The sequence below is a fragment of the Callorhinchus milii genome, unplaced genomic scaffold (assembly GCF_018977255.1).
Source record: "Callorhinchus milii isolate IMCB2004 unplaced genomic scaffold, IMCB_Cmil_1.0 Scaffold7, whole genome shotgun sequence".
NCBI classification, from domain to species: domain Eukaryota; kingdom Metazoa; phylum Chordata; class Chondrichthyes; order Chimaeriformes; family Callorhinchidae; genus Callorhinchus; species Callorhinchus milii.
The window spans coordinates 6,359,692-6,480,226 of record NW_024704748.1 but is presented as its reverse complement, the minus strand read 5'-3'; the positions used below and the strand labels follow the sequence as shown (position 1 = coordinate 6,480,226).

Below are 120,535 nucleotides of genomic sequence, written 5' to 3'. Positions count from 1 at the left end.
AAAAAACAAAAGGCTCAAGTGATATAACAGGTGAGTAATCAAGCCTTATTTGCTTTCAATAATCACGATTGAAAGTAAGCTGTACGATTTTTTTCTTTGCAACCCCCACCCCCCCACCCCCCCCAGCATGAACAGAGTGTTCACAGCGGAACAATGCACAACCCAGTGCATTACATGAAGATGATTCTGTTAATGACTAATTACTTTGCACTCCTGAGTATAAAAAAAAAGTTCCCACATTTGTGAGATGAACAGGTTGCTCCAATGTATCACACACCTTCATTATAATGAAACATCCTTATCGATCCTGTGGTACAACAACAATTTTATACAGCGCCCTTCACGAGGGGTAGTGTCTTGGAGCCCGGCAAGGGACAGTACTGCACAACCATTAGATTCAGGTCCAGATTTCTGTAATCCTCCAGGTAAAGCAAACAGTGTGCCTCTAATTTCTGGCATAAAAACATAAAAGCACCGACTGCTCTTGGGGTGAGGAGGAAAAGCAGAGATGCTGATCAGTCAAGACCTGTGGTCTTTGGGGGGAACGGGGGGGAGTGGGGTCTGACTAACCTACGTCAGCTAGCTCTGCCACAAACCTGGACTAAACCCCAGAATCAGCCAGGGCATTTGGTTAATGATATTGTCTTTCAAACTCACCCACTGAAACACATTTTTGCCGTTCATTTGTACCCATTTCACTGACTGGGGAAAAAAACTTTTAACCAAACAGAAAAATGGGTGATGTAACAGTGTCACCCACCCTACTCCTTCCTCGCCAGCAATGATGCGGTATTTCAATCCACACTGAAAGAATTCACCAAACGTCATGTTTTTGCTTTCACACAAATTTAATGGAATTGAATTCCTGGCTGTGCAACGTGTTTTGCTGTGCTGTCAATCATAGTGACATTCCTGCAGCTCTAATGGGTCTGCGCCTGTACACGTGTCTGTGCGCGCGTGATTGTGCGTGTGTGTGCCCGTGATTGTGCGTGTGTGTGTCTGCGCGTGATTGTGCGTGTGTGCCCGTGATTGTGCGTGTGTGCCCGTGATTGTGCGTGTGTGCCTGTGCATGCGTGCCTGTGATTGCGCGTGCGTGACCATGATTGTGCTCGTGCATGCGTGCCCGTGATTGTGCTGGTGCATGCCCGTGGTTATGCAAGCGCGCGTGTGTGTGTGTGCCCATGGTTGTGTGAGCGTGTCTGTGTGCCCATGGTTGTGCGCGCGTGTGTGTCCGTGATGGTGTGTGCGCGTGTGTGTACCTGTCTGTATGTGTGTAGCGGAGTGGGACAAACTCAACAGGAAAGTGCTCAATGTAAACAATTGAGGTGGGGGGAGGGGGGGTTTGACTGGGGGGGAAGGAGGGATGTTTAAAGGGGGATTTCAGTTGAAGACAATGTGCCTTACAGAAATAGTGCAGTGTTGCATCTTACAGTCCAAGAATCTGTTCACAGAAGCACTCTTGCTGGTCATCCTGGATTGAAGAGAACGGTGTATGTTTCAAATTATTTGCTTGGTTTGACATCTAAGCTACCTGTTTGCTCTCCCTGTCCTCCCACCCCCACATTCTTCTTACCCCCCCCCCCACCTCCCCCCACACTCACTAACGTCCCCAGGTTTAGCCTCACTGACTGGACTTGCTGGCACATATCCAGATAGCTGCATTCGGCATCTAGGTCAGCATTACAAAATCCGTCCAGAGCTCTTCAGCAGGAGACACTTGTGCTCATAATTAAATACATTACAGTCTGGCTCCTCAGCTCAAAAAGCTGTGTCCGTGGGGCAAGAGGGACGTTTCTCTTTTGCCGCAAATCCAGGTCGCTGATGCTGCTCAAGTGTCTAGGTGTAAACATCCATTTTGTCAACTGGAAAGAATGCCCCTGGAGGGAATACTAGGCAATGGGCACCTCGGGGTAAGATACAGACCGTGTGGATTCCCACTGTGCCCAGTGTGATGAAGCCTGTGAGGAAAAAGGGAGATGAACAGGGAGCCAATATAAATCCCTGACGTTTTCCTGAAGGAATTTTTTTTTCTCTGTTGTGTGTGATATCTTGGACTGAAACGAACGAACAAGATCATACAAAAAAAAAAATTTGGAATTGCCTCGTGAATGAATTCACAAAATTAAAAATAAATGCACAAGTTCTTATATAAAAAGTCAATGAAATATGTAAACACAGTGTCTTCATAGTCTTGCCGGTTCGGAACTTTAAAAGAAAGGAAAATGTCTTGCAGCTCTCGTCTATTTGGGTTTCGTTTCCCCGAATCCCTGTGTTAAATTTCCTAATGTGGCAAAAAAGGCCTCCATCTCCTTCTGCAGCAGTTGGTTTCTCTGCTCGGCATCGTCCCGTGCCCTGTCTGCGTTGCGCACCTTTATTTCGAGCATGGTGTACTTCTTTTTCCCTTGGTCCAACTCTTCTTCCAGTCTGCTCACCTGCAATCTCAGCACCGTGCTGGATTCTTCAAGCCTGAGGAAAGGGGATACAGTTAACCTCTGCTTGTCTTCCACTATCAAAGCCTCTCCGGTAAGTTTTAACGCTCGGTGTCTAGCGACTGTTCATAACTGCACTGGGTTAAGAGGTTAAATGGTAAACCAAACCCTGATCAGTAGCAAAGTATCAGTCTTCCCTCCTCCCCCAGTCTTACCCGAAGGAGTGCTCTTAGACTGGGTAACTGTACAATAAGTGCCAGGTGCCCTTCAATTCCTTGCGCAAATATTTCACTCCTGTAAGCCAAGGTAGTAATATCAGGAATAATGGTGAACCCAGGCACATGAAAACGCTCGGGGAAGATGAATGGGCCATCCATAAAACAATGTTCGCCCTGAAAATAGCCCTTTGATCTTTTTGTAATAACATCTGTCACTGAGTATATTTAAGTCTATATTGTACGTGTCTCCCACCGCCCATGTCAACTCTGATCGGCAGCTAGAAGCCAGGCAAATCTGAATTAACCAGTCAGGGTACAGCCAGCAACACCAGTTAACTTGACCCAGCTATTATCGAGTGTGATCCAAACTAAAATTCTCCCTAATTATGGCTACCACATCTCAGCTAAATATTTCCGTTTTCCAACAGCCAACACCCATTCTCCAATCAACTGAACATTCCTCAGTCAAAACTCTGCTTGGTATTGACACGTTGACATATTGACGTATTGCATTATTAGTTTACGTCCTAACGTTAATATCCTGTTCCCATACATTGTTCTATGTAATTCCATGATGTAATACAGAAGGTGAATTAAAGTATGCACGATAGCTCTCAATGCTATTTAGTCCATCACCTCTCTGATTGTAAACATTATTACCTTTGAACTGTTAACTTCTACCCTTAAAAATCAAAAATTAAAGTCAGACAGCCAGATAATAATCACTATAATAATAATCTTTGCATTTGATATCGTGCCTTATCACGTTGTTGAGACGTCTCAAGTCAATTCACACACTAAACTGTAAGTGGATTGACTGCGTATTTGGGGGCGAAACGTGGCAATGAGTTGAGCACAGCAATGTCCCACAAACAGCCACAAAGTGAGTGACCAATTTCAAATTAGGCTAGATTTTAAATTAAAAGTCCAGTCCACATAAATTGTGGACATTTTGATAGATCATTATTCTTACATTTGGCTGTACTTCTCTCTGGAACTCCAGTATTACATTTCCTGCAGTTCCTAATTATTTCCACCTTTCCTTCAGACCGCCCGGAAAGCCTGAGATTTTGATTCAAACATGGCTTCAAACCATCTGAAATGTACCGAAAACCCACGTGTTCATCCCGGTGGCTTTACCTAACAAGGGGATGAAAAAGACGACCAGATATGAAGAGAAACTCATCGGCTGTAAGGACCTGTGAGGTACAGCCAGTTTTATCTACAGCTTTAAAATCGAGTTCTACTTGGGATGGAGTGGGGAGAGAGGAGCAAAATGTGGACTAATTAAAGATGGAGAATGCAGCCCAGCCATGCACAGTGCAGGGAAACTGAGCCCAAATCAGCAGAAATGTAGAATTGTGCAAAAAGGAAACGTAGTGATAATAATCATATAAGCTTTGTATTTGACTGTATAATTTGTGGGCGAAACGCGGCAGCCAATTGCGTGCTATCAGTCGTGGATCAATTAACCAAGTTATTTATTTGTTTATTTTTGAAAGGATTGTTACCCCCAGAAAAGTGTTCTGTCAATCGACTAACAACCAGGGTGCTAGGGATAATTGTTTGATTTGTACCTTAACATGTCAAAGCCTCTCAAAGTACTCTTGCTGTCAAGTGTAATGACTACTTTTGTAGGTACATGTGGCAGCCAATTTGCACAGAACAAGGTGGATCAGTTTTGACAACAACAAGATTACATTTGTATAGCGCCTTTCACGTCGGGAGGACATCCTAAGACACTGGACAGTGTACAGCATTTCAGACCTTAGCTGGGGTCAGGGGAAGAGAAGGGAGGGGAGGGGAAGGAAGGTGACTGATGGCATGGTCGAAGAGGAGGGTTTTGAGGCGGGACTTAAAGGAGGCTAAGGAGGGGGTGAGGTGGAGTGATTGGGGGATGGAATTCCAGAGGTTGGGGGTAGAGTGGCTGAAAGAGTTATTGTGAGGCTTGTTCATTCTCACATTGATGCAACTCCAAAAGATAGGACCCTCCTGATGTCCGAGTAGGTACACTAACCACTTATGTGCCAAAGTTTTCCTTTGGCTGAGTTTCGAGAACAGTCTGTTGCAAACGCTTCATCTGGCTAAAAGACTGCCCAACAAAGAAGCAACACCCTGTTACTCACAAACCACAAACTTGCCCTGCCTAACAACAACTTGAATTTATGTAATAGTAATAATCCTTGCATTTGATATATCATCTCACTAGGTTTTCGAGACATCTTAAAGCTCTTCACAGAATACACTGTAAAGTGAATTGACTGTATATTTTGTGGGTGAAACGCGGCAGCCAATTGCACACAGCAGTGTCCCACAAAGAGTTGTGGATTGAGTGACCGAGTGATTATTTTTTGTTACCCCTGGAAAAGCGATCCGTCAATCGACTACTGCTAGGTGTACGGAGGCAGGTGTAGTAAGGAAATTTGGCCAATGTTTTGCCCTGCCCGGGAATCGAACCCAGGTACTCTCGCTTTAACCACTAAGCTGCAGCACTCCATATTAGAGCCCTTCATGCAGGTAGCATCTCCTAGGTGCTTAACAGTGGTGGAGCTTGATGCTGAGTAGGAGAGGGAGGAGAGACAAAGAGCAATGTCTTCAGATGTGATCTGAATCATGGCTGCTGATGGTGGAGAGGAATGAGGGACAGCCGGAGGCAGCAGAGCGAAGGGAGCGGGAAGTGGAGTGTAAGCAGTTCGGGAGGCAGAGAGGTGATAGGGTATCAATTGATTTGTAAGTAAATGATTGTAAACAAGTGTTGCCCTACCCTATCCTCTGTGATCCTCCTAACCCAGCTGCTTTTTGAATGTACTTTTGTCCCATGTTTCCCCCCACCCCTTCTTCCCCTCGCTCAAGCTCACAGTTCTTTGTACGCACTGTGATGTGAAAGGAGATGTATTCGTTGCTGTTGACTATTACAATGCAGTTAACAAATGTGCATCATATGGGTACAGATGGGAACTGCTTTGGGATACCCATTTCCCCTTTTCGCCATAAAATACACAGTCAATCCACTTTACAATATATCCTGTGAAGCACTTTGAGACGTCTCAACTATGTGATAAGGTGCTATATCAAATGCAAGGATTATTCTTATTGTATTTGCTTTATAGAGTACTGGGTTTGTAATAATAATAATACTTGCATTTGATATGGTGCCTTATGACATCTCAAAGCACTTCACAGAATATACTGTAAAGTGAAATATTTTGTGAGTCAAACGAGTACCAGATAAAACTCCTACTGCAAGTTTGTCAAGCAATGCAAGAAAGAAATGCAATTCATTGGTACATATATTGACCCACAGTTATTCTGACCCTCTTCAGCCTCTTCAAAGAAAAAGATTGATCACTCATGTTGACCCGGTGCCCCTTTGTGCAGATGGCTGCAATAGCAAACAAAGCTTCAGATGACTCAAAGTCCACAGCAACCAACAGACCTCAATGGTGAGCTCCTCCTTCAAATATATCTGTTTGAAGATCCTGCTGCTGAGGTTGTTCAGGAGGCAATGTTTGCTGGAAAGCCTCAGGGCTTCTCTGAGCTTGACTCGGTCTATCGGCTGCATTGTTTGCCTTAACTAAACAAGCTACTTTGTAAGCCTCATATAGACCTTGCCTCCTGCAAGCTTATCAAGGAGAATTTCCTGCTTGCAAGTAATAAATGGCCGCTAGCACCTTATTAGGGCATCTAATAGGTGAAGACCTTCCTGTGTGTTGACTGGATTAGCCAAGGTCACTCAAGGGCAAATTATTTGCAAAAAAAACTGGGCATTATTTGGATTTGTAATATTTTCTGCCACTGTATTAAGAACAGCGCCTCAGGTAGACCAGTGTTGTCATAGTGCCAGAAGAATGTTTTAAGTGTTTTGTTAGCCCCAGAACAATGTTGATTATTGTGCACACCGAATTGTGCAAGTCAGAACAGACTGGCTGTACAAATGAGCACAATGGTCTCTTAACACTGTTCACAAAAACCATTGTGGATTTCACACCATGACCAGTTACTGTATTGAGTTGAGCTGTCAAAATAACCTCAGGGACAATTAAGAGGGGAAACATATGTGTCTGATATCTCAGCCTGGCTCAGCCGGTAGCAACTCTCATCTCTGAGTCAGAAGGTTGTGGGTCCAAACCCCATTTCAGGACTTTGAGCTAATCATCCAGGCTGACAGTCCAATGCAATGCTGCATTGTGAGGGTGCCATCCTTTAAATTAAATGTAAAAACAAGGTCGGGTCTGTCTGTTAAAGATCCCATGGCACTATTCACAAAGAGAAGAGAGTTTCTTCTGGTGTACAGCCAACAATCCTCCAGATAATATTCACTCATATTCATAGCTGTCTGGGGGCGTTGTTGTCTACAAATTGGCTGCTGTGTTTGCCTCCAAATACAGTCACCACACTTTCTTGTGAAGTGCTTTGAGACATCTTGATGGTGTGATAAGGAAATGTTCATCTCTGAGCTTTTGAAACTGTTATGAGGAATGCCGAGGTAAGCTGGACTCTCCTGTCAAGAAAATATCACACGTAGGTGTGTATACATGTAGTGTGTTTTCTCAATGCCCACGATGGCTCTGCCTACCAATGAATTATGTAATATTCCCTGCTTTGTATTTTGCTGAGTGGATATTTATACATCGAGTCTTGCTAATAAAAATTGAGGTCTGGAGGCGTACTGAGCTATTATGTTGAGAGTGCAACAACGTGATAAGGCGCTATATCAAATGCAAGAATTATTATATAATATTATAGAATAATAATAATCCTTGCATTTAATAGAGCGCCTTATCATGTATTCGAGACGTCTCAAAGCGTTTCGCAGAATACACTGTAAAGCGGATTGACTGTATATTTTACGGACGAAACTCGACAGCCAATTGCGCACAGCAATTAATTATAATTATTATAACCTCTCCGCAGCTTTGTATTCGTAGGAATTTAGGAACAGGACGAGGCTCGTTGAAACCCACAATCTACTCCATGTCACCGTGTGCTACTATTCCCCTTGATCCCAACTCCCTGCCTTCTCACCATCTCCTTTAATATTTCGACATCCCCGACTGTCTTATTTAGCCGCTCCTGATTGTCGCAGCGATGCCAAACCTTGGTTTGCCCTCAAAACGCAGCGATGCCCCCGAACCCCTGTGCGTGCGTGTTTTTCTTTGTAATCACCTCTTGATCCTGTTTTCGTACTCCGCCCTCTGTTTGCTCAGTTCCGACTTGAGCTCGGTGACCAAGCCCTGAAGTGCTTTCGAACACACGGCCGAGCTGTGAGACAGCGTCGCTAAGTCACTGTTGTCGCTGCAGCCCCCGCTGCTGACGGACACCTCAAAACGCTCGATCCTGCTGTCCTCCGCGCCCCCCCGCGCTTCGTTCAGCGGCTGGGTGACCCGCACCGGCCAGTCCGCTTTGGCGCAGTCGAGAGCTGAAGAGTCGCTCTCCCGGCCGAGGGCGGAGCTGCCGGCGGAGTCCGCGACCGAGATCTCGCAGGAGGAGGTCGACCAGGCCGTGCTGGCCGCGCTCTGCCTGTCGCCCACACTCAGGGAGAGGCTCGACGACGGCACGTTGTCATACGTCGACAAGCGCTGGGATGAGCCCAACTCTTTCGCTCGCTCCCCGGACGAGGTCCGCCGGTGCCCCCGGAGCGAGGACAGGCCGTTCATCAGCCAGTTGCCGCTGGCTGCTAAGTTCGGGATGTCTAACGTCGAGCCTCCTAGCTTGGCGCTGCCCGCCCGCCCGCCGGTGTGCTTGAACGAATATTTCCACGTGGGGAGCGTTTGGATCCTTCTCGGGCTGTGGGTGGTGTGGAGCTGCTTGTCGGCTCGCTCCTGAGAGGTGCTTTTCGAGCCAGCCACAGGGGTGCTGACGTTGACGTCCAGCGACGTGCCGCTGTTGGAGACGCTCTCCGTGTAGTTGTCGCTCTTGTCCGTCTTTGGCCCTTCGAACTCCCCTTCGGATACCCACTCCACCAGGGCGCGCCTCGCCTGAGCCTTCACTTCGACGTGCGCTGCTAGGATCTCGCTGTGACTGATGCGAAAGAGCCTGTGGTGTTCGCTGATCAGCACCGTCATTAGGGACTGCACAAGCGATGTGCCTGTCGAGAGGAAAACAAAGAGCAAAACTCTGCTGCAGTTCACGATTCATTGTAACTTGAAAGGGATTAGCAACCTCCATAACGACTGGTCCGCTCCCTCCGCGTCCCCCGCTCTGCCCATCCCACCGTCGGCAGTCTTCAGTCTTTCTGCCCCCACCCTCTAGAACATCATCCAACAGTCCCTTCGCCTCGCCCCCTTTCCTCCTTAAAGACCTATCTCAAGACCCTCCTCTTCAACTGCGCTATCAATCATCCTCCTACCTCTACCCTCTCTATCCTTCACCCATCTCAGATCCAATTCCTTGACTGTCTGTCCACTGCCTTGGGATGTTCTCCCGATGTAAAAGGTGCGATCCAAATGTAATCTGTTGTTATTTTAGTTGATTGATGATCTGACAGCCCCTTAAAGAGCTGGTGTGCTAAATGTCAGTCTATACTAATACCTTTGAAGCTCTGTTGCCAGTGAGGACAATCAGAAGATTTATTTCTATTTTGGAGTGAATGGTGAGGCATTGGGTTTCACTGCTTCTCCCAATGGAAAATGCCCTGCTGAATGGGTCGTTACATCTATAGCTTCTCTCTGGGGCTGTCTTATGCTGTCCAGTATTTAGAAAGTACTTCAGATCACAAGTCAATATCTTGTTGCTGAAATATTGCGCTTTTCTATTGATTATAGCAGGTCTGTTCAATGTGGGAAGCTTGAAACTTGGCCCTGGCATCCAACTGGTGACATGCACATGTTAAGCAGATCGAGTGTTGGTCGCACAATGCGATCACACTCCAAACATCCGAGGCATGACATTTCTCATGGTCTTGGCTTTAAGATCATGCAGAATCCTGGAAATTTCTTTTTGTTCAGCATCATCATTTTAAATTTTAAAAAAAATAATAATTAGATCACTCGGTCCACAACTGTTTGTGGGACACCACTGTAGCACAATTGGCTGTCGCGTTTCGCCCGCAATTCACTTTCTGTATATTCTGTGAAGAGCTTTGAGACGTCTTGAAGACGTGACAAGGAGATATGTCCAATGCAAGGATCATTATTATTTTGGAAACATTTTTACCCAGTTCTTAAAAAGCGAACCAGCTTCCAAACTAAGGCTAAACAGAAGAGTTTCCCAAAATTCTGCATGATCTTATGTTTGACGACAATGTGTTTTGAGGTTAAGACGACCACGGATTTTTGGACCTCTGTTGTCCGTTTCATGTAATTTTAGTAAACCTGACCTCCACAGCAGAGACCAAAGCAAAGATTGCGTTCATTGACCTGGTTGAGGAGCAGAAATAATCCAGGCTCAAAAGCTGAGCGATCAAGATGCACGTTTCAGCCTTTCACAAATCCCTGAATGTGAAATGAAATGGCAGCTGGTGAAACAACTGCCATCGAGCTGAGATCCCGTACCTTCCATGATGGTCACTGGGTCTTCTATTTTTGGACGCAGTATGTTTGGTCCAAACACCGTAGCTAGGTTTTGAACACTCATCTTATTAACGCTTGAGTAGGACTGAACTTCATCCAGGAACCTGCAAAGCAGTTTGCTACACATTAAATCAAGCAGTCAATAAACAATACAGACTGACCTTCTGAGCGGTCTTTAACAGTCGGTCTTTCGGGCTCTTTGCACTCTCCATAGCAATCAGTTCCAAATTGTATTGCGACAGACGGGGAAATCAAATTGAGCATGAGACAATTTGATTTTATTTAATATCCTTTTACCTACAAGCTTACAGTTCAATTGGATGATTTATCTGTTAATAATAATCCTCACATCTGATATGGCCCTTTTCACACTTTAATTAATTCTTGCAATTTATAATTATTCACATCATGTCCCTCGAAGCGCTTCACAGGCTATGCTGTGAAGTGACTGTGTATTTTGTGGGAGAACGTAGCAGCCAATTTGTGCAGCCGTCTCCCCCCCCCCCCCCCCCCCCAACCCTTGTCACGTCCAAACATCTCAAAGCGCTTCACAGAGTATTTCCGTGGGGTATTCTGACAGTATAGAGTAGATGCTAATTTGCACAGCAATATCCCCAAAATAGCTAAATGTATCCAGTTAGTTAATATATCTGGTCTCATCTATCAATTTATGACCATAGCCACGGACTTCAAGCCCTGACTCACCTGCATATATAATCTAGGAGGTTGTAATTGGCATGAGGCAGACTTATCACCTGTTTGGTCAGCTCTTGGATTCCCTGAATGAAAAGAACACCAAATATCTGAGGATCAGTACCGCAGGCAGGGAGAATCTAGTTATTTCACCTGGTAAACACAAACTTGCTCCCCAATCAGACCTGAACAATCGACGGTTGAGCCTTCAGCTTTTCTGCCCCCACCCTTTGGAAGTCCATCTCACAGTCCCTTCACCTCAACCCTTACCTCCTTCAAGCCCCTCTCAAGACCCTCCTCTTTGACTACACCTTCAGTCGCCCTCCTACCCCTCCCCTTCCTGCCCTCCACCCCTCCTGATCCGAACCCCCAGCCTGGGTGCAAATCCTTGACTATCCAACGCCTTCGGATGTCCTCCCAACGCGAAAGCGATGTATAAATGTAATTTGTTGTTGTTATTGTCAAGGTCTTCAGAGTTTTGAAGGATTCCGATTCTGTAATAACTTAATCACAGTTTATTGATGCAAAATGGCAATGATTGTAAGGAACCAGTTGGTATAGAGGTTCTGGAGAAGACATCAGACAGGGCAGCCCCTCGTGTAGGTACCCACCTCCTCCTCGTCCTTGGCCAGCAGCTGCGCGCACGAGAGGAAGTCCTCGTACTTGGCAAACGGTATGACTGGCTCAGGCAGCTCCCGGAGGTACAGCTTCAGCAGGGAGGCTACGGTGTGAACGTCAGTGTCACTGGAAGAGGGAGAGAAGGAACGTCAAACTCCTTGCAGACAAGCTGTCCAAAACACAAGATTGTTAGACAATGACTTTGAGGTACTTTCGGTTACCTTACTGCTCCAACTCCACCTCCCACCCCCCAGCTCGGGTGTCGAGCTGGTATCGTTTAGCACCTCAGGATGTGAAAGGCACAGAATAACTAAATTTGTATTGTATTGAATAGCAGGTGAATCCAAGACGAGGGAGCACGAATCTAAGATAGCCCTTAGCAGAACTAAAAGGGAGTTTAGGAGGAACTTCATTAGTTGGAGGGTGGGGAGAATGTGAAACTCACTGCCGGCAGCTGTGGTTGAAGTAAAAAGTATCAATGTATTTAAGAGGAAACTCGATGCGTACGTGAGCTGGGAAGGGAATAGGAGAGAGGACTAGGAAGGAATGGCCTTTCTGTTACATTACCCCCCCCCCGTTTCTGTTGATCTTTTGTGTATCGTTTCACAAAGCACACAGTAACCATAGACTTTATCCTCCAGTGTGTTGAGCATCTGGGATGATTGAAGACTGGCATTTGTATGAATCCCATGGTTAAATGTATATGACACAGGAAATACAAAGACCTCAATGGCTTCTTGGTAGAAACCTCAAGGGGTTAAATAAGTAGAGCCCAGATTATTCTGACCTGGATAGTGAACAAAAGGATTTGGATTTGGGAGATTGATGCTCTTTTTAATAGTTAATGTATTTTTCACTGAACTTCACAGGCCTCATCTTAAATATTAACAACAACTTGCATTTATATAGTGCTCTTCACGCAGGACAGAGTCTCGGAGCGCTTAACAGACACTGAGCTGGTGGGGGGAGAGGCAGGAGGTGACCATAAGCACGGTCTAAGAGTTCTTCAATCGTGATCTAAAAGAGGGGAAGGAGAGAGCAAGGCAGAGGGATCTGGAGAGTGAGCTCCAAAGCTTCGGGGCTTTATTTTATTAAGAAATAACAATAAAATAAATAATTTGTATGAACAATACAAGTTCAAAGTATCTTTCAGGATTAGCTACCTGTCAAACAATGGCTTTTCTCCACAGTCAAATGAATCCTGAAGCTCTTTGACCAAGTTGGCTTGTCCAGGCATACGAAACAGCCCCTCTTCATTCAGGCCGTGCTCCCGGATAAAATCCACGCACTGTTCAACCAGTAAAGGAGCCAGCCTCTTCCCAAACTTGCGTTCATACTGTACGGTGTCCTCCAAGCGCTGGCCAAATATACCTGCAATACATTGTGTTTGCAAACTGTATTTATACATTGTATTACACGGCTGTTCTTTCCCACTTGACGCATTTCTGTAATCGGCAGGGCTTACGCAGATGTTTTGAATGTTGTAACAGAAACCAAAAAACTACCAAGTTGTAACAAATGAAAGCAGAGGGAATGTACTTGAAAAGTTTTTTTCTCTGACAATCTGAAGGAGATTTTTAAAAGGCGAGAACATACACTCCAGAAACTCCACGGAACAAAGTCTTGAGATGATAGAGCTTGTTTTTGACCAGACTTGAGAGTGTTTAAGGGTATCCTAATCATGTCTTCAATATTGTGAGGGGTTACAATTGGGGTAAATAGTAGATTATTTCCACTGGTCCTTAATGAGAAAGGGAGCAAGTTATTAATAAAATAATAATATTTACATTTGGTTTTATGCCTTTCACCTTCGCAGGACATTCCAAAGCACTGCACAGGATATACTGTAAAGCGTAGTGACTATGCATTTTGTAGACGAATGTAGCAGCCAATTCGCCCACAGCAATGTCCCACAAACAGACATGAAGTGAATGACCAACTTTATCAAGGGGATTGCTGACCAGGGCACCAGGAGAAACTCAATTCTCTTTTCGAGTTGTGCCATGATATCTTTAAAATCCCCCAGTACTGTATTGGAGTGTAAGTGTAGACTATTGAGTTCAAAGTCCCAACAAATGCATTGGAAGGCGTCTGATACCCATAGAAACCTCCTCTCGGTATTAAAAAATAAATGAATCAAACACTTTGGGAGAGGAAAGGGAGAGGATAATATTGGTGGAGGTGATACAAAAAAANCTCTTTTAAAGTTGTAAATTTGTTTTCCTTCAATTAGGTATTTGGCATCAATGGAGGTATCGTACTATAGTACTGCATTCAACAAGGTACAAAGCTTTGAAAAGCATTCTGTAAGAGACTGCACAGTATAGACCCCACGCCAAGGTACAGTACACTGTCTTCCAACTTCAAAAGTCTTTTGCCTGGAACAGTATCAGATGTGCAGTGGGATGGGAGTGTTGAAACAAGATGAAAAAAATACACAGCTCAGTTTTAATGACTTTGCCTGAAAACTGTTCAGGCTCCAATTATGTAAACAGCTTGTCAGATTCTGAAATAACCCTTTCAGGCAGTGGCAAACACTTGGGTTGTTGCTGTCTGGTAAACGGTGACTCGGACAGGAAGCAGATCCTGTACAAGCAGTCAAACATGTGGATAGAGCTACATCGGCTGAGTGTCTCATTCTTATTTACGTGCCTACAATATCATGGGTTTGTTGGATGAGCCACGCTTTCACATCCTTTTCGGAGCTCCGAAATGTTACCGAGATGGAAGGGTGCTATATAAATAATAATACTTCCATTTGACATAACACTTTCTGTCGTTGAGAAATGCTTCACAGAATATATTGTAAAGTGGAGTGACTGTGTATTTTGTGGGCGAAACGCAGCAGCCAACTGCGCACATCAATGTCCCACAAACAGTCATTGATTGAGTGATCAATTTTGTTTTGAGGGATTATTACTCACCGGAAAGCGATGCACCAATCGACTAAACAACCATGTTCCTACTTCCTGCTAAGTAAGTAGAGGGGTTTCAATTTTAAATTTAAGTTTTAAATGTTGTCCCTTGCATGAATCAAAGGCAGAGTGGAATCTATAAACAGTTATATTATAGCTTCATCTAAATTTATTCTTATTAATGATTGTACTGATTCGAAGACATGATAAGGCACCATATCAATTGCAAGGATTATTATGATGGCTATATTTGGTCATTTCACTACTTGCGGTGGTTATTTTGAGTGTGGGTTAACTTCAAAACACGCTATATGTGTGAAGCGAGGCAGCATTGTGGAAAAATAACTATTTCTGTGTGTGTGTAGAGCCAAAAAAAGGTGCGTTGTCCTTCTCGTGAACACAATTTTCACCTATCACGATGCGATTAAATGTGGTTTATGGATAAAATTTTTAAAAATTGGCACATATTTTCCAATAAGGCGTTGCCCCTTTAACAGTCAGGCAGACAGCGTTCCAGAGATCGTTTCAATGGGTTTCTGTGGTGAACTGACAGAAAAAGCTGCGATCCAGTCATAACTCACTCACACCTGCATGAATGGGCATTAATTACATGGCCTGTTTACACTGCTGGAAGCAAAACAATATCTCTTCCAGAAGCGGAGTGATATGGATTGGGATGCCTTATTCATACTCTATACTTTCTGCTCCTCGTTGCTCATGATGGACAGGAACGGAGCAGATAATGCGGTCTAATTTGCGATACTTGCAGAAGAATTTTTTAAATGTTTAATTGGAGTTGAGACTCAGATCAGCCATGATCTAGCAGAATGGCAGAACGGGCTGGAGGGGCTGAATGGACTACTATTCTTATGTTCCTGTGACTTCTTAACAGCAGATCCTGTAATGTAGTTTCCAGGAGACAGACGCCCTAAGCAAATTCCTTTGTGTCTGCCTGAGAGGGATCAGGGTATTAACACATTCTGCTATTTTACAGATTCTTTCGTGAATATTACAAAGTCGACCCCATTGTTAATGAAATCAGGCCCAAATGTTAGAGTTAAGAAATAATAATCCTTGATTTCGAGATCGTGCTTTTTCACATCAACAAGACATCTCAAAGCACTTCACAGTATTTACTGGGAGGTGTAGTGTCTGTATTTTCAGGCGAATGAAGCAGCCAATTTGGGTAAAACAATGTCCTACAAATAGTCTTGTAGTGAATGACACAATCTTTATCTGGGGGATTGTTGACCAGGACACCGTAAGAAACTCCCTTCTCTTTTCAAATAGAGAAACAGGATCTTTAACATCCACCTGAATAGGCAGATATGACTCTACAGAGTGCAGCTCAGTATATGCTTTATTAATTTCTTTTTATATTGAAGAGCTAGTCATGTGACCAAATCATCCATCTCAACCCCAATTTGTGCTCGAACTAGTCGCCAAGATCCTCGAAACAGTTGAGAGGAGAACGAACTGGTGATTTGCCAGTCTTACAGGTATGAAAATAGGTGTTCCTCACAGCTCAATCCCTCTAAAACTGGGGATCAGCCTCATTGTTTTCCTTTACTCTGTCTCTAGGGCCAAGTTATGTCACCGTGACCAGAAATGTGCGTCGTGCTTCAGTTGTGACCTGACCAGAGCTTGCGCCCAACCTCTCGGGATCTGTAGCCCAGAATCCAGTTTGTTCAATTCCATTCATGAAAACACCTCCTGGAGGTTTGGAAATGCTGAACAGATGCTCAAACTGCCCTGAAAGGATTCTGCCAGTTCTCTCCCAACTGAAGTCGATGATCAGTGCTGAGCTGGGAGGAGATAGAATGCCAAACAGTTCCACTCCCCCGCCGGAGGCTATCTAGGTTATGTGTTTGGGGGAGTTAATATTCAAAACCTGCAGCTTATGCCCGTCTATTTTGGGTAAAATTTGTGCAATTTGAATACAAACTAACACTGCGCTGACTCGCAACAATTCTGCGTTAAAGGGATTTGAGGATCTGAATTTTTTTTTGCTGATCACAATAAATAATAATTATCCTTGCATTTCATGTGACACCTTTCACGCCGGGAGGAAGTGTCAAAGCACTTACAGGATTTACTGTAAAATGTAGGGAATGTGTTTTTTTTTTGCCCAACATGGCAGGTAGTTTACATACAGCAATGTCTCCCAAAGAGCCATGGAGTGAGTGACCAATTTTATTTGGTGGATTGTTGGGCAGGACATCAGGAGAGAGAAAGTCCCTTCTCTTTTCGAATAGTACCGTGGGATCTTTAACATCCAACGAAACAAGCAAGAGGGGCTCAATTTAACATCTTTTCTGAAGGTTATTCAGCAAGTGATATGAAGTCCTTTTTGTTTCTGTTTCATCTTTCTGGGCTATCTGTTTGATTACTCTGTACAGACTGAACTGCTTCTACTTTCAATCTGTTACAAAGTCCAACTGGGTGGATGTTCTTGCATCTACTCTTTAAAAACAAAAGCACTTCACCCTTCTCACAACTGATTTGCATGCAGAATTCTTCTCGTGGATATAAATTCTGGTGCACATTATCCTGCGATTTCTCAGCATTGTCGGAGGTGCGGTCCTTCGGATAAGACGTTAAACCGAGGTCCCGTCTGTGTCGATGGGTATTAAAGATCCTTTCCGAAAAGGGAAGCAAGTTTCTCCCATTGTCACTCACACTTTACAGTAAATCCCGTGAAGTTCTTTGAGGCGCGCTGATGTGAAAAGCTCTTTATCAAATGGAACGATTATTTTTCTCATTATTACCGTCTCCTATTCTAGACTGTCATTAAGGACCCGAGAGCTATGTGCAATCCATTGGCAAACGGTTCGGGGGCAGGAATTCAATTCTGGGATTCAGGTTCAGGAGCCTGACAAACATTTTGGAGTCCTGTAGTGGTTAGTGCGCTCGCCTTGCAAGTGAGAGGACTCGGGTTCGATTCTGGGCAGGGCAAAACCTTAGGCAAGTTTCCTTACTCCACATGCCTCTGTTTACCTAACAGCAAGTAAACCCGATTGTTAGTTGATTGGCGGATTGCTTTCCGGGGGTAATAATCCCTCCAAAAAAGAATAGTTTGGTCACTCAATCCACGACTGTTTGTGGGACACTGCTATATGCAATTGGCTGCCGGCTTTTGTCCACAAAATATTACAGACAGTCCACTTTACTGTATATTCTGTGACAGATATATACTACTTTAGTACAGTTCTCGAAGGGTTAACATGAGAACGGACAAACAAAAAAAATGATCAGTCGTAGGAGTTGTTAGTACAAAGCTGAAAAGTACAGCGAGTGCAACACAGTTTAGTATTAGACTCTCAATAACATATCCCCGATAAAGAAACCTACAAAGCTCTCAAAGATTATGTGTGCTGTTCAAAGTAAAACCTTAGAACAAGCTTAGTTATACTCAATTTCAAATGACAAGGACTGATATTAAAACACAGAGGCAAAGCAGACAGTGCTAAAGCACTCCGCTTATTCTTTGTAGTACTGTAGCTTAAAACATGGGAAGTTTGACAAGAAATAGCAAAAAAACTCTGGCCATACCTCTTCTGCTAACAAAGCATTGTCGGAATCTGCTGTAAGTAGACCTTGACAGAATTCAGGCAGAACCCGAGCACATGGGCTACACAAAAAGAAAGTCCTAGCTTCAGGCATGAGACACATTTGCATCAGAGCCAGATGGTTCCTGGTGGCTGCCAACGATAGCCCGGCGAGGAGTCAAATATGTAATCGGCTCCGGCAGAGGTTCTCAGGTGCTCGGCTTGATGGAGCTCTGGGAGAGTGTCATTTCAATGCTGATACCGCCCATTAAACACAGGTTGCGGTAAATGTCTGGTGAACTGTCATTACACAGTGTAGAAAGCGGAGCCAGACAGGTACGGTCTTGCCTTGCTCTTGATATTTCCGGTACGGCAGCCAATGTAAACAGCGGAATTGTAAGGGTCACTACGACAGGGGCAGTTGTGATAGAGGCATCCCCAGTCCCGCCCCCCCCTGCACAGTATTGCTACTGTAATCACAGACCGTGTCTATTCCCGATGACTAAGTAAACAGCTGCAGTTGGTGCTGCGTGCATTCCATTGCCTGCAAGCTAATCTGAGGCACGAACAGCCAGGCTGACGAAAGGCTCTTTTGCTGCGACAGGCTCTTTCAAGGAAATCTACCAGGTGGCTTCAAAGGCGAAAAGGAGTTGCTATGGAAAAGTGCTTTGCTTCCAGGCTGAGTGCCTAGAGGGTCGGGTCTTGCTTGACGCAGCTTTATGTGCAATACAATTTCCATTTACAGAGCAGAGCGCCTTTCACCGCGGGAGGATGTCTCAAAGAGCTGAAATGCAAAACGTTCGTGCACGCAGACGGGACCTCGGTTTAATGGCTCACCTGAAGGACGGCACCTCTGACAATGCCGTGACACACACCCCCCACCCTCCACCGCCCGCCCCCCCCCCACGCAGCATTGTGTTGCAACATTTGTGTTCAACAGTCACTGATTTTGTAAGGCACTACATCAAATACAAGGATTAATATTATCCTGCAGAGCAGAAGGAATGTGGGATGCCTCACCACAAATAATTGTTAAATCCAAGTCTTTAGCAACAATCAAAGCGAATTGGTTAAATACTTGAAGGAAAATAATATTGAAGGGCGTAGGGAAGGAGCGGAGGAGTAGGGGGTTAGAGTAGACTGTTCGAGTGGAGGCGCTCACACCAATACAGATACAATGGGCTGAATGGCCTCCAAATAATACTTATGATTGTATCTGATTTTATTGCCGGCCTTCTTGCCTTGCAGCACTCAAAATTAATGAGTGACTTCGTGAGAAATGTTAACTGCTTGTTGACAAACCCATGAGGTTAAAAATTTGGGACCAAGCGCAGTTGGTAGCGCTCTCGCCTCCAGGTCCGAAGATTGTGGGTTTGAGCCCCACATCGGGATTTGGAACTCGTATAGTTTATACGGATGCTCCAAATGCAGTGATGGCTGAAAAATTACATCAAAGCTCCTGTTTACTTGTTCAGGCGAACGTTATTCGAAAAGAGAAGGGAGTTTCTCCCGGTGTCCTGGCCAATAATTCCCCAGAAACATTATTGATCATCCACTTCATGGCTCTTTTGTGGGTCATTGCTGTGCGCAAAATTGGCTGCCACATTCGCCCACACAAAGAACACAATCATTACATATCACGTTGGGGAGATGTCTCTTGTTAAAGCACTTCACAGTAATATCCTGTGAAAAGCTTTGTGACATCCCCCAATGTGAATGCACGATACGAAATGTAAGTGTTATTATTATCCCTTCAGAAATTGCTCAGATATTATGTGTTATGTCCAATCAATTTTATAGTACTTGTGAGATGTCTGCTGGTATCTTGAGGTATGCAGTACATATTGGGTTCCTGCAGTTGATTAATCTGCTCAGTAGGAACTCAGTTCAATGTCAGCTTTAAAATATTGTTCCTTATTCTCCATCTGTCACTGAAAATTATTCAACGCTGTCATAATCTCGTTGTTAGCTCTGCTGAATAAACTGGCTTTATAGGTTAGCACAACAAATGGGACTTTTGCATTCAAGGATCGAGTCTCAGTCTATTTATAAAGCAGCCAGTGGAAAGCGATCTTTCCCATGGGAAAAAAAACATTTTTTTGCCTTTTTAAAAAAAACACAATTGTTCCGGCGCATTGTAACTGAAATAATGAAGTTATATATTAGGGTCTGATCCCTTTAAAGTTCCTCACGATTCCCAGGAACTCTGCTCCCGAAGTACATTGCGACTGAGTGGAATTCCATGGATCATTGTGTCACACGTATATAATAATAAATAATATCAATACTTGCTACAGCACCTGATCACGTCATTGAGACGTCTCAAAGCGCTTCACAGAATTATGATGTAAAGTGAATTGACTATATTTTGTGGGCGAAACGCAGCAGCCAATTGCTCACAGCAGTGTCCCACAAACAGTCGTGGATTGAGTGACCAAATTTTTATTCACCATTATTACTTCCACTTCCCAGGTGGAGTGCCCATTTATGTAACTCAGATATTAAGGTATCTCTGGACTTGATTGAGTGCGTTGGATGAAGATGTCAGTCTGGCTCATTCAGTAGCACTGTTGCCTCTGAGTCAGAAGGTTGTGGGTTCAAGCCCCACGTTAGGATTTTGAGTTTATAATTTAGGCTGACACACCTAAATTAGGCGGTAAGGTTCCCATGACACTCCTTGAAAATAGAAGGAAGTTTCTCCTGGTGTCCTGGCCAACAATCCCCCAAGGTAAAATTGATCATTCACTTCACGCCTGTGTGTAGGAACTTGCTGTATGCAAACTGGTTGATGTGTTTGCCTACAAAGTACACTGTCACTCAATTTTAGTCATTCTTGTGAAACGCTGTGAGACATCTCAACAATATAAGATAATCTGTAGTAAATGCAAAGCTTAAAGTTATTATAAATCTACTAATATAACACCTTGTCTGGTACATACTCTTACTTTCCTCCCCACCACCACTTCCCACCCGTACGTGAAAACCTTTCTTAAGCATACAGTGCCAAATCAACAATCCAATCCAGAAAGGCTTCACCACTGGAGCTTTCTCTGCTGTCTTGTGTTACCTTGACTGTGCCAAAAGGCAACTCAGCAGCTGACAGCTTCAGTTGAGGAGGGGTGCGGGGGAAGAGAAGGAGTCTTACTGATAGTTTGCTGAGATCATCCCAAACTCTACATCTACGCACACACGCACAACAACACATACTTGTAAACTAACACACACCAACGCATGCCCTGACACAGCAATACATGCGTGTACACACTCGTACACCATCACACATACTGACTGGTACACATCCACGCACAAGCCATGACTTTTGACCTCAGGCACAGCTATCATTTGGGTTTACATGCCTGCTTCTTTTTTTTTAACAGTTAAGGAATGTTAATAAAATGTAGGATAGATTTCAAAAGGTCCTAATTGCCAAGACAGTTTCTCTGCAAGCCAGACATTCCAGAGTGTAAGAAACAAAACAAACCTGTTCTGCATTATCCAACTTGGCAATCTTTTCAACATTACAATAGGAACTCAAGGAAATGTTAGAAATAGCTTGTTTCGATTTACACTTAATTACCCTTGAGACGCAACTCAGCGCATAATTAACTTTTCATCAACCGCTTCACACGTTCTAAGCCATCCTCCATTCTTTAACTAACCTTTACTTGTATTTATTTGGCTCAGATCCCTATGAATCTCTCTTAGTTATATCATTGACACATACCTTGATAGTTTAAGGGCATTTGCTGTGAATTAAAAGCACCACCGCTTAAATAAAACAAATCCTTGCATTTGATATAGCTCCTTTCATGTTGAGAGGTTGTCTCAAAGAGCTTCGTAGGATTTACTGTAAAGTGTTAAAGAACCCACAACTATTCGATAACTGAAGGGAGTACTGACAAACAATCTCCATATATATGAAAACATTTTATTCACTTCATAGCTGTGTGTAGAGCATTTCTGTGTGCAAATTGGCTGCCACATTCACCTATAAATACATAGTCACTACATTTCACAGTGAGAATCCTGGATTCTATTATTATTATTATTCATCATTGGGCAGCAATGATTTCTGTGCAGCTGGGACTAGGCTTGGGTGGGATGAACTAAGGTTGGCTTAATTAATAATAATATAATAATCCTTGCATTTCATATGGGGCCTGATCACACCGTTGAGACGTCTCAAAGCACTTCACAGAATATATAGTAAAATGTATTGACTCTGTATTTTGTGGGTGAAACGCGGCAGCCAATTGCGCACAACAACATCCCATAAACAATCGTGCATCGGGTGACCAGATTTTTTTTTGTTTGCTTTCCATAATCAACACTGGAAATTCTCCAGAAGATCAACAATCCTTGGATTTGTTACGGTGCTTATAACATCGCAACGGCTCAAAGCGCTTCACAACTGCTGTCTCGTGTGGAGACTGTGTGTTGGTTGCCATGGTCGTGGTCGATTTATAAGTGTGGCCTATGTGCAGGGCACACTTCTGAACCCTTTAAATACAGCACTGTTGAAATGACTACCACAGATGTGCACACCACCTGCCTTTGCTTGATGCAGCTGTCACTTGGTAAGAGCTTTGCCTGTTGTAGAGAGGAGACAGTTGGGGTCTGAAATGGTATTCGCAAGCCAGATTCTTTGCGTTAAATCAGTATTTCCGGATTTTGCCTCCTTGGAATTTGGGATTCACTGGCTGCTCTTTTCGTAACCCGATAATCCAAATGAATCCGGTTTGTTGAAATGGGGGGCCGATTTCTGGAGCCCGGTGAAATTATTGTTTTGTAATTTTTCATTTTATCTGGGGGCACAGGGGGCAGTTTCTTGTTATTTTATCTATTAAAAATGTTGTTTTATTTCTTTTTATTACACTTACGCCTACCCCTTTACTAATCTGCGAACATATTTGTACAAAGTGCCTTGCCGTTGATTTATGCATAATGCACAGACTTAGCTGCGCTTTGTAATGTTATCTTTGGGATGATCAGATCGTTCTTCCAACCACTTGAGACCTTGAATCATTCCATTGCTGGAGTGAATTATGTTTCTGTGGTCGGATGATGTAGAGCGCAGAAATAAATGCAATTACAAGAACAAGGAGCCCACTTCAATAGAAAGAGAGGGAGAGGAGTGTAGCACTGACTCTGCTCTGCGAAATCCAACAGTTAGGATAAGCTATCTCATCTCATCTGGCTGGTCTGTCTACCATTGTTTGTGACCTGTGTTTGCCTACAAAATACGCATTCATTATGCTATTTAATCTGGAGGATTGCCGGCCGGGACGCTGTTCTCTTTTGGAACAGTGCCATGGGATCATTAACATCTTTAACCTGAAAAACATCCCTCAATTGTCAAAGTCTCATGCGAAGGACAATTCCTCTGACATTGCAGCACTCCTTCAAAGAAGAGTCATTTTAAGACTGTCATTTTAAGACCTGAAATGGAGCTTTAATTTACAACCTTCTGACCCAGAGGCGAGAGTGCTACCTTGCGTAAATCCGGATTCCTGCTCCTAATCTCTTTGTTGCTGGAAGCGCTATCTTTGCTTCCTGCGTAACCTGGGCATTTGTCACGCATCATTACCAGCAACACCTGATTAGAGAACACCAGTTGGATGTGTGACTGAAGGAAAGGGACGGTTCAGCTTTAATTTGAGATCAGTGGGCTCTTCAGCAAATCAGTACATCATTCGCACTCACAGATTGCCCCAGCACTAAATAGCAATAGATACATCTTGTGTGCAAAGCATGGCGCACCGTCACGCCACCCCATGCACCACCCTCTCTGGTCCTAGTTGCTGTGTTTTTGAATGGGTTCTTTTTGTAATTACGAAAGAAAGCTTTAGTGATGCCGAGAACAGGCTCTGCTTCAGAGTGAGTCCGTGAGAGCAAGTCAGACAAAAATGGGTCAATCTTTAGTCATACCTTGAAAAACCTCCCGGTCTCCCCTGCATTTATATAGTGCCCTTCACAGCAGCAGAGTCTTGGAGGGCTGAACAAGCAGTGAATGGAATGGGTTGACTTGCGATCAGTGGTCGTTCCTCTCAATATTAGGGTTTGTCCTTCACCCGTACTGCAGATGAGACGTTAAACCGAGGTCGTGTCTCCACTTGTTCAGGTGGATGTGAAAGATCCACTCGGAAAGAGAAGGGAATCTCTTCCGGTGTCCTGGCCAACAAAGCACCAGGTATAATTGGCCATTCACTTCATGGCTGTTTGTGGGACATTGCTGTGGGAAAGCTGATGGCTGTGTTACAAATACGGGGTCACTGCGTTTTATAGTAAACTGTGAAGTGCTTTGAGTCGTTTCAACATACGGCGCTACATTATTGTATCCTTAGTTTTGTGCGTATGGGAAAAAAAGATTTGCATAGTACCTCCACCAAACGGAGCCCATATCACTCGCCTAATAGCTTTTACCCAGTCCTCCATGTCGTTCTGGGTGTTTGCCATGAGGAGGAATGCTTCATGATTGACAGGCATCCTGTCCCGGTCCCCAGCAGCGCCTGGAACAAAACAAACACTGCCGTCAATAAACTGAGTACCCGACATGGGTTTTAAGCTATGAGGGCGTTCACTCTTACAACTGCAGCCTAGCGATTGTCAACTTAATGTTGAGGTTGAGTCACTTGCTCCGCTGTCTGTCAAATAGCAAAAGTTTGCTGAGCAGCCTCCTGTATTGAAACCTAAAACTTTATGCTGGATTTCAGTGCAGATAATAATGATATTAATAATTCTTGCATTTGATAGAGTACGTTGTCAAGACGACTCAAAGCACTTCACAGAAATATACTTTAAAAAGTGAATTGAGTGTATATTTTTCTGGGTGAAACGCGGCAGCCGTTGTACACAGCAGTGTCCCACAAAGAGTTGTGGATTGAATGACCAAATTATTATTTTTTTAAAAAAGATTATTACCATTGGAATCTACTAACAACCAGGTTTTTACTTACTTCTAGGTAAACAGAGGTGCGTGGAGTAAGAAAACTTGCCTAAGGTTTGTCCCACTCAGGAATCGAACCCAGTCCTTTTGCTTGCGAGGCAAGTGTTCTAACCACTACACTGCAAGACTCCACAGAGATCAACAGAGATTTGAAATAATAATATTATTATAATATCATTCCTGTTGCTAATAATTATTAATAATAACAACAGCAACAATAAGAACAACGATGACAACAATAATAAATAATAATAATCCTTGCACTTGGTATAGCATCTTGTCACATTGGCAAGTTGTCTCAAAGTGCTTAACAGGATTTTTACCGTAAATTGTTTTGACCATTTGTAAGTCAACGCTGCAGCTGGTTTGTGCACAGCAATGTCCCACAAACAGCCATAAGTGAATGACCAATTTGATCTGGAGGATTGTTTGTCAGAACCCCGGAGAAACCCCCTTCTCTTTTTGAACAGTGCCATGGGATTTTTAACGTCCACCTGAACAGGCCAACGGGACCTTGGCTTAACCTCATCCGAAGGACAGTACCTTGGACAAAACAGCACACCCCCCAGGACTGGAGTGTCACTGAAATGACATTTGCTTTGAGAGAGGTACCTCTGTTAAACCTACTCTCGCCGGGTGGATGTCTGCTGACTGATGTGTTGTGGGTTGTGGGCAGGGAAGAAACCTTAAACCGGGGACTTGGCTGGAAAATGCTGTGCGAAAATCAGCTGCCACTTTTGCCTACAAAACACAGTCACTACACTTTACATTAAATCTTGCGAAGAGCTTTGAGACGTCCTCACACTGTGTAATGCGCTGTACTCTTTGTAAGACTTATTATTATTATCATCATCATTAGGATAATTGACTGAGATTACATGTAAAGTGATTTGAGATATTTTTGACATTCTGAGCAGAATGTTAAATGCAAGTTTCCCGTCCCCCACCACCATCAGTGGTGAGCTATTGTGGAGTGTTTCTTTAAGAAGAAGCATGTTGGGATGCAGGGGATGGGTACTAAAGGATGAGATAGCATTTCCCTCTCCCCACTCACCTCTATGCACACAGCCAGGTTGGTAGGTCCATGTGTTTGTAGTTGAAATATTTGGGTTCCTCATTGCTCAAGGATGTTTTAATCCTCATTTTGTCCCCATTAATAACATAACAGTGAGAGTAATCCCTGAGTGATTTCCAGGTTGTAACACAGTATCTAATGTTGCTTGAACTTTTATATGTTATGTTTAAAATCTAGGAGGAGCAGATGCTTTACTATGTCAATTGCATGGTACAGAAGATTTACCCAATATCTGCACCAGTTGGGTGTGGCTCCATTGTGGATATGAAAACAGAGTGGATATCAAGTCCACATTGAGGTCTGTATGCCAGAGGGAGAAGGGAACAGAAGGAATTGAGGCTTGTGTGGACTGGGGTAGATTAGTTGGTCAAACATCTTCTTTTTATTGCCTGATCACTTTTTGTAATTCTCTCTCTCTCTAATCCTAAACTTGTCTGATATTAATTACTATTAATAAAAACCCTCGCATTTCAAAGAGTGAAACATCTCAAAGCACTTCGTAGAATGTATCGTCAAGCATATATTTTGTGAGCCACATGTGGTAGCCGATTGCTGAAGGCTTTGCCCTGCCCAGCAAATCAAACCCAGGTCCTCTCGCTTGTGGGGCAAGCGCACTAATCGCAACGTTACGGGACTGTGCCGAGTGTTAACTGGAATAAAGCTGATTTTCTTTTGTTAAGCAGTCGCCTGGCTTGACCTGGCATCTGTCTGGGTTGCCCCCACTGCCCCCCTCATCTCAGGTTTATTTTGTCTGGTGAGGAGGCTGACATATGATGTGAGTCAGAGCAGTTGTGCGACAACTGGTGCAGTCCATCAATGACTCTCCACCAACCTTCTCTCCTGAAAAAGATCCTTTTTCTCCCTTTTCTCTACTGGGGTACGTATGGTTCCAAGAGTGTGCCGCTCCCACGAGCCCTGCGCACCCCCAAACCCCAGCCCAGTGCCCCCCCAATCCAACCCAACCCAAGTCTTTTTTTTACCACACTTGCAGTCACAGTCATCTCTCCTCACCCCGCCCTGCTCAGTACTCCAAACACCCAACCAGGCTCAGCTCTCAGCTGCATAGCCAGCTGCGTTAAGCACTTTGAGATGTCCTCCTGACATGAAAGGTGCTGCATAAAATGTACATTGTATTGTATGGCCGGTGGGGAGGGGGAAATGTTATCTCATCCTTCAGTACCCATCCTCTGCATCCCAACATGCGGGATATTCACCTGAGAAGCTCGGATTGAGGGGGAGGGGAATCACAGGTGAGGTTGGTCATATGGTCATTTATTGCCCACCAGCTGGGGTGACTTCACACTGATTGAGAGCAGGAGCCCTGGCTGGTTCTCTGACCCTGCTCTAACTCAGGAGTGTAAGATTAGCTCAAGACATTACCCTGGTGGGGGAGAGCAGCTCAGACCGAGGATTGAACCTCAGACCTTCCTGGTTTGTGATGGTGGGTTGGGGAAGGGGATGGCTCTTTTTATTTTTCAAACCTTTCTATCCTGGAGACTGAGACCCTCCGAATTGTTATTTCAGGTCTCTCACCTTCAGAGAATCGGCGTGCGAGAGAAAGGACAAGGGCTGGAGGCGAAGACACGCCAGCACAACACGCGTTGAGTCTCTATTCAGGTACACAATGAGAGTGGCTCTGCTCACAGACACAGCGCTGGTTCTCTGAGCTTCAGACCTCCTGCTAACTGCAGTCCAGGCACTGCCTTTACCCAGCCTAATTATACCATTGCTACGGTCCATGATCGCCCACTCAGACACCAATTATCACACAGTATATAGCGTATTGGTTAGCGCACTCGCCTATCGTGCAAAAGGCTTGATTTGATTCCCAGTCAGTTTCCTTACTCCACACTCCTCTGTTTGCTTAGTGGTAAGTAGTAACCTGGTTGTTAGTCGATAGACGGATCGCTTTCCGGGGGTAATAATTTCTCCATTCAAGTAATAATTTGGTCACTCAATCCACGACTGTTTGTGGGACCCTGCTGTGCGCAATTGGCTGCCACATTTTGCCCACAAAATATATACAGTCAATTCACTTTACAGCATATTCTGTGAAGTACTTTGAGACGTCTCAATGATGTGATAAGGCACCATATCAATTGCAAGGATTATTATTATTATAAATGGGGCTCAGACACAATATAAACAAGGTTGTGAGTGTTTGAAGGTAACCTGTGAATCATTAGCACTTCTGTGGAAGGTGTGGGATGGGGTGGGGGAGTTTTCAATCTGCATGTAATGTTCATTAATAAGACTTTGAACACGGCCAGACAGGTACATTGTATGCTTGCACACCGAGTGTGTCTCATATGACAAACATGCTGTAACTGTAGTGCAGCGAGAATGACTGCGTTCTCCTCTATACTCTGGGGAACCACAGAACTGTACAAATTCAGAACGCAGGAGAAGAGGCCATTCGGCCCATCGTGCCCATACTAGCTCCCCAAAAGAGCTCTCCCTTTATTTACAGTCCACCTCCCACTGTACCATTTTATACTCACAGACACAGTGCAAGAAGAAGACCAGAGCAGCCAGCAGCAGCTTTATCCCTAACAGCCAGGAACAAACACATAGTGTGGGAGAAAAGCAGTAACTCAGTTTCCTCTGTAACTGGGAGGCCTGGGATGGCCTGCGAGGGGTTAACTCCGAACATACCACCCTCGCCTTTCCCAGTGTTAATTTGCCAAGAAAAACTAGAGTATTAATTTTGAATCATTTTAAGAAGGGAGTCCTATAGCCTAATGGTTAGTGCACTCGCCTCACAAGCGAGAGGACCCGGGTTTGATTTCCGGACGAAGCAAAACCTTAAGCAAGGTTTTCCTTACTCCACACATCTCTGTTTGCTTAGCAGCAAGTAGGAACCCTTTTGTTAGTCGATTGGCAGATCGCTTTCCGGGTGTAATAATCCCTTCAAAATATAATCACAATAATTTGGTCAGTCAATCCTCAACTGTTTGTGGGACACTGTTGTGTCTGGTCCAGTACAAGCAATTGGCTGCTGCGTTTCACCCACAAAATACATAGTAAATCCACTTTACAGTATATTCTGTGAAGCACTTTGAGACTCCCAAGAGAATGGGGGGTGGGGAAATAAATCTGGACAGAAAGCCCGTAACAGACAGCAGAACAAAACACAGGCAGCTGTCTGTGTTTAATGGGCATTTGCTTTCCTTACCTCTGGTGAATCCGATTTTCTTTCTGAGATACTTGCCAGAGAAGAAAGCCATTGTTGTAAGAAAGCCCGAGTATTTCATACAATGGGGGGTTTCTTCTTTCCCTCTATATATGTATATATATATCTATATATATCTATCCACACGCAGAGTATCTTATCTAAAAATTAAATTTACTATTGTCAAAAACTGTTTGAAGGGAAGAGTGAGGGTTTCGGATCAGCGCTGTGATCATCTACGTGCAACTACTCCCGGTAGCAGTCCCAGCCGAGTGGGTGAGACAGAGTGCAGCCTGTGATCCACACACATGCTCTGTATCATTTTCTCCTCGAGACTGAAGGCATCATCCGGGAAATGATGACAACTTTTGAGATCACAAGGCAGACGGTTAAATTCCATGTTAGTCAACATCCGTGAAGACGGGGCTGACTGTGTGGGTCGTGAGCCAGACGCCAGCCACAATCAGACAGCTCATCTCCCCCAGGACTATCCGCAGTCAGACTAGCCTGACACTCGGAGCTGTGAGACACTGTTCAAATCAGTCTGTCCGGGGAGGGAAACCATCGCGAAAGAAAATCCCCATGAAAATGTTGGTGATTTATCTTAACGGGGTCTTGCCAAAGTATTTATAATATTTATTCACAGACAACTTTAAAGAGCTTGAATTGTTGCTCGACCCCCTCCCCCCCCCTCCACGTGGCTTGAGTTCAACCCATCGACAAACTGAACTGCACTGAGAGGGAAGGACTTGGGTCATGTCCTCAGTCTGAGCTGGAGTGAGTTGATCTCATCTAAGGCAGCGTTGGAGGTGTTAAGATCTGTACTCATTGCTCTTGAGGTTAAGAGAGGGACAGAATTCCCCACTCGCTGCTCGGGTGCAAACACCTCATTGTCCAGCGCCTTGGAATGCCCTCCCCACGTTATCCAAATGCGCTATATAAATGTAAGTGTGTTGTTGTGTCGCTAGCTAAAGCTCCTCAGCCTCCGTCAGTGAGCTCGAGTCTGCACATGGGATATTAAACAGGATTGAAAAAGCAAACGCAGAAAAATACTTTTGGTTATTAATAATAATTATCCTTGCATTTGGTATAACTCGTTGAGAGAACGTCTCAAAAGTGCTTTACTGGATTTACTGGAAAGTGTAGTGACTTTTGTAGGCGAACATGGCAGCCCGTTTTGCACACAGCAATGAAACGACTCACCAATTATTTTTATTTGGGGGGGAATTGTTGGCTAAACCGTATGTTAGGATTATTATTATTTGTGCCAATTTCCCACTTTAAAATCTGTTTGGAATTGTGCTGCGACCACCGTTTTGGTAGGGCAGTTCCACGTCTCAACAACAGCGTCAACTTGCACTCATATAACCCTCTTTCACGCGGAGTCTCGGAGCGCTGAGCAGTAGCAGAGCTTGACCCTGAGCTGGAGAGAAAGGCGAGGTGACCGTAGGCACAGTCGAAGAGGAGAGTCTTCTGGTGCGATCTGAAGATGAGTAAAAAGGGGGTGAGGCAGAGGGACTGAGGCAGGGAGTCCCTCGAGGTTTGGGGTGTGGTGGCTGGAAGCACTAAATAATAATATCCCCCTCTGATTAAAAAAGAATCTAACGCCGAAAGACAGTGAGACATTAGTGAGTTAAATGGCAGTATTGGTCTGCTATACTACCTGCCAATTACATTTGTGGCCTGGAAGTATACAGTTGCTTGCTGGCCACCCACTGAGATGTTACTCACTTGCCCACCCCCACTTGTCAGTCATAAACACTGTGTCCAGACTGAAACCCAGGCTGTTAAAGGCTCTTTCATCTGTGCAGAGAGCACAGCCACTCGCTGCAGAACTTAATGGGTTCAAGTTGAGTCACGGAGGCAGAGGGTGTCTGTGCGATCCGGCCGCAAGGCACGCAGGAAGTGGTTTGAAATATGGAAGCTCTCAGACTGGAGACGGCAGTGAGCGACGCTGACCTCCCGGCTTCACCACCTTGTGTGGGTCTGGGTCCCACGATGCGACTTTGAGCTCACACGGTTTAGGGCTAACACCCCCATTGCAGTGCTAGGGGAGTCACTGGGTTATCAGAGGTGCCGCCCTTCAAATGAAGGTCTGCCTGTTCAGGGGGACGTCAAAGATCAGGTGGCGCTATTCGAAAAGAGAAGGGAATTTCTCCCGGTGTCCTGGCCGACAATCCCACAAATAAAATTGGTCACCGACTTGATGGCACATTGCTGTGCGCAAATTTGCTGCAACGTTAGCCTACAAATACACAAGTCACTGCACTTCACGGCAAAATCCTGTGCAGGGTTCAAGACATTCTGATAACGTGATAAAGCTCTATATGGAGTGCGAGGATTATTATTATTATTACAATGTACTGAAGGCTTAAATCAGCTCTCCTGCTTTATTCCTAATTTCAAAATCTTTCTGGAGTGAACAGCACAAGTTTTATTTATGATTATAAATGCTGTAGTCATCAGTGCCGTTTGAGTTAACCTAATTCATGACATCTGTGTCTTCCATGACAACTTGCGCTTATACAGTGCCTTTCATGTGACATAACGTCTTCAGGGACAGTGTGGAAACCTAAAGTAATGAGGTTAGGAGGGAGGTGACTGAAGACACGGGTGAAGAGGGAAACTTTTTGAAGGCAGTGAGCCAGGGTGTGAGGCGAAGGGATTTTGGGAGGGAGTTATTAATAATAATTCTTGCATTTGATATAGTGCCTTATCACATCATCAAAAGCTCTCAAGGAACTACACAGGATATACTGTAAAGTGGTTTTGACTGTATATTTTGTGGGTGGAATGCGGCAGCCAATTTGTGTACAGCAGTGTCCCACAAACAGCCATGGAGTACTGAGTCACCAATTTTATGTTTGGGGGATTTATTGGCCAGGATACCTGGAGAAACAGCCTTCTGTTAAGTGCGCCGGATAATGGGGACACAGTGGCTAGAGTCAGGAGGGAGCTCGAGATGAGTTGTGTAACTAGTTGAGGATCAAAGTCTAATCATGGTTGTATCCGATGTGGGGCTGGCAGAGATGCTGCATTGTGTGTGTCTGATCTAACAGGAACATTTCTGTGGAGCACTTTGAGACATCTCATCAACGTGATAAGATCCAATAGTATTGGGACACACATCAGTCAGACACACATCAGATGCCCTCTTACATTGTCTGCAGTAAGTGACGAGGCTTGTGTTGCACAACATGTTACGTGAACCTCAAATTCAATTGGCTTCTCTTCCCTGTTGTGTTTGGAGAGCGTTACTGGCACCAGTTAGCTGCTTGCCTCTGCAACAGCATTGACTTAATTTCTGGTTGAGCGCTTCAGGATGTGTTATTTAAAGTGAGTGGGTACAGTATTGAGTACAGTAAATTGCTCACTGTCAAAAGGCAGGCGGGTTGGGGGGGGTGTTAACCATAGTAATTTACAGCACAGAAGAGCATTCGACCAAATGCGACTACCAGCTCTTTTAAAGAGCATCCCTTTCAGTCCAATTTACCTTCCTTTCTCCCCATACCCCTGTAGTTTATTCCTCTTTAGATATTTACCGAGCTCTGTTTTGAAAGTTTATAATATGGCCTCAACCACCAGGCCTCCGTAGCCTAATAACTGTGAGTGAAAAACATTCTCCAGGTTGCTCAGGCTAAGTAGCTGGTTAGAGGCAATGCAAATGCACTTTTGACTTGTTTCTGCAGGATTTTGTGCCCCTCCTGCATGCTGTGGGAGAGGGCTGTGGGGACCTCCTGGCGCTGTAGCGAGACCACCAGCTGCGTCTCAATTAAACTCAAGCCGTGAGGAGGCTTGTTCTGTGCTCCAGCTTGGTCTTCTGTTGCTCAGCACAGCACGCGGTGGGAGGTTTCGTTGACTCGATGATGCTTCTTCCATTTGATACAGTGCCTTGCCATCTCCAGACGTATCACAGAGATATCTGTACAGCGTAATTTTCCAGGTGTGGGCGCAGGCAATTTGCACGCAGACAGCCTTCGAACACTACACTTCACAGTAAATCCTGTGAAGCGCTCTCCACATGAAAGGCACTGTACCATACATATAGATTATTATTTCATCTGATTCCTGTTTATTGGACGGTGAAGTGCTTTTGCAATTTAGATATTCTACAATACACTACATCAATTTTGGGGTGCAGTATTCCTGTTTGTCCACATGATGGCACCGTATGAGAACATGCGGGAGTACAGTACTTGTCCATTTCGTGTCATTTAAGGCTGCTTTCCATCAGCTTTTCCATCGCAGCTCTGTGCCTGAGCACATAACAGGGGGCAAAAGGGAAAACCTCTCATTGTGAATGATCAAAGGGCAAGGCATGAGCCGAAGCTGTGCAGGAGATCATAAGAGGTCAAGATTTTGTAAACAGTGTGAAACATGGGTCTGCAGAACCACTATCGTGTCCATGCTGGCTCTTTGAAAGAGCAATCCGTGCAGTCCCAATTATCTGCCTCCCCCCCACTCCCACCCCACCATCATGTGGTTGAGATGTCTCAAAGCGCTTCACAGGATATATTTTAAAGTGCAGTGACTGTGTATTTTGTAGGCGAAATGTGGCAGCTAGTTTTGCGCATAGCAATGTCCCACAAACAGCCATGAAGTGTAAGACCATTTTTATTTGGGGGATCGTTTGTCCAGGACAGCGGGGGAAACTCCCTTCTCTTTTCGAATAGTACCATGGTATCTTTAACATCCACCTGAACAGGCAAACAGGACCTCAGTTTAATGTCTCATCAGATGGCTATCAGAAGAATATCCTGTGAAGCGCTTTGGGATCTCCTCCTGACATGAAAGACACCATAATAAGGATTATTATTAATAATACATAATAATGATAATAATAATCTACTCCTTATTGTTGTATTAAAATATAATAATAAATAACAATAATAAAAACAACTTGCACTTATACAGGATAGCACACAGAATAGCAACTTGAAGTGCTTTACAGTGGCAGGGTTGGATGCTGAGCGAGAGAGGAGGGAGAGGTGACCCCAGGCGAGGTCGAAGAGGCAGGTCTTTGGGTAGGATTTTAAAAATATATACATGGGGCAAGGCGGAGAGGTGTAGGCAGGGAATTTCAGAGGTTAGGGTTGTAGTGACTGAAGGCACGGCCACCGATTGTGGTTCGGAGAGGTCAGGGGATGTGCAGCAGGATGTGTGTGAGCTGAGTGAAGGGGGTGGGGAGAGAAGTGGGAGTCCACAGTCACTCCACATGAAGTGTGTTCTGTGAAACAATTTGAGATGTCCTCCTGACGTGAAAGATACTGCAACAAAATGCAAGGCTTAGTAGTAGTATTATTATTATTACTATGTCCTTCATTTCTCATTGCCTCCCGGTGTGCTCTGTAGGAGTCATAACATTGAACAGTCAGCATTCCTATTGTCTTTGGTTACAGAAGACTTCTCACCTCAGGGCTGAGTTTCAAGAGCTTCTTGCCGCTGACCTGGAATAGTGTGTGGGGGGAGGGAGTGCTTTTTTATATATAAAAAAAATGCGGAGTTTAGTGAGGATGGAACAATGCATGCCATCACGCTGATTGATCCCTGTGAGAAATCGGGAATGTCGTATTTCGAATTGCAATTCGTACGGGGCTAAAGTTTCATCCTGTAGTGGCCCTCATGTGCTGATCGAGTGGAGGGGTCCAGAGCTACCCAGACAGAGGCCCATCGTTGGGGGTGCAACACACTCACAAACAACTGCAGCGCTTTGAGGTGTCCTCTTGAAGTGAAAGGCACCATTATCATTGCATCTGCGTGGAGTCCCTGAGCGCAATGGTTAGCCCACTCGCCTTTGCGAGCGAGAGGACCCGGGTTTGTTTCCCGAGCGGGGCGAAACTTTCGGCAAGTTTCCTTACTCCACACTCCACTGTTTAACTAGCAGTAAGTAGGAATCCGTATGTTAGTTGAATGGCAGATCGCTTTCTGGGGGTAATACTCACCTCAAAAAAAATGTTTTGACAAAAAATTAGATCACTCACTTCATGGCTGTTAGTGTGCAATTGGCTGCCACATTTCGCCCACAAAATACACAGTAAATTCACTTCACAATACATTATTATCTTTCATGTCAGCCGCTATGTCACTGTAAATTGTATTGCGTTGTCAACTGACTCTGTTATTGGCGCAAACACTTGCATGTAAAATATAAGGATAAAGTGCGCCGCCCCGAATCTCTTATTGTCCCCCCACTCTTAATCGCTTCGAGTGGGCGCACTGCTTGGTTCAACTGATGATATTCTTATAAAGTTGTGGGTTTACGCCATGTACTGGATTGTGAGTTCATTATCCAGGCTGACGTTTTGTGCAGTTGGGGGGGGAGGAGGAGGAGGAGGCCGGGACATGCTTCAGATGAGTTGTTAAACTGTGCCTGTTCAAGTCGCTGTCAAAGGTCCTGTGGCACAAGTCAAAAAGAGAAGGGAGTTTCTCCTGACCAATAATCCCCCCCAGTTAAAATTGGTCATTCGTCTTCTGACCGTTTTGAGACACGTTGCTGCGCACAAATTGACTGCCACAAACTACACAGTTGCTACGTTTGACATTCTCAATGTTTTTTTTGAGGGGGGGATTAAAGGTCACAAGAGCGGTTGGGATAAAGAAGCTCTTCCAATCTCATCCCTCCACAACGCCAACCCTACCATCACAGCTCACAGCTATCAAGCTGCTGTTTAAATGAATCCTGTATCCTGCCCTCAACCACCCTCCCCGGCAATCTGTTCCAGTCATCTCTTACACTTTAGGTAAATAAACACTTCCTGGTGTTTGTCCTGAAACTGCCCTTTGCAACTCTAAACCTACCACCTTTTGTTCTGCTGTTTTGATGTCTCCGAAAGTATTGTTCCAGGTTTACCTTTTCGTTTTGCCCACAAAATACACAGTCCACTTGACAGTATATTCTGTGAAACACTTTGAGAAGTCTCATTTCTCATTGCCATGATAAGGCGGTATATCAGTTGCAAGGATTATTATTTTTCAATCCCATTTAAAATGTTGCACACCTGGTGTAAGGTGCCCTATAAGACACCTTCTCTCGAGACTCGAGGGCCCGAGGCTTGCCTAATTATTTCTCGTAGCTTATTCCTGGAACAATTTAAAAACCTCAATAAGATCCCTTCTGAGCCGTCTCTTTTCGAGGCTGAAGAGCCTGATCTTAAAGCTCGCGGAGTGTTTGCATTTTATGCATCTGCATTCTGAACTCCACAAAACTGCCTTTCACAGCTACAACTGGCCTCCTGCAATGCTCCCATTGTTCAGGCCAAGCCCACACAAGCACCACTCTTAATGGTGCACAGAGAAGTTTCACAGTCAAGCATCTCAACAATGTCACTGACGGACTCCGAAATGAACCACAGCAACAGTGGATCTTAGTTTGTCTGGATTCTGTTAACAGCGTAAATGTGAAAAGCACCCAAGGCTGAACAATGCCACTTATGTTTGACTTTTCTTTGCCTCAGGCAATGTGCATTTACAATGCAAATCTTTAATTCCGTCCGGATTCAAATTCTTGAGAGCCACATGTTGTAATGTTTATTTGTGGTGGCCTGGAAGATGGGTGTATTTTGGGAGTGGGGGAGGGTGGTAGATGAAAGATAGATCATTTTTTTGTGTGCAAAGCATTTCAAGTTGTATCAAAATAATAATAATCCTTACATTTGGTACAGCGCCATGTAAAGTGCAATGACTATTTTATGGGCCAAAGTGCCAGCCAATTTGCGCACAGCAATGTCCCACAAACAGCCATGGAGGGGTTTGTCTGGAGTATAAACACCGACCGGTATGGCCGAATGGCCTGTTTCTGTCCTGTGTCACTTTATGTACATAAGAACATAAGAATTAGAAGCAGGAGTAGGCCATTCGGCCCCTCGAGCCTGTGCCCCACCATTTGATAAGATCATAGCTGATCTTCTGACCTAACTCTAATTACCTGCCCTATCCCCAAATCCCCTAATCCCTCTATTTTTTAAAAATCTATCAGTCTCAGCCGTGAAAATGTTCAAGGACTGCGCATCTATAGCCTTCTGAGTGAAGAAATGTTTCCTCGACTCTGTTCTAAAAGGCTGAACCTTAATTTTAAGACTGTGACCCCTGGTTATAGATTCTCCTACGAGGGGAAACAGTCCCTCAGTGTCTACTTTATCAGCCCTTTAAGAATCTTATATGTTTCAATAAGATCTCCCCTAATTCTTCTGTACTCCAGAGAATATAGCCCTAGTTTATTCAGCCTATCCTCATAGGTCAGTCCCCTCATCCCAGGAACTAACCGAATGAATCTACTTGCCCTCTAGGGCAAGTATGTCCTTTTTTAAATAAGGGGACCAAAACTGCACACAATACCAAGTATACACAGTTCCTTCCTTTCCCTCCCTACTCCTCAGCTCACTGATCCCTGCTGGCCTTGCGAACCTCAAAATGTTCATCTTTATGAAGGGCGCTTTATGCAAGTGGCTCTTTGACTACACTCAGAAGGGATGTGGACGACAAGCAAGGTGTTAGGTTTTGATATGCCAAAAGGAAGGGGACATTAAAGCCGGGACCATGAAGCATTGATGAATGGGAGTCCGTTTGCCAAAAGCGGAAAGTGTTTCTTGACCGCCGTGGCGTGAAGCCATTGTCAACACGATTGTTCGAGTGTTGACGTGCTTCTCGAGCATTTATTTATCCGATTCAACTTCACGGTCCAAAGGTTCATTCCAGTCTTTTATCTACGTGGGTGTTTCATGCGTCGCTGCTCGCCTCTCCCTCTCGATAGAGTTTGAGTAAACTGGGAGAGCTTAGAGAGGTGCCCATCGCCATCTTTTCTAATTCGCTCCATTTTTGTACGGTCCTAACAAGTTTATCTAAGTCGTGACCCAGACTGATTTATTCCGAGAACCATAATAATAATAATCCTTGCATTTGATATAGCGCCTTGTCACATCATGGAGCTATCTCAAAGCGCTTCACAGAATATACTGTAAAGTGGATTGACTATGTATTTTGTGGGAGAAATGGGGCAGCCAATTGCGGTATATTGTTGAGTTCCATCTTAACTTTGAAGTCAGTTTTCTGTAGTTCGTTAAAACAAAACAGTATGGAAACCCAGCTTCACAATTGAGAGTGAGTTTAAGAACGTGCCAGTTATGGATGCTCTGAAATGCTACGTTTATAATAATAATCCTTGCTTTTGATATACAGCTTTATCGCTTTGTTGGGACGCTTCAAAGTGCTTCAGAGAATATATTATAAAATAAATTGACTGTATTTTTGGGATAATAGTGGCAGTCAATTGCACCCAGCAGTGTCCCACAAACAGCCGTGGATTGAGTCGACCAAATTATTATTTTTATTTATTTATTTGGAGGGATTATTAGCCCCTGGAAGGCGATACGTCAATCGAAACAAAAAAAATCTCAATAAAGGATAAGTCTGGTCCCTGGAGAAATTTCTCCCCAATAACTTCTCAGCAAGGAAGATCCAACAGAAAATGTATCTCCACATAAGTGGACGTTGGTGCGTCCAATGAGACCATGTGTTTATGTTCCTCTCTTCCTGCTTGGAGCATAGGGAGCGTCAAACTATTCTGAATTGTCAACCACAACTATTTGAAATCCCTGGCCAAGCAAATGGTAGCTTTAGGAAGATTTTGTGCGTGGCAAATATTTACATTCTGCAATTTGTTTCAGATCAAACATAATGAGAGACAATTGTTATATATTAAAATATATATCTACCAGCTGTGGCCATTGCAGCTTCGCTCGCAACCAAAGGATCCAATATGGAATGTAGATCGACACACACAGACATTTCATCTTTATACTCCTGGGGGGGACGGACTCCTGCCGGTGGTGGGGGGGGGCGGAACGGGCTCCTGCCGGTGGGGGGGGCGGGCTCCTGCCGATGGTTGGACGGCCTCCTGCCGGTGGGGGGAACGGGCTCCTGCTGGGGTGGGAGGGGGCCTCCTGCCGGTGTGGGGGGGCCTGTCGGGGGCAGGGGGTCCTGCCGATGGGCAGGAAGGTGCTCCTGCTGGTATGGGTGGGGATCCTGCTGGTGGGGCTGGGGGGGCTCCTTCTGGGGGCTTCTGCCGATGCCCCAGGGCCACTTTGACTCAACAGCCACCATCGAAACTGCAGCAAAAAACGCAAAACTGAAAATAACTGATGAACAACATGAGATACCCGAAAATAAATATGCCCACGTTACTCCCAGATGCAAGGCCTTTCTGATGCGGTATAAATCATGTCTCTGTATCAATCGGTTATTGAGATCCTACTTGAAGCGCAAACGGACATTGTCGCTTTATTAGAATAGAAGATATGTCTCACTGTGAGCAAGTGGAATCCGCCTCTGTCAATGCAAGGATGGGACAACAAGAAGTTGCTTGCTATGTAGGGGTGTCACAATAATAATAGTAATAATAATAATAATCCTTGCATTTGATATAGCGCTTTTCACATCTTCTGGACGTCTCAAAGCGCTTCACAAAGTGAATTGTAAAGTGAATTGACTGTATTTTTTTGTGTGGGCGAAACGCGGCAGCCAATTGTGCACAGCAGCGTCCCACAAACAGTCGTGGTTTGAAATGACCAATTTATTAATTTTTTTTTCTTGAGGGATTATTATCAGGCGTGTGGAGTAAAGAAACTTGCCCAAGGTTTCACCCTGCCGGGAATCGAACCCAGGTCTCTCGCTTGCAAAGCGAATATTCTAACCACTGAGCTACAGGACTCCATAAGTGTCCGTAAAATGCCATCTATAAAAGTATTGTCTTTAAGGCTGTTCGTGGGACGCTGCTGTTTGCGCATTGGCTACCTACCGCGTTTCGCCCACAAAACACACAGTGAAGTACACACCAGTTTGCAGCATTTTCTGTGAAGTGAATTGAGATGTCTCGACAACACGATCGGGCGTTTTATGAAATGCAAGACTTATTATTGTCCGGTTGCAATCGCCACACTTGCGTTTGTGTTTTAGTCACTGTCCAAGTCAGATGTTTGTGGGTTCAAGCCCTGTATTGGCAGCTCATAATCCAGGGTGGCACCTAGGAGGAATCTTGCAATATTTGGATATGTTGTCCTTCGTAGTCACGTCTGACTGTTCAAGAGGACTCTAAAGATCCCATGACACTATTCGAAAAGAGAAGGGAATTTCTCCCAGTGTCCTGGCCAACAATCCCTAGGAAGTGCTGCACTGATGCAGGTCCAGCGTTCGAACAAGACGCTCATAATCTGTGCTGTGGTAGCAAGGGATTAAATTCCTCAAACCTGCTTTACAGTGTGCGCGTGCAGTTTCGGTCTGACTCGAGACAACATTTGGGCTGTTTGTTCGCTAGAGTCGGGGTAGCCTTTAACAGATGTTCTGCATCGATACACTACGTGGAAGTAGAGAATGTTTTACTTAAAGATGATTTTGTTATGTTGTTGGGTCCCTGTGGCTTTAAGATTTTATTTATTACGAATTAGTGTGTGGGTTGGTTTGTTGTGAGGTCAGCTGTCTATTTAGCCACTGATTCTCCTGGTGTTTGCTTAATTGTGTGTGAGCTCGGTCAGCAACGGAGCCCACTTTTTGACTCACACTTAAGTTCTGCTGAACAGCGGAACCAGAGGACACGAGCTGCGATTGAAGGGGGGTAAATTCCGAACAAATCCTCGGTGATTGAGTAGTTAAAAGTATGGAACAGACTCCCTTGGGAGACGGTGGAAGCAGAAAGTGTTGATTCTTTCAAGAACAAATCAAGTAGATTTCTGTTAGGAAATAATATTTCGGTAAAGAATGTATAGTTTGGCATGTCGTGTGACTGCCGGGTTAGTGGAAGACGAACTGGATGGACCTCGGTCTTCTTCCTTGTGTTCTTATTGAGGGTATGCTGAGGGATTTGGCCGCGCACCGGATTTAAACGGGGATAATGATGAGCCGAGACTCGCTAAGAGATGGTCAGAGCACAAGCTCTCTCTGCTAATTCTAGTTCTGCTAATTAAGTCCTGTAGCTCAGTGGTTAGAGCACTCGCCTTGCAAATGAGACAATTGCAACGCCTTGGGTTCAATTCCAGGCAGGGCGAAACCTTGGGCAAGTTTGCTTACTCCACACGCCTATAATCCCTCCAAAAAACAAAACAATAATAAATTGGTCATTTTCAATCCACGACTGTTTGTGGGACGCTGCTGTGCGCAATTGGCTGCCATGTTTCGCCCAAAAATATACGGTCAATTCACTTTACAGTATATTCTGTGAAGCGCTTTGAGACGCCGAGAAGACATGAAAAGTGCTATATCAAATGCAAGGATTATTATTATAATTTACATTCTTTTTCTGCTTCCGAAGCTAAGCCCCGTTTCAGAGAATCTTTGGTGTCCGAACATGTCGGGCATGTTCAAGCACACTTCGGTACACTGGGGTTAAATGCTTATTGAAATGCTTAAATGTTGCTGCCCGGACAAAGACCGGGGGCCCGGTTAACAAACCGTCAACAAAGCAGTAATGCATATCGACCTCAGCCCCGCGCGCGGTTAACATGCGGCACTCGCTTCTTAGTCGAGCTGAACACAAGGACACAAGCCCCTGAAGCCTTTGTCATTTGCTGTGCGCAAATTGGCCACCCACAAAATACACAGTCAGTCATGCTTTACAGCATATTCCTGTAAAGCACTTTGAGACGTCCTCCCAACGTGGAACTTGTGATAACAAATGTAAGTATTATTATTTATAGGAACACTGGAATCGCTGAACAAAAACAGACCAAGGTCCATCCTGGTAGTCACCTGCTACAATAATGGCGATATTGATAGCGATTAATTCTGTACGGGTTAGTCTACAGCAGCGTGGGAAGCTTTGGGAACCTTAGATACCAATTTATAATTCAGTTTTTGCTTTTGTAAAAAGCAAAGCAGCTCAAGTAAGGGATTTTTTTGATCAGTCGGGTGTCGAACAGATGTAGAAACCCATCACAGTGCTTAAGGCTGAGAGTTCCACATATGTACAGCATCTGTACACGGGACTTTCCCTGTGTCTAGAATAGAATGCGCACACTCCCTAGAGGGACACAAGCTGCTTACATAATTCTGTAGAGTATTGGATGCAGTTTAGTGAGAGCCAAGGTTTGGTGAGAGCCAAAGCTTGGGGATCCCAGAGTGTGTGGCAGGCTGGAGTTTAGCTGAAACCGCCTAGCATACCATCAAGAGCACTGTCTGGCAAATGTTCACTGACAAACGCTGAGCCAGGCTGACACATAATAAGGGCAAAGGGAGGAAATCCAGCTGTTGTTTACATGTGGAGGCAAATGACATGGTGGACAGAAGATCTGAGGAGCTCAAGAAGAATATATGGGTTTGGTGAGTAGTTTTGAAGAGAAGGGGGCAAAGGTTGGTGATATCTGGGTATTATCTGGGAGTGTGGAAAGAATGAACAGGATAATGACTGGTGAGGAAAACTGTGTGTCTAACAGGAGATTGAGTTTGTAGATAACTTGGTAACTTTCTCGAATGGACAAAAAGGATGGTTTGCGAGTCACAAAATGGGGAGCTAAACTGCTGACACTAAACAAAAGCAGCTATTTGCATTTCATTTCAACTAGATTAGAGTTGGGGAGCAAGATAGTAGTTAAAAAGATTATCAGGAATAGATGGGAAGAGTTGATAACAAAATAGAATGATAAAAAGGAACTATGTAAATGCAGATGAAAAAGATCCCAGTGAACCTACTGGGTACCGTTATTACCATTTTAGCAAAAGAATTTCAAAGGCATTTGAAAGTTAAGCCCACAGCAATACTTTACGATGCACCAAAGCAGTACTTGAGGACATAGGTTTATTGCTGCAACTGGGTAATTTCAGGGACCTCAGTTAAATGTCACACAGCTCCATTCGCATGGGGTATCACCTTGGAAAACTGCTTGATGCTATGATGAGGGGATGGTAGGGTTGGGTGTGCTGGAAGGATGAGATCGGAAATATCAATGGCAAGCCATGCAGTTTTAGCTGGTTAGACTCTAGCAGTTTCCCCAACTCACACTGTGGGATCCCCAAGCCTTGGGTCTTGCCAACCTGAGCCTAATACTTTCCAGAAATAAGTAAGCAGGATGTGTCCCTCCAGGGAGAGAGTGCGCATTTCATTCCAACAATCTATCTCAGGGATTTCCACGTGTAGGTGGGATGCATGGAATTCTCAGTTTGGTTTGGATACTGTTAAGCACCGTGATGGGTTTCAGACACCCGGCTAACCAAAATAAAGAAAATGGACCAAAAGATCTTCTTCATCCAAACCTCTCTTGTGTACTTGTGAGGAGGTGCAGATAGTGCACTTAATGTCCACAATGTGCGTCAAGCAACAGAATTGCTACCTTTCAAATGAGATGTTAAACTAACATGTTCAGGTGGACGTCAAAAGATTCTGTGAGACTATTGGAAAAGCTGAGTTTCTCCAAGTGTTTTGGCCAAGAATCCCTAGATAAATTCCCTTCACCGATGCACCTCCAATAAAGCAGCGTAGACCCCTGCTCTCCCCCCCCACCCCCCAGGACTGTACTGTTCAAGTCCAACCGTGGCGCTTGGACCCTCAAACTTCTAACTCAGAGGCAGGAGTGCTTCCTGCTGAGCCAGGCTGACACACCCTAATGATAATAATAATAATCCTTGCATTTGATACAGTGCCTTATCACATTGTTGAGACGTCTCAAAGAGCTTCTCAGAATACACTATAAAGTGGAGTGACTGTATATTTTTGTGGGCAAAATGCTTGTGACTAATGCTCCGATGAGCACTGGGTGGTCCCCAGCAGATATGGAATTGCCTGTAACAGAATCCTGAACAGAAAGAGACCAGGATTTTGAATGTTTTCTTTGAAATGCGAGGTTTGCAGAATCTCTTCTGCGTATTTACGGTCAAACTGGACCAGAAGATTCCATTTGACATAAAAGTCAAGTTTGCTGCATTTCGGACGAAAGTAAAAGTGAGCCTGGCCGATGGATATCTGCTGTTTTGCAGACGAGGGATTATTTATTTAAACCCAGGAGCGACTGGGGATGAGCTTCAAAGACGTTTCGGAATTCACAGCGTTCCAACTCTGATCTCTTCAGATTGGCTTCCAATTTGCACGGCTTCGATGGAGGGACGACCACATCTGAGAGCTGTGCGCAGATGCCCAAGGGCGAACAACGATAACAGTGGAGTCCTGTAGTGTAGTGGTTTGAGCACTCCCCTCACAATTGAGAGGATCCAAGTTCAATTCCCAGACAGGGCAAAACCTTAGGCAAGTTTCCTTACTCTACACACTTCTGTTTACCTAGGAGTAAGTAGGAGCCTGGTTGACAGTTGTGTGATGGATCGCTTTCCCGAGGGTAATAATTCCATAAAAAAATACTAAATTGGTCACTTAATCCACTGCTGTTTGTGGGACACTCCTTTGCGCAATTGGGCTGCTGTGTTTCGTCCGCAAAATATACAGTCAATTCACTTGGCACGATATTCTGTGAAGAGCTGTGAAACTTCTTAAAGGCGTGATAAGGCACTATTATCAAATGCGAATGCAAGGGTAACAGAAAAGAGCAGAAAATGCCATTAGTACGTCCCCTCATGAGAAAGGTTCAGGTGACGAAGGTCCTTCGACCCATTTGATCTCATTCAGCCGAAATACCCACCCTACGGTCCTTACTATTACAGCACACAGTCCGTGTGAACTCACAGCCTCGGCCAACACTGCAATGCATTGCTAGGGGGTGGGGGGTGTGTTGCATTGTCGGAGGTGCTGTCCTTTGGATGAGTCCTTAAACCAAGTTCCCCACTTAGTTGGGCTTTAAAGATACCGTGGCGTTTTTTAAAAAGGGAAAGGAGTTTCTCCCGGTGTCCTGGCTGACGTCAACTCAAATGAAATTGATCACTCATGTCATGCTGTGTGGAAATTGGCTGCCACATTCGCCTGTAAAATACACAGTCCACGCACTTTACAGTAAACCTTGTAAAGCGCTTTGATGTGTCTTCCTGACGTGATCAGTCTTTTTATCAAATGCAAAGGTTGTTGCCATTATCTTGTATCATTAATTTTATATCTCTTACCTTTGACCATAGGAAGCAATATGCAGCCTTATCATTGCTATCTTCCTTACACAGTTCACTGTCCTCATACGTTACTAATGAGTTCCTGATTACAATGGCTTGCTGACTAACCCCCGGGGTTTTATGCTGATGGCTCAATTGCTATAAGAGCAGTAAACTCCAGTAATAGATCTTGATCTTACCAAACCATTTCCTGGCAAGGAGTATCACAGCTGACTTTGCCTCCACTGGCTGTGGGACCTCGCGTTGTACCGAACGGCTGACGTGTTTGCCTACAAATTGCAGCCACTGCGCTCAGCACAAGTTGGAATATCCTCGCATTTAACATTGAGTCTTTAACAGGTTGTCATCAAGGCATTTCACAGGATTTTACTGTAAAGTGCGGCCACTGTATTTTTGTGGGTGAATGTGCCAGCCAGTTTTATGACCAGCAATAACCCACAAACAGATGTGACCTAAACGACCAGTTTTATCTGTTGCTGCTTTTATCCATTACTTGGTTCTTCTGTTTCTGTTATCTCTTACTGGTTACCGTAAAACCCTTTGAGGAATTTTGATGTGATAAAGTGTTCTTTCACCTTATCTTTGGTTTGCATTTGGGAGAATCTTTATAATTTGGTAATCGTATATCTTATTTATTCCAAAAACAAGTTAAATATGTATTGAATGGCTGAGTAGAAAGTCCAGGGAAATGGGATTCAAGTCTATGGTTCCAATTGGCTCAGTGAGCTGAATGACCTTCTTCTGTGTTGCAGTTTCTTAAGGTTTCAGTGATGTGTCAGGCCTGACTCAGTCAGTAGCACTCTCGCCTCTGAGTCATAAGGTTGTAGGTTCAAGCCCCATGTCAGGGCTTTGATCTCACACTTTTGGCTGACCCCCCAATGCAGCTCTGGGGGTGGGGAGCATTGTTCGGTAGAGTTGCATTGTTGGGGGTGCCATCCTTCTAATCAGATGTTAAACTGACTTCTCACCTGCCTTTTCAGATGGATATTAAGGATCATAAATTGGCTGCTATGTTCATCTGTAAAATACACAGTCGCTGCACTTTACAGTAAATCCTGTGAAGCACTTTGAGATGTTCTCCTGGCATGAATGGCCATATCATATCAAATACAAGGATTATTAATAGTATAATAGCAGCAATAAAATATTAGAACTGAACTGAGTGTCAGCCAAAGCTCAAATGGGAAGGCCAAGCAGAGGGAAGCTTGTCAGATATTGCTTTCAATGGAAAACAATGTGATTTTCTATTGTGAGACTCCGGCAGTCTTTCTGCTGCCACCCTCTGGAACTCCGTCCCGGAGCCCCTCTGCCTCATTCCCCCTCCAAAAAGCCTGTCTGAAGACCTTTCTCTTCGACCATTTCTTCGATCATCCTCCCACCACCACCACACTTGCCCTCCACCCCTCTTGACTCCAACTCCCATCTCGGGTGCAAACCCTTCACTGTCCAGCGCCTTGGGACATCCACCCGAAGTGAAAGGCGCTGTATAAATGCAATTTGTGATTGTTGTTGTTTCCGCATGTGTCATACACCCAACTGACCCCCCAAAAAAAACTCATAGCTGATGTTGTCTTTACAGGAGGATTCCTGAGCTGCCACAGCTGATGTAAGAGGGATCACCACGGTTGACTTTGTGAGTTTTACTGCCAACACTCACGCCCTCCTCTGAACGTCAGAATTCATCAGAGGATGCCTGCTCGCGAGATGACTGCAGAAACAGGTGAGAGACTCCGAACCGAACCTAAAGGAAGTGTTTTTCATCCCTAAGGCTCTTGTCATTTTAGAAACTAAAGAACCGGAGGGGAGAAGAGGAGAAATGTTTGTATGCAGCGAGTTGTTACGGTCTGGAATGCACCACCTGGAAAGTTGGTGGAAGCAGATTCAATAATAACTTTCAAAAGGGAATTTGAAAGGGATATATACATGAAAAGAAAACAAATTGCAAGGCTATGGGGTAAGAGCGGGGGAATGGAACTAATTGGATAGCTCTTTCAAAGAAGCTGGCACAGTCATGATGGGCCGAATGTCCTCCTTCTGTGCTGTAGGATTCTATGATTCCACGATTCTTTGCGCCGACTGCCCATAACCTGCATAACACAAGTGATGGAGGGACTCCCTCAATGTCTGAGGAGAGGAAAGATTGCTCACTTTGTGGCTTATACTTCCCCAGCTCCTTGGGACATCCTCCCGATGTGAAAGGCGCTGTACAAATGTAATTTTGTTGTTGTTGAATGCACTAAGGCGACGGGTCCCATGCTGGTTTTAAAGCTTGTTTCAGTTTGGTATAATTCGCCCCGTTAGATATAATAAACACTCAAAACGTAGATGGTGCTTTACTGCACGGTGGTGCACACTGAGTCTGAATGGCTATTATTAATATTGGGTTAGGATCCCGTCCTACTTTGCTGAGGCAGATTAATTGGTTCGGACCGGGAGCTCCTTCCCCTATAGTTGTCGGCAAAGCAGCAGCACCTCCCAACCTGTGTGATGTGCTTGACTCGACCACTGCAAACCGTGTTCCCGGTCAGTCCGCAGCTCCCGTTCCATTCCCCATTTTGCCTCTGAATTGCCAATCCTTGTATTGGGAAATCAAACTAATACAGTAATTCGGATCCATCAAGCAGAGACTTAATCCTTTTAAGAAGGATTATTCCCATTGTGAGGACGAGTGATTGCCTTGTGTTGAGAGATCTCCAGGAGTCCTGCGGTGTACAGCAGGAGGCTAATATGCAGCGGTTTCTAATGTGGTTCCTTAAGAAGGGATCAAAGAGGGGCCCCCTGTCCAGTAACCAGTAAATGAATCATGCCAGAACTTCACTCTGAATGTGGATCACAGTGGATCAGAGATGCCAGCAGTCAGCCTGACATACGGCAGCTTTCCTTTAGTAAAAAAATCAATGTATTTTAGATTCTCATTCCTGTAAGACTACCAAGTTGCCCTTCTATCTGGTGATGGTCATTGCCAATTATAGTTAAAGCAAGTGTATTTCAGTGGGTATACCTTTCTGATCTGCTTTCTCCGAACTCCACTAACCGTATCCTCTGCTGGGCTGACTCTTGCCTCCTGCTTGTCCCTCAGCTTGGTTTGGATACTCTTGAGCACGGTGATGGGTTTGCGCATGCGTCAGACACCCGGCAGAACAAATAAAAAAAAGTCCATTCTGCTCCACCAACGGCAGTCATGCTTTTAGCCACTACGCCAGAAACTTTACAACTCTCTTCCCCCAATTCCTCTGTCTTGCCCCCTCCTCTCTTCGAGATCACAACTGAAGACCTTCCCCTTTGACCGTGACTATGGTCACCTCTTCCCTCCCCCCCCCCTCCAGCTCGGAATCAGGCTCCGTCACTGTTAAGCGCTTCAAGATGCTGCCCCGCGTGAAGGGCACAAAATAAATGCAAGTTGTTGTTGTGCGACAGGTCACAGTTCCCCTCCCACTATTGTGTGATCCTCCCACAATTTTCTTCCCGTCCGTTGAAGGTATTTTTCAGCTGATTGCTTTGAGACATCCTGTTGACATGAAAGGCGTGATTATCAAAGGCGAGGATAATGATTATTTTGGTTGGTATTATTTCATCTCCCTACCCCCCCCCCCCCCGCCCCTTGCTGTTATTGGGCCGCTCCTGCTGCTGTCACTGGTGTTCGAGTGAAAACTCCAATTGTGTGGGCAGGTTATTTGTTTAACAAAGGGGTACACAAAGATAAAGACCGGAGGTTCGTAGGGCATTGGTGACCATGAAGCCACATCCTGGCATAAAATTGGCAAGGGTGGGTTGGGCAGAAGCCATAGTGTGCCGGCGAAGGCTGGTGAGGATGGGGGCGGCGGGCACCATATACAGGAACCGTGTCCTTGAAGCTCCATTTAGTTGAAGGTGCGTAAATGTGCCGCTTGAGGTAATGTTAATTTTTTAAAAAAAAGCTCCTGCCCTTAAGCTAAGGTGCTCTTCGGAGCAACCTTAACCCGGGGGGAGGCAGCTCACTACACTCCAGTCTCCCTTTGCAACTGCAGCAATAGAACAATGGCCATTTGTTCCATTTGCTTATCTTTGAAGCCATCAGACAACCGCAAGCTCCCAGCCAGCAGCTCATTCGTATCCTTGTCCTGTACGGAAACGCTCTGGCATTTCACTGCCGTTTTCTGTACAGTAACATCTGAGTGTTCGGTCTTTAAGGGCACTTTTTCACAAGACGCAACTGACACGACAGCTGAATGGCCTGAACCTTTGACCAGAGTCGTTTTTTTTTTGACTGGCTGCCGGGTTTGAGTCTCCGCAACTTGACGTCTGCTCTCTGAATTCACATTGTTGGCGCGTTTTGTGGTTTGGCTGCCTGTCCCTTTGGCAGGCTTCAAAGATACTGCTGTCCCTTAAAGGGAAGGGACTTTCTCCCTTCGTCCTCGGCCTAAAATCCCCCAGATAAATCTATCCTTCACCCCGCTTACGGCAAAGCTGCTTGTGCATCTTTGCCTCTGAGCGCTCCGAGACACTGTATACATGAAAGTTGTTGTTGTCTGTAAGATACATTCATTTCACCACTTATGACAGTCATTTCTGTGAAGAGCTTCGCAAAGTTTCAACATTGAAGTTGCTAAAAAAAAATGCATTCATTCACTTTCTAATATTGAGCTTGAAGCTAAGAACGAGGAGGTTTAAGTTGAGGCCATGGGTTTCCGTGTGTAAAAGCTGCTGTGGCAAACTTCACTGGAGTCTTGCCCGTTTGCTGCTTGCCAGCCTGGCATAAGTTCCTGGCTCAGTCAGTAGCACTCTCAGCTCCCGAGTCAGAAGGTTGTGAGTTCGACCCCCTCCACATGAGTACTTTTGAACTCGCAAGTCGCTCCAATGCAGTGCAGGGGTACACAACATCATTAGAGATACATCCTTAAACTGACATTAAACTGAGACCCCACGTGCCTGTTCAGGTGGACGTTAAAGATCTCATGGCACAATTTGAAAAGAGAAGTAATTCCTGCAAAGGTTTTGAGACTTCCTCCTGACCTGAAAAGCGCTGTGTCAAATGCAGGGTATGATGTTATTGTTGTTATTATATAAATTATAAGCATCACAAAGCTTCAATACATCCAGTTGAAATGAATAACACAAGTGGCTTCAGTCCTGCTCAAAGGACTTGCATTTCCTCAGACTTAACGTAGTGTACCACCAGTGTATAATATTGATCAGATGTCATTATGTCTAATAATTAATAATAATTTGGTCATTCAATCCCCGACTGTTTGTGGGACACTGCTGGATGCTATTGGATGCCGCGTTTTGCCCACAAAATACACAGCCACTCCACTTTACAATATATTAAACACATTGAGACATCTCAACAACCTGATAAGGTACTGTATCAAATGCCAGGATTATTATTATCTGCTTCCTACACCAATGGAAATACCTGCAGGATTATTACTGTAAAGTATACTGACTGTATTTTTTTGTAGTATTTGTGTGTGTATATTGATGACAAAGCGCTTTCTAGTGTAAGGGAATAAACACAACTCTCTGGCTTGCCTACAGCCACTGGATGAGAGACCAGTAAGGAATGTATTCCACACGCATGCTGCAGGTTACACGTCTACCCAGACTAAACAACCGTCTCCCTGCCTATCTCTCGCCATTCCATCCTTTCACTTGGGGAAGCTGAGCCTGTGTCTACGGGAACAGCGTCTCAATGTGTGTGGCTGCAGCCTCTGCCTCTTTCGTATGTTAAAACTGCGCAAGTTAATTCTTTTTCCTTACTCCACCAGCCTCGGTTTACCCAGCAGTAAGTAGGAACCCGGTTGTTAGTCGATTGGCGGATCGCTTTCCAGGGGTAATAATAAGGAGGAAAAATATTGTGGACACTCAATCCACGGTTTTGTTGGGCCACTGCTGGACGCAATTGGCTGCTGCGTTTTACCCACAAAATAAACAGTCAATACACTTCACAATATATTCTGAGAAGTGCTTTGGTACGTCTCAACGACATGACAAGGTGCTATATATTATATAATAATGATAATAATAATAATCCTTGCATTTGATATAGCGCTTTTCACGTCGGGAGGACGTCCCAAAGCGCTTCACAGAACACACTATAAAGTGAATTGGCTGTGTATTTGGGGGCGAACGTGGCAGCCAATTGCGCACAGCAATGTCCCACAGACAGTCGTAGATTGAAAATGACCAATTTATTGTTTTTGGTTTTGGAGGGATTATTATTAGGCTCTGTGTGGAGTAAGGAAACTTGCCAAAGGTTTTGCCCTGTGTCTGGAATTGAACTCAGGTCTCTCGCTTGCAAAGCGAGTGCTCTAACCACTGAGCTACAGGACTCCACATATATATCAAATGCAAGGATTATTATTATTTTCTACAATCTCAGAACTCTACATCACACAAACAGGTCTTCCACCCCAAATTCGCCTGATGTTTTAGCCACATGTGCCGCCCAGTCTCACCTCCTCACCCGGCTCGATTTTCCTCATCCTGTAATGTTCCTCTTTCTCCAGCCTCCAGTCTAAATCTCTTTTAAACTAATATATAGACTCTGCCTCCACGACAGTTTGAGATAGAGAAGTCTGCATTTTCACTTAGAAGGGGAAAGTCACTGCCGATTCACCCACTTCAAGCAGTAATTATAATAATATTAATTCTTGCATTTGATAGAGACACTTTTATAACACAATACAAATTTACAATTATGCAGTCGTAAAGCGCGATGAGTCCTGGCCGGGCACCCAAGCTGGGAGTCACAGCCAAGGGATGTGGGTGGTGTGGGGTGGGGGAAGATGACAGAAAGTGCGGTCAAAGACCCAGATCTTGAGACAGACGTTTCGCATGCGGAGGATGTCTCAAAGTGCTTCACAGGATATACTGTAAAGTGTAGTGACTGTTTTTCTAGGCGAAGCCCACTTTACGCACAGTGACGTCCCACAATCAGGAAGTGAGTGACTGATTGTGTCTGGGCCAGTGTTGGCCAAGGAACGTGGAATGTGCTGCGTTGCGATGTACCCAAGTTACTCCTCCTCACTGCGGGATCAGTGGGACTGATGGATGTGGCGTAGCAAGTTCAGTCTAATGTTAAACAGCCCGGTCGGATTACAAGGAGCCAGTGGACAGTAGCTATGTGCTTGTTTACGCAGCTGAGAGAATGTCTGAGAACACGGATCAGGGTCATTGAGGAACTAGAAGGGACTCTTCTCCTATCTTCTGCTTCTATCTCTGCTCACTCCTGGAGTGTGCTGCTTTGTCTGAGTGAGACGAGAAAGTCGTCGGTCTTTTGAGTTGAATGTTTTGCTGCCAATCTGTGCTTTAATACATAGAGGAATTTGCCCCCAAAAAATGTAAAGCTTTGTTAAGAGCAGCTTAGTTACTGCTGACGCATGTGATCTCCTGCATTGTGCTGGTGCTTTCGGCCTTTACGTCCGTTTTAATGCTGTGCTGGCATGCTGGACTGTCATTGCTGCTGTTTACTGTGGTTGTATAGGATTGGACTGAAAGGGATGTATGGGGGTGTCTCATATATATATTACATACATATAGATTGATTAAGTCTGTGTGTAGAGGGAAAGACTGGCTGGTGTGTACGTACACGTGTGTGTGTGTGTGCGTGTGTGTGTGTGTATGTAAGTCTGTGTGAGCCCTTGGGTACCTACAGCTTGTTGCCCTCAGTAAACTGCTTGCGATATGAATGAATGAACAGGCCTATATGCCTACTGCAGTTCAGGTTGCGCCATGCAATTTCAGTGCAAAACGAGATTGACCAGATTTCTCTCTCTCCCTTTCTCTCTGTTTAATTGTCTTTTGGCACTTTGCTCTGATGATAAGGTTCGTAGCTGAGATGTATCTTTTAAAAAAAAGCTACGCTGTCTGCTCCAGATAACAGCACCTGATCAAAGCACAGGATGCCAACACACAGTACAAATCCTCATCTGCCGTAGAGATTTGTAAACCAGGCAGAGCTGAGACTTCTAATGAGGGAATCCAAGGTGATCGGCTACATATCGTTTTAATGCTGAGCCCAAGTCTAATGACCGAGAGGAGCCGGTAATTTCCCAAACGAAAATGTTATATAATTGGACGTCGTATTAGAAGAGGTAACAGGAGTATTCATCCCCGCACTTCAAAGAGAGGGATAAAATTCAATATTGCGCAGGTGTCCTTCTTAAACCCAAACTAACACGTCTTTCTCTTTGCAGCTTTCACATAAGGAGGAGGGCGGGTCGGGCGAGAAATTCCACCGGGCTCTAGATTTCTCTTGATTTTCTTCGACATATCAGAGCTTCCAACGTTTTAACAAATTGCTGAATTTTGTGTTCACCTTAACATACACACAGTGACTGCACTTCACAGCAAATCCTGTGAAGCACTTTGAGGCCTAATAGTAATAATAATAATAATATTTGCATTTGATACAGCACCTTATTAGGTCGTTGAGACGTCTCAAAGCGCTTCACAGAATATATTGTAAATTGGATTGACTGTGTGTTTTGTGGGCAAAACGCGGCAGCCAATCGAGCACAGCAGTGTTCCAAACAGTCATGGATTGAGTAACCAAATTTTATTTCTTTGGGGGGATTATTACGCCCTACTACTATTATTATATTGTTATACCCCTAACCTTGGGAACTCACTGCCTCTATTCCTTTGTCTTGTCCCTTCTCTACAAGTCTTTGGCTGTTTGTGGGTGATAGCTTGGCGCAAGTTGCCTGCCATGTTTGCCTATAAAATACATAATCACTACACGTTACTGTATATCCCGTGAAATGCTTTGAAACCTCCTGACATGAAAGGCACTGTATCAAATGTGAGGATTATTATTACTAATCATAATTCTGCTTGAGTTCATATGTTCAGCAGGGAATTAAGAGGTTAAAAGCATCAGCTGCCCAGTATTTCCTCTCTGCTTGGGAATGCATTTCCAGTCAGATATTCCGTGCATTTTTCTCCTTTGCGTTCATCTTTCCTTGTGCCTGCTTCCGATTACAGCGTGAAGGCTTGTTTTACGGCTTTGTGCCCCAAATGCCAGAGACCAGGGAAAGTGATAGCGTCTCTAAAGTTTGCCGTGTAATACGCTGGCCTGTAATTGATATCAGGAGCTTCTCTGTGTGGCTAAGGGTGCTCCAGTGGATCTGTCAAACCTCGCTTCTCCTTAAGAAATCTTTAAATCACTCCCCTTCTCTCTCGAGTTACGCAGACAGTTTGCGCACAGCAGTACCCGAGACAAACAGCCATGAAGTGAATGGTCAACTTTATCTGGGGGTTTGTTGGCCAGGACACCGGGAGAAACTCCCTTCTCTTTTCATACAGTGCCACGGGTTCTTTAACGTCCAGAACAGGCAGATGGTACCTCCTTTTAATGTCTCATCTGAAGGATGAGTGCAGCACTCCTCGAACCCCCAGGACTATATTGAAGTGTCAGCCTAAGACAATGCGGGTTCCAGGTTCCAATGTGGTTCTTTCTGACTCTGAGGTGAGATCATTTCTAACTGAACCAATTGGAAAACCTACCAGCTGACACCTGGATTCGATGTGATCTTGCAGTGACAGCAAACGAGACACCTACTGAAAACCATGTCAAATTGACACAGTTCTCACTCCTCTCTCTCCCCCCGCCCCACTCCAAAATCAGTGCTGACTGAGTCATACAAGTGAGAGAATACCTAACCACTGAAGCATTGGATTGTTTTGCCAGCTTATTTCACACAATGCTGTCCCCAGCTCAGTTAATTGCACACAGCAGAAACCTCTTTGAAAGAAAATGGCAAGGAATTTCACTGAGGATCCAATTGGGTCAGCTCATGTAAACTGGAGTTCCACAGAGTACAGTACAGCTCTTTGCAGTTCTTTCACATACTTCACGACACGCGTGATTTATTAACCAGACTTGACCCACCTCGTTTTTCCCCATATACTTTAAGACGCGTAGATTACTGTCACAACACTCGGCTGGCTGGCTGGCTTTTCCCTGCTTCCAGTCAATTAATGAAGCTTTTTGATTTGGCTCTGCCAGCCCCTGGCAGTGTTAGTGTCAGGCTCGTCTGGCTGGGCTCCTGGACCTATTCTGCCCTGTCGCCTGGGACTGACCACGACTGAGAGCGGCTTCCAAGAGCGTTTAGTACAAAGGAAAGAGACCTGGGGCAAGATGTCACTTTGGCTCCTTACTCATCACTGAAGCCTGGAAAGATTCCCTCGCTAATGCTATTTAAACATCCCTTCTCCCTTGTGTATTTAAATAGGGCTGGGAGAGACTTTGTGGTCTCTCCCAGCCCTATTCTCCTGCTCGTGCCTTCCACTCTATACCCCGCTATCAATGGCCTTTAACCACTTTGTCTCTGTTCTCAGGTACTCCTATCCCCCTCACCTCCCAAATTCCTTTGCCTTGAGCCTAGACTCTCAGCTCTTCAAAACACTCTTGAAGACCACCCTAATACACAGTCAATCCACTTAACAATATACATCCTGTGAAGCGCTTTGAGATTTCTCAACGATGTGATAAGGCGCAATATCAAATGCAAGGATTATTATAAAGAGAAGAGAATTGTTTCCAGTGCCCCCAAATAAAATAGCTTTTATGGCTGTTTGTGGGACATTGCTGTGTGCTATTGTGCTGCTGCATTTGCCTACAAATACACAGTCACTTTATTTCACAGTAATTCCTGTGAAACACTTTGAGATGTCCTTCTGACGTGATAAATGCAAGGAATATTATTATCACACTTTACGGAATACTCTGAAGTGCTTTGAGACATTGTGAAGATCAGGTGCTCTATCAATTGACAAGGATTTGTTATTTGCCATAGTTCTGAAGTCTGGGAATTAATGACTTTACAATAGCATCACATCTCATTAAAGTGGTCCTGATACTGACCTGTTTAAGCCAATTCAGTAAATATCTGGAGTGAGACGTGTCACTCAGGTGATGGAGCCATTGCCTGTCATCACTTTAGCCAGTGCTGGTGAAGAGCAGTTAAATCTGGTTCGTGTGTAGCTGGATTGTAAGACACTGTAGTAAATTGATAAGAGATGAGACTATTTGCACTGCAGCTCAAACCTGACGTTCTGTCTCTGTTGACCTAGCTCTTTACCGTATCTCATCCATGTAGGTGAGATGTTTATACAGCTGTTCTCCGTCTCAGTTGCAGACCCACTGATACGTTGACTTAGCGGTCAGCCCTTGCCAGCCTGATGAACTCAGGCCTGTTCGGCAAACCCAGGCGGCCTTTATTTCAGAGTGAAAGCAGCCAAGCGGCAGATTACAGTGAGGTGTGTGAGGTATGATGTATGTGTTCATGCAGATATGATTGTGTGTCTGGCGAGTGCCAGTACGGTTTGAATGTGCACATGAGTGGGGTTGGGTGAGTGTGTATCTCTGCGTGTGCAGGTTTGATTATAGTACATGTGTGAGAGAGAGCCCGTGCGATGAGTGTGTATGTATAAATAAATATATATGTGTGTGTATAACGTGTGTGTTTCAGTGCCTTGGGACGTTCTTCCGCCACGAAAGGTGCTATATAAATACAACTTGTTGTTTGTGTATATCAGGGCTCTGAGGAGCTACTCTGTGTGAAAGGCACTATATAAATGCAAGTTGTTGTTGTATTTGTGTGTGTATGTGTGTTTCAGTGATGCCCCTTATCCCCTAAATTGAGCTCACAAAACACAAGCAGTCACTTTACAGTAAAATTCCGCGAATCGCTTTGAGACGTCTCATGATCTGATAAGGCGCTATATCAAATGCAAGGATTATTATTATATTACTAACTGAGGTCGGGTCTGCCAAATGTTGAGTTTTTCCTCTCGACTATTACCCCGGCAAAAAGTATCAATGTATTTAAGAGGAAACTTGTTGCATACACAAGGGAGAAGGGAAGAGTGGGGTTTGGGAGTGGGGAATTGGAGGGGTGGGATGTGGAGAGTTAAACACTGGCATGGACTAGTTGGGCTGAATGGCCTTATTTTATGTAACTCTATGCAACTCTGTCCTGCTGCCTTGGCATATCTGAGAGTATTGGTCAGGATTTGCTTTCTCGCTCCCATTGAGCACCTTGTGCACCGCAGATGTCGGGTAGTTCACTGGGTACCTTAATTGGGCACCTTAATACCCTCTGGGGCATTTGCCCACAAAGTACGCAGTCACTCAATTTCACAGTAAATCCTGTGAAGCGCTTTGTGATGTCCTTGCGATGTGATAAAGTGCTATACTAAATGCAAGGATTATTATTATTATCATAATTATTATTAATGTGAAAGTGCTCTGAGACACCGTCCAGCGTGGAGGGTGCTATATAAATCCAAGTTGTTGTTGAAATAATTGAAGAGCTGAAAATGAGAGGAAAGCCCTCAAATGTGACAACTGCATGAATAGCTATCTCTTCATTTCCTTCTTTACATCGTCTCCTGCTGGAGCCTGTTTGCTACCAGTCTCCTGCTATTTGGTATCAAGCCCCTGTTGTTTGCTGTCTGTTACTGATCCCCGGGTGAACACAGCACAGTTTACAGTGGTGAAGTGCAGACATTATCAACACAAGGATAAAATTGGCGCTGGACATGCTTCTCTGAAGTTAATTGTGTATGTGGGCAAGTGTGTTTGTGTGACTGTGTGTGTGTGAGTGTGAGAGAGTCAGGGAGTTGGAGGGCTGTGGGTGTGTTTATGTGTGACAGCCAATTTTACGCACAGCAATGTCCTATAAACAGCCAATTTTGACCAGCTGTTGGCCAGGATGCCAGGAGAAACTCTTCTCTTTTCGAATAGAGTCTTTAACATCCAACTGAACAGGCAGACGGGACCTCGTTTAACGTCTCATCTGAAGGACAGCGCCTCCGACAAAGCAGTGCTCCCCCCGACACTGCAATGGACTGTCAGCGTAGACTGTGAGCTCAAAGTGCTGACATGGGGTTTGAACTCACAACTTTCAGACTCAGAGGGAAGAAGGCTACCAATTGAGCCAGGCTGACCCAGAGTGCACAAGGCTCTAGGCTTTAATCAAGGAAATGCGGGGTTGAAATTGGATACAATTGAACCCCGATATAGTGAATGGGGGGGTTCCCCAATATAATGTGGGGAGCTCAAGAGGGATGAGCTTTCGTCTCTTATTTAGGGCAAGCAGACAAATTGATAGCATTTCATTAACACTGCCCAGAAGTGTTGCGAAATTCAACCAAAGCCATTTTGCAATATTTTCGAAGTCGATTTTGTAAATAAGAAATAACGCTTTGCTGCGCAGACTTGCGTCAAGGCCGCTCAGAGTTGGGAGGAATTTCGGTGGAGGGCTTTCCCCTCGATTTGCGGTGGCGTGCGTCGGAAAGGAGTTTCCGTTTGTTTCTTTGCTTAAGTAGGAAATGTGGAGTCCTGTAGCATAGTGGTTAGAGCACCCGTAAGTGAGAGGACCCGGGTTTGATTCCCGGGCAGGGCAAAATCTTAGGCTCCAGAACGCTACCCCCCGTGAAGGGCGCTATATAAATGCAAGTTGTTGTTGTTAGGCAAGTTTTGTTACTCCACACGCCTCTGTTTACTTAGCAGTAAGTAGGAACCTGGTTATTAGTCGATGGCCGGATCATTTTTTCGGGGGTAATAATCCCTTCAGAAATAATTAGATAAATAATAACATGGTGACTCAATCCACAATTGTTTGTGGGACATTACTGTGCATGATTAGCTGCTGCGTTTCTTCCACAAATATATAGTCAATTCACTTTACAGTCTATTTGGTAAAGCACTTTGAGACATCTCATTGATGTGATAAAGGGCTATATCAAATGATAGGATTATTATTATAAGAAGAAATCCTGTTTAAAAAAAGATTGCAAAATTCACTCCTGCACCTGCTGCAGTTTGGGGGCAGAAGTGTGCCAGTGGCTTTGACCAGTGCACGACAGACCCCAAGGTAAATCGGGACAATTTGTTTAAGGCTCAGTGAAGCCGGTCAGTTTAAGAGGAGACGCCAGACGTCCTTCAGTGAAACCTGCAGTGATTTGACATTCACTGTATGTTTGCCTGTGGCTGAGTTTGAATCGGGGTCATTCAGTCTTATCGCAGTAAAAGAGACACTGAAAAAAGTCCCAGAGGAGAAAGAGATGGAACCTCTATAGCGATGACAATAATATACAATAATAATCCTTATATTTGATAATAATAATAATAATAATCCTTGCATTTGATATAGCGCTTTTCACGTCGGGAGGACGTCCCAAAGCGCTTCACAGAACACACTGTAAAGTGAATTGACTGTATATATGTGGGCGAACGCGGCAGCCAATTGCGCACAGCAATGTCCCACAAACAGTCATAGATTGAAAATGACCCAATTTATTATTGTTTTTGGTTTTGGAGGGATTATTATTAGGCGTGTGGAGTAAGGAAACTTGCCCAAGGTTTCGCCCTGACCTGCCTGGAATTGAACTCGGGTCTCTCGCTTGCAAAGCGAGTGCTCTAACCACTGAGCTACAGGACTCCACAAATAATAATAATAATTATAAATAAATAATCAGTCCCGTTTGATCTAGCGCCTTTCACGTCAGGAGGATGTCTCAAATCACTTTACAGGATTTACTGTGACTTATTTTATAGGTGAAACGCAGCAGCCAGTTTGCGCACAGCAGTGTCCCACAAACAGCCACAGAGTGAATGACCAATTTTACCTCGCTGATTATTGGCCAGGACACTGGGAGAAACTCTCTTCTCTTTTCGGATAGTGCCATGAGATCTTTAACGTCCACCTGAACAAGTAGACGGGACCTCGGTTTTACGTCTCATTCAAGGGACAGCACCATAATGCGCCACCCACCCCCCCCCCACACCCCCAGCCTTGCACTGGAGTGTCAGCCTAGATTCTGAGTTCAAAGTCCCAACGTGGGGCTTGAATCCATATAACTCAGAGACGAGAGTCCTACCAACTGAGTCAGGCTGCCACACGAGCCATAACACCTATCTTTGCATTTGATATAGAGCTGATAGAGTCGAAAGCACTTTGCGGATGAATTGACGAAAAGTGCAGTGACTGTGCACTCATGGCAATCTGCAATCCTTCAAAGCGTGTCCGGAAACAAGGAATATAAACTTTTGGTCACGATGCAGACCCTTCAACATCCTTTCCCAGAGTCCGGAGTTTGCCCGAACCCTTTTATTTTTTAGCGGTTGCGTATTCCCCGTAACGGATTTGCCAAGCCCCGAAAACATTTGATCCCGATGACGTCTGCCCCCTTTAAACAAAAATAATTCCCGGGCGCAACAGTCTAACCTTCTCTAGGATCACTCGAGAGCAGTTTCAGATGTTGAGCGTCAGCCCGAACGCAATAAGTCAACATCGCTGCTCTTGTAACAACAACTAGAACTTACATAGCGCCCCTCGCGTGCGTAGCATCTCGGGAGCGCTTGACAGTGGCGGAGCACCACACCGAGCCAGGGGGAGGGAAGGTGGCCATAAGCACAGTCGAAGAGGAAGGTCCTCAGGCGTGACCTGAAGATGGGGAAGGAGGGGGCAAGGTGGAGGGAGGGCAAGCAAAGGAGAACAGGATTGAGAATTCTCTATAATAAACTACCGGTACCTCTTGCTTGCTGGGGTGACTTCCTTCTGTATTTACAGCAGCACTGTCCCATGTCGTTGCCGGTCCCTCAACCGAGCGCTATCGGGATGCCATCCCCAAGCCCGCGCGTCTGCTCATCCGGAGGTGTGCCTGCTCGCATCTCTCAGCCCAGGCAGCCCGACGCTGGAGCGTACAGAGAGGAGCCGGGCAAACATGACTTTGCTGGTCTCCCCCACGTGCAGCGAAGAGGTGTCTTCGTTCATCCGAGTTGCACCCTCCCTCCCGCCCGCCCGCCCTCTCCGTCTCTCTCCTCCCGCCGCAGGATTCTTGGAAACGTCCTCCAGGTCCTTGCAAGCCTTTGACTCTCTCTGTGAGATGTTCGGTTGAGTCCAGCCCAGCCTCGCACTGCCAATTACTACACACAAACCCCAAAGCAAAGACAGACTCAGCTAATCAATTCAGGAAAGGCTGGATTGTTGTCCTCCTCTCCAGACAACAGCACGTGCTACGCTCTCTCCTTCCTTCCTTCCTTCCTTCCTTCCTTCCTTTCTTTCTTTCTCTCTCTCCCTCTCTCGCTCTCTTTATCTTGCTCCAAGCGTATCTCTCCACGTCACTCCTGATGCCCATTAAACTCCACTGCTTATTAGTTATGTTTCGTCTCTTTGAAGATGGGGGATGTGACGGTTGGGGGGGGGGAGAGAGAGAGAGAGAGAGAGAAAGAGGAAAAAAAAACACCACTAGGGAATTCTTTTATGTGTGTTAGCAGATGCTTTTCCTAATAGCTACAGGGCAATCGACTGCCTTTGAATTTAATCATCACTGCTGAGCAAATTTCCTCCAAAACCAAACTCTATAAGAGATCAGCTCAGCTAACTGGCTGTAAAGTGATTTAACACCAGGAGAGACAGAGATCAGAACGCTACCTGTCAATGATTAAGGAAATAGCTGTGTGCGCGTGTGTGTGTGTATGTGTGCGTATGTGTGTTTGTGTGTGCTAACACTGTCCTTGCAGCGCTGCAGAGTGCATGTATCTGCCACACAGAGGGACACGACTGTAAACTGATGTACTCTGCGGAAGCTTAAGCTGTGTGCATATTGACTGCTGTGTTCACCCACAAATATACTGTTGTTACTCTTTACAGAAAAGCCTGTGGAGCGCTGTGAAACATTTGTACTTGTGTCTGGGTGTGTGTGTATGTGTGTGCGTGCCCAGGTGTGAGGGAGCGTGTGTATGTTTCGGGCGAATAACTGCGCACGAGTGCGTGCTTTGCCTACGCATTTGCGATGTACCTGTAGCGATAACTTAAGACCCACACCATCTGTATCGTTCTGCTGTCAGCTGTGTTGGCGTGGAGGACTGCATTGTCGGAGGGGTCGGCCTTCGGCAGAGACTTTGGCTGACTGTAAAATACGGTCGCCCCACAGTAAAATCCCGTGAGGCGCTTTAAGGCATGATGTCAAAGTGATATCCGAAACGCAGACCCTTGTATAATAATAATTATCAATAATAGTAATAATCACTTGTAGTAATAACAACAATAATTATTAGTCTAATAACTCACTCCACAAGCTCCACTTCCCTGACCGCGTGAGAAGTAACATCTGAGGGGACATCAGTCACCCCACCAGTCTCTGCCCAACTACCTCACATTGCAGGTACTCTCTCTCTCTCTCTGTTCGCCTCAGTGGGAAGTAGAGGCTTCGTAGCAGTTGAAAGAGGTTTCATACACAAGACTCTCCAGAGTCCATTCAGCCCTGATCCGGCCTCCTGAGGTGACTTGAACTCTGTCACCGTCCACTTGACACGAGAATGAGCCGCCCTTGTAAATGGTAATGAGCAGCTCGGGAGGATGGCGAAAGGACTTCTTTTACGTGTTTAATGCGGGCCCAGCCTTTAACCCTTTAACCATTCATGCACATCCAGCCTTTAACCCATTAATGCAGGCTCAGCCTGTAAGCTTTTAATGCCCGCCCAGCCTTTATAACATGTCACTGCACCGTTCGGAAAAAGAAGGCCGTTTCTCTCAGCGTTCTGTTGAGTGACCCTTCAGGTAAAACAAATAATTCACTTCATGACGCTGTGTGCGTCTTCTTGACACCTGCGTTCGCCTACAAATACACAGTCGCTACAAATTCGTAGCAAACTCTGTGAAGCGCCTGTAACGATTTTTATCTGATGAGGCGTGATATCAAATGCAAGGATTACTTTACTTACACTTTACACACACAGGCCCTATCTTGCATTTTCCTTGCATTGGATCGTACACCCACAACGTTAAAACTGTGTAAAACTGTACTTGTAGTTGTACACGTTGGCCAGGATAATGGGAGAAACTCGCTTCTTGTCTTAAACAGGTGTCAGCCTGGCTCGGTCGGGATTCCTATCATCTCTGAGTCAGAAGATTGTAGGTGCAAGTCTTGACTGACTTTGAGTTTGCAGACTAGGCTGGCACTCCAGTGCAGTGCTGGGGGGGAGCGCTTCATTTACAGACATGCCGTCCTTCGGATTAGACGGTTGGACCGTCTGAGCCTGTTCAGGTGGCTGCTGAAGATCCTATGACACCGCACTGCCCCCTTCCTGATGTCAGCTCGCTTAGGGAAGGCTGGGGATGGAGCCTGGAGACTCTGATCTCTGTGCCACTCTATGAGGTCCAATATGAAATGCAACGAGTTTGTGCACTGATCCACGGGGAGAGTCAAAAGGCTGAGCTTCACAGCCATATTTGAGGAGTTTTATGGTCATAATTATTATTGTTCTAGACTCCGTCATTCTACATTGGTATAACAATAGAATGACGGAGGATTATTATTATTATTCAGAATCCTTTGTGGAATTCTGCAGGGGATCTTTGTGGCATGTTGTCACGATGCGGAGAGAGAATGGGTGAATACCGGCTATTGTTAAAGGACCATTTGCGGATCTGCGGTCGAGTGGGTGGACCGTAGAGTGGGCCAGTGAGCTGCGTTTTGCAACACGAGCTTCCTGCCACAGCTCCCCCAACAGTGGCTCGTTTTGTTGCCGTCAAAATGTCATGCTGTCCTCTCAGGAGTCGCTCTCTCTCTTCAAATCAAATTCACTTGAACTATTTCTGACCTCATACCCCCTGCGTTCCCCTGGCATCCTGGGCCCACAGACATCATCATCCTCTCACTCTCCCCCGGTGGGGGTGGGTGGGGGGGCGTTTATCCAGATTTCAAATGATACATGATCAATAATAATAATCCTTACAGCACCTTTCATGTCAGGAGGACGTCTCAAAGCACTTCACAGGATTTACTGTAAAGAGTAGTGACTTTGTGTTTTGTAGGCGAACCCGCGAGCCAATTTGCACACAGCAACGTCCTGCAAACAGCCATGAAGTGAATGACTCATTTTATCTGGGGGATTTGTTGGCCAGGACATCAGGAGAAACTGCCTCCTCTTTTCGATCAGTGCCATGGGATCTTTTATGGTCCACCTGAACAGCCAGACGGGAACCTCGGTTTTGATTGAATCTCCCTGTTTTATCCTCTTGTGTCCGGTCGCCAGCCAGGGAACCTCAAGTCTAAGCCTCTTTGCTGCTCGCAGACTGGAGACCCTGCCCCGAGGCGAGGGGCTGCTCGAAGCAGGTTTTCACTCCATTACTCTTGAAACGCTATCCCATCCCCTGAGTGCAATCAATTACACCCTTCCCTCTTCTGTTACAGTACAAGACAATATCCAGCCCCCGCTGGGGCTGACCTGCAACCAGCCTCAATACAACACATCAAAAGTAAAAGTATCACCGAATCCAAGTGCTGAGACCCCAGGCCGGGCCTCTCCTCAACTTAGACCCTCCCTCACTGTATCTAAAGGATTAATGTAGCCATGAAATGGATCTCCTGTGTAACATGAGACACGCTCCCACTGGAGACCAGCAAAAATGGTTTTAGGCTCTACTTGACAATAGTGATGGGTGTGCGGACACAGACAGTCCTGGCCTCGCACCAGATACGTTGTGCGGTGTTTTGGATGTAACGTGATGAATCGCGGTTGTCCTAATCGCGTTTCACTGAAAAGTGATCCTTATTTGGGGATTGATCCCGGTTAAGCTTGATTGATGGCATGCTGATGAGTTGTGTTGTGTAGTAGGGAGAGAGAGAGAGAGAGAGAGAAGGGAAAGGGGGTGATTGAGTAATAACAGGGCTAACATTCAGTCATGACGTGATAAAAATAATAATCCTTGCATTCGATTTGGAGCTTCATCACACAATGCGACGTTGCAAAGAACTTCGCGGAACGCACTGCAAAAGTGAATTGACTATATTTTGTGGGCGAAACTCAACAGCTAATTGCGCACACAAACAGTCGTGGATTGAGTGACTTTTTTTTAGGGATTATTACCTACCCGCAGAAAACAATCGACAATTGACTGACAACTGGATTCCAATTTAGTGCGAGGTGAACAGAGGCAAATGGATTAAGTAAACTTGCCTAAATTTGCAGCCTGCATTCCCACATCACACAGCCCACTACCCTATTGCTTATCCAGGTAGGGCGAAACCTTGGGCAAGTTTCCTTACTCCACACGCCTAATAATAATCCCTCCAAAACCAAAAACAATAATAAATTGGTCATTTTCAATCTACGACTGTTTGTGGGACATTGCTGTGCGCAATTGACTGCCGCGTTCGCCCACAAATATACAGTCAATTCACTTTACAGTGTGTTCTGTGAAGCGCTTTGGGACGTCCTCCCGACGTGAAAAGTGCTATATCAAATGGAAGGATTATTATTATAGGTGTTAGTCTGGCTCAGTTGATAGTGCTCTCAACTCTGAGTCAGAAGGTGGTGGATTCAAGTCCCCCCCCCACCCCCATTGCAACATTGGCATCACATAATCTAAGGTGCCGCTCCATCGCAGTGCTGGGAGGGAGTTGCATTATCGGTGGTGCCATCTTTCGGATGAGATATTAACCCGAGGTCTTATCTTTCTGTTCAGGTGAACGCTAAAAGATTCCCATCCCATGGCACTATTAGTAAAAGAGAAAGGAATTTCTCCTGGTGTCCTGGCCAACAATTCCCCAGATATAATCAGCCATTCAATTCATGGGATGTTTGTGGGACATTCCTGTGTGCAAATGGGCTGCTGCTTTCACCTACGAAAGGCATGGTGGCGACATTCTACAATATATGCTGTGAAGCAGCGCTTTGAGACGTACTCCTGATGTGAAAGATGCTAAACCAAACTAAGGATTCATATTTTAGAGTGTATAACCAATTGGCTTCAGTGTCCCTGGGCTAGGAGGCAGATAAATCAGACTTGGGAATAAATGAGCCTTGGGTTCATGTTATTGATCACCATTCAGTAACTTGTGCTTTAATGTGTATGTGTGAAGTCAGATATGACTGATTGCTTCTAAATCCTTGCCAGGCGACCATGGCTTTAACGGCGGTGGTTCTGGATGAGCATTGGTACAGCCATAAGCTTTTTAATTAGACAGGCTCTCATGTTGCTGAGGTTCGACACCCCCCCCCCGCCCTCTCCCTCTCCCTGCCGGTTTGTACATTCGAGACCTGTGGTCCCCTCCCTCCCCGTCTGCACTAACATTTCTCTTCAAAGATTGTAAGCTCAGAGCTCCTCCAGTTAAATAAGTCAGTGGTCCTCGCATTTGATACAGAGCCTTTCACGTTAGGAGAACGTCTCAAAGCGCTTGCCAGGATAAGTGTAAAGTGAAGTGCTGCATAGGCTATAATGTGTAGTGACTTTGTATTGTGTAGGCGAAAGCGGCAGCCAATTTACAATGCCTCACAAACAGCCATGAAGTGAGTGACCAATTTTATTTGGAGGATCGTTGGCCAGGACACGTCCGACAATGCAGCTATTCTCCTTTCTATTTCTCTTCTGTCTGTGTTAACTGGTTTTAGGGTGTTGGCTTGGCTCAGGTGAGTCTCACTGCAGATTCCGGGTTAAAGGTTTGTGGGTTCAATGTCCCACAGTCCAGGCTGGTCCTGGTGTACTGGCCTGGATAAATTGACCATTTGCACTTTTGTCTGTGTGTAAAAAAAAAGTCACTACACTACACTGTCCTCTCTCACACCAAACTCCATGACCCCATCTCCCCCATTCTCGCCTGACTCCATTGGCTCCCTATCCTTCAGAGGATCCAGTTCAAGATCCTGGTCCTCACATACAAAGCCCTCCATGGCCTCGCCCAGCCTACCTCTGCGACCTCCTAACCCCCTACCACCCCGCCCATTCCATCCGCTCAGTCTGCTCCACGTCCCACCCGCCCCACCATTGGCGGGAGAGCCTTCAGTCACTCTGCCCCCAACCTCTGGAATTCCATCCCCCAGTCACTCCGTCTCGCCCCCTCCTTAGCCTCCTTCAAGTCCCGCCTCAAGACCCTCCTCTTCAACTATGCCATCGGCCACCCGCCATCCCCAACCCTCCCTTCCCCTCCTGACCCCAGCTCGGGTCAGAAATGCTATACTCTGTCCAGCGCCTTGGGACATCCTCCCGACGTGATAGGCGCTGTACAAATGTAATCTTGTTGTTGTAGTTGTTGTTAACATGATGACTGTGAAATCCTCCTCATCTCCTTTCCAGAAGCAGCTGCGAAGTTTCTGCTTTGTGCTGCGTTATTTGCAAAGAAAGGCTGCCACCTAGTGGCTATGCTTTGTGCTGCAGAGGCAGTGGAGATGGCGAGGGTTATTCAAAGCCGTACAGACCGCTTAGGTGCGATCCTTGCATTTGACCCTGGAGCCTGGTGTCCAGTGTAGAGGGTCGTGACTGTGTTTTGTAAGTAAGGCATACACACCCGTGGGTACACACGTACACATTCCATTACACACGTGTATACAAGACCTTCCAGCAACGATCTCCGAATAACAGTGGTCCGGGCTGGCACTGATCAGTCTGCTCTCAAAAACAAAGCAAGTAAAAAAAATCAGTGCCCTAAAACGACGTGAGCTTTGAACTCTTGATGACTGGGCTGTGAGTGGTGAAGGTAGCAAGCGAGAGGCTTACTCTCTCTGCGGTAAAAGACCAAAATGGCCAAGAGGCGGTAGCCGACACAAGTCTCTTTGAGAGTGATTGGTATTGAAGGCTTTAAACGTGTGCAACATGCAATTCATCGCCGAGTGTACCTAACCCCGGACCCTTGCTGCTGTCACGTAACATGAGAAAACATTTATTGACGACTCAAGCAGTGTCTGAAGACGTTCCACACACACACACACACACACACACACACACAAAAAGGGCAGCACCAATGGGGATTGGTTCTTTGACCTGCAATCCCCTGGAGATTCGTAAGAATGCTGGCAGGTCTTCTGTAGTCACTCTGAATGACCCTTTGTCATATTCCTTACACAGGCTCCGAGCTGCTGTCAATTTCATTGTCAGTTTGCGACTAATGTGGTTTGAAATCCGCACAGCGCAGCTGGTGTATCTGCCAAGTGCACAGCAAAACAGCAGGACATTTCTTGGGGAAGGGGGATAATATAATAATAATCCTTGCATTTGATATAGCATCTTATCACGCTGTTGAGACGTCTCCAAGTGCTTCGTAGAAGATACTGTCCCGTGAATTGATTGTATGGCTTGTGGGCGAAACGCGGAAGCCAATTGCGCACATCAGCGTCCCACAAGCAGTCGTGGGTTGAGTGACCAAATTCTTCTTTAGTTATATAAATCATGGATACAACACGCATGAACGTGCGAGCTGTGAACCATGGCTGTGTTTTGGAGTGTTTTCTGGCTAAAACTCGCTTGTTCCTCAGTCGTGCAGCCTGTCATTCACCAGCGAGGCTCGGGGCAGTTGCAGATGCAGACAGACAATATGTCTATCACCCATTTCCCTGCAGGACATTGTGCAGAACATTATGCCTGCGTCAATCCTCTGGGGTGTTTGAACTTTTTAGAGAATCTTTCACCAAGACATACCAAGATTGGTTCAGGATAGAATCGGTCCAAGAGGTGATTTGTTTTCGGAATAGGTTTTGACAACAGGGAAGGAGATCTGGTGAAGGGCAGAGTGAGTGTGAGGCAGAGTGGTTTAGGGAAAGGATGTGGGCACAGTGACTGAAGGCTCAGTGACGGGAAGATTCTTCAAAGGGACAAATGTGAAACGAGGAAGAAATGGTCACAACATTTGGGGTCACAACAAAAACATTGAGCTGAGCTCTGCTATCACTGGGGCATGGAGATGCTGTGCATTTCCAGCATGTCACAGGCTTTACAGTGGCTCTCCAATATTGCTCCTTACCTCACCAGAACAAATGCCATGTTACATTATGTCCTAGTGCCACACACGCCTTTGAACTTGAAGGCTTTCTTCCTTTCCGACAACATCCAGCTGAAGTTTAGCCTGAAACTTAGTATCAATTAAGATTTCTTCAGAAACAGCATTTGGACAGGTTTGGGCCTAATGTGCTTTGATGGATGAATCTGCTTCTCATTCCATCTGTATCTTCACTAACCGCACCAGACAGCAAGTCCTTTCTGGGCCACTTATTTGGGTTGACACAGAGTCACGTTCTGCAATTGAAGTCTTAGGTGTCAGCCTGGCTCAGTCAATCTTCGAGTATGAAGGTTGTGGGTTCAAGCGTGCGACTTGGAGCTCCTACAATGTAGGCTGACACTCCATTGCAGTGCTGGGGGGAGTGCTGCATTCGGGTGAGATGTTAAACCAAGTTCGGGTGGACTTTAAAGATCCTGTGACATCTTTCGGAAGGAGTGAAGTGCTCCAAGATGCTACCAAGTGTAAGGGGCGCTGTATAAATGCAAGTTGTTGTTGTTGCTTTGGAATGTTGTCCCCGTCTGAAAGGCACTATATCAAATGCAAGGCTTATTATTTGTATTATTTCTTATAAGGGGTGGCATGAAGCCGGCAGAGGTGAATCAGCTTCTTTCCCAGGTTGTTACCTAACCCTGCACGGGGCCTGGAAGCCTCTGGGCGTGCTAACTACCGCTGGCTCTGCAGTGAAATGGATCGATAAAAATGAAATGCTTTTGTTGGGGTGTGAAAGAACAAAGCCCCAGCCAGAAACAAGTCTAGGTGAGATCTCAGTGTTCTCAACCAAAACGACTGTAAACCGCAATCGCATGATCCCCTGTGCAGCAAAATGACAGCATCGGACAGTACAGTGATTGGAACTATGACATGACTGAAGGTAACGGTATTGTACACTATAGTGACCGTACCTAAAACATGACTAAAGGTAGCAGTGTTGTACACTATGGTAGTGGTACCTACAATCCAACCCAAGGTAAATATTGTATGTTACGGTGATCTTACCTGGGACAATCTCAAACAGATGTTTGCCATGTTCCTCCGGATTGGCTGTAAATTCATTGACTTGACTGCCTTGTAGTTGGATTGAACCCTATGGAAAGAAACAAATCTCCAGTGATTACAGTGACATACTCTGCACTAGAGCATCCCTTGATATGCCTGACCTGCGACAGAATTGACGAATAATAAGAGTAATAACAATAATAATCCTTGCATTTGATATAATAATAATAATAATCCTTGCATTTGATATAGCGCTTTATCATGTCTTCGAGACGTCTCAAAGCGCTTCACAGAATATACTGAAAAGTGAATTGACTGTATATTTGTGGGCGAAACGCGGCAGCTAATTGCGCACAGCAGTGTCCCACAAACAGTTGTGGATTGAAGTGACTGATTTATTGTTAATATTTTTTTGAAGGAATCGCTATTTACTCACGAAAAAGCGATCTGTCAATCGACTAGCAACCAGGTTCCTACTTACTGCTATGTAAACAGAGGCATGCGCGTGGAGTAAGGAAACTTTCCCAACGTTTCGCCCTGCCTGTAATCAAACCCAGGTCTCTCGCTTGCAAGGCGAGTGCTCTAACCACTGAGCTACACTGTGGAATCCTGTAGCTCAGTGGTTAGAGCACTCGCTTTGCAAGTGAGAGACCTGAGTTCAATTCCACGCAGGGCCAAACCTTGGGCAAGTTTCCTTACTCCACACGCCTAACAATAATCCCTCCAAAACCAAAAACAATAATAAATTGGTCATTTTCAATCTACGACTGTTTGAGGGACATTGCTGTGCGCAATTGGCTGCCGCGTTCGCCCACAAATATACAGTCAATTCACTTTACAGTGTGTTATGTGAAGCGCATTCCCGACATGAAAAGCGCTATATCAAATGCAAAGATTATTATTATTATTATTACAGGACTCCATAATGGAGAGGAGTGAAACCAGTGCGTGAAACCCCACACTTATACGGGTGCAGTGGACGGCTGGGGTGGGCTGGTGGGGGTGTTGTGAATTGCTTGTGTGGAACCGTTGGGTGACTGTGAATGGATTTGGTGCGTGACTTGAGTGAAAACAGAAATTGTATAGATCAGTGTAAATTGTATAGATCAAAATAAATGCTTCTCCCTTGAATATTTCACGATTTCCGGCATAAATACATGCTATTTTGTTGGTCAACCAAAAGGGTTGGTCACCACTGGTAGAGATATTCAGCGTGCTTGACTCGGAAGTGACATTCTGCTGCTACCTTCCTCCTTGAAGCACCAGCTGTTTAAATGAGGAAGGTAGAAGTGTGATGGGAAATGATCTCTGCCTTGTCGGCATTCACTGAAGATCCGTCTCTAGTTTCTCGTAAAATGACATCACAAGGTTTTGCTCTCTCGCACCCTGTTACGGCACTCAGAGGTTGAGAGTGCAGGTTTGACCTTTGCTCTGCTGAGTCTCCTCATACTAACCCCCAGGAAAACACTGGATAAGGGCTCCAGCCCCCACTGGGATAAGGCAAAATCAAACCCAACGTCTCTTCGGACTTGCTCTTGGTTGACCTCCAGTGGCCATTCGGCAAAGCACAGAATTGCCGGTTGCGTTGGAGCTTGTCTTGCCCACTCGATCACCGAGATGGTCAGTGTCTGGGAAGGGGCACCTAACTCTATTGATACCCTTACTGATCACCTCTATTGATACCCTTACCAGATCCCTGTCTTGACACTCTTAACAGACTGCCTTGAAACCAAGCGCTTGAACTCGAACAACACGAAATCAATGCAAGAACTCCACAGTGACACAGGAACCTACAAAACTAACAGAGAGAGGGAGCTCTCCTCTCACTTGTTTGGTGTTCATACAAGCCTGGCTCTCAAATTCCATTCAGTTAGCAATGCAGAAATGGGGAAAAGCAAAGCTAAACCACAAAGTATCTGAGCTGGCCAAGAAGTCACCAAGTGACTAACGCACTGGGTCTGCGACCTCAAAATAGCAACGAGGATACTGCATTTTGTATTTTTGCATGCTGGACAGCAGATTTTACTGTGAAGAGCATGTCTAATCTGCTTACTGCAGGGTTTCACATTGAGTTTAACGGGCCCTCTTCATCCAAATCTGTTTTGGGAGCGTGCAAAGGTGGGACGAGAGAGACTGAGAGTGAGGAAGAGAAAGAGAGATTGAGAGGGAGGGAGAGATGCCTCTCAGTAACTGCTCCATCATTAAAAGGCCTTATGGAAAGACTTCCTGACTGAATTCTTGCTGATTCCCTTCCCTCCTCCTCCTTCCCCCCCAACCCCCCGCAAACAGATGTGGTCTTATAACCAGGATCTCAAACAAAGTGAGAGTGAGGAACCGGGGCAGAAAAGAGGAATGTTTAGTCGACAACGTGATCTGAGTTGCTCATTTCCGGTTTGGATTCAGACATTCAGATCGTGAGATCCAAGAATGTCGAGCCAGAGGCCGGGGGACAAGTGAGTGGTTGATTCCCATAGTCGATCTGATCTCCGTGCGATTGTCACGACAATGTCAAGAGCTGCCATATCCCCCTCCTCCTTGGTCTTGCGAGTGTGTGTTTGACTAGTTTAGGAATGAGGAAGGCGAGGTTTGATTAGTGTGCATTTCTATGTCACGAGCTTCTACAACACATTTTCGGTTTGCCTCTTAACCCTCCTTTCACTCCAGGAGAGCGTCTCAAAGCGCTTATTGTGGGAAGAATGTTAGGTTGGGTATTCTGGAGGAATGAGATCAAATGGGCTGAAGATGAGGAGGGAGTTTGCATTCTCAGAAAGGCTCGGATTGAGGAAGCTACTGATGGGGTTTCGTTGTGGTCTGGCTTGATAGGTTTCCTTATTGAGAAATTTCGTAATAGAAAGAGGCCATTCAGCCAACCGAGCCTGCTTCTTTCGTGGCTGATCTTATAATCGACTACAAAAAGAGACTTAAGAGATTTGGGCTGTTTGTATGTCAGCAGGGAAGGTTAACAGAGAAGTTGGCAGTACTCTCGCCTTCTGAGTCTCATATTGCTGAACACAGATTGGCTGCTGCATTTGCTTACGAATATGCAGTGACTGCGCTCTGGTTGTGAGTTCAAGCCTCACGTTGGGACTTACAAGTCAAGTAGTCTAGGCTGACACTCCAATGCAATGCTGAGACATTAAATTGAGTTCCCATCTGCCTGTTCAGGTAGACGTAAAGATATACGTCACATCCCAAAGGTGTGTCCACTTTAAAGCTTGCAGCCACTATCAGCCTGGTTCAGTTGGTAGCCCTCTGTGAGTCAGAAGGTTGTTGATTCAAGCCCCAAATCAGGATTTGGAACTCACATAGTCAAGGCTGACACTCCAATGAAGTACTGGGGAGTGGGGGGGGGGGGGGATGCTGCATTGCTTGGTTTAGACAATACACCAAGGTCCCTTTTGCCTGGTTTCTCACAGGGCCCTTTCCAACAGGCCCCCAGATAATACTGATCATTCACTTCATGGCTGTTGGTGGGACATTGCAGTGTGCAAATTAGCTGCAGTGTTTGCCCAACAAATCTCAGTCACTACACTTGACAGCAAATTGGGAGGACATCTCAAAGAACCTCATAGGAATCGCTGCCAGACAAACTTTGTAGACAAACCTAAATAGTGTAAATCTAGACCCAGATGGAATTTCTCTCCTGCAGGTCACGCAGCCAGTTTGTAGCAAAGTGCATTGTGATGTTTGCGGTTTCCTGACACGCCTCGGTTTACCTAGCAGTAAGTAGGAATCTGGTTGATAGTCATTTGGCAGATCGCTTTCCAGTGGGTAATAATCCCTTCAAAAAAAATAATAATAATTTAGTCTTTCAATCCACCGGACACTGCTGTTCGCAATTGGCTGCCGCATTTCGCCCACAAAATACACAGTCAATCCATTTTGGAGTATATTCTGTGAAGCGCTTTGAGACGTCTCAACGACATGATAAGGTGCTACATTAAATGCAGGTGTTATTATTTACATTTGTCACAAAGATAATGGGCCTTTAATGCCTGTGATTAACCAGTCTCCTCTTTGTGTGTGTTGCAGAATTCCACAAAGGCCACCCACCCATTGAAGTGAAATCCAAACACAGGACCACAGGAATGGTGGCACCAAGATATGTCAGCGAGACCAGGTTTAAGGCACAAAGCCGTGGCCGGCTGACTTCAGGGGACAGACAACGGGTTGTTAAATTCTAGTCTCTCAGGTAAGGTTCTGACATTTGCTACTCACATAAGGCGTATCAGTCGGGACCATAACATTTAATATGACTTACGCAAAGTCCAAGTTGCAGACAAACTGTATAAGTTGTATAAAATCCGATTTAATCAATGATCTACCCTGTGCATACGTAATTCAATGCAGGCGGCAAATGGAAGGGGAGGGGCGATACGTGATAAGTGTTTGATACGAGTAGTGCAACAAAATCAAAGTGGTTTGGCGAGGAAACTGAATGGGCCTCGGGTGGATCTACGACTTAATCATACCCGATGATATGATTTATAAAGCTAAGACGAGTTTTGCTGTATTTGATACCAAGGAACACGGGGCTAGATAAAGCCATGTCTGCATATGGGATCCTTCACCTCAGTGAGGTGGAGATGTAGCTCGAAAAAGACGATGGGGTGAGTATTTCTGGAAGGATGAGATCATATAGGCCGAAGGGCCTTCTTCACCAGACCCGACCTTGTGATCTGAGCTGTCTTCTGTCAGGAAGTGTCCTATATTTGACACGCAGATTTTTACCGGGTAGTTAGGTTCTTTCAGTGTGCTGTTTCAGAGGGTTTGGTTGCACTCCGCAGCAGTAACCTTGGTTGCCTTGCAATTGATCTATGTATTAAAAGTGAATCCTCAGCTTTGCTGTCTGCACTGTCGCACTCTTGAGTAATAAAAGGCGGCGTTTGTCCAGTTAAATGAAATCAGAGCCGCCTCTCCCTGCAGAACTGATCTGCTGTAGTAGTTAAACCTGATCATCCCAGCGCCGACTGGAGGGATTGTTCCAAAGGGATAATATGCAGACAATTCCCAAGGGGGAGGCCAGAAGCCAAATGCTTTATCTTTGCCCGTTTGCCCCCACCTCCACAAAGCAAACGTCAGCCTGGCTCACTTGGTAGCACTCTCGCCTCTGAGTTGGAAGTTAGCGGGTTCAAGTCCCACGTCGGGACTTCGAACTCGCCTTGTCCAGGCTGACGCTCGGGTGCAGTGCTGGGGGTTGTGCTGCATTGTCGGAGGTGCCATTCTTCGGTTGAGACGTTGAACCAGGGTCCTGTCTGCCTGTTCGGGTGGACATTAAAGATCCCGCGGCACTAATTGAAAAGGGAAGGGAGTTCCTCTCTCCCTGGCCAACGATTCCCCAAATCAAATTGGCCGTTCACTTCACGGCTACTTGTGGCACATTGCCTGTGTGCAAATTGGGTGCTGCGTTCACCTACAAAACACACAGTCAGTACCTGTTGCAGCATATGCTGTGAAGCACTCACAGAGATTCCGAGCGTGCAAGGGGCTGCGTCAATCGCAAGGATTATTGTAGGATTATAACGTACAAAACGAGAGCTGAAATTTCACCTCCTCTTAGCCTGTGAGACCAATTTGCCTTGAATTTCGGTGCTGTGATGAAGAGCAAACCCAGAGCTCCCATTAAACTGTCGTGCTGTTAGTCTGAGACATACTTCTTCCACTCAGATGTCCCCATTTATATTGTAACCCAGTTAAGGAGACTTCTATTGAATTATGCATGGGATACGTCGGGGGAACATGAATGCATTTTTTCTGTCGAACACAGATCAGTGTTGCAGTTTTTCAACAACAATAACTTACACTTTAATAATTATTATAATAAAAAAAATCCTTTTGATATAGCACCTTAACGTCGTTGAGGCGTCTCAAACCGCTTCACCGAATTTATTATAAAGTGTATTCTGCAGGCGAACACAGCAGCCGGTTTGCATATACCAATATCTCACAAACAGCTCTCTCTCTCTTTCTCTCTCTCTCTATCTATCAGGAGTTTCTGAATTTAAGATGCCCATTGTGTCTTGTGCCAACCTTCCTCAGCTGGTACCTCTCTCTCACCTGAGTCTCATGCTTGTGGGTTTAAGCCCCACATCAGGAACTTTGAACTCACATTTTAGGCTGACACTCTAATGCAATGTTAGGGGGAGCTACAGTCCTTTGGATGAGACATTAAACTGAGATCCCATCTGCCCGTTCAGCTGGACATTAAAGATTCCATGGCACTATTCAAAAAGATAAGGGAGTTTCTGCTCGTGTCCTGGCCAATAGGCCCCCAGTTAAAATTGTTCATTCACTTCACGGCTGTTTGTGGGACAAAGCTGTGCTTAAATTGCCTGTTCCATTTGTCTCCAAATATGCAGTCCCACCACTTTACAGTAAATCCCGTGAAGCAAATGTGAGTTGTTCTCCCAATGAGAAAGCTCTTTTTTCACTTTTGAAATATACACAAATATATACAGAAAATATACAGTCAGTCCCTTTTACAGTATATTCTGTGAAGCACTTTGAGACGTCTCAGTGACGTAATAAGGTGCTACATCAAATGCAAGGATTATTATTAAATCAAATGCAAGGACTATTATTTAAAATATATATTATACACAATTATGCATATTATATTTGTATTGTCTTGTCAGTGCGAGACGCCCTGTCCACAACTACTGTTAGTGAAAGTAGAGCAAGCCTCGTCTGTCTGTCTGACCCAGTTTACGAAGCCGACACTTAACTAACCCTTATCCTGAGTGGTGAACACCAAGTGTATGCTGTTCTGTCACATACATTTTCAGTGTCTGGCTGAGATGGCCAGGGTTACACACACTCCCTGCTGTGTCTTTGTGTACTGAACAACGTGGAAATAGGACTCATCCCAGGAGTGGCCGTATTAAACAAAGAAACACCCAAATTTCATCCGGTACATTCTGGGAGAAATTCCTCCTGGGTCTCGATTTATGTAGCTCTTTCTTTCCCCCTTGTGGACGTTACAGTAAATTCTGTGAAGCCGAACGTGGGATGTTCTCCCAATTCAAAAGCTGTATGACAAACGTAAGGACTGTCATTTATAATATATATATTATATATACATATATATTTGGTCACTCAATCCACGACTGTTTGTGGGACAACTCGGTGTGCAATTGGCTGCCGCTTTTCGCCCACAAAATACACAGTCAATTCACTTTACAGTTTTTTTCTGTGAAGGGCTTTGAGACGTCTCATTATTATTAATATTTTCCCCACAAATTACACAGTCAATTCTCTTTCCAGTATATTTTGTGAACCACTTTGAGACGTCTCGAAGACATGATAAGGCGCTATATTATCAAATTCAAGGATTACTAGTATTATTATTATTATATTATATACATTTACGTATATTTACATTATACCATTTGTCTGTCTGTCTGTTTGTATGTATGTCAGTGGGATACTTTTGCATTAATTTACTGGCCTGCCATAAACGTACCTGGTTTCTCACTGAGCCTCAAAAGGAGAGGTATGTTTGGCTGGTCAGCCATCACTAGCTGCTTCAACACGTCAATTGTGAAAGCACACTCTTCAGGTCAGCTCGTATTTGCCCAAAAAATCATCTGGCGGATGTTCAACCTGCACACCCCCAAACATAGGACCTCCCTACCAATAAAATCATGAATATATTAATAGCTGAATGGCCCTGAACTTTAAGCTCTGATCCTATGTGACTCCTCAACTTTAACCTCTGGCCCTCTGTCTCCTTGGTTTGAAATTGATTTACCCTAACAAGTACACAGTTGCTGCCTTTGACTGCAATCCTCTGTGAAGCACTTTGAGTCGTTTCGATCTTATCAGGGCAGTATCGAATGCGAGGATTGACGATTGTTTTTTTTTTCTGTTTTAAGCTGCTTCCCCTCTTGTATCTGTTCATCGTCGCTACTCAGTTCTCGTGCCGAGTGCTATGGCGCCAAGCAGTGCGGAAATAAAAGGACGCAGTGCAGCTCAGCGCAGCACTTATCCCAAGCGTCAGCCAACAACAGAGATCCGAACTCAAGCCCTCCCTCTTGTTCAATGAATACAAAAAAAGAGCCTTCTCCTTAATGCATCGTGATTGCATTGCAAGTCTGGCCTCCGCTCCCCTATCAATCTTTAATGGTAGCATTACCTCATGCAGAAGAATAGCAATCCCCATCACACACTGACCCGGCACCTGGCAATATCCTGACACTTTGTACATGCGTCAGTCAATCCGCCCATTATAGATGGAGTGCTGCCGAGGTGATGAAGTTAATTCAATAAGCCAGCCTTCGCCCTGCCCTGCTCTCTCAGCCCGCCCTGAAGATATTGAAGATCAAATACACAACGCTTTGCACGATGGGCTTTCAGCTTGCGGTGCTTTTACGGCCAAGGGCAATTGCTCCTGGTTTGGTTTTGTCTTCAGCAACCCGCCCACAATAACAATTACACAGCTGCCTATACAAAGAACTGCACAAAAACAGAGTGGGAGTCTGAGCTGGGAAAGGGGGCGGGGTGGTCGTGGGAAGGTGAGGCGGAGGGATTGAGGAAGAGAGTATCTGAAGGCAGTGTGGGTGAGGAGCACTGAACAGGTATGATGAGACCTCAGTTTTAACGTCTCATCCAAAGAACGTCACCTCCTACAGAGCAGCTGACCCCCAGCACTGCTCTGGAGTGTCAGCCTGAGGGGGTGTGAGCTCACAGTCCCGACGTGGGGCTCGAGAGCGCTACATTGTTAATCCCACCATGATTTCTCATGAGATAATAATAATCCTTGCGTTTGATATAGCGCCTTGCTACGCCTTCGAGACGTCTCAAAGCGCTTCACAGAATATACTGTAAAGTGAATTGACCGTGCATTTTTGTGGGCGAAACGCAGCAGCCAATTGTGCACGGCAGCATCCCACAAGCAATTGTGGATTGAGTGACCAATTTATTTTTATTATTTTTTTCTGAAAGAAGTATTACACCCGGAGAAGCGATCCGCAAATCGACTAACATCCGGGGTTCCTACTTACTGCCAAGTAGACAGAAGCATGTGGAGTAAGGAAACTTGCCCAACATTTCGCCCTTGCCCGGGAATCGAACCCAGGTCTCTCGCTTGCGAGCCGCGACTCCTTTGTCCTCACCTGGGGTTTGTTTTCATCCTCGTCCTTATAGTAGTGGAGCTGCTCTCCTCTGAGCACAAACCAGCGCTGCTGCCAATTCTTCATGATGCTCCTCTGTTTCTTCAGCCAACCTGATTTCAACGTTCGCTCCATCACACTGGGTGAGGACGGCCGGCTAGAGCTCCCGGTGTTCTCTCCCACCACCATGCTTTTTGACCGGGCTGGGGGCAGAAAGTCAAGGTTACCAGCGAATTTTACGGGACTGACACTCTTCCCCCACCACCACCCCACATAAAATCAGACCTTGCATTGTAACAGAATTCAGTCGTTCTCACGCGCACGGCACAGATGGTCTGCAAGGCTGCCTCGCTTGCCGAGGGAAATTTGTGAGGCTCAGTGAAGAAGACCCTTCTGTTCTCACCTTTCCTGGCAATCTGTTCCAGCCATTAATTACCCTCAGTAAACCTTGGCAGTGCCTGTCCTGAAATTGCCCTTTGTAACTCTAAACCTTACATCCTCTTGTTCTACCATATTGGTTCATCCTAACGTGTTGATTTGGGTTTACTTTGGGATGTCTTGGTGCATCCTAAAGTCCTGTTTTGGTGCGTGCTGCTCTAGAGCAATTCAGACCAGCCACACTCTAGGATGCACCAGACGATTGACAACTGAGCCAGATATGAGTCCGACAATGACAGTCGGTTGTTTGAGTCCCGACGTGTATCAGTATGAAGCTCGGAGTTTTCTAACGCTGAGGTAGGTTGGTTCAGTGATTCGGCCAATGAATATTTCAGGCGACCCGCAGATGCTAAGGTAACAATGCAACTATTGGTGATTCCTAATGGAATTCATCCCATTAAAGATGCACAAGATAGCTCCAGGCCCATTCTGTATAGTCTTCGCCCAGGACTCTCAGACATGCCTGACCCCATTTAAGTGGCACAATAGGAACAGGAAGATTCCTTTCAGCCCATCGAGCCTGTTCTATCAGTTTATTCGGTCATGACTATTGCTGTTATATATTTGGTCGCTCAATCCACGACTATTGGACACCTCTGCGTGCAATTGGCTGTTGGGTTTTGCCCACAAAATACACAGTTAATTTACTTTACAGTATATTCTGTGACACGCTTTGAGACGTTTCAACAACGTGATAAGGCGTTGCATTACATGCAAGGATTATTATTAATATTATGACAGATTTTTTTAATCGTTTGTCTTCTCCATACCCTTTTAGCAACTTTATTTCCCAACTCTCCTAAGTTGTCAGCCTGGCTGAGTCTCACTCTCACTCTTACCTCGCATCGATACTTAGAACTCATATTGGTTAGGCTGAAATTCCAATGTAGTGCTTTCACATGGGAGGATGTCTCAAAGTGCTTCACAGGACTTCACTGTAAAGTGTAGTGACTGTGTATTTTTTGACAAATGCGGCAGGGCTACTGACTGAGCCTGATTGACATAAACCGCTCGCCCAATTGACCAGCAAAGTGCAGGATTTAGACTTGGCACCTGATATAGCTCACCAAGCCTTTGGAAGAAGCATGGTCGGAAACAGTTAGTGAAAAAGATCTTGAAACAAGAATTCTATTGAATGATTATGGGTCTCTTCTTTCATGTAATTGATGTGACTTAGCTGAAATGTTCTGATCATACACAGTGCCAAAAAAGCTCTACAGTCTCTGCCAAAAAAGCATTTTATTCACTGTTAAAACCTCCATTAGTACTTCTAGTGTATTTATACGGAAAATCATTATGAAAAGGGTGTGCGGTGCTTATTCAGCACAGTCAGCCGAGTGAAAATCTGCTGAGGAATTCAGTCATCTTTCCTGTCTGCTCGTCTGCGGCAGTTTTTCAAGAAATATGTTTAGTCTCAATTTCCCCCAGTCCCCTTCCTCTTCCTGTTCTGAAGGCATTGCCTCATGCTGAGAGACAACTTGTTTGTATTCAGCTTCTCTGGTGTCTCACTCCAGTGCATTGCCGGGGGTGGGGGGGAGGGTGAGTGGGGGGTGTTGGGGCGCTGCATTATCGGAGGCGACATCCCTCGGATGAGACATTAAACTGAGGTCCTGTCTGCCCATTCAGGTGGACCTTAAAGATCCATTGAAAGGAGTTTCTCCTGGTGTCTGACCCAACAATCTCCCAGTTAAAATTGGTCATTCACGACACAGCTGTTTGGGGGACATTGCTGTGTGCAAATTGGCTTTCATCGTACGCGAAGGGCGTTTCATAACTTGTTTGTTCGCTTCTTCCAATACAAGTTCAGAATAATCAAAGGGCAATGCACAATAGTGATCAGACTTGGTTATAAGGTTAATAACACTTGCATTTGATATAGAGCCTCATCACGGCGTTGAGACGCCTCAAAGTGCTTCACAGAATATATAGTAAAATGAATTATTTTGTGGGCGAAACGTGGCAGCCAATTACACATAGCAAGCCCTGTCCAGATAATGTACCTTGTGTTAGGATAGATCTTCTAGACGTGTGGGCTCTTTATTAATCAAATCTTGTGTTGGGCAATTGGCCTGGTGACCTCTGTGTCTCAAAGGTGACTTGACCTGCTCACCCGTCTGAAGGGGATGGGGCACAGTCCAATGGCTGGGTGAACAAAGCATCTTATAGGAGATGCTGGTGTGTGCAATCAATGGGAAGCTATTGATGACTGGGTCAATGAAAGTGAAGGACCAGCACACGATTCTGTGCTCCTCAGGGGACCTTGGATTCTCTATCCGAGGGACATTGCTTTCACATAAACAAGCATGAAAGAAATCCCATTGAAAATGTGTCATTAAGTCACTGGTGCTTGACTTTGAGTGGCAATAATGATGGTTCTATTTATTTCGCCCAAACCACCACTGAAGGGTTTCCAAGGACCTTTTCACAAAGATTGTGCTGTTTTATGAGGAATTTACTGTCGGGTCTCGTTGAACATTGCAGCCTTCAAACAATGTGTCATGTCGATAAAGTGGCCAATAATAAGTTGTTTCCTCTTTTTGCTGAGTCTAGAACAAGGGGCCTAAAAATAAGATCGTGAGTAACAGTTGTCAAAGGGACTTTCAGAGGAACTTCCTTACCCAGAGGGTGGTGAGAGGGAAAATAATAATATTCTTTGCATTTAAATATAGCGCCTCATCATGTCTTCAAGATGTCTCAAAGCGGTTCACAGAATGTAAGGTGCATTGACTGTATATTTTATGGGTGAAACGCGCAGCCAATTGCGCACAACAATGACCCACAAACAGTCGTGATTTGAGTGACCAAATTTAAAAAATATATATTTTGAAGAGATTATTACCCCCAGAAAACGATCAGCCAATCGACTAACAACCGGGTTCCTACTTGCCAGATAAACAGTGGCATGTGGAGTAAGGAATCTTGCCTAAGGATTCACTTTGCTCGTGGATTTGAACATGGGTCCTCTCGCTTGTGAGGCGAGTGCTCCAACCAATACGCTACATGACTCCCGTAATAACAATCCTTCAGTATGACGCCTTTCACGTCGGGAGGACATCTCAAAGTGCTTCATTGGATTCACTGTGAAGTGCACTAGCTGTGTATTTTGTGGGCCAACCCTGCAGCCAATTTGCGTGCAGCAATATCCCACAAATAGAATGACCAGTCTTATTTGGAGATGCAGGAATTGTTAGCCAAAACAGCAGGAGGATCAGTGCCGTGAAATGTTTAATGTCCACCTAAAGAGGCAGACAGGAACATGGGTTTACAATCTCATCCCAAGGCCGGTACCTTTGACCATGCAGCACTGTTCCTGCCTTGCACAGTAGACGTTGAGCTCAAAGTCCCGATGTGAGGGCTCATACCCACAACAACAAATTACATTTACACAGAGCCTATCAAATGGGAAGATGTTCCAAGGCACTGGACAGTCAAGGATTTGCACCCGAGCTGGGGCTTAGGATCAGGTTAGGATCAGGAGGGTGGAGAACAGGGAAAGTGTGGCTGGGAGGGTGACTGAAGGCGCAGTCAAAGAGGAGGGTCTTGAGACAACTCTTGAAGGAAGCAAGGGAGGAGTGCGAGGCGAAGGGACTGTGGGATGGTTGATTCTGCTCTGCTTCCCTGCTGGAGACTAACAATATTGATGCTACACTTTAATGTGAGTGGAGTGAGGGAGGGCGTAGGGGGAGGTGAGCCTGGAATGGCTGGCGTGGAACAGTCATTAAGGAGCTTTGGCTGCACATCCAGGGATCTGTGGAAGTACTTAATTAGGGAGATTGGAGCATCGGTGCAGAGTCTGCAGGCTACCTCTGGGGACTTGCATCGTGACTGCAATGGAAGCATTTGGGAGCCTGGATGCAGCCAGGCAAGAGAGCGCCTGTGAATTGGGGCGGGGGGAGAGAGAGAGAGAGAGAGAGAGAGAGAGAAGTTCGGAGGAGTCATCTGGGAACCAAGAGCTGTCAAATGCAGAGCTGAGGGTCTAGGCAAAGATTGGCTTGAGTTCTTCGGTTGTGTCAAGGAAGCAGACTGGGTTAGAAGCCAACAACAGGGAGCGAGCTAACTTAAGCAACTCACTGATGCAGAAAAGCAGCTTTTTACTTATTTATTGCCCATTCATTCGCTTCGTGGCTGTTTGTGGGACGTTGCCGGGTGCAAATTGACTGCTGCGTTTGCCTACAAAATATGCGTGTTACAGTAAAAGTTACTTGTGAAGCAGAGCGGGCAACGATAGATTCATAGAAAGTTTACCAGGGAGAAATACTGCCTTTTGTGTCTGTGCAGCTGCTAGCATCCCTATTGGAGCTAATTACTTCCCCCATCTCAATTTTTCCTGAAGCATTTATCCAATTCTCTTTTAAATTTAGTTACGGGCTGACCTGCAGCAACTGGTAATAGTTAGCGGAAATAGTTCAACAAGCCTGGATTCAATACTCACAGTACAGCCTGACCAATGTCTGATATAAATTTAACATGATTTCCTCGCTCTCGCATTCATTATCCGTGTGTATAAAGGCTGAGATTCCAGCTGCCCCTTTTTATAGTCTTGCCTGTTTGGTTTATCGTCTCTTCTGATTGAAGACGCATTGCTATGTTACCGTGCTAGGTATTCGGTCTGTATCAGCTGGTAGCAGCTCCCATCTCCAGGGCAGAGGTTAGTGAATTCAAGCCCTCGCACTGTGACTTGGGCTCACAGTCTAGGCTGACGCTCAGGCCCAAAACTGCACTGTCAGAGGTGCCGTTCCTTCAGATGACCCGGACCTAAGATATGTCGTTAACAATAGTCCTGTTTGCCTATTTAGCTGGATCAAAATGCAAGGTTTAAAGAACCCCTCCCCCATGACACAATTCAAAAAGAGTGAGATTTTGCTGCTGTGTTTTGTCTGCACAGCAGTCAATAATCCGTCTTTAGGATGAGGCAATAACTGAGGTCCTGCCTGACTGCCTGTTCAGATGGAGGTTAAGGATCCCATGACGCTATTTGAAAAGAGAAAGGAATTTCTCTCGGTGTCCTGGCTGACAAATCCCCCAAATAAAATAGGCCAATCACTCACTCCGTGGCTGTTTGTCGGACATTACAGTTCGTAAAATTGGCTGCCGCATTCACCTTTCACATCCCAAGCACACAAGTTTACTGTGAAATGGTTTGAGACATTTTGACCACGTGATAAGGCGCAATACCAAATGGAAGGATTATTATTTTCATTATTATTATATGAAGCGTTCGCTCCAACAGCTTGAAGCAAATTTAACCCGGTGCCTTTTTCCTTTCTATTTTTTTGGCCCTCCCGTGAAACGGGAGTTACCTGCGTTCTGAATGCTTTCCATCGTGATCCACTTTGGGCGTTTGTTTTCCAGCAAAGGTACCATTTTTGCTGCTTCAGTGACAAATCTTCCTCATAAAAAAAATTCCCCTCTTGCGGTTGGGAAGGGTGGGTGACATTGAAAGGCTTCCTTTGGAAAGCTCTTTTTTGCGCGGGGCAAAGAAATGCTACCCTCATTGTAGAAAACAAGAACCTTTTGGGATGGTGACATTTCACCTTTCAGTCACCAGTGTCAGCCGTAGGTCTCAATGAGGCTTCACCCCCATCCCGCCTTCCCAACACATATCTTCAGCAACGTCACTGGATTTTCTTGTTTAAATCCAAGGTTACCCAAATACTGCAAATCCATTTCACTATGAGTTATTTAGTATATTTGGTATAATATACATGTGTGTGTGTATATATATATATATCCTCCTATAATAATAATGCTAATAATCTGTTGCATTTGACACAGGAACTTATCACGTCGTTGAAACTCCTCAAAGTATAGTGACTGTGTGTTTTGCATGAGAACTCGGCAGACAGTTTGTGCACAGCATTGTCCCAATGCCAGGAGGTGAATGATCAATTTTTTTTAAACAACCCAAGGTCGTGCGAGACAAGGAGGCTGTTAAAGAAAAACCCCTTCACGGGCTAAATTCCTCTACTGATAGCTGAAACCCAAGAGCTGCAAATCCATTTCACTGCTGGTTATTTATAACCTCCATCTCTGAAGACTACTAGTTCTTGCTTTGTGTCTATTCCCTCGGCAGCAGATCAATGCTTTATTGCTAAGGAATCAATAGATGAGGACTTTTATTTTCTGCATTTCTTTGTGCTGATGGCAAGTATTAGGAAGCCAGCGGCACGACAGAGCAGAGCTCCTGACTGTCCTTTAGCTCGACCCTTATTGCATTGCGGTTAAATGCTGTTACGATCACTCTATTGGAAAATTTCATCACTGATGAGCATCTCCTTCCAGTTCTGTTTGTCTCCTCTCCTGCCTGGCCGGTCAACCTTTATTCTGCAAAAGCAACCCGTCACTGTCCTTGGAACAAGCCATGCTATTAGTCTGATTCCAGTCTAGCTATATGAGCTGTGTGTCACACACACACAAAAAAAAACAAGCCTTTCCCTGTTTTTACAACACATACACACCACACACACACAAAACCCACACGCACACACACATCCAAAAACAGAGGTCCGATGAAACCTCACACAACCCATGCTGCTTATCTCATGGTTTCAAAAAAGGGATACGTGAAATGCAAGGTTATAGCAAAGAGTTCTGAAACGGAGGAGTTCTAACTACAAGGTTGAACTCTTTGTCTGCTCTCAGCTTCAGAAGTAGAATCTGAACCTTTCTGACAAAAAAAGGCTATTGCTCATAATAAATATATTATATATGTGTATATGATCACTTAATCCACAACTGTTTGTGGGTCAGTGCTGTGAACAATTGGCTGAAGCATTTCACCCACAAAATATACAATCAATTCACTCCACAGTATATTCTGTGAAGTGCTTCGAGATGTTTCAATGACGTGATAAGGCGCCATATCAAATGCAAGGATTATTTATTATAAGTTCTCCCTGACATCCGGGCTGAGCATGAGCAAGCGGTGCATCCCGTTCGCACCTCGGACCAGCTTGTCTCGTCACATCGCTTTGTTGCAGACTGCGCTGCGTTGCCGGTTTACAGTTTATCAGGGATGCATTGTTTGCTCACTCTTTGAATAAAACATTGTAACTCGGAACTGGTGCTGCAAATCAATATCCCCTGGCTGGGGGGAAAAAAAGCAAAGTTACCATATCAGCAGGAGATTTAGCCTTAGATAGAGCACAATTGTAAAATGAGAGAACACCCTTTTATTCCCCCACCGTTGGCAATACACACAACTATCCAACAATCTTATAACTACTGGATCGTGTCCTTATGTTTTGTCCGCAGCTGAGGCCGGTTTTAACCAGGGAAGGTATAATAAATTTGCACTTACCTCTTCGAACCTGTTTTATCTTTGGACTTAGCATGCTCTCAGTCCTTGGTCTCCTGGCTTAAGAGACTCGGCATACTGTCACGCTGCCTCTCTCACACTCTGTTGCACCTACTGATACCATTACCCATGTACTAAATAACGTCCCTGCAGTCAGCTGCACCAGTGAAAACTGTTGTGGCCATCCACTCCCTCCGACAGCCCCGGGACTGATGTCTCACATCCAGCTAAATAAACCCTTATGCATTATTTATCTGGCCCTGAATTAATTCTGCTCCAAACTAACCATTAAGTACTTGAGTGATTACTATCGATAAATCACGAAGGCAGACGTCAGGGGTGGCGGTGGATCTCTTTGCTAATTGGCTCAGGCCCAATGTTATTAATATGCCTTTAATACGGCATGGCCAGCCCGGGCTCATTGTCCTCTGGTCTTGCTCATTGCATTGCATCGCACTGACTGAGGCGAACATTAAATCACTGCCGATCGGAGGGTCCCTGTGTTGCCTCCTTGCAAGAGGAGGAGACAGGACACGGACAGAGCAGGGAGATGTGTGCAACATGTAATCGGAACATCACATTAGCAAGGAGAAGTGAATGAATCCTCCCTCAGGAGGATTTGGCACGGGATGCTCTGCAATTGATGTCTGGAACAATAAGGGTTAATGTCTAAATGGCTCTGTTTGTACACAGGCACCTGTGTAAGACAGCTTAGCAACACATGTTGTAGTCACTGTATATTACTAGGTTGTGTGATTCGCAAAACTCCCAACAATAAGAGGTTCCGTGTATAATTTATCAGGCTTCAAAGTAGCAGCACAATTGCATGTTCTGATAACCACAGAGGTTCACAATTCTTTGCACAAGTGTCACTCACTACACTGCATTTCCTCCCGCGCCCCCTCTCAGGCAACGCAGCCGAAACCCTCATCCTAGCTTTCCGCTACTCTCCTTGCCGGCCTCCGCTGCTTCACACCCCCACAAGTTCCGTCTCACACAAGCCTCCGCTCCCTGTATCCTCTCCCTCATCCACCACAAAAGACCCCAGAAGGCTCCTAGTGACCCAGCTGACTGGCTTCAAGGTCCTCGTCCTGCTCGTCAAATCCCTTCAGAGTCTCAGACTCTGCTATCTTCTCCAACCCTATTCTCACACTCGTGCCCTCCGTTCTCCAACTCTGGTCTCCTGCTCGTTTTTCCCTCCTTCCATGGTAAAAAAAAGACTGACTGTCCCTTTGTGAAATCTTCAATCCCCTTTAATCCCCATCGCCGTCATGAAGACGTCCATACAATGTGAAAGGTGCGATCAAGTGCAAATGCGATCAAGTCCACAGCCTGTTTTACAGCACCACTTTAGCTGTGTATTGACCCTGCTGTATTCAAATGTCTCACTGAAGCAGTTATAGCACCCACACAGGAGAGAGCTTCCTCCCGACTATATAAATGTACTTTTGTTGCTGCTGCTGTTGTATTGGGAAACGTACTTTAAATCGGAAAAAAATGATAGATTACGGTCCTCATATAGAACTGTTTGCAAACCTGCTCCGATTGTTATGTGTCAGTCGTCTTAAACTGGGTTGAAGAGTCTTAAGCACGGAGATGGGTTTTCTGTGAGTGTCATCCACCCGGCTGATCAAAATAAACATTAATCTTCTTGTTTGAAAAAATATTAGTTTCAAAGCCCCCCATCTTTCTCACTAACTCCATGCTCAATCGAAGCATCACTTATTGCAAGCAAATATGATCCTTATCTGAGCATCTCTGTTGAGCAAAATACGCTTTCAGTGTATTGATCAGGTCAGCAGTAATGTTCTGCAATAAAAAGGCAGCCAGTGCGTATCTCAGAGATTGACCTATTTAACCTTATGCAAAGAGTACCTTATTATTGCATCTGAACGATTGAGAGGACGTATAGTGAAAAGTTATTCCAGCTGCTTGGAACATCAGTAACAAATAGAATAACCTTAGGATTGTTACTGATAGAATTAAGGGTGTGTTGCGTGTGTGTGTTTGTTGGAAGGGGGAAATGTGGGTGCTTGTGTGTGTTTGTTTGTGTGTTTGTTGGGGGGAGAGGAAAGAGTTAAAGACACTTTCTTGTATTGGGCTTTTAGAATATGAAAAATGTTCCCACATGTGGTTAATGATGCTGAGATCGTGAGAGCATTTGTTTAAAAAATAATGAATCTTTGTAGAGGAAGTGTGACACAGTCACACAGCGTGAGGGACAACACAGGGAATTTGGATTGGCGTGGTTGTCTCCAGTGGTCGAGGTACTGCCAGTTTAGGCCCGCTGGGCCGAATGGCCTCCTTTTGGGCTGTGAATTATTTATTAGCGGTCGGGCCTGTAGCTTTTCTGTCCCTACCCTCTGGAATTCCATCCGGGAAAGCCTCTGCCTCGCCACCTCCCTTGCCTCCTTCAAGGCCCTTCTGAAGACTTTCCTCTTTGATTTGCTTTCAGCTACCCTCCTTGCCCTCCACCCATCTTGATTCCAACCCCCAGCTCAGATGCAAACCCTTAACTGTCCAGTGCCTTGGGATGGATGTCCTTCTGACATAAACAGTGTGTATCAATGTAATTTTGTTGTTGTTGTTGTTGTGATTTACATAAATAGAATTACATAGAAGGTTACAGCAAGATAACAGTCCTTTTGGCCCTACTGGTCCATGCTGGTGTTTATACTCCCAACGAGCCTCCACCCCTCCTATTCCCATGTGCCTCGTGTATGTATTATGTTTTCTCTTAGGCCAGTCTCTTGTCTGCTTTCATGTGACCTGTGTCACTTGGTTTTTTGAACCCAGTCGCGGGGAATGGAGGAGAGGAAGCCTTTACTCTGCATTCTCCTTGCTAGAATTCCAGGCGTTTGCTTTATGTTGTTACCAATCCCCAATTGATCAGTTTCCAGCACTGATTGAGCATTGCCCTGGGAAACCAATGAACCACGGACCGGACTGTTCCCGAGACACTAGAATGGATGGACAGGCCAACAGTCTCCCAGCTAAAATGAGTCACTCACTTCATGGCTGCTTGTGGGAACTCGCTTTGTGCAATTTATCTGCTGCATTTGCCCACAGATACACAGTCACTGCTCTTTACAGTAAATCCTGTGAAGTGCTTTGAGACATTTCGACAACGTGATATGACTATATTAAATGCAAGGATTATTATTATTAATAATACAAGACTGCCATAGCCCTGGTGCTTTTTTTTTGGCTGCTGGCCTTGTCTCAGCCTGTTGCAGTGGTACTACTCTGAGTCTGAAGGTTATGGGTTCAATCCCCAAGTCGGGACTTGGAATCACGTTGCACTATTCGAAGAGAGAAGAGTGTGTCTGTCCCGATTTCCTGGCAAACAATCCCCCAAATAATATTGGTCACTCACTTCGTGGCTGTTTGTGGGACATTGTGGTGCCCAACTGTCTGCTGTGTTTCCATCACAAAATACACAGTCAATACACTTTCAGTAATATCCTGTGAAGCGCATTGAGAGGTCTCGACGTTGTGAAAGGCGCTATATCAAATGCAAAGATTATTATTATTATTTGAAGCACCACGCATGCTTCTCCCACACACCAGAGGCAACGATAGACCCCTGGAACCAGCCCACCTTCCCACCCAGCAGAGCAAAGGGTAGAGGCTGAAGCAAAGCCACGGGGAGATTAGCAAAAGCTAGCTGACGCAAAAAAAAATTACCAGCAAATTTACAGTCATTTATTCCCTAACAAAATATTAATAGCGAGCTAATCGATAACAGGTCTAGCGTGAGATTGAATTATAAATGCAGCATCAAGATCAATAAACGTTTAAGTGTGTGCCGCGATTTTATAAATTGGCAGAACAGGCTCGATGGGCTGAATGGCCTCCTGCTGTTCCTGTGTTCAAAAGACGTGCTCGTTCACCTCACCGTTAGTTGTAATTGCAAGGACTTTCACTGCAACACATCTACTTGTTATGAAAACAAGCGTGAGCAATGGATTGGCATCACATGTTGGTTGACGTGACTTACTTGTTAGCCAGCTCAGCTAGTCCCTTTACGGTTAATTATTTAAGTGTGGTTTGAAGCCCTACTTAGCACTGCAGCGATTCGGCTAGTCAGTAACAGCGCGAACCCCAATGCACAGCGCAAATGACTTTCTCTAATGCCCTCTGTGGTTTTTAATTACATCGCTCTAATCCTGAGACACTTTCCAATGAGCAAAAAGCTGTATTAGCCCACCTCTGTAAAAGCAATTATGTCCAGTTAGTTCCTATTGTGTTGCTCATGTGGTTTAAGAAACAATGGGTTTATTGCTCCACTGGAGACTTGTTTTTGTTCTTACACGCACAGGCAGCTCCCACTATCACAGCTTTCGCATGATCCAGCTTCCATCTTTTCTCCCTACGATAGAATGCACTTGGATTCTTTACCCATCAACGGGTCTATATAACAGTGAATGTGGAGTTCCGTAGTGTACTGGTTAGTGTACTCACCTCGCAAGCAAATGGGTCCCGGATTCGATTCCCGGGCGGGGTGAAACCTTAAAGAACTTTCGTTACTCCACACGCCTGTTTACCTAGCAGTAATTCGGAACCTGGTTGTTAATCAATTGGCGGATCGCTTTCCGTGCGTAATAAACCCACCCCCAAAAAATCCCCCAAAAAGTCACTCAATCCACGACTATTTGTGCTGCTGCATTTCACCCACAAACACACAGTCAATCCACTTTACAATATATTGAGTGAAGCGCTTTGAGACGTCTCAAAGACCTGATAAGGTGCTATATCAAATATTATTATTATCCCTGAAGCACTCAAACTGTGTGTGTTTGTGAGCTCTGGTCATCTTAGGGGCTGTCACCTTGGTTAGAACTGAAAAAAATGAATTTCAGTTTTTCCAAAGTCAAAATGTACTTGCTTCTGTATTCAGCAAAACAAATTTGCGAGTCAGAGATTCTGAATCCGCACATTATTATTAATTCAAGCTCCTGTTAAGTCACGCAGTTAACCAAGATCGACCAGCCCAAGACATTAGGGTCGACTCGTTGCGACTGTTTGAAATGCTGCCCCTTCTGATCCCAACACATCTGGCACAGCTGCCATTTGGCCCATCAAGTCCTTCCTTTCACATTTAACTCATGTTCCCCCGATCCCAAACACTGCTTGTTTTAAACACTTCAACCACTTTCCCTCTCCCCAAAAATCAACAACAAAATTACATGTATGTATAGCTCCTTTCACGTCGGAAGGATATCCCTTTCTTTGCAGAATAACGTTCTACCCATACGATTGACAGGTTGAAAGAGCGCTGTCCAATTGAATACGTGTTCGAATGAAAGTGCATTGGAAGCTGCTTTATGCAAGGTGTTCAGTTACAGTGGCCACCAGAGTTCTTGATTTGTGGATGAATTCTTCTGTCCATTCATAAAATACTCCCCAAACTTCCCGTGACAAGCATTTACACTGACAAAGTTATTTGCAAGAAAGTGTCTCAGTACACTGAGGATTTGCATTTGATATTGCACCTTATTATGTTGTTGATACATCCCAAGATGCTTTACAGGTTGTATTGTAAAATGGTGTGACTGTGTGTATTTTGTGGGCGATCTCCATAGCCAATTTGCGCAGTGTTGTACAAATAGCCTTGGAGTGAGTGACCAATTTTGTCTGGGGGTATTGTCGTGTCCGGATAGACTATATGGGTCCAAGTCTCACTCTGGGGCTTGAACCTAGCACCTTCTGACTCAGAGGTGAGAACGCTACCAACTGAGCCAGGCTGACAATGATTCAGACTGAGGTGAATTTTGCACCATCTTTGATGATGAATTTGATTTTAATTCCTTGTTGGAATTCGCTTTCAAATTCATACAAGGATGAATTAGTTCATGTGTGTATGGATTGATGAATAGCTCATGTCAGTGATACCCAAATGAGCAAATTTATGACCAAATCCCCCAAACAAGTAATATTTGAATTATTTAACTCCTTTTTGTTAGACCATCATGTCTGTCCGTGGAATGATGCGGAAAGCTTTTAGATCTGACCCTTGCAACCCATGGTTGGATATTCAGATTGAAAAGACTCTCTCAGGGTTAGATAATGCCGCTTTCTATCTTTGACTTGGTATTATTGATCTTTGGCTCTCCCATTAATGACTGCCCCATCCCAACTCATTATGGCTTTGGTTATAGGGTTGAAAACATGTCTAACTCTGACTTGGATTGATAATAATGATTGATAACAGTCCTTCCATTTGATATGGCACTTTTCAGGTCAAGAGGACATTTTAAAGCTGTAATGTCTGTGTACTTTGTAGGCAAACTCAGCGGTCGATTTGCAAACAGCAATGTCCCACAAAGAGCCACAGAGCGAATGATCAATTTTGACCAGGACACCGGGAGAAATTCCGTTCTCTTTTTTGATAACGCTTTGGGATCTTTAACGTCCACCTGGACAAGTAGGCAGGACTTCAGTTTAATGGCTCATCCAAAGGATGACACTTCTAGCAATGCAGCACTTCCCCAGCACCGTGGTGAAATGTCATCTTTAGTAATGAGCTCACAGTCCTGCTGTGGGGTTTGAATCCACAACCTTCTGACTCAGAGATCCAGAGCTCATCACTCTCCATCTGTTTCAAGTCTCACCTTAAAAGCTACCTCTTCGGCCGAGCCCAAGATCACCTCTCCCTAGTCTCCTCTCCTGCTCGCTGTCCAACCCTGTCATTGCAAAGGGCTCCGAGAAGCTCTCCGATGTCAATGGTTTTGTGTAATTGCAAGTTGTGTTGACAGATTCGCCAAAGCTCAGGCAGGTCGCTTTCAAGGGAAAAGTTTGGAAACAGAGGCACACACAGCCCCATTCCATGAGTGCAGCTTCCTTTCCTGCCTGTAGCTCCCAAGGCAGTAGGGTAATAACTATTATAGATCTTGCATTTGATTTAGAGTCTAATCGTGTCTTTGAGACATCGCAAAGCGCTTCACAGAATATATTGTAAAGTGAATTGACTGTATATTTTGGGATGTCCTCCCGACCTGAAAGGTGCTATACAAATGTAATTTTGTATTGTATTGTATTTTGTGGGCGAAACATGGCAGCCAATTGCGCATAGCAGTGTTCCACAAACAGTCGTTGAGTTTTGTTGAAGGGATTATTACCCACGGAAAGCGATCTGCCAGTCGACTAGCAACTGGGTTCCTACTTACTGTTTACAGAGGCGTGTGGAGTAAGGAAACTTGCCTTATGTTTCTCCCCGCCCAGGAATGAAACCCAGGTCCTCTCGCTTGCAAGGCGAGTGCTCTCAATAATAGGCTACAGTACTTCTTCAAGTAGTTGGAAGGACAGGGATACATTTCTCAGATCTGACTTACTCATTAAACATCAGCAGAGATTAATTACTTTCCCGTTGCACTTTTCAGGGAAATGATCAGTGCTTTAATTAAGCTGATTTTTACGTGCCACATAGTTTACCACAGTGAAGTGCAATTGCAATCTCTTTGAATGAAGTGAGTGCAACTGGATGGCGTTTTACACCCTGGGATTGATCGTATTTGCTGATATAAAGTCTTGTCCCAGTTTGCAATCTGATTTCACTTAAGGGCATGCTGATGGAGCACAATGTCCCTGTAAAGAGACTGCATTTTATTGCACCGGAGCAACTGTTCTCACAGGTTAGGATCTCTTTCCAGGATGATAATCCCTCTCAAAAATATATATATGTGTATAATTTGATCATTCAATCCATAACTGTTCGTGAATCACTGCTGTGCGCAATTGGTTTCTGCGTTTCGCCCACAAAATATACAATCAATCCACTTAACTACCTCTATGACCTCCTAACCCTCCAGGAACCTGTCCGTTCCTTCCGCTCACCGGGCTCCAGCCTGCTTTGCGTACCCCACCTTGCCAGGCGGGCCTTCAGCCTCTCTGCCCCCACCCCCTGAAACTCTATCCCACAGTCCCTCCGCCTCGCCCCTTCCCTTGCCTCCTTCAAGACCTATCTCAAGACCCTCTTTGACCGTGACTTCGGTCACCCACCTATCCTTACCTCCCACCCCTCCTAATCCCAACCACCAGCTCGGGTCCAAATACCTGACTGTCCAGCACCTTGGGACGTCCTTCTGACGTGAATGGTGCTTATACAAATGTAATTTGTTTACAAAATATTCTGTGAAGCGCTTTGAGACTTCTTGATGACATAATAAGACGCAGGATCAAATGCAAGGACTATTATTATTAGCAGTGTCCCACAAAGAGTCATGGATTGAGTGACCAAATTATTATTTTTATTGACTTTTTTGAAAGGATTATTACCCCCGGAAAGTGATCCACCAATCGGCTAACAACCGGGTACCTATTTACTGCTAGCTAAACAGAGGCGAAAGGAAGAGTAAGGAAACTTGCCTGAGGTTTCACCCTGCCTAGGAATCGAATCTGGATCCTCTCGTTTGCGAGGCGAGTGCTCTAAACAATACACTACAGGGCTCCCTCAATCTATCATGAACTGACCCTTCACTGAAACTACAAATGCCGTTCTACAATCCAATTAGCCTTTTCACTGCAACCCGCTCTGTTATGTATCGCTCAGTGCACGCTTCTAATAAGTGGAGGCAAAGAGCAGGAAATGAACTCCACTGTGAGACACAATGCGCTGGTAACAGTCACTTCACATCGTCAGTTGATACTAACTCCCGGGTGGATGATCTTTGACTGCCTTCGGGGATTTGGTAATGATCAGGATTGAGTTATTATGGAAACAAGCAAATGAACTTAACTGCCAACCAGGAAGATGTCTCACAGCGCTTCACAGGATATACTGTAAAGTGGAGTGACCGTGTACACTATGGTCAAAATCTCCACGTTAGATGCAGTCCTCTATCAGTGCCTTTCTCCCTCGCAACACCTCACTCTCCTCCCTCCAGTTAGCGGCTTCTGACTTGAACCTTTACAGCTATTTCCAGAGGCTGTTTATTTTTTCCTGTACCCGTTTATTTTTCCGTACCTGTTCATTTAAGAAGCGCTTAGCATGCAGGAATGATTGTTGCGTACCATTGGTCTTGTTTTGAAGAGTTAAAATCTAACCCGTTTAAAACTGATAAGAGGTCCCAACATACCGGGTGAGTCGATAACCTTTTAATCTTCATTTGACTGATTATTTCCCAGTGCTGTGATATGTCAGGTCCCTCTTCTATGAATCCCATATCCCCACAATACTCACCATGTGTGGCTGAATGTCATGGATCTGTTGCCTCCATGTTATCGACAGTCGCTCTGTAAACCTTGCCAAGAATGACTGACTATTATGATGCTAAATAGCCATCACAGTATGAAACACAGCATTTACCGCAGCTCCAGTTCACTGACCTGCTCTGTCCATTAGCAGATTAGACAATATGTCACTGTAATTGCAGACAGCATGTCAATTAGGACTCTGATTTCCAAGTCAGCAGGTTCTTAACCACTACATACCTTGCAGAAACGACTTTCCTGACGTATCAGACAATAATATTAACAATCTTTGCCTTTGATAAAGAGCACGGAACGTCTCATAGGACTTCACTGGGAATTGCTATCGACTAGAGTGACTGTGTATTTGTGGTCAAATGCGGCAACCAATGAAATAACCCTTTCATTTGATGTAGCACCTGTAATGTCGCAAAGTGCTTCACAGGGGGTTTTGTAAAGTGTAGTGACTGTGTATTTCCTAAGAGTACAGGCAGCCAATTTGGGTACAGCAACATTTCACAAACACCCATGAAGTGAGTGACCAATTTTATCTGGGGATTGTTGGTCAGGTCACCAGGAGAAACTCTTCTCATTTTGAATGGTGTCATGGGATGTTTAATATCCACCTGGACAGGCAAAAGAAACCTTGGTTTAATGTCTCAGTCGAAGGATATCATCTCTGAGTATGCTCAGTAGAGGCAGCTTGGATTCTGAGTTTAAGTCTCGAGGGGGATCTTAAATCAGAGAGAGAAAAGAAAAGCACGGTGTCCCATTCATTAGATTGATTTGGTCAGTGTTTGCAAATTGTGTATTTGGAACCAAATAATAATAATAATCTTCATATGTGATACAGCAATGCCTTTCATACCGGGAGGATGTCTGACAGTGCTTCACGGGAGTTACTGTGAAGTATAGTAACTGTGTGTTTTCTAGGCAACAATAATAATATCATGGATTGTGTGTATCCAATAACGCACTTTGCAACAAGATAGTCCCAGTTCATCTTGTGATTAATCAAAAGTGCATCCAGTATTGTACAATAAACTCCTGATAGCTCACCACTCCAAGGGGAAAGGATGAGTTATCCTGAATGGCAGGTTATGTGTAGTATATAATACATAATAACGTGTATAATACATAAATACCCTGTAATTGTGGCCGGGATATTGACAGGATGGCAATTTAAGTGAAGTGATAAGTTAAACCAGGATTGCGTTATCAGGAGTTCACTACACTTCCAATATGTGGCATCACTGCTGTTGCTTGGTCTCGTTATTTACAAGGTTACGAATGGAAGTGATGATTCTCTTCGCAATGTGCCGACTACCAGCAGCTACTCGTGGGAGTATGGTGTCCTGCCAATCAGAGAGTGGAGAGAGTCCGAGCGCTCCAGGACGCTATTTCACGTGAAAAGGCACAATATAAATGCAAGTTGCTGTTGTTGCTGGCAGTGCTGCACTCCCATGTTTGTGACAACAACAACTTGCATTTATATTGCGCACTACACACGGGGCAGCGCTTTAAATGAATCGGGTGTAGATATCTAGTTGGCTCCCACTTGAAGGTTAATATGGATCCTGCCTTGACCATTGCTCCTGGGTTCACATTCCACGTCACAACTCACTGTGCATAAAATATCTTCCTAATCTCTTCCCCATTGCAACTATTTTGAATCGGTGTCCTTTAGTCACTGAATCACCGACCAGTGGAGATAATTTCTCCCCATTGACTCTTATCAAACCACCAATTATCTGAGGGAGGAATGATCCAGGATTAAGCCCCACCATCCTTCTCCTTGACCGCCTGTACAGTTCACTACCTCTCCACTTAGGCTGCCGTCATTGACCTCCTACTATGCTGTAAAGTGCACAGCTACCAATCTGCGGGATTGGCCAGGACACAGGGGCCTCTTTTCAATCTCTCTTTGCAATCTTTTCGATCTCTTTTAATGACATGTAATCTTTAATGTCCATCTGAACAGTCAGATTGGTTTAACATCTCACCTGAGAATGGCACCAACAGCAATGCAACACACCCCCAGCACTGCATCGCTGTGTCACCTTACGCTATGTGAGTTTCAAGTCCCAACGTGGGGCTTGAACCCACAACCCGTGACTCAGAGGCGAGAGTGCTACCAACTGAGCCAGGTTGACACATGAGGCCAGACTGGCTCACTGAAACTCGATAACTGCTGCCAATGTAACACAGCCATTCAGATTGTACGGCAATCCAATAATTGTCATGTTTCCATTGCAACTCCTCTCTCTCTTTGTTAAGGTCTGGTTAAGATGTGCCAGGAGTGCGCTTTGCAAAATGCAGCAACAAATGGGATTAAAATCAAAAGCAGGGGAGCAATTTCAATTTGGCAGGGGAAAAAAAATTGATCCCAAGTGTGATTTGAATGCTCCATTTAAAAGCAGACGCCATATTTCCTCCTGACAGCTTCCCCTTGTAAGTCCTTGCAGAATGAAGCTATTGCCTGAACAGTACCAATAACTAACCCATTCATAGCTGTCTAACATAGTCTTCCACACTTAACCTTGTCCCTCAACACATTGCCATCAAAATCACTATAATGCTGCAAGCACCTGTTTTCTGAGCGGCCAGATTTCCTGTTGTCCTCCACAAAAGAGCTCAAATTATAATAATAATCATTGCATTTGGTATAGAGTCTTTCAAGCCAGGAGGACGTCCCAAAGCGCTTCACAGGATAGACTGTAAAGCTCAATGACTGAGTGTGTCTTGTATTTGATACAGCTGCCTGTAGCATCAAAGCATCTCAGAGTGCTTCGGAAGCAGTTCCTGTCAAGTGTAGTGACTCTGTATGTGTTTGCAAAATGTTCTCGCGCAAAGCCTGGGTGAGTGAGGGGTTATAGGGTGAAGTAATTATCATATCATTGAAAATTTCAGCTTCAGTCAAATGTATCTTGCCTCTCACCCGCCGTCTTACGACTTTGTTGTAGAGTGGTCACTGCACTCTCGCCCTGCGCTTTAGCGATGACAAACCTGGGATAGCAGCCCACTCTCTTTGTTGCTTTCAATTTTACAAACTCAGAGATACTACCCATGTAAAAGACACTAAATAAATACAAGTTGTTATTGTTGTAAACTAGTATCCCATTATCTCCCCTGAGTAGGTTTCCATGGGCGCTCTCTGGTATCTCACCCAAGTGGTGACTGTTCATGTATGAACCTGGACAGAAAGTCTCATCAGGGTATTTAACCAAGGTGTCAGCCTGGCTCAGTGGGTAGCGCTCTCCCTCTGTGTCATCCGTTTGTGGGTTTAAGCCCTGCGTCGGGACTTTGAACACTAGATTGAAATTCCAATACTGTGCCGAGGGATTACAGTCAATCCAGTACAGTCAATTCACTGAGAAAGGGGAGAGGAAGATAACCACAGAGGCCATCAAAGAGGCAGGTTTTAAGCTGGGACTGGAAGACAGTTGGGGGTTGGGTGTGCGCTGGTGGTCCAGAGGTAAAGGTGGCACAATTTAATGGAGTAAGAGGTGACCAGGGATTGGAGAGAACAGCTCCAGTGATAGAGCTCACATCAGCCTAGGTTCGATGGGTCTATTGTGCTCGAAATTCTCTGGTTGTTTAAAATCTCTCCAGCGTCACTTGCCAGAAGAGAAGGGAAGTGAAGCTTCCACCCCCGAGATAGTCCCGGTTCAGCCAAAACTCCATGCAAAGCTGCCAAAAGCCACAAATAACCTCAATAACAACTGCGATTCCTGTGACAATAATAATAATAATGATAATCCTTCCATTTGATACAGTGCCTTTCACGTCGGAAGGTCGTCTGGAAGCATTTCACAAGAGTTAATGAGAAGTGTAGTGACTGCGTTTTTGTCGGAGAAAACGGCAGCCAATGTCCTATACACAGCCACGGAGCGAATATCGCCTAGGGTGGAGATATCACTGGATGGTGCAGTGTGGTTTACATTTAAACCCTGCTTGTGAGCCAGCCTGGGAAGGAAGTCAGGCTACCATCTGCCTCCTCTCTGCCTCCCCTCAACCAGCAGCCGTACATTTTTTTTCATAATTGTAATTACATTTTGAACATGCAGGACCATAAGGGAGGGATTAGTGCCCCTTTGCCAGCCAATTACACTACATTAGTTTAATGCAATTGTCCTGTGATTTACTCTGAGTTCACTGCATCTCCTGATTTATAGCTCCGCAGTCCCTGTATTTAATTACCACCACAAGAAAACTGAGTTGGAGAGCTTACCAGCCGTGGGATCCCTCAACCTTTGTTTCCACATGCTGCTACGGAGATGAGTCTCTGCATTTTCCTTCAGTGCTTCAGCACTTTATAGGCACAGCAATGACCGAGAAACCACATCCTCATACATCACACCCCTCCACTAAACTAGGTGTAAAGTCAGCTGGAGAATACGAGATTGAAAGGGCAGCAAATGTAACGCAAATTAGGACCAACACAGCCACACTTCTCCCCACACACACCCTCCCCCCCCCAACGCTAGAGATGATCATTGCTTCTCCTCCCCGGTGCAGTCCCCATTCCCCCACTGTTGGTTTTCAACTACTTTCTCTTCGCTCTGGGTTCTGGATGGTTTGGTCAGTGGACATCCCTAAGAGCCACAAGGTGGCGCTGTGCTTTCTCCTTCCTCCTCACCGTCGCTTGAGACCACAGGGGCGGGAGGGTTGAAGAAGACCCTTCGGCCCTTGTGATCTCCGTTCGGACCGCCCCTCGCTGCCGACCTCCGATCGCAACACCAAGTCGCTTTTTTTGCCCAGCGCTTTGGGACGTCCTCCTGACGTGAAAGGCGCTATGCAAATGTCATTTGTTGTCGTGGTCGTTTAAATGACTCCAGTGCCCTGGCCTCAGCCAACCGTCCCGGCAGTCTGTTACGGTCGGTCACCAAATGATATCAACATAACCGGTCGTTATCGAGCCGGTTTGCTTTCAGGTCCGGATTGAATCGACAGAATTTTTCCACAATTCTGAGAGACGTTGCCTTTTTCAAGCAAAATGATCTGACAGACCGAGACTGCTCACACTTCACACCGGTCACCCCAACCATTCACACCTGACCACAATCACACCTCACTTCACACCTGACTGATGTGAAAACCGCCACTTGCAAGTCAAATTTAGGTCAGGAAAGTTCCAGACTCCAGCGAACTTGTCTGTGTAATTTTGCAGCTTTAATGACAGGTTTTACACACATTAATATCAATATCGGTATCTGACAACATGGAGCGTAACGTAGCCTGGATTTGACCGGCTGAGTGAGCGGTCTATTTACACCTGTCTTTCTGATAACTTACTATTGTAGATTTGCCTGCGTGGCTAACAAGGGACTGTACGTTTCATGAAGCGCTTTGAGACGTCTCAACCTCGTGACAAGGCGCTATATCAAATGCAGAGATTATTATTATTATTTCATTTCCGCCCCCCCCACCCCCCACTGTGTTTTCAACCATTCTCTCCCCCCCCCCCACCACCACTGAATTCTCTTCCAAAACCCCTCAATGTCGCTCTTTCCTCCGCTTTCAAAAATCCGTCTTAAAAACCTTCTTTGACCACATTTGCTCCCACCAACCCCTCACCACACCCCCATTCCCACCTCCCACCCGGTTCTTTCTAAAGCCGTCTCCTGTAGTCTCCTACAACGCGAGGTGCCGTGTGAGTGAAACTTGTGGCAGATTGCAAAGAAATCAGAGCTACCCCACTCTCTGCAAGTTTACTAACCCCTTCCCCGCCCCCCCCCCCCCACACACACAAACACACGCACACCCACACCATTTTGGAGGAAAGGGATAAAACCTGCACTTCTAAACCTACTGAGGTGCAACAGTAGGCACAACACGATGGTGTCAAGATCATTAGATGAAGTGAGTTTAAAAAAAGGCTATGAGTTGTCACAAAGCATGAAAAAAAAAGCTCCACATGCTTAAGACAGAGTTTTTGATCAACGTTTGGCCCTTGTGGTTTAGTGATCGCCTCACTTCCCCCAAAGCTAAACACCGAGGCTAAAACTTCATCCCTGTCAAGCCCTCTAAGGCGGCCTCCTAAGTGTCTCGAAGGTGTTGCATAAATCTAAATTGTGGTCTCCGCAAAATCGCAGAGTCTCCTCCGAAAACAGCGATCAGCCGAGATATTTTAGGCCTTATCAGCTGATTTTAGCATTTGCTTAAAAACAACCTAACTCTCACTTCAGCTCACTGCTTCCCTATTTTCTGAAACCAGAGTGTGGTCGCTATTTGTGCTTTCCTACGCCACGTGGCTTCTTGTTGAACCTGTCCAAAAAGTCTGCAGTTAGGGTTTTGTTCTGTGCACTGAGGCAATCACACCGCATTTACAGACACTCTCGTGTGCTGCATTCTGACACGTTTACTGACACGTTTGTGTCGTGCCTACGTTGAACAACACGTAGACCTCAGTAGGTATAGAACAGCCGTGCTCGGAGAGCAGACAGGAGATGCATGTGAAGATCTTGTGGAAACTTGATTGAACAAAACTTTAAATGAACAAGTCCTTCCGTACAAACCCACTGTCTAACCTCTTCCCCTTTCATCTCGCTCTGCTCACTGCCTTTCTTCCCTTGGGGAGCGGAACTACGCATAGACCAAAAAGCTCACAACTCGGAGATTGGCAAAAAGGATTTGTGTCGGTGAAGAAATCCCAGGTAAATGGCTACCAGCTCGTATCGATCGCTACTCGTTTCTTCGCTGCTCCAGGCAGGACCCAACGAACAATGGCTGCTGCCTCAGCTTAAAATCCGCCACGGAATTTGTTCTGCAGACCCTTCCCGGCCAGGAGAAAGGAAAGACATTTTTGCAGCGACGTTCCCACGTGCAGGAGGCGGCACCAGTCTTATCCCTGAAGGTGGTGGTGGAGCAGATGGAGATGGTGTCCAGCTGGTCCTTGAGAAGCACCATCTCCCACACGGCGGTGGCCAGGTTCATGAGGGCGAGTCCCAGGACCCAGGCCTCCACCTCCAGCACGGCCGACACAACCTCCAGCTCCAGGCCGTAGCGCAGCCACAGGGAGTAGAGGGCAGAGGCGGCGAAGACCAGGTGGGTGAGGAGCACCTCCATGATGAAGAAGACAAAGAGGCGGCGGTTGCTTTTGGCCACGCAGGTCATCAGGAAAAGGCAGTGGTGGTCGAAGTTCACCATGCACGATTCACACAGCTTGCAGTGCTTGGCTCCCTCGGGCTGGATGATCTAAAAGGGAACAACGTGAAGGGAACATGTACTGCGGGTAAAGCCCCCACTTCCCCATCCCCTCTGCTACCCCGTGTGAAGTTCTGTATAAATGCAAGTTGTTGTTGCCAATCTGGTGGCCTGTTATGTGCCTGGGACATGATTTGCGGCTCACCAGGGATGGTGGTAAAACAACAAAAACCTCGCTGTTCTTCCAAGGACCAGCTTCCAAATTCAGACTGAATTCCCTCAATTGTGCGCAATCCCCAATTCCAGTTATCCTCGCATTTTCGCCCACAGAATACACAGTCGATCCACTTTACAGTCTAATCCTGTGAACTGCTTTGACCCGTCTCGACAATGTGATAAGGTGCAATGATTGTATTATTTCTATTATTATCATTAGTGTTTGACGCAGCGCCTTTCACATCAGAGGGACCTCTCAAAGCGCTTCACAGGATTTACTGTGAAGTGGAGTGACTGTGTACTTTGTGGGCGAAACGTGGCAGCCAACTGGCAGAGCAGTATCCCACAAGCAGCCGTGGAATGAGTGACCACTTTTTTTATTTGAAGATATTACTCCCGGAAACTGATCCGCCAATCAACTAACGACCAAGTTCCTATTTTTCCTGCTCGGTAAACAAGAGCGATGTGGAGTAATGGAACTTGCCTAAGGTTTCGCCGCCTACTGGGAATCAAACTCAGGTCCTCTCACTTGCGAGGCGAGCACTCTAACCACTAGGGACTGCACACTTGCTGTTAACATTGATGGAGCGGACCAGGGTGGGGTGGTATTACTAAAGGATAACAGGCGAGATTTGAAGACAGATAAAGAGTGGGCGAAACAGAGGAGTAGAGAGAGGATATTCCAGAAGGCAAGGGCGTAAAATCTGAGCAATTTTGGTTGCACGCCTGATCTTATTACAAGGCTACCCAGCCGCACAGTGGGGTCAGCTCTCTGTTTCGGACCACTGCAGCCATCGACTGCTACTTTCTGATTTCAGCTTCTTTCGTTTCCCATCTCTAGTGAATGCCTCAGCACAACACTGAGCGGCCCATTTGTTAGCAGTGAACCATGAGCTCAGTGACTGCCGATCTCAGTCAGGCCCCACGAAAAACCAGTGAAGGGAGGTGATGTGGTTTCCCTTTCCAGACTCCGCTCCCTGTGAAATGCAGAGCCAGTCTGCACCAAACTCAAACCTCCTTGTCAGCAGATTATAATAATATCATCATAATAGTCCTTACGTTTCATACAGCGCCTTATCACGTCGTTGAGACGTCTCAAAGCGTTTCACAGAATATAGTGTAAAGTGAATTGACTGTGAATTTTGTGGGCGAAACACGGCAGCCAATTGCGCACAGCAGTGTCCCACAAACAGTCGTGGATTGAGACACTAAATTCTTTTTTTGAAAACCATCTGCCAATTGACTAACAACCGGGTTCCTACTTAACTGCTAGGTAAACAGAGGCGTGTGGAGAAAGGGAACTGGGAACTTGCCTAAGGTTTCGCCCTGCTCAGGAATCGAACCTGGGTCCTCTCGCTTGTGAGACGAATGCTCTAACCACTGAGCTACAGGACTCCACACTAACCAACTTGATTAGCTGCCGCTGTCTAAATTTCATTTTAATCAGCCAAAACTGGCCTGATTGTAGGGCCGCAGGCAGCGGGAAAACAAAGCAAGTTAATCCCGGTACACGATTCAATGCAATAATAATAATAATCCTTGCGCTTGATACAGGGCTTACTGTAAAGTGCAGTGACCCTCTATTATGTTGGCGATCACGCCAGACAATTATACCACAAACAGCTATGAAATGAATGGGCAGTTTCATCCCCAGTTTTATATGGCAATTGTGGACAATTGTAACTCCCTTCTCTTTTTGATTGGTGCTAAAACTTGACAGCCGGGACCTCAGATGTATTCAAAGGATGGCAACTTCAGAACTCTCTCTCTCACTCACTTTCTCTATCTCTGTCCCCCTCTTCTCTGCCCTTAAGGCTGCTCAGTACCTTTGCTTTCAACTACACGTCTAACAAAGTGTGCTCTGGGACGCATCCTGAGTGAAGGGCGCTAGACAAATGCAAGTCGTTGTTATTGTTGCACTCACGTACGTGTCTTTGCAATGCATCAACTTACCTCACAGTAGATGCAGAAACTAGAAGGGTTTTGATTCGCTTCAACTAGCTCAGTGACAGTCGAGTACGTGGGCTCACAGTCGGATTTCTCCATTCGGCCGGGGTCCCTGGTTAACAGTTCCTTCAACATCCAGAGCAGGAGAGAGGCCAGCCCCGTCATAGCGAAGAGCAGTAGACTTGCTGGCCACAACTGTAGCAACAGTTAAGGTTGTTTCCAAACTCTCGGCCTCAAACACGACCTCGCGGTCGATTACTCACGGAATTCGTATCACTTGACGTGACCCGTGCCGAGTCCAAGAGGCAGACAAACTGCTTAAATCGTAGAAAATCCGATTTAATCAACGATCGGCGCGAATTAATGCCGCCGCTAAACGCACGTGCGCCGACGCCTCGAGACCTCGTTTCCCACGGTTCAGTGATGCGTCTCGACCCCTCGCCGCGTGCGCACTTGCCCGCGAGCGACGGAACGGCGAGAAATTGAGTCATTCTGCGCGAGTAATGACGGGTACGGACGTCATTTCCCTTAATTCAGTGCAGCCGATCAGTGCTGGAGTAATGGAGGACAGGGGAGTGGAGTTACAAGTTAGGAAGCGATTGATACGAGTTGTTCAAAGAAATTAAGTGGTTTTGATAGAAAACTGAATGGGACTCGGGTGAGTGTACGACTTAGGTGGTTATATGATTTATATAGGTAAGACTTGTGCGTGTTTTACTCCTATCTCTGTGACCTGCTAACGCCATATTTGACCGGTCTTCTCCCCCCGCTCAGCAGGCTCTGGGCTGGTCCACGTCACCTGTCTGGCCCGCCCTACCCTCGCCGGACGAGCCTTCAGCCTCTCTGCCCCCACCCTCTGCAACTCCACCCCACACTCCCTTTGCCTTGCACCTTCCCATGTTTCCTTCAAGGCTTGTCTCAAGACGCCTCCTCTTCGATCGCTCTCCTAACTCCCACATGAGAGGTGCTATAGATGAAGCGCCTATTAAGTGAGGAGGATACCTCAAAAAGCTTCATAGGATTGTTTGTAATGTCCAATCACCAAGGTAGGCGAATGCGGCAGCAAAATTTTACACACAGCAATGTCCCACAGACAGCCTGAAGTTAGTGACCAGTCTTTATCTGGGGGATTTGTTGGCCAGGACACCAGGAGAAACTGCCTTCTCTCTTTGAACCCTGCCACGGGGAACACCTGAATAGGCAGATGGGTCCTTGGTTTAATCTCTCATCTGAAGGACGGCACCTCCAACAATGCAGCAACCTCCACACAACACTGCGTTAGCCTGCAATCTGGTAAATACAATGCGCTGAAGGATATCTGGGAGGATCTTAGAATAGAAGCAGTACAAAGAGTGGAAGATGCCAGAAGCAAAGGTCCCCAGGTAGATGGGGTTGGGTAACCTGCAACAAAAGAGAACACATAAATAGTGGAGTGTGATTGTTGCATTAGGACATGCGATAACACTTGTTGTAGCATCTGTCGCATCGGCATCAATGCAATTCGCACAGGCTAGGGATAGGGAGGAAGCTGTGGAAACTGTGTGACTGAAAGCACCACGCTGATGGTCGCAGAGGGAGGGATGGCCCAAGGCCACGGAGGGATCTGAACACGAGGGCGAGAGATCCTGAATTCGATCTGCTGGGAGATGGGGAGCCAGTGGAGCCGGGGGAGGGGGAGGGGGTTGGGTTGCGGAGCCTGGGGTGGGAGAGGACACGGGCTGCTGTGTTCTGGATGGCCTACAGGCTGCATTGGGGAGGAGGAGCTGGGAGCAAACAGTCGAGTTGGTAACTGATCTCTCTAACCCCTGAGGGTGACAGTAATGTCTCGGCACATCTTTTTTGTTTTAATTGAAATGAGGAACCGCTCCCTAAGCGGCGTCCGGTCTCAATGCACTGACTGTAACAAGGGGTCACTGCCCAAGTTCAGCCCTGTGTTGTGTTGGCTAACTCGCTTTACTTAGTTCTGCCAGTTCCAGCTTCTACACAAGCAATCTTGCCACCGGCTCAGAACGATGTCCGGCTGTTCATCGAGACCCGCATTAGGACTCAGAGCTCACAGTTTAAGCTGCCAGTCCGGTGCGGTACTGAAGAGAGAGAGAGACGCATAGCCAGAGGTGACGTCCTTTGGAACGATGTATTCAACTGAAATCCCACCTTTGTGTTAGGTTGTTATTCGAGATCCATCTTACACCGATAGATTATTCCGTTATAATAATCCTTGCATTTGATATAGCATCTTATCACTTTGTTGAGACGTCTCAAAGTGCTTCATTGAATATATTGTACATTTTCAGGATCCTCCACGGTTAAGCGCTCCGCGATGCTTCCCAGCATGAAGGCCGCAATATAACTGCAAGTTGTTGCTGTTGTTGTAAAGTGGATTGACTGTGTATTTTGTTGATGAAACACGGCAGCCAATTAAGCATAGCAGTGTCCCACAGTTGCGGATCGAGTTACCAATTTGTTTTTGAGGGATTGTTACCCCAGAAAGCAACTGGGTTCCTGCTTACTGCTAGGTAAAAAGAGGCGTGTGGAGTATGGAAACTTGCCCTAGGTTTTGCCCTGCCTGAGAATCTAACCCCGGGTGCTCTCGCTTGCGAGGCGAGGCGCTAACCACTACGCTACAGGACTCCACAAAGTTATGAAGTTGTAACAAAGAGATGGTCCGGTTTTATCAGGTGCAACCAAACACACTAAACATAGACACAGGTTATAAAAAGCTTCAAAGTTCCTCTGTAAACAATAATAATAATCCTTGCATTTGGTATAGCACTTTATCACGTCTTCGAGACATCTCAAAGCGCTATAAACAGGATCCTTCCAGGGTCTCACGTGGCTCAGTGTCTCCCCGTATTATATGCGAAGTGCATTAGAAAGTGTCTGTATGGTACTGCAGGATACAATGCTCGCACCGACCCTGAGCTACCTGCGCAGAGCGAGACACTTACCTGGATAAAGTGGAGGTTCGGTGGTACTGAAAGAACACTGTCTTAGCCAGAAAGGCGAAGGAAAGTGCACTGAAGATCCCACCGTAGTTTCCAAAGTAGCTGGCCAGCAGAAACACAAGTGAACTGGAGATGCCAGGGAAAAGCAGGGAGCCATAGTACAGACCTGCAAACATTGGAGCCGTCAGATACAGCAACAGTATCATAAGATTATTATTAATAATAATAATCCTTGCATTTGAATTAGTGCCTTATCACATGGTTGAGATGTCTGAAAGCGCTTCACAGAATGTATTGTAAAGTGGATTGGCTGTGTATTTTGTGAGCAAAACAACAGTGTAAGGGATCCTGTGTCTGAAGTGCGTATTCTGTTCGAGGCGCAGGGAAATTTCCATGTGTAGGTGGAACAGTGTCTGGTCCGGATATTCTTAATCAAGTCGCTGGGTTAAGAATTAATTGCTCTGTGTCAGACGCCCAGCTGACAAATACAACACTCCCTTGAACCCTGTTCAGTTGCTGGCTTTGTGGAAAATCAAGGCCCATTGATGGTGGTGGAGCATCTGGGATAAATGTGTGATCTGTGATGATCAATTTTCACCGGTGGGGGGAGGGAGGTAGGGTGGGAGAAGAGACACGCACTTGTTTTGAGGAATTTTGCTCTTCGAGACACAGTCAAGTGAGATTCTGTGCTGTTACATTGCTGCCCCACTGAGGTAGCTGGAAGAATGACTCTGCCAGACAACAGCACTCGCTGGTTTGTTCCCCATTATAATAATGCTTGCATTTCTGATATAGCAGTTTACCACGTCAAGATGTCTCAAAGCGCTTCAGAGAATATACTGTAAAGCGAATCGACTTGTGTATTTTGTGGGCAAAACACAGCAACCAATTGCACACAGCAGCGTCCCACAAACAGCCTTGGAGTGAGTGATCAATTTTACTTGGGGCTTGTTGGCCAGGACACTGGAAGAGAGAAACTCCCTTCTCGTTTCCAATAATGATAAGGGATCTTTGACATCCACCTGAACACAAGTCCACTTGAACCACTGGGACTGACTTAGGCAAGTCCTTCCCGTTCTCACTTGCTTATTGCCGACTAACCAAAAAGTGAAATAGCGGTGAATACTCATCTTCGCATCTGACATAGCGCCTTATTGTCTCAAAACGCTTCACACAAAATTACTGCCAAGTGTAGTGACTGTGTACATTGTAGGCGAACACAGCGGACGATAACGTGCACAGCAATGTCCCGCAAACAACCTCAAAGCTGGGGTATTGTTGGCCAGGACATAGATACAAGCCAATAGTTGAATGCTTCTGGCATGCATTAACTCGACCATTAAAACAAAAAGCATTACCAATGGGCTCCTCAGGCTTCCTGTTCTGTGGTTTCTTACTGAACTTATTTAAAAGTTTTGCCGTCTCCTTGTGCCTGTAAGAAACATGTGGCTGTGAACAGTCAGAGGTAAAAAAAAAACATCCGCACACAGATTTCTTGCTTTAACTCGCTGCTCAGTGGGCGAACTCTGAACGCTGTAGTAACAACAATAATAATAATCCTTGCTTTTGATAAAGCGCCTTTCATGCCGGGAGGATGCCTCGAAGCGCTTCACAGGATTTACCGTAAAGTGTAGTGACTGTGTACCTGTCGGGGAACTTGGCTGCCGATTTGCACACAGCGATGTCCTACCATCAAGCATAAAGTGAACAACCAACTCTATCTATGGGGGATTGTTGGCCAGGACTTCAGGAAAAACTCCCTTCTATTTTGGGGCAAGATCTGTTCCCGTTCTCGCTTCTGCTCTTTCAGTTCAAGTTCAAGATTCTTAACCATTCAGTCAGATCTCTGTTCAGTGCGTTGCCTACTCACTGCTCCGTGTCTGAACAGAGAAGTATATTGAGGGAGTCGACATTTCTACATTCAGCCTTGACATTGGGGCCAAGAACATGATGTTGATGGCCCTGATCAGCACAAGACGGAGAGAAGGGAGTCGGGTGGTAGCAGTGAACCAGAACAGACCATTGCTTCTCCTACCCCCTTGTGGTCCCTTGTTGTTCTTGCCCTCCTTCTGAGAACTTTCTCTGTGAAAATCCCAAATCTATCCCAACGTGTTCTTGGTTTAACCACGTGGACTCGGCTGTTGATTTGCACACAGCAACGTCCTACCATCAGGCATAAACTGAATGACCAACTCTATCTGGGGGGTTTTGTTGGCCAGGACACCGGGAGAAACTCCCTTCTATTTTGAGGGGAGATCTTGAACACTCTCTCCCTGTGGAGTCCTGTAGCTCAGTGGTTAGAGCACTCACCTCGTAAACGAGAGGACCTGGGTTCGATTCCCTGCAGTGAAACGTTGGGCAAGTTTCCTCACTCCACACACCTCTGTTTACCCAGCAGTAAGTAAGAACTCGGTTGCTAATTGATTGGGAGATCGCTTTTCTGGGGGGTAATAATCCCTTCAAAAATAAAATAATAATAATAATAAATTGGTGACTCAGTCCATGACTGTTTGGGGGGCATTGCTGTGCACAATTGGCTGCCGGGTTTTACCCACAATACACAGGCAGTTCATTTGACAGTATCTTCCGTGAAGCGCTTTGAGACATTTCGAAGATGTGATAAGGCGTTGTACCAAATGCTGGGATTATTATTATTGTCAGTATAATAATAATCACTAGGTGGCGCTGTGTTTCTCCTTTCTCCTCTCCCTTGGTTCACAAAATCGCAAAATAATAATATTAATAATAATAATAATCCTTGCATTTGATATAGCGCTTTTCACGTCTTCTCGACGTCTCAAAGCGCTTCACAGAATATGCTGTAAAGTGAATTGACCGGATATTTGTGGGCGAAACGCGGCATCCAATTGCGCACTGCAGATTGAAAATGACCAGTTTATTATTGTGTTTGTTTTTGGAGGGATTATTATTAGGCGTGTGGAGTAAGGAAACTTGCCCAAGGTTTTGCCCTGACCTGCCTGGGATAATAACCATAATAATCCCTGGATTTGATAAGAGCGCCTCTCACAGCGCTTCACAGCGTACACCGTAAAGTAGTTTCGACTGCGCGTTCTGCGAGTGACACACACAGTGGCGAGGGAGACGCTGCCACACACTGAACGTCAACCAGCACTAATCTTGTCGAACGGCCGTGAAACACACCTGTAGGTACTTCCTTGGTTTGCGAGATCTATTGGCGTGCGTCCGTCCTTATTCCGCACGTGGAGCACTGAGAAACCACCGACCCTCATAAAGAGCAGGCATATGGTTGAAGCTCCTGTGTGAGCGGCTGTGTGCATGGGAGTCATACCCAAGGCATCAGTGGCTGTCGCCGGGCATCTCTGCAAAGCACATGGCGTTAGTCTGGGACGCTGCTAAAAAACAGCGATACTTGCATTGGATCTACTTGCATTATTTCTTGATTTAAAAAGAAGAATTATTCTGTATATTAAAATATCCAGATTAGATTTGCAGGTTATTACTTGATGGGCTGCAATATTTAATAATAATAATAATAATCATCGTCATCATCCTTGCGTTTGATACGGTGCTTTTCACGTTGGGAGGATGTCTCAAAGCGCTTCACGGGATTTACTGTAAAAGCGCAATGACTGCGTGTCTCGGTTGAACTCGGCTGCTGATTTGCACGTAGCAATGTCCTCCCATCGAGGGTAAAGTTCTCACTCACCGCCTCTCTCAGCAGATACTTCACTACGTTATCGTTGCCCGTTATCGTTGCCATGTGCAGGGGAGTCAACTGGAGTTTGTCGGTGTCACGGAAACTGAAGCGGCCCATTTCCTCCAGATAGCGGATGGTGGCTCTGTCAACAAGGGACGACATCGGGAGGCAAGGGTCAGATGTGAGCGTGAGACTGAACTGGACTGGCCTTGACAAACGTTTGCTTAAACTGCTGTTTAACGTTTAGTTTCATTCATTCATTTTATTGTTTAATGTTTTAATTACATTTTTAATGTTTTAAATGGAATGATTGATTGATTGATTGATTTAATGTTTAGTGGGTTCCTGCTGTGACGTCAAGTCGGGAGGGAGGGGTGGTGAGGTAGGCTTTCAGGTGCGATCTGATAAAAGGAGAAGGAGAGAGAGGCAAGGCGGAGGGATTGAGGGAGAGAGTTTCAAAGTTTCGGGGGCGTAGTGGCTGAAAGCACGGCTGCCGATGGTGGAACAGAAGGGACGAGGGACAAGCAGGAGGCTGGAGCCACCTGTGCAGAGGCGGCAGGTGGCGGAGCAGGGAATAAACAGGCAAGAATATCAAAAGTGTACGGGGAGCGGGCAGGGAGTTCGAGTGGATAGCTCCAATCTCTGAGCTCATATTAACTGACTTCTTGTCGCTGTAAATTGCTATGTTTCTCTGCGCTGTAAACACAACACTCCCACAGGAATCGAACAGTGATCCGGAGTCATTTCACGATGGAACCTTCATCGCTGGCACAGTAGAAAGTTATGTTTTTTGACTGCCGCTGCACTTGAAAGGACGTTTGCCAGGAAGGGAGGGAGGGGAGCCTGTTGGAGTGTTGGAAATGGTCGCTGTCCGTATAAAATCACCTACGGGGCCGCCTGTTGGACCACCCTGGCTTAGTTTGTGCGGCACAGAGCGGAATCCAACCGGAAACCTTCTGGTCTGTTCAGTTTTTCTGCCAATATCCTGCCTTTACCACAAGGTTACCCGAGGGCCACATGCGACAGTATCATCTTCTGTGTACAGAATGTATCGATTAATTGTGCTTGAAAAGTGAAATGAACTTTGCCTGATGACAGGTAACGTTGTCATTGATTTTGTCCAGTTACTAACACCGCAGATTAGGTTTTGTGCTGTTCAACATTTTTCTCCTTCCCCCCCACCACCACCAGAGACATCGGTGATTTTCTTTCTCTAGAGATGTGACTTATTTTTGGGGGTCCAACTCCATATGGACTTTCTTCTTCTTCTTAATAATATTATTATTGTTGTAGACCGGACTCGATTAATTTATACCGCAGTTGTACGCAGCTTCACAAATTCTGGGATATAAATGTACTCAGAAATTTTAAAAAATAACAATCCAAAAATAATTTGGTCACTCAATCCACGACTGTTTGTGGGACGCTGCTGTGCGCAATTGGCTGCCGCGTTTCACCCACCAAACAAAGAGTCAATTCACTTGACAGTATAGACTGTGAAGCGCTTTGAGACGCCTCGAAGGCATGGTAAGGCGCTGTATCAAATGCAAGGATTATTATTATTATTATTATTCCTGTTAGGCTGAATTTGTCCTTATGTTATTCGCTCCCCATCCCCCAGAGGATTGAGTTCAAGATCCTCGTCCTCACTTTTAAGGCCCTCCACGTTCTTGCCTACTTTTGAATCTGTGTCTGATGCCCACATTGCGCAATATGCTGCAATGTACACACGGTTGAACATACAAGGTCCCACACGTGACACACGTGTTCCCGCATGCTGCGCAATACACGCGGTCCTGCATATAACTGCCCGATCCGGGCCGGCCCCGAGTACTCACATGCTCCCACCACACACGGCGTGATGCAGCGCAGACTTCCCCTGGTCATCCAGAGCCAGCACGTTAGCTCCTTCCTTCACCATCCGGTGAATGATGTGCAGTTGCCCACGCCTGAAAACATCAACAGGTGGAGGAGGGAGAGGGGAGGATGGAGTATAAAGATAATAATCCCCCGCCCCCCGCCCCGCAGATAAAAATCGATCAACGCTCTCTCTCACGAACCGACTGCATTTATTTATACATAAAGCGCCTTAAGGCTCAGGATGAACAGTTTGCGGATTTGGTCAAGGCTCCTGCCTTGGCTTCGCCCTGCGTTTAAGAACGGAGAAGCCTCTTTGTAACCCATCAGGGCTTTTCTGCAGGCAGGCAGGCGGGCTGAGCAACCAGAAACTTTACGTTGCCGCCCACTTGCAGTCTTGCCTCGGCTTCTGCTTTCAACGGGGCTCAGCTTCCTATCAGCGGCAGCGAAGTAAACACTGGCCGAGTCAGGGTCCGGTGCTGCTGTTCTCTCTCTCCCTGTTCACGCTGGAAGTTTTACAGCCGTACCTTCACCCCAAACCAAACCAAACCGCAATTTCAACGAGAAGCCGAACAAAGAGTTTGAGCTCAAGGAAGCCTTTCGTTCTTTGAAACGTGCGTCAAAATCTACAACCGAATAAATACTTTCGCCATCTTATTCTTCTGTGGATGCTGCATTCATTCCGCATATCCCGTCCAATCCCCGGGTGGTGTGTTCACCGGCTGCACGACTGTGCGTGTGTGTGTGTGTATAAACGTGGGGCGTAAACCTGTGCAAATTTACTGTATAAATCAGCGTCAGGTTGCGGGTTCGCGCCCCGCATTGGGAGTTGAGCTCGCGGTCGAGACTGACGCTCGGTGCTGCATTGTCGAAGATGCCGTCTTAGGTGGACGTTAAAGACCCCACGAAAAGGGACCTCCTGATGCGTTCCTCGTGAGACATAACGCGCGCAAACCGCTTATGTTGTTTGCACGTTTTACACCAATTACCCGTGAAGCTCTTACAATAATAATCATAATAATGATCCTTGTGTTTGATATAGCGCCTTATCACATCAACGAGTGAACGGTAGCACCTCCGACAATGCAGAGCCCAGACGTTAGGCCTTTTACTTATCGTGTGTTCCCCCGAGCATTTATTCCAGACAATCCTGTCCTACTCTGAAGACATTTCACCCCACTGGATAAACAGCAGAGAAACCTCCCCCTCCCTCCCCCCCCCCCCCCACCCCACACACACACAGCTACTCAGCGTGATGGTTTCGACGGGGCGCGACGCGCAGCGAAACACGGACTCGCCTGCACGCAAAGTGGAAGGGGGTCTCTCCCGCGTCGCTCGGCACGTTGAGGTCTGCTCCGTGGTCAATGAAGAGGAACGCCAGCTGTTTGTTCCCTCTGTAGGTGGCGTGGTGAAGGGGCGTGAACCCGTTCCAGCCTTCGGGAATCGGAACACAAAGAAGGTAGTTACCGTCACAACCATATAACAAGCTACAGTCCCTTTCGGGCCGACGGGGATCTTCGAACGAGCCCCCATTCCCAGTCCCCATTCCCTCGCTTTCCCCACACCCCTGGAATTTACTCCTGTTTGGATACCTAACGAGATCCCCTTTGGAAAGCTAATGTGGATGCTGCCTTAACCACCGCTTCCGGCAAAGGGCATTCCACGTCCCAACCGCTCGGTGTGAAAACAAAATCTTCTGGTCTCTCCAGTTCCCGACCTCGTTCACCTACAAAACACAGTCACTACACTTTACAGCAAACCCTCTGAAGCACTTTGAGACATCCTCCTGACGTGAGAAGTGCCACAGCAGACGCAAGGAACTCTTATAGAGTATTATTAATCCTGCAAAGCACATGTTTTACAAGTTTATTACGACGTGATAAGGCACTACATCAAACAAAAAGGATTATTATTAATAGCTAACCCTTTCCGGAGCTAGATTCGCAGTGTGCATCAGATTGGTTCAATTGGTGTCACCCTCGCCTCTGGGTCAAAAGATTGTGGAAACCGACAGAAACTCTCATCTCTTGTCAAACCAGTTACAAGGTCTCTAATCTGCGCCCGAACAGCAGACAGGACCTCGGTTTAATGTAATTGGAGGATAGCAAATTGAATTAGTTCATGTTTTAACCCACCCTTCTCCCACCCCCCACTCTCTTTCCTCCCTTTTCTCCCCACCTGCCCCTGTGATACGTCCTTCAGAAGCAAAGAGCATTGCCACCTTGTGGAGAAATTGCAAATGTTCTTACGATAATAATCCTTGCATTGGGTATCGCGACTTAGCACAGGAAATGTCTCAAAAGCGCCTCACAGGATTTATTGTGGAATGCAGGGATTTGTGGGCAAATTTGGCGCTGAATTTAAAACTGTCTATTGGGTTTTGACAGGACTTGCTGATGTGTCATTAACCTGCTTATGGAGTTGGTGGGTGGGGTGGAGGGAAGTCAAAATAATGGGTATTCCTAAAACGCAAGTCATTAATTTATTTAAAGAATGGGTTTAAAATGTGCTTTGCCTTAGGCCCAGACCTCCGCGCTGATCTCACAATTCCACCACATGAGCGCGCAATCCTTTGCAATCGACGGCATCACATCAATAGGTGTTTTTTTTTTTAGCGAAAACGATTTACAAGCCAAACTGAGCAAGTGCGCGTGTTTGACTTGGGTGTGTGTTTGCGTGTAATATTAATTCTTGCATTTGATAGAGCGACTTTTATCACCTCGTTGTGACATCTCAAAGCGCTTCACGTATTGAGGGTGAAACACAGCAGCCAATTGCATGTTTGTATGTGTGTGTTTTGTGTTTGTATTTGTATGAATGTGTATTTGGATCCCTACTTCTCTGACCTCCTCATTCCCTAATCCACTACCTGGTGCCTCTGATCGACCGGCACCCCCTCCTGCTCGTCCCTCGCACCCTCCGCCCCACCATAGGAGGTTGCGCTTTCAGCCACTAAGCCCCGAAACACTGGAACACTCTCCCTCAATCCCTCCGCCTTCACCCACCACTCTCCCCTTTTTCAAATCCCGCCTGAAGACCTTCCTCTTCGACCGTGCTTACGGCCGTCTCCCCCCCCCCAAACCCCCACCCCTGGCTCGGAGTCAGGCCCTACCACTGTTAAGAGCTCTGAAATATTACTCTGCATGGAGAACGCTATATAAGTGCAAGTTGCTGTTGTATGTATGTTTTTCTTTGTTTTGTGTATAGGTTTTGTGTGCATGAGGGTGTGTGCGTGAGTGTGCGTGTGCGTGAGTGTGCGTGTGCGTGAGTGTGCGTGTGCGTGTGCGTGAGTGTGCGTGAGGGTGTGTGTGTGCGTAGGTTTTGTGTGTGAGGGTGTGCGTGAGGGTGTGTGTGTGTGAGGGTGTGCGTGAGGGTGTGTGTGCGTAGGTTTTGTGTGTGAGGGTGTGCGTGAGGGGTGTGTGTGTGTGTAGGTTTTGTGTGTGAGGGTGTGCGTGAGGGGGTGTGTGTAGGTTTTGTGTGTATGAGGGTGTGTGTGTGTAGGTTTTGTGTGTGAGGGTGTGCGTGAGGATGTGTGTGTGTGTAGGTTTTGTGTGTGAGGGTGTGCGTGAGGGGGTGTGTGTGTAGGTTTTGTGTGTATGAGGGTGTGTGTGTGTAGGTTTTGTGTGTGAGGGTGTGCGTGAGGGTGTGTGTGTGTGTAGGTTTTGTGTGTGTGAGGGTGTGTGTGTGTAGGTTTTCTGTGAGGGTGCGTGTGTGCATGAGGGTGTATGTGAGTATGCGTGTGTAGGTCTTGTGCGTGAGGGTGTGCGTGAGGGGTGTGTGTGTGTGTAGGTTTTGTGTGTGAGGGTGTGCGTGAGGGGGTGTGTGTGTGTAGGTTTTGTGTGTGTGAGGGTGTGTGTGTGTAGGTTTTATGTGTGTGAGGGTGTGCGTGAGGGGGTGTGTGTGTAGGTTTTGTGTGTGTGAGGGTGTGCGTGAGGGTGTGTGTGTGTGTAGGTTTTGTGTGTGAGGGTGTGTGTGTGTGTGTAGGTTTATGTGTGTGAGGGTGTGCGTGAGGGGTGTGTGTATGTAGGTTTTGTGCGTGAGGGTGTGCGTGAGGGTGTGTGTGTGTAGGTTTTCTGTGAGGGTGCGTGTGTGCATGAGGGTGTATGTGTGTGTGCGTGTGTAGGTCTTGTGTGTGAGGGTGTGCGTGAGGGTGTATGTGTGTGTGCGTGTGTAGGTCTTGTGTGTGAGGGTGTGCGTGAGGGTGTATGTGAGTGTGCGTGTGTAGGTCTTGTGTGTGAGGGTGTGCGTGAGGGTGTATGTGAGTGTGCGTGTGTAGGTCTTGTGTGTGAGGGTGTGCGTGAGGGTGTACGTGAGGGTGTACGTGAGGATGTGTAGGCTTTGTGCGTGAGGGTGTGCGTGAGGGTGTGTAGGCTTTGTGCGTGAGGGTGTGCGTGAGGGTGTGTAGGCTTTGTGCGTGAGGGTGTGCGTGAGGGTGTGTGTGTGTGTAGGTTTTGTGTGTATGAGGGTGTGTGTGTGTAGGTTTTGTGTGTGAGGGTGTGCGTGAGGGGGTGTGTGTGTGTAGGTTTTGTGCGTGAGGGTGTGTGTGTAGGTTTTCTGTGAGGGTGTGTGTGTGCGTGAGGGTGTACGTGAGTGTGCGTGTGTAGGTCTTGTGCGTGAGGGTGTGCGTGAGGGTGTGTAGGCTTTGTGCGTGAGGGTGCGTGCCATGTAAGGCAGAGTAAGAGCGGGGGTGGTGGGGCTCTTGTCAACCCGACAGCCCTACTGTTGGCCGCTGTGACTGCTGCTGCTGCTGCGGTACCTCTGGCGCTGAGCGGAGCGCGGTCACGGTGGAGCCAGCGAGCGCACGCCTCGGCATCTCCCCTCTGTAGCGCCTCGGCGAAGCCGGCGGCGTGAGGCTGGGGGGCTACGGGCAGCATGTCTCCGGGCGGGGACGGAGGCCAGACTCCAGCCTCGGCTCCGAACCTGGGATCAGCCCTGCCCCGGCCGCACGGAAATCCTGCTGGAGAATCCGGACACTGTGTTTGCAGGATTTTATTCCGGGCAAAACAAGTCAGGCGGTCGGCTGGCTTTTTTATTCTCTCTCTCTCTCTCTCTCTCTCTCTCCCTCTCTCTTTCGAAATCTTGTCTTGAAAATGTCAAAAGTCTGGGAAAGAGGTGTTTCGAAAGAGGATACCTCGGAAATTTTTTTGCATCGTGTTTTATGGCAGTTGGCTGACTCTGCCTCGTAGGGTTTTTTTTTGAAACGTGCAAAGTTCCACATTTTGATGCTGTCATGTTAATTTGTGTTTTTTTTCTTCTTCTTCCCCCCCTCCCCACCCCCACCCCCCACCCCCCACCCCCCCCCTGCTTTTTCTTTAGCTGAACATGCCGCATACTTATGCCCTGTTTCTTAGCAGAGGTGCCTTTGGTAGGTGCCTCTGTGTGTGAGTGTGTGTGTGTGTGTGTGTGTGTGTGTGTGTGTGTGTTTAACCCTTTGGGGCCTGAAATTCCGACTGTTAATGTTTCGTCTTCAAGCGTCTGAAGGAAGAATCAGTGCATTTGATGTTGCGCCTTTTCACATCGGGGGTGGGATGAGATGTTCAACTGAAGTCCCGCTGAATAAAAAAGTTAACGATCCCGCAACACCATTCGAAAAGAAATGGGCGTTTCTCCCAGTGTCCTGGCCGACAATCCTGCAAATAAAAATTGGTCACTCGCTTCACAGCTGTTTGTTTGTGTGCAAATTGGCTTCTGCGTTCACCTATTAAAACACACAATCACTGCACCTTACATTAAATCCTGTGAAGCGCTTTTGAGACATCCTTGCAAGGATTATTAAGGTTGTAATATGACTGATGTGTGTGTTGCATATGCAACGTGAGAAGTGGGCGAATATCGGTAATTTATAGGGTGAGGACAAACACATACAAGAGCTGCCGAGGACGTATCTGTTTCCTAGACATTTAGGTTCGTCAGTCGTAGACTGAGGAGAAGATCATCAGAAACGTCCATTCAGTCAGTCAGTGCAAAGGAACTTTCCAAATTTCCTGCAGAACTGAGCGTGCGGCCTTCGATCTAATGTGCTCCTGGAAACTGATAGCTTCTGTGTTGTTACGACTATTGCCTGGAACGGGGTGATGTGCGTTAATGTGGCCGGTACAGACTTGATGGGCCGAGTGGCCTTATTCTGTATTGTATGTACTATGAGTCTATGTATATAAGGGAAAACCTTGATAGGTACAAGAGGGAGAAAGATCTAGAGGGATTTAGGTGAGGGCAATATTTGGAGTGGAGTCTTGTGTAGAGTATAAACAGGCACAAGGGGCTGAGTGGCCTATTTCAAGGTTGTGATAATATTTATAATCCTTGGATTTGACTCCGTCTTTCACTCCAGGACGTAGCAAAGCGCTTCACAGAATATTACCGTAAAATGCAGTGACTGTGTAGTTCGAAGCCGAATGCCAATTTGCGCCCAGCAATCTCCAAATTCAACCGGATTCTTTCAAATGTAAAATCTTGGGACAGAGGCATAAGGGAAAAACTAACAGTGACACCGTTTACATTGTTTTTTTTAAAATTCTTGAACAATGAATGAAAGAACGAACGAAAGAACGAACGAAAAAGAAAGAAATTTGCGAGTGGAGCTCAGATGACCTCAGCATTGCTGGTCTTTCCGATGTATTCTGACACAACTATGAAAGTGAAGGGGTGGGGGGGAAAGAGGGAGGCAGTCAATTCATTCAAGTTCTGCAAAACGAAATGGAACTCTTTTCACAAGATCATAAGGTCGGTTCGGAAGAAGGAGACACTTCAGCCCATAACACCCTCCCTACCGGCCCCATCATCGCGTCAAGCTGT

General features: G+C 45.7%; 3 protein-coding genes across 4 annotated transcripts; all 3 read right to left on the bottom strand.

Moving 5' to 3' along the window:
* Positions 1-1,574: 1,574 nt before the first annotated feature.
* LOC103185856 (rho GTPase-activating protein 22-like) lies at positions 1,575-60,916 on the bottom strand. Of its 2 annotated transcripts, none has more exons than XM_007904581.2 (8): positions 60,677-60,916; positions 24,313-24,441; positions 12,633-12,840; positions 11,463-11,595; positions 10,864-10,937; positions 10,141-10,277; positions 7,814-8,735; positions 1,575-2,466 (listed from the first exon to the last, which is right to left on the bottom strand). In XM_007904581.2, the coding sequence occupies exons 1-8, from the start codon at positions 60,726-60,728 to the stop codon at positions 2,241-2,243; spliced, it is 1,881 nt and encodes a 626-aa protein (XP_007902772.1). In that variant the 5' UTR covers positions 60,729-60,916; the 3' UTR covers positions 1,575-2,240. The 2 variants fall into 2 exon arrangements, with proteins under 2 accessions (XP_007902772.1, XP_007902773.1); XM_007904582.2 differs by having other exon boundaries at positions 10,141-10,262.
* A 7,499-nt stretch (positions 60,917-68,415) lies between these two features.
* On the bottom strand, positions 68,416-100,232 carry LOC103185885 (rho GTPase-activating protein 22-like). The gene is made up of 4 exons (XM_007904627.1): positions 100,182-100,232; positions 79,030-79,229; positions 69,917-70,004; positions 68,416-68,477 (listed from the first exon to the last, which is right to left on the bottom strand). The coding sequence occupies exons 1-4, from the start codon at positions 100,213-100,215 to the stop codon at positions 68,416-68,418; spliced, it is 384 nt and encodes a 127-aa protein (XP_007902818.1). The 5' UTR covers positions 100,216-100,232.
* Positions 100,233-101,413: 1,181 nt separating this feature from the next.
* On the bottom strand, positions 101,414-118,666 carry si:ch211-223a10.1 (putative ZDHHC-type palmitoyltransferase 6). The gene is made up of 10 exons (XM_007904579.2): positions 118,497-118,666; positions 115,039-115,174; positions 113,722-113,832; positions 111,893-112,025; positions 111,367-111,545; positions 109,563-109,636; positions 108,208-108,370; positions 106,578-106,660; positions 105,266-105,456; positions 101,414-103,147 (listed from the first exon to the last, which is right to left on the bottom strand). Exons 1-10 carry the CDS (start codon positions 118,612-118,614, stop codon positions 102,635-102,637), a joined length of 1,701 nt encoding a protein of 566 aa, XP_007902770.2. The 5' UTR covers positions 118,615-118,666; the 3' UTR covers positions 101,414-102,634.
* Positions 118,667-120,535: the final 1,869 nt, after the last annotated feature.

Excerpts from the sequence above, each read along its gene's own strand:
- LOC103185856 (XM_007904581.2), bottom strand. The coding sequence starts at position 60,728 with ATGGGACAGTGCTGCTGTAAATACAGAAGGAAGTCACCCCAGCAAGCA. Across the intron at positions 12,841-24,312 it reads ATGGGCTCCGTTTGGTGGAG|GTATATTTGGCCAGCGCTTG; the intron begins GTACTATGCAAA and ends AATGTATTGCAG. Across the intron at positions 8,736-10,140 it reads CCCAGTGACCATCATGGAAG|GCACATCGCTTGTGCAGTCC; the intron begins GTACGGGATCTC and ends TCCTCTCGACAG.
- LOC103185885 (XM_007904627.1), bottom strand. The coding sequence starts at position 100,215 with ATGTGGAAACAAAGGTTGAGGGATCCCACGGCTG. Across the intron at positions 70,005-79,029 it reads AGGATGAAAACAAACCCCAG|GGTTCAATCCAACTACAAGG; the intron begins GTGAGGACAAAG and ends TTCTTTCCATAG. Across the intron at positions 68,478-69,916 it reads TCTGTTTGAGATTGTCCCAG|GGAAATGGGTGATAGACATA; the intron begins GTAAGATCACCG and ends AATGTCCTGCAG.
- si:ch211-223a10.1 (XM_007904579.2), bottom strand. The coding sequence starts at position 118,614 with ATGCTGCCCGTAGCCCCCCAGCCTCACGCCGCCGGCTTCGCCGAGGCG. Across the intron at positions 111,546-111,892 it reads AGTATCTGCTGAGAGAGGCG|AGATGCCCGGCGACAGCCAC; the intron begins GTGAGTGAGAAC and ends TGTGCTTTGCAG. Across the intron at positions 105,457-106,577 it reads CTATTCTAAGATCCTCCCAG|AGTTGTGGCCAGCAAGTCTA; the intron begins ATATCCTTCAGC and ends AACTGTTGCTAC.